A 125,395-nucleotide genomic window follows, 5' to 3' on the forward strand; every position below is an offset into this window, starting at 1 on the left:
CACACAGGCACAACACACCACCACACAGACACAACACACCACCACACAGACACAACACGCCACCACACAGACACAACACGCCACCACACAGACACAACACACCACATCACCACACAGACACAACACACCACAGCACAGACATAACACACGACCACACAACACACCACCACACAACACACCACCACACAGGCACAACACATCACCACACAGGCACAGACACACCACCACACAGACACAACACACCACCAACCACACAGGCACAACACACCACCACAACACACCACCACACAGACACAACACCACACAGGCACAACACGCCACCACACAGACACAACACGCCACCACACAGACACAACACGCCACCACACAGACACAACACGCCACCACACAGACACAACACGCCACCACACAGACACAACACGCCACCACACAGACACAACACAGACACAACACGCCACCACACAGACACAACACGCCACCACACAGGCACAACACGCCACCACACAGACACAACACGCCACCACACAGACACAACACGCCACCACACAGACACAACACGCCACCACACAGACACAACACGCCACCACACAGGCACAACACGCCACCACACAGACACAACACATCACCACAACACACCACCACACAGACACAACACACCACCACACAGACACAACACACCACCACACAGACACAGACACACCACCACACAACACACCACCACACAGGCACAACACACCACCACACAGGCACAACGCACCACCACACAGGCACAACGCACCACCACACAGGCACAACACACCACCACACCACCACACAGACACAACACAACAGACCACCATACAGACACAACAGACCACCATACAGACACAACACACCAACACACAGACACAACACACCAACACACAGACACACCACCACACAGACACAACACACCACCACACAACACACAACCACACAGGCACAACACATCACCACACAGGCACAGACACACCACCACACAGACACAACACACCACCACACCACCACACAACACACCACCACACACGCACAACACACCACCACACAGACACACCACCACACAGACACACCACACAGGCACAACACACCACCACACAGACACAACACGCCACCACACAGACACAACACCACCACACAGACACACCACCATACAGACACAACACACCACACCACCACACAGGCACAACACCACACAGACACAACACACCACCACACAGACACAACACACCACCACACAGACACACCGCCACACAGACACAACACACCACCACGCAGACACACCACCATACAGACACAACACACCACCACACAGACACACCACCTCACAAACACAACACACCACCACACAAACAGAAACACACCACCACACAGACACACCACCACACAGACACAACACACTACCACACAGACACAACACACTACCACACAGACACAATATACTACCACACAGGTACAGACACACCACCTCACAGGTACACACACACCACCACACAGACACAACCACAAACACACCCACAGCCACAACCACAACCACAGACCCAACCACAACCACTGACACACCCATAGCTGCAGACACAGAGGCAGACACAGCCACAGACACATTCACTCAAACAAGACCAACAGGGCCGTTGTGGGTTTGTTTCTGACCTTGTTTCCATCAGTAGTACGGATGGAGAGCATAGACAGGGCTGAGTTCTGCTTCTTCACTTCCTTTACGCTGGACACATGGACCTCAACCTACAACAAGACACAGATACTACATCAACAACACATGGTACAGACCACAACAGACCATCTACTTCTACCTACTGTTTGTTGGCCAACTTGGCGTTGTCTACTCTACGGCTCTATTCAGTCTGGATGGCTGAAGCGTCACAGATTCCTGATAGAAATATAAAGTCATTTCCGATTGAGCCGACATATGCAGCGTTTACTGTGAATGCAGCCTGCGCTAACGTGGGAACGTTGCCTTTACATTTCAATCACACTGTAAAGCTCAACTTCTGTGATACGGATTGAATAGGGTCCCTATTCTACTCTACTCTGCTTTTCTCTTCTCTACTCTTCTCTAATCTGCTCTGCTCTTCTCTAATCTGCTCTGCACTTCTCTACTCTTCTCTAATCTGCTCTGCTCTTCTCTAATCTGCTCTGCTCTTCTCTAATCTGCTCTGCTCTGCTCTTCTCTAATCTGCTCTGCTCTACTCTAATCTGCTCTACTCTAATCTGCTCTACTGTGTTCTGCTCTACTCTGCTCTGCTCTACTCTGCTCTACTCTGCTCTACTCTGCTCTGCTCTGCTCTACTCTGCTCTGCTCTACTCTGCTCTACTTTACTATGCTCTGCTGTGCCCTTCTCTACTCTGCTCTGCTCTACTCTACTTTACTATGCTCTGCTGTGCCCTTCTCTACTCTGCTCTGCTCCTCTCTACTCTTTACTTTTATCTACTCTGCTCTTCTCTAATCTGCTCTACTCTACTCTTCTTTACTCTACTCTTCTTTACTCTACTCTTCTCTTCTCTAATATGCTCTGTTCTACTCTGCTCTACTCTACTCTGCTCTGCTCTACTCTAATCTGCTCTAATCTGCTCTGCTCTGCTCTGCTCTAATCTGCTCTACTCTACTCTTCTTTACTCTACTCTTCTTTACTCTACTCTTCTTTACTCTACTCTTCTTTACTCTACTCTTCTTTACTCTAATATGCCCTTCTCTACTCTGTTCTACTCTACTCTACTCTGTTCTACTCTACTCTACTCTGCTCTGCTCTACTCTAATCTGCTCTGCTCTACTCTGCTCTACTCTGCTCTACTCTGCTCTACTCTACTCTACTCTACTCTGCTCTTCTCTGCTCTTCTCTGCTCTAGTCTACTCTACACCTCTTTACTCTACTCTTATCTGCTCTACTCTTATCTGCTCTACTCTTATCTGCTCTACTCTTATCTACTCTACTCTTATCTACTCTACTCTTATCTACTCTACTCTTATCTACTCTACTCTTATCTACTCTTCTTTACTCTACTCTTCTTTACTCTACTCTTCTTTACTCTACTCTTCTTTACTCTACTCTTCTTTACTCTACTCTTCTTTACTCTACTCTTCTTTACTCTACTCTACTCTTCTTTACTCTACTCTACTCTTCTTTACTCTACTCTACTCTTCTTTACTCTACTCTACTCTTCTTTATTCTACTCTACTCTTCTTTACTCTGCTCTACTCTTCTTTGCTATGCTCTACTCTTCTTTGCTATGCCCTTCTCTACTCTGCTCTACTCTACTCTGCTCTACTCTACTCTGCTCTACTCTACTCTGCTCTACTCTGCTCTACTCTGCTCTACTCTGCTCTACTCTGCTATGCTCTGTTCTTCTCTAATCTGCTCTTCTCTACTCGGCTCTAATCTATTCTGCTCTGCTCTTCTCTAATCTGCTCAGCTCTACTCTACTCTACTCTGACTACTCTACTCTACCCTTCTTTACTCTACTCTACTTTACTCTTCTCTGCTCTACTCTTCTCTGCTATGCTCTGCTCTTCTCTAATCTGCTCTTCTCTACTCTACTCTATTCTGCTCTGCGCTTCTCTAATCTGCTCAGCTCTACTCTACTCTACTCTGACTACTCTACTCTTCTTTATTCCTCTCTGCTCTACTCTGACTACTCTGCTCTACTCTATTCTACTCTATTCTACTCTATTCTACTCTATTCTACTCTGGCTTTCTCTACTCTGCTCTATTATACTCTACACTACTACATATGAATCTCTTACCTTGGTGTCCTTGAGGAGTACGGAGGAGTAAAAACATACGTAGTTGACAGACACAAATAGCTTCCCATGATACAACACCTCCTTCTGCAGGGCACAGGTGAACACTGAAACACACAACCAGGACAGAGGACACAGTCAAATGAGAGACACGTGAGTTTCTCCTTGACACCTCCCTTTATCCCCAGAATACACTGTGATATATTCAGCTGAGGGCACATTTAAATATTGTGCAAAGTGAGTGCTTAAGTTTAGTTGTTATCAAGCAGCACAAAGCACATAATGTGGAATGAAATATAATGAATGTCCCAATGCATTAAGTAATGATTTTGATGACTCCATCATAGCTCTGTAACCGAGACATAAATCCACATGCAGCCCAGACAGTTTCAGGACCACGATGATGATGAATCCATAAATAAGTTCCAGACTCACCATGTACTGAGATCTACTCACCATGAGTTAGTTTCTCCTCTGTAGGAATGTCTCGGAAGAGTTTGTGGAAGGTTTTGTTGTATTTCACAAAACTCTACAAGAGAGAGAGAACAGGATCTAACTCTCTGTTAATCAATCAACCAATTAATGAATCAATCAACCAATTAATGAATCAATCAACCAATTAATGAATCAATCAACCAATTCATGAATCAATCAACCAATTAATTAATCAATCAACTATTTCATGAATCAATCAACCAATTCATGAATCAACCAATTCATGAATCAATCAACCAATTAATTAATCAACCAATTAATTAATCAATCAGCCAATTCATTAATCAATCAACCAATTCATGAATCAATCAAGCATTCAATCAGGAGACATTTCCAAGCCAGAACCAAACCCCAAACACATAGCGGAGAAGGAGTGCTAGGACCTCAAATCAAATAAAAGTTTATTGGTCGCATATCGAGATTTGCAGATGTTATCGCAGGTGCAGCGAAATGCTTGTTGTTGGCTAGGAGCTAGAAACAGGGCAACTGTGTCTGTCAGCACCATCTTGTCTGAAGCCCTCCTTCAGGTCCTTGTCCTGTATATTTCAGGTGGGCTTACATTTTTGGCAACGGCGCCATCAGGCCGGTGGAAGCTCTCCTCCTCTATGGTCTCTGACCTATGGATAGGGAGTGATTGAGATCGGATCAATGGACTTACATAGGCTTTGGTACTTTCCCCCAGTCCGTGGCCTATTCTAGTCATTAAACTTGTTTTCAGAAGTAATCTTTGACCTGAGAGATTTGCTCCTGTTCAGGCTGTGTCCCAGCTCCTGGATCTCCAGCTGGGCCTCCTCTAGACTCTTCCACTTCTCTTTGCTCTTCTTACTGCGGCTGCCTCTCCTAAGGCCCAGACTACCTCCTCCACCACCATTCTCCAGGGACCTGGAGGAACAGGGCACTAAACCGTCACGGTGTTGCCCCGTGTCTGTAAACACGCTCTGTTTAGAGGTCATATTTACGTATTTACCTATATGTCATATTTATTTTGTAATAAACTTTATTGTGGTTTGCAGAATTTCCCATAGTGGGACAATAAAGTTGTGGGTTGAATTTGTGGATTCAAACTCAACTGATTCACCTACCCATGGGCATAGTTTTTTTTGTCTGCTGGTGAAAACTGCTGTTACATTAATGAAAACATTAAAAAAAATGTGCACCAAGAATCCAAACTATACCCATAGCTATGCACCTGATTGTTATCATTTTGATTCTCATCATTTCAAGTCAATTCTGACTTTCCAGGAAGCAACCTACACAAACATGTTATATAAGTTATTAGAGATGTGAGATATCTTGTTATTTACATTCTCAGCAGCTCCGGCTAACTTGATACCATCAGACAACCATAAGGAAGAATGGTTGCCAGAGCAGTTCTAGCTAGTACTCATTATGATAGTCAACTACACCTTAGTGGCACTCAAATATCTTTTTCACCTCATTTAACACCTCAATTATTTAACAAAAAGGACATCTCAATAGGTGGTCCAGGTCAGTCATGACATAGCAAAGTGGGGGGTGGGCTTTTCCTCTTTTGTTCTCTATAGTTCCTCAGGCAAGGGGGAGGCTGATGACGTCACAACTTCCCATCAGACCAACTCCTTGAATGCCCTTCTCCTTGCAGTTTGCAGTTGTGTGTAAAAAACACTTTTGTTCAAAACATGTTGTTTTTATACCCTATAGTGTGTGTACTTTACTGTATTTTTACTGTATTTATACTTGGGATTTCACTTTTTAACTGGAAAAGTTTTTTAAAAAATCGCTCGAGTATGTCTTTAAGCGTTAAAAAGAAGTGGCATCCAGGTCAAAGGAAGATTTGCTATCATTTGCAATTCAAATGATCAGAACATTTCACATGCAAAGTAGGTGTCAGACTGAGTGTACAAAACATTAAGAACACCTTCCTAATATTGAGTTGGATTTAACAAGTGACATCAATAAGGCTGCATCACATCCGGCTGTAATTGGGAGTCCCATAGGGCGGCACACAACTGGCCCAGCCTTGTCCGGGTTTGGCCGGGGTAGGCCGTCATTGTAAATAAACTGACCTGCCTAGTTAAATAAAGGTTAAATAAAAATACAATAAAATAAATAAGGGATCATAGGTGGTCAGTCTATGTCATGGGAAGAGCAGAGTTTTGTACACTGTGTGCATTATGTTTAAGCGCCTGAGGATGGGAGAAAGCAAATTATGGACATTAAATATGCATGTCCAGATGTGGGATCTTAATTTGAGCCAGTTTCCTACATCAGGAAAATAATCCTGTAGCAACAGGAAAAGTGAATTATTATGTGGACAATGGACATTTTTGTAGCGGTTGATACATTTTTCGTAAGGGAAAATCAAGTAGGACATTTCAAAGTTTAGATTAAAGACTTTAGAAGCCTTTATAAACCTCAAATACACTACAAGTTTTACATTTCATCCTTTTCAGGAAAGTTCTCATGCAACAGGGTGCTCAAATTAAGATCCTACATATCACAGGAAGTTGTGGCACCTTAATTGGGGAGAACTGGCTCATTCTTATGACCGGAGCGGAATCGGTGGAATGGTAACAAATACATCAAACACATGGTTTCCAGATATTTGATGCCATTCCGTGAAGTCTGTTCCAGCCTCCTGTGCAACATATATATCTTTGTTTATTCTATTCCAGGATAACATTTTCATTATTGTTCCTCTCCTTACGGACAATGTAGGCCTAACTGTAACAAAAGCTGTTACATTTACAGTTCAAAAAGTCTAACTTTAATGTGAAAACCCAAATAAAATGCACAGAAACATCACATCATTGAAAAGTCGTCAAATCAATCTTTATGCACCAAAGCTTTGAGTATCTAGATATCTGCTAAAGAAAGCAGATTCACCTGCTCCCGATTAGACCAACCTGTTACTTCTGGGGCTGGACGAGGGTCCTGAGGGCTATGGCTGCAATGCATTTTGGGGAATGAAAACAAACAAGTTCCCTTCCTTCCTTCTCTTCCTCAACTCTGGTGAGTCCTCCGTTCAGACTAAACCATTAGTGAAATGGCAATAAATACATCTGGAATGGCCTGTGTGTGTGTTGTCATCTAGGTGGTATGCACTACTGTAAGTTTGAGGAATGTACAATTCTCAATAGAAAATCCAAGATTCGGTTAAGGGACATTCAGACTTCCTAAACAGAAACAACGGTGATGGTCTCTACAGCTGGAGTTTAACTGAACCTGTCTAGAACTGTACAGAAACAACATATGTATAGCAATGCATAATAATAAAATACTTCTTTTAAAAAGTTGGTTGATACTCACACTGAGCTGTCGAGGGAGAACCTCCGGCGCTCCATGTTCATGGTCTGGAGTGGTTAAACGTCTCTCCCACTCCCACTGAGCTCCTCTCTACTCCACACTGTATTTGCACTGACTATGTAAATCGACTCTCACACGTAGGAACTCTGTGCTCCACTGTGCTGCAGTATACACCCAGCCTGTCTTTCTACTCTCCTACCTGGCTTTAGCACACAGAGAGGCAGCTGATAGATGGCTAGAGGGAGAGACAGCTTTCTCCTGTTACCAGCCAGCCTATTCTCTTCAAGCGTATTGCTGGTTTCACCTATCATCTTCTGGGGGGCGGGAATACCATTCAAGTTTACCCAATCAGCTTCGGACTCCGGAGCCTCCTGTCGGTGCCACCTGTGACACACCTCTACTGCTCATGGTAACTGTTACTGCAGGTGTTGTGTACAATCCTACTCCCATCCACAAATTAGCGCACATGTAATGCATGAATCAAAACACATTTGCAAACACACTTCACACATGTACTGTACACACGCATACACACGTCACGCACCTACGCACGCACGCACACACTCTGAAAGTGTCGACAGAGTTCACCCGGCTTGTTTTTGCTGTATCATGCTGTATCATGATCACGAATGCTCAGGTGACAGTCAGTCTGGTTCTCTCAGACCTGTTCAGACCTGTTCGCAAAAGCTTCCTGCAGAAGATACGCATCGCAGCACTGTCAACGATAACATTGTCTCAGCCTGACCAGTACAGCTAAATGACCATGCAGATTCTGAGATATGGTGGGTGTAGTACAGCATTATTGTTTGATGTTTGAAATATGTGTAAAAAAGTTATTCCTAAAAAACCTTAATCATCATGGCATGATCGACTTTGAGGAAATTCAGTCCAAACTGTATCTGTCTGGCCATGACAATGACTCATCCTCCTCTGTTGGAGCTCCAGTGTGGGTTACCCTGTACATGGTGAACTCTTCCTCCCAGCAGAGCAGGGCAAACCTGGGACAGACACCGTGAGAATCACACAGCGTTCTCCTAACTAGTGTCTTCCTCCACAATTCACGTGTGAGAGTGTGTGTACACTAATTCCTTTACAGGACATTTATGTTCCGCTAATATAGACTGACACAGGACAAAATCCTAGGTACCTTGAAGGTAAAGGGACAGTTAATGCATTACATACAGAATGGGCCAAAATTCACCCAATTTATTGTGGGAAGCTTGTGGAAGGCTACCCAAAATGTTTGACCCAAGTTAAACAATTTAAAGGCAATGCTACCAAATACTAATTGAGTGTATGTTAACTTCTGACCCACTGGGAATGTGATGAAAGAAATAAAAGCTGAAATAAATCATTATCTCTATTATTCGGACATTTCACATTCTTAAAATAAAGTGGTGATCCTAATCTGACCTAAAACAGGGAATTTTTACTTGGATTAAATGTCAGGAATTGTGAAAACTGAGTTTAAATGTATTTGGCTAAGGTGTATGTACACTTCCGACTTCAACTGTATATACAGTATATATATATATTAGCAATTCGCATATAGGCTATTCCTCCCCATACTGTATAAACAAAGCATTCACTACCGCCCTCTCACAAATCTACACAAGGCTTCTGGGTCATTCCGCTGAATGAGTGCCTTTTGCATCCCTTTGATAAGTTGACAGAAAATGTGCACCAATAATCCATTTCAAAAGCCTGTTATAAGTCCCCTTTAATATAGAACCACATGGAAAATATTACATCCATGAGTCATGACTGCAGTAAAATTCCAATTGACCGTTGAGTCATGGTAATCTCCTCATATCCATATATCTGTACATGCGTTGGTAGTACCCAACTTGCTAAAGACCTTCAGGTCGCTAAAGGCCTGGTACTCAGGGCTCTATTGTCCCTGTACTACTCTGACAAATCACATCAACACTTATCATCAAAACAGTATGTGTTTTTAAAACGCACCTCACTGTGATTGATCAATGTGAAGAAAGAAGTTCAACAACAGGTTGAAACTGAGTGTAAAACATGATCGTTGTGGCTGCTGTTTCAAAGCCTAACACAACGAAATGGACAGCGCTTTCTAAGTTAATGATTCATTCGAAACAAACATCCATATGCATATTAGAGTTGATGCATATGCATAGGCCTATGAGCCCAAACCCCGAAAAAAAACAGAATTAAAATAATGATTTTGCCCTTATACAATACATAGCCTACTGCATATATATGCATGGCAGAAAAACATAAAAATAACAGATTTAAGATGTCTTGGTACATAATTGGTCTTGCCCAGGTATTCCCAAACTGAGGTACACACAATGCCGCCGGGGTTGCGCCAAATAAAAATCTTATATATATTTAAAAAAAATAATAATAATAATTCTTCACATTTTCAAACAGTCCATTTATATTTTCCAACGGGGCTATACATTTGGGTGAGGTTTTTTTCTCACCTGAGTAGCCTCGTTTCACTGCCAAAAATAAAATTAAACCATCTAGTGTTCAGCGAAATAAAAACACAATGTCAAATACAGGTAACCTAGTCAAATAATTAACATCCAATCACATTAACCGTTACTCTCTCGTGGATGAAACCTTCACTCTTGCGCAGACATTTAGAAACAAAACATGCCAATTTGAAAAATAACCCACAGGAGTTTTTTGAGTGAGAATTAAGATGACTTTCGAGTAGTAAAACAAGTATAAAAGCAACAGATACCATTAATAAGAAGGAGCTAGAAGCGTCTTATATCGTGAGCTACCGAGTGGCTAGCACAGGCAAGCCCCATACTATTGTGGAGAACTTAATTCTTCCTGCTGCCACGGATATGGCTGGGACAATGTTGGGGGAAAAGGCCCCAAAAACTATACAGACAATGCCTTCATCAAACAACACTGTTTCACGACGCATCAGTGACATGGCAGGATATGTTTTGAAACAATTACTGCTTCGCATACAAGCCAGTGAATTATATGCGTTACAGCTGGATGAGTCAACAGACGTGGCGGGCCTGGCACAGCTCCTGGTATATGTCCGTTACGTTTATAGGTGGTCAATTAAGAAGGACATCCTCTTCTGCAAACCACTGGAAAAAGGACAACACGAGAGGATATTTTTAAAGTACTGGACTGCTTTGTGACATCAAATGGACGTTGGTGGTCAAGATGTGTTAGTATTTGAACTGATGACTCAAAAGCCATGACAGGGAGACATGGTGGAGTGGTAACATGCGTGCAAGCAGTTGCTCCTGAAGCCACTTGGGTACACTGCTGCATCCACCGAGAGGCTCTTGCTGCCAAGGGAATGCCTGACAGCTTGAAAGACGTTTTGGACACTACAGTGAAAATGGTTAACTTTGTTAAAGCAAGGCCCCTGAACTTTTGTGTATTTTCTGCATTATGCAATGATATGGGCGGCGACAATGTAATGTTTTTACAACATACAGAGGTGCAAAGTATTTGACATGTTTTTTTTAAATTGAGAGATGAGCTTAAAGTTTCCTTTACTGACCATAATTTTCACTTGTCTAACCGCTTGCTTGATGATGAGTTTCTCAAACGACTGGCCTATCTGGGTGATGTTTTTTTTTGCCTGAATGATCTGAATCTAGGATTACAGGGACTCTCCACAACTATATCCAATGTGCAGGACAACATTAACTTCTCTAGGGTAGGGGGCAGCATTTTCACGTTTGGATGAAAAGCATACCCAAATTCAACTGCCAGCTACTCATCCCCAGAGAATAAGATATGCATATTGTTAGTAGATTTGGATAGAAAACACTCTGAAGTTTCTAAAACTGTTTGAATCATGTCTGTGAGTATAACAGAACTTATTTAGCAGGCGAAAGCCCGAGGACAAACTATTCAGAATTTTTTTTTTTGAGGCCACTCTCTTTTCAATGAGTTTTCATTGGGAAACCAGATTTCTAAGCGACTTGCTTGCAGTTCCTACGGCTTCCACTGGATGTCAACAGTCCTGAGAAATTGGTTGAGGTTATTCCTTTGTGTAATGAAGAAGTACGGCCATCTTGAAGTCGAGTCACTCGACGTGTCCTGTTTGTTAGAGGCGCAAGACCAGAAAGGATGTTACAGTTGGTTTTAATCCTGTATTGAACACAGCTCATCCCGTCTTCAATTTTATCGATTATTAACGTTAAAAAATACCTAAAGTTGTATTACAAAAGTAGTTTGAAATTTTTTGGCAAAGTTTACAGGTAACCTTTGAGATATTTTGTCGTCACGTTTGAGCAAGTTGGAACCTGTGTTTTTCTGGATAAAACGGGCGCCAAATAAATGGACATTTTGGATATATATCGACGGAATTAATCGAACAAAAGGACCATTTGTGATGTTTATGGGACATATTGGAGTGCCAACAACAGAAGCTCGTCAAAGGTAAGGCATGAATTATATTTTTATTTCTGCGTTTTGTGTCGTGCCTGCAGGTTTGAAATATGCGTATCTCTCTTTGTTTACAATGGTGCTATCCTCAGATAATAGCATCGTATGCTTTCGCCGAAAAGCCTATTTGAATTCTGACATGTTGGCTGGATTCACAACCAGTGTAGCTTTAATTTGGTATCTTTCATGTGTGATTTAATGAAAGTTTGATTTTATAGTAATTTTCATAGTAATTCATTTTAATTTGGCGCTCTGCATTTTCTCAGGCTTTTTGCCAAGTGAGACAGTAGCGTCCCGTCTAAACTCAGATTTTTTTATATAAATATGAACTTTACCGAACAAAACATACATGTATTGTGTAACATGAAGTCCTATGAGTGTCATCTGATGAAGATCATCAAAGGTTAGTGATTCATTTTATCTCTATTTCTGCTTTTTGTTACTGCTCTCTTTGGCTGGAAAAATGTCTGTCTTTTTTCTGTGACTTGGCTCATACCTAACATAATCGTTTGGTGTGCTTTCGTCGTAAAACCTTTTTGGATTTACAACTGTATCTTTAAAATGGTGTAAAATACTTGTATGTTTGAGGAATTTAAATTATGGGATTTCTGTTGTTTTTAATTTGGCGCCCTGCAGTTTCACTGGCTGTTGACGAGGGGGGACACTACCGTCCCACATACCCTAGAGAAGTTAAGGCTGGGATTAAGAAGTTGGAGCTCTTCTCTGTCTGCATTAACAAGGACAATACACAGGTCTTTCCATCATTGTAGGATTTTTTGTGTGCAAATGAACTCAAGCTTACAGACATGTCAAATGTGATACAGCGAAGCACCTGAGTGAGCTGGGTGCGCAATTACGCAGGTACTTCCCCGAAATGGACGACACAAACAACTGGATTCGTTATCCCTTTCAGGCCCTGCCTCCAGTCCACTTACCGATATCTGAACAAGAGAGCCTCATCAAAATTACAACAAGCTGTTCTGTGAAAATTGAATTTAATCAGAAGCCGCTGCCAGATTTCTGGATTTGGCTGCGCTCAGAGTATCCTGTCTTGGCAAATCGTGGGGTTAATACACAGATTTCCTTTGCAACAACGTACGTATGTGAGAGTGGATTCTCGGCCCTCACTAGCATGACAACTAAATACAGGCACAGACTGTGTGTGGACAATTATTTAAGAGTGAGACTCTCTCCAATACAACCCAACATTGCAGAGTTATGTGCATCCTTTCAAGAACACCGTTCTCATTAACCTGTGGTGAGTTATTCACAATTTTTGATGAACAAATAAGGTTTTATATGTAAGATGGCTAAATAAAGAGCAAAATTATTGATTATTATTAGATTATTATTTGTGCTCTGGTCCTATAAGAGCTCTTTGTCACTTCCCATGAGCTGGGTTGTGACAAAAACTCACACTCATTCTTATGTTTAATAAATGTATCGTATGTGTGTGGCAGACTTACAATGATAGCAAAAAACAATGTTTGAGAGTGCGCTGACCCTGGTGCTAGAGGGGGTATAGCTGGGGGTTGAATGTTTGAAGGGGTACAGCTGGAGGTTGAATGTTTGAAGGGGTACAGCTGGAGGTTGAATGTTTGAAGGGGTACGTAGCTGGAGGTTGAATGTTTGAAGGGGTACAGCTGGAGGTTGAATGTCTGAAGGGGTACGCAGCTGGAGGTTGAATGTTTGAAGGGGTACGCAGCTGGAGGTTGAATGTCTGAAGGGGTACGCAGCTGGAGGTTGAATGTTTGAAGGGGTACGCAGCTGGAGGTTGAATGTCTGAAGGGGTACGCAGCTGGAGGTTGAATGTTTGAAGGGGTACGCAGCTGGAGGTTGAATGTTTGAAGGGGTATGCAGCTGGAGGTTGAATGTCTGAAGGGGTACGCAGGTGGAGGTTGAACGTTTGAAGGGGTACGTAGCTGGAGGTTGAATGTTTGAAGGGGTACGGGACTATAAAACGTTTGGGAACCACTGGTGTAGCCTATACTCCGAAATTAAACACATTCTAGTAATGGCCTTTGAGTGTGGGCTGTTTTATTATGCATACTGGATGGACTGGTTACCTTATGCTACTCTCCAAACATTCTATTAATGAGTCTGGAAGAGAACGTATAGGCCTAGGCGATGCTGTTGGCTCATTGATTGTGCATGGTGGCTAAGCCTACAAATACAGTGAATTTGAATTTGATTTTGAATAGCCTAGTAATATATATTTATATTGTCACATGACCTTTAGATCCAGAATATTTCACCAGCGTGCGTTTTCATCTCCTCCTCTCTGTCCTTCGTTCCTTTCTCCAGCAGGCAGAGAGAGGGGCTGTCGTTGGGAAAACATGTTACTATCGATGAACACATTTCACTTGGCTTCCCAAATGAAGCACTTGGTAAATATAGGAACAGGGTTGGAGAGCCCATGGCATACAGAGTTTGGGTGGAATATCACATGTTGCGCAGCTAGAGGCTGCATGCTCCTCAAACAGTAGTTGATGTGTGGAGTGAAATAACCGGAGGAGCCTGAAAAACAAACCAACGGGAAAGCTGCCTCCTAGTGCATATGGATGCCATCTTTATTCTCCTGCCCCTGTTCCTTCCCATTTGATAATGGGCCATTCTATATCGAAAGTACTTTTCCATATTAGTAAAGACAAGATTAAATAGAGAATAGTCTGATGTGAAAATATCATAATTTGATGAAAGTCCTTGCCCACCTGTACAAAAGGAACATCTATGTGAGAATGCTGTTCATTGACTACAGCTCAGCGTTCAATGCCATAGTGCCCACAAAGCTTATCACTAAGATAAGGACCCTGGGACGAAACACCTTCCTATGCAATTGGATCCTGGACTACCTGATGGGCCGCCCCCAGGTGTTAAGGTTAGGCAACAACACATTTGCCACGCTGATCATCAACACCGGGCCCCTCAGGGGTGCGTGCTTAGTCCACACCTGTGCTCCCTGTTCACACACGACTGTGTGGCCAAGTACGACTCCAACAACACCATTAAGTTAGCTGACGACACAACAGTGGTAGGCCTGATTACCGACAATGATGAGCAAGCCTATAGGGAGGAGGTCAGAGACCTGGCAGTGTGGTGCCAGGACAACAACCTCTCCCTGAATATGAGCAAGACAAAGGAGCTGATTGTGGATTACAGGAAAGGAGGGCTGAACAGGCCCCATAAACATTGACTGGGCTGCAGGGTCGAGAGTTTCAAGTTCCTTGGTGTCCACATCAAACCAAGAGAGTCGTGAAGAGGGCACAACAACACATTTTCCCCCTCAGGAGACTGAAAAGATTTGGCATGGGGCCCCAGATCCTCAAAAAGTTCTACAGAGAGCATCCTGACCAGTTGCATCACAGCTTGGTATGGCAACTGCTCGGAATCCGACCGTAAGGTGCTACAGAGGGTAGTGTGTATTGCCCATTTCTTCACTGGAACCAAGCTTCCTGCCATCCGGGACCTACAGTTGAAGTCGGAAGCTTACATACACCGTAGCCAAATACATTTAAACTCAGCTTTTCACAATTCCTGACATTAATCCTAGTATAAATTCCCTGTCTTAGGTCAGTTAGGATCACCGCTTTATTTTAAGAATGTGAAATGTCAGAATAATAGTAGAGAGAATGATTTATTTCAGCTTTTATTTCCTTCATCACATTCCCAGTGGGTCAGAAGTTTACATAAACTAATTGAGTGTTTGGTAGCATTGCCTTTAAATTGTTTAACTTGGGTCAAATGTTTCGGGTAGCCTTGCACAAGCTTCCCACAATAAGTTGGGTGAATTTTGGCCCATTCCTCCTGACAGAGCTGGTGTAACTGAGTAAGGTTTGTAGGCCTCGTTGCTCGCACACACTTTTTCAGTTCTGCCCACAAATTTTCTATGGGATTGAGGTCAGGGCATTGTGATGGCCACTCCAATACCTTGACTTTGTTGTCCTTAAGCCATTTTGCCACAACTTTGGAAAGATGCTTGGGGTCATTGTCCATTTGGAAGACCCATTTGTGACCAAGCTTTAACTTCCTGACTGATGTCTTATGATGTTGCTTCAATATATCCACATACTTGTCCTGCCTCATGATGCCATCTATTTTGTGAAGTGCACCAGTCCCTCCTGCAGCAAAGCACCCCCACAACATGATGCTGCCACCCCCGTGCTTCACGGTTGGGATGGTGTTCTTTGGCTTGCAAGCCTCCCCCTTTTTCCTCCAAACATAACAATGGTCATTATGGTCAAACAGTTCTATTTGTGTTTCATCAGACCAGAGGACATTTCTCCAAAAGGTACAATCTTTGTCCCCATGTGCAGTTGCAAACCGTAGTCTGGCTTTTTTATGGCGGGTTTGGAGCAGTGGCTTCTTCCTTGCTGAGCAGCCTTTCAGGTTATGTCGATATAGGACTCGTTTTACTGTGGATATAGATACTTTTGCACCGGTTTTCTCCAGCATCTTCACAACGTCCTTTGCTGTTGTTCTGGGATTGATTTGCACTTTTCGCACCAAAGTACGTTAATCTCTAGGAGACAGAACGCATCTCCTTCCTGAGCGGTATGATGGCTACGTGGTCCCATGGTGTTTATACTTGCGTACTATTGTTTGTACAGATGAACGTGGTACCTTCAGGCGTTTGGAAATTGCTCCCAAGGATGAACCAGACCTTTGGCTGATTTCTTTTGATTTTCCCATGATGTCAAGCAAAGAGGCACTGAGTTTGAAGGTAGGCCTTGAAATACATCCACAGGTACACCTCCAATTAACTCAAATGATGTCAATTAGCCTATCAGAAGATTTTAAAGCCATGACATCATCTTCTGGAATTTTGCAAGCTGTTTAAAGGCACAGTCAACTTAGTTTATGTAAACTTCTGACCCATTGGAATTGTTATACAGTGAATTATAAGTGAAATAATCTGTCTGTAAACAATTGTTGGAAAAATTACTGTGTCATGCACAAAGTAGATGTCCTAACCGACTTGCCAAAACTATAGTTTGTTTTTAATTGTCAAAGACTCCAGTTACCCAAGCCATAGACTGTTCTCTCTGCTACCGCTCGGAAAGAGGTACCGGAGTGCCAAGTCTAGGTCCAAAAGGCTCCTTAACAGCTTCTACCCCTATGTTATAAAACTGCTGAACAATTAATCCAATGGCCACCCGGACTATTTACATTGACCCCCCCTTGCCAGGATTTAAAAAAAATGGAACAAGGTTGCAAGTCATTCCATTGTTTTCCTTATTTTTACAATTTTCTACATTGTAGAATAATAGTGAAGACATCAAAACTATGAAATAACACATATTTGGTATTAGGTAGGAACCAAAGAAGTGTTAAACAAATCAAAAGGTATTTTATATTTCAGATTCTTCAAAGTAGCCACCCTTTGCCTTGATGATAGCTTTGCACACTCTTGGCATTCTCTCAACCAGCTTCATGAGGTAGTCACCTGGAATGCATTTAAATTAACAGGTGTGCCTTGTTAAAAGTTAATTTGTGGAATTTCTTTCCTTCTTAATGCATTTGTGCCAATCAGTTGTTGTAACAAGGCAATGTAGGTGTGGTATACAGAAGATAGCCCTATTTGGTAAAAGACCAAGTCCATATTATGGCAAGAATAACTCCAATAAGCAAAGAGAAACGACAGTCCATCATTACTATAAGACATGAAGGTCAGTCAATCCAGAAAATTCTAGAACTTTTGAAGTTTCTTCAAGTGCAGTCGCAAAAACCATCAAGCACTATGATGAAACTGTCTCTCATGAGGACTGCCACAGGAAAGGAAGACCCAGAGTTACCTCTGCTGCAGAGGATAAGTTCAATAGTTACCAGTCTCAGAAATTGCAGCCCAAATAAATGCTTCACAGAGTTCAAGTAACAGACACATTTCAACATCAACTGTTCAGAGGAGATTGCGTGAATCAGGCCATGGTCGAATTGCTGCGAAGAAACCACTACTAAAGGACACCAATAATAAGAAGAGACTTGTTTGGGCCAAGAAACACGAGCAATGGAAATTAGACTGGTGGAAATCTGTCCTTTGGTCTGATGAGTATAAATTTGAGATTTTTGGTTCCAACCGCCGTGTCTTTGTGAAATGCAGAGTAGGTGAACGGAAGATCTCTGCATGTGTGGTTCCCTGGAGGAGGAGGAGGAGGAGGAGTAGGAGGTGTGATGCTGTAGGGGTGCTTTGCTGCTGACACTGTCAGTGATTTAATTAGAATTCAAGGCACACTTAACCAGCATGGCTACCACAGCATTCTGCAGCGATACTCCATCCCATCTGGTTTGAGCTTAGTGGGACTATCATTTGTTTTTCAACAGGACAATGACCCAACACACCTCCAGTCTTTGTAACGGGTATTTGACCAAGGAGAGTGATGGAGTGCTGCATCAGATGACCTGGCCTCCACAATCACCCGACCTCAACCCAATTGAGATGGTTTGGGATGAGTTGGACCGCAGAGTGAAGGAAAAGCAGCCAACAAGTGCTCAACATATGTGGGAACTCCTTCAAGACTGTTGGAAAAGCATTCCATTTGAAGCTGGTTGAGAGAATGCCAAGAGTGTGCAAAGCTGTTATTAAGGCAAAGGGTGGCTGTTTTGATTTGTTTAACACTTTTTTGCTTACTACAAAATTCCATATATGTTATTTCATAGTTGTGATGTCTTCACTATTATTCTACAGTGTAGAAAATAGTAAAAATAAAGAAAAACCCTTGAATGAGTAGGTGTGTACAAACTTTTGACTGGTACTGTATATATATACATATCCTAGACTCCGACATTGCTCCTACTAATATTCTATATTTCATTCTTTTACTTTTTAAATTTGTGTGTATTGTTGTTTATTTTTTAGATATTACTGCACTGTTGGAGCTAGGAACACAAGCATTTCACTACACCTGCATTTATGCACTCTAAATATGTGTATGCGACCAATAAAATTGTATTTGATTTAAAGAAAACCATTTGGGCTGTCCTCATACAACCAGAATGTGTCAGTATAGCATCTGTGTGACTGTGAATGTATTTATGGATGGAGTAAGGAGCTATGTTCCAGCAAGAAAGGTAGTTCGGACTCCATCTAGTGGAAAAATATGAATGATACACTTCACACCTTCCAATTCCTTGAGATGAATCTCATGATGAAGGCTTTCTCCTTGCTCGTCTCTCCCTTGTTTTCAGTCCTATTGTTTTACAGTGCATGATTCTCAACCAGCTGTCAGACACTCACATACAAGGACAGAGGAACTAAATGACTCATTATGTGGTATATTCAATCATCCTGCTTTTAATACAAAGTCAACATTCAATATTATCTACATCCAGGGATTAAAGGAAATAACAGGTACCAGGTTAAAGGTGATGACGTGATGATGACACATGTTTACTCTGTGTGTCTTTTATGTCAGGTATATTTATACTGAACAAAAATAATGCAACATTTACCAATTTCAAAGATTTTACTGCCTGCCCATACAATAACCCCACGGCCACCATGGGGCACTCTGTTCACAACAAACCGCTCGCCCACACAATGCCATACACATGGTCTGCGGTGGTGATGCCGGTTGGATGTACTGCCAAATTCTCTAAAACAACATTGGAGGCAGCTTATGGGAGATAAATTAACATTCAATTATCTGGCAACAGCTCTGGTGGACATTCCTGCAGTCACATGCCAATTGCACACTCCCTTAAAACTTGAGACATCTGTGGCATTGTGTTGTGTGGCAAAACTCCACACTTAAGAGTGGCTTTTTATTCTCTCCAGCACAAGGTGCACCTGTGTAATGATCATGCTGTTTAATCAGCTTATTGATATGCCACACCTGTCAGGTGGATGGATTATCTAGACAAAGGAGAAATGCTCACTAACAGGGATGTAAACACATTTTAGAGAAAGTTTTTTTTGAGTATGGAACATTTCTGTTATCTTTTTTTTTCAACTCATGAAACATGGGACCAACACTTTATATGTTGCGTTTATATTTTTGTTCAGTGTATATATTATGTAGTCATCGTTTTAAGGTTCATTTTAAGTCACACCAGATAGACTTTTGGACCACACTTAAATTTCATATCAAGATAATTTCTCTGTTAATTAAAGTAATGAGGGTCTGTCCGTCAGTCTTTTTGTGTGGCCTTTCCCTTTGTGTCAAAATGCCATTATACTCTCCATCTATCTGTAGTAGCGAACTGAAACGCCACGGTTCACTGAATACAGTGCAACATAGACTTTCACCGACTACTGTACTTTGCTCGACATTTAAACTCTCTATGCCCTGACACCCTAAACCCCTATTGGCAATTGGATCGTACCACTGGTGCTATGATAGGGGCTGTAAACTGAAACTAGGTCTGAGTCTAAGTATCTGTCTATGAGGACAGCAGTATCAAATAGCATTCTACGCAGGTTCTGTATACGATATACTAAAGCAAATAAGAAAGCACTTAAAAATGACCATTAAAAAACTATGACGATATCATACAGAAAAATTTGCTTGCCAAGTAAACAACATCTCATTGGTTATATTGAGTTATTTTCCCCAAATAAACAGCAATTAAACAAATCAAAAATTAGTAAAAACAAAGAGCCATAACAGTAACAAAATAGAACGACACATATTTCAAAAATCATATCAAAAAGTCAACAATAAGGCTCTTTTTTGATGATAATAATTATGCCCCACTTGTTTCAACTCTATACGTCAGTCAGGCCTATATACTGTGTTATGAAGAACTTTTATAAACTGGGTAGTTCGAGCCCTGAATGCTGATTGGTTGACAGCCGTGGTATATCAGACCGTATACCACGGGTATGACAAAACATGTATTTTTACTGCTCTAATTAAGTTGGTAACCAGTTTATAATAGCAATAAGGCACCTCAGGGGTTTGTGGTACATGGTCAATATACCACAGCTATGGGCTGTATCCAGGCACTCCACATTGCGTCTTGCCTAAGAACAGCCCTTAGCTATGGTATATTGGCCATATACCACAACCCCTCGGGCCTTATTGCTTAACTCTACATCAGTTAGGCCTACTGTATGTACTGCATTATAAAGAACTCTCTATACGTTACACAGTATATACAGTCTAAGTTCATACTGTGCTGTTCAATCACAACGTATCTGGGGCAGCAGATTATAGAATGTCAAATCAATAAGAGGAGAGGATGATATCTAAAGGGATTGTGGGGGATGCTGGACTAAAGGTTGTGTCCTTTAGTTTTTCTGTACAGTAGAACTACAAGCAGAGACAGAGCGGAGAGAAGATGTGAAGAGTCCTGTCTTACTGTGGACAAGAGAAGAGTTCTATTCTCAACCCATGAGGACTTGGGTTTATCAAGCAAACAAAGTTCATCCAACTCAACGTTAACACACATACTCATTACTGTGTATGTAGCCCAAGCAGGATTTGAACCCACGCTCTTTGTGTTGTCAGAACCATACTCCAACACACTGAGCCATCAGGACCATTCCAATGCAGAGTGGCAGAATTCAAGTAGGTGTAAACTACATTATGACGCTCACTGCTTAGCTCAGATACATTGGATGTAACGTAAGCATCTGAAAACCAACATGGTGAAACATAAGGCAAAGACACTGAACCACAATGAATAGGATCATTACAAAATGTTCTGCAGAATGTGGAAAATGTTCCCCCCAAAAAACACTCCAGTCTATTAAGGAAATTAACTCAAATTCTGTTCATTCATTGAAATGGTCCTCCAAGAAAAATATAGCCAATTTTCAATTCATACACGTAATTTCAGTGCATCTCCCGAAATGACTGGCTGGGATTGAAAGGCTGGGATTGAAATGGAATTGCCTAAACTGTGTTTAACCTTTAATGTCATTACTCTATATAGTAAGATGTCAGCACATAACAAGCAAAGCATGGATGACTGAACATTGACTGGTAATAATATTGATCCACGCTTGGAGTAGGGTGAAGTTGCCCCCGGACAATGATCTTAGGTCAGTTTTGTTTTTCCACCCATATGGTTTAGATTACGATTTCAGGATGGTAAACTGATCCTAGATCTGTGCCTACAGGCAACCTCAACCTGGAGCTCATGGATCATCATGTATGCTGGATGTAGACGGGTACCATTCCTCCTTCTCATTAGAGGTCAAAGTTAATTTCCCATCTGCCCCGGAACAGCATGGTTTCTCTTGGCACTGTGGGTAGGAGAGTCTGGTGTCCAATCACAGACATGCAGCTCAAACCGTCCTTCTAGTTCTATAGATCTAAAACCGTGCTGTGGACCAGGACTAGCTGTGGCAGCAACAGACACCACGAATGCAGAGCGACAGACATGTGGAAATGTTCACCCCTCGTACACTAAACCCACAGACACGTGGAAGTGTTCACCCCTCGTACACTAAACCCACAGATAGAAAGATAAGATAGAAAACCCATTTAAGGTGCAGCAGATATCCAGGCTTTTTGTTGTCCTTTTATACATCACTGGTTTCGTTTCTGAAATAGCTGACCACAACACACAGGTTTTATAAGTCCTCCACATTTTGAACACTGAGGTAAGAAGAATATGCAGGATTACACATGTAATAGTCTGTCTCTGACTCCCAACACACCCTTTGCAGGTCTTTCCTGAGAGTACAGGTTTTATTTGACGTTTTCTAGTTGTTATTGTTGTTATTGTTGTTTTGTATGTTGTTGTTGTTGTCATTCTGTATTTTATTGTTGTTTTGTTTGTTGTTGTTGTTATTTTGTATGTTATTGTTGTTTTGTATGTTGTTGTTGTTGTTGTTATTCTGTATTTTATTGTTGTTTTGTTTGTTGTTGTTGTTATTTTGTATGTTGTTGTTGTTGTTTTGTATGTTGTTGTTATTTTGTATGTTGTTGTTGTTGTTTTGTATGTTGTTGTTCTTTTGTATGTTGCTGTTGTTGTTCTTGTATAATTACTCCTTGTTAGTAGCGTCACCCCTCCAGTGGGATATAAGGTTCATTGTTTTGTCGTTTTCCAGTCTGCGCCTCTCTTTCGTTGTTCCTCGTCTCTGTGTGGACCTCTATCTGAACAGAAGGATGGAGGGATGACAGTTCCTCTCCTCTCTTAGGTTGCATAGTGGTCAAAACTCCCCAGGTACTCCAAGGCAGCCTGGTAGGAGAACTGGTACTCATCCTGAACCAGGGAAATAGACAGAACAGAGCAACAGCCTACCATTACCGTGGCTTCCAGACACAGAGAAATCACATGTACTTGTCTGATATCCATGGTTTTCAACAGTGAGACTGTGAAGCCTACCTCCGTCTGTACCATGGCAGGGCGTTGTGTCCTCAGCATCTTGACAGTCTGGAAGATGTCCACAGCTCCTTCATAACGCATCCTCTCCAGAACGATACTCAGAGTGATGAAGACTCCGGTCCGCCCCACACCCGCACTGCACACACACACACACACACACACACACACACACACACACACATATAGCGGCTAGACTAATGTACATCAGTAATCAGAATGAGGTGTGTGAAGTATATCAGGGGAAAGCATTGTTAGTCAAACCTTCAGCTATGGCAATGACTCTTACCTGCAGTGGACACTGATTGGGCCGTCCTGTCCAAACTGCTCCTTGGTTTTGTGCACCTGGCCAATGAAGTCGATGAAGCCCTCTCCAGATTTAGGAACTCCCTGCTCTGGCCAATCGGTGAACTGGAACTGACGAACTGTCCGTGATTGTCCATCCTGATGAAAGAACGGGCAGAAGAAGTGCTGATGAGAGCAATGTTGAGTATGACTACTCAAACCATCCTCCATATTGTTACTGGTAATCACTGATCCTTATGTGAGTGGATAAGTGAAGGTAAGATGTCCCTTCTACTGATTTAACCAAACAAACTATTGTACTATCTGTTACCAGAGTTGTGTCTTATCAGGTCTGTTCTGGTGGCTGAGCACCAACCCTCTGTCGGCTTTATATGTGTATGAGTCCTGTCTTGTCTGTCAGACTCTGTGGCCCGTCTGTCTCTAGCCAATTATGTCTGTTCTCTGCTCAGACGGCGTGACTCCACTTTAACAGAGATCAATACAACATCTGTCAACATGCCGCCAGGACAGGACAGGCTTAACTGGAGTAATCTACAGTTCACACACACACACACACACACACACACACACACACACACACACACACACACACAGACACACAGACACACAGACACACAGACACACAGACACACAGACACACACACGATAAGGGCGTCAGGAGAGGACAGGGTTGACTACTGTGTAATCTACTGTGGGTCGATGGAACATGTTAGCTGCCAGGGACAGATAGAGGGGAGAGGTCAGGGTGTCTGATTCCAATATCAAATATGCTACAAAAGGGATAAGTCATTTACAAGCAACACACACAGGCACACAGTCTTGCGTCATTGACCTTGCCTTGTCTGAGGAGGATATACAGTATTGTGGACACATATACACACACACTCACACACTCACCCTTGCATCGGTGACCTTAAACTCTCTGAGGATATACTGAGGCATGTTGTATTCAGCCATGGGATCCACTACAAAGTACTGGTACCGAGCAGACCGCTCTGCGGGCCAGTACTGATGGCACTTCTCCTGCAGGTACACACAGAGGTACAGAGATGGCATCACGTACGTATATGTGTCTCTGAGTGTGTTTGTGTGGTGTGTTTCTGTGTGTGTGCGAGCATACGCGCATGCGTGTGCAGATGTGTTTGTGTGTGTATGTGCACGTGTGTGTTTGTGTGTGTGTAACCTTACCCGTCCCATCTCTCTCAGTTTAGTGAGCATGACCACGATGGTAGAGTTGTGTTCCCACAGCATCCTCCAGAAGTCCTCTGTGGTCTCAGCCAGTGGGCCCTGGGTGGCCATGTAACCTCTCTGCTGCCTATACACATTAGACGATGGGTGTTGTGTTATACAGGGTTCTGATCCAATGTAAAGACACCATAGAAATAGAATGGACACATTTCTAACATTTGGATTTTTCAATTATATTATAAGCATCATTTGAGACCCAAAATATGGCCACTGGTCCACGTATCATGGAACAATGCCTTGAAATGAGATGCCCATATTACTAATTATTCTTCCTTGGTTGAGCTTTACCTGTATCCATCAATGTAGCTGGCGTTGATGTAATCTGATCCTTCCAGGCCTCGGATTGGCTGCAGACAGACGCGGGTGGTTTCATAGGGCATGATGTTGACCAGGCGGTTCTTAAACTTGTTACATGGCAGGTTGGCACTGACGAACCGAGATGTGTGGGCTTTGGTGTTGGCCAGACGCTGGGGGGAGGGGGAGGGGAAGGGGGGATTGAGTTTCCCCCCCACAGAAACACGTTCCAATGAACAAAGTTAAAGGGCAATGCATTCTTCCTCATTTTTATTCTGTACTTGCATTGAATAACTGTATTTCTACTATATTTCAACATGTTTTCTATTCTAAATGTATGCTACTGTTTGTATTTCAATACCTGGTCTTTCTATGTTTACCTTGAACTCCAGCTCCATGCCGGTGATGTATTTCTGTTCTATCTGATATATTTCTATGTTTACCTTGAACTCCAGCTCCATGCCAGTGACGTGCTCTCCACTCTCCACCTTGCCCAGCTTCTGCATGTAGGAGAACAGGCTCCGGGCCGCCACCTCTGTGTTCCCACAAGCCACTGCTTCCAGCAGCGCCTCGTGGATGAAGCCGTACTGGTCTTCCGTCTGTACCATGTAGTTCCGCTGTGACCTCATCAGAGTCACGTGACCATAGATGTCGGTCGTGCGCTCGTGTCTGATCCGTTCCAGCATGGCGTCGATCACGATGAAGCAACCGGTACGACCCACACCCGCACTGAGAGAGGTAAGAAAGAGAGAAAGAAAGAGAGGAAGATATCTATGAGTGTAAACATACCTACTGAACTGTCAGTGGCAATTCTTCAAGACAGTCATGTTTGGGTGACTGGATCCAGGGTGTGTGAGTATGTGCTGTTTACATGTTGCAGGTGGGTGGTATGTGTGTGTGGTATATGTGTGTGTGTGTGTGTGTGTGTGTGTGTGTGTGTGGTATATGTGTGTGTGGTATATGTGTGTGTGGGTACATGTGTGTGTGTGGTATATGTGTGTGTGTGGTATATGTGTGTGTGTGGTATATGTGTGTGTGGGTATATGTGTGTGGTATTTGCATGTGGGTATATGTGTGTGTGGGTATATGTGTGTGTGGGTATATGTGTGTGTGGGTATATGTGTGTGTGGGTATATGTGTGTGTGGGTATATGTGTGTGTGGGTATATGTGTGTGTGGGTGTATATGTGTGTTGGTGTATATGTGTGTTGGTGTATATGTGTGTGATATGTGTGTGTGTGTGTGGTATGTGTGTGTGTGGTATGTGTGTGTGTGTGTGGTATATGTGTGTGTGTGTGGTATATGTGTGTGTGTGTGTTGGTGTATGTGTGTGTGTTGGTATATGTGTGTGTGTGGGTAGATGTGTGTGTGTGGGTATATGTGTGTGTGGGTAGATGTGTGTGTGGGTAGATGTGTGTGTGGGTAGATGTGTGTGTGGGTAGATGTGTGTGTGGGTAGATGTGTGTGTGGGTAGATGTGTGTATGGGTATATGTGTGTGTGGGTATATGTGTGTGTGGGTATATGTGTGTGTGGGTATATGTGTGTGTGTGTGTGGTATATGTGTGTCGGTTGGTGTATTTGTGTGTGTTGGTATATGTGTGTGTGTTGGTGTATGTGTGTGTGTTATATGTGTGTGGTATATGTGTGTGTGTTATATGTGTGTGGTATATGTGTGTGTGGGTATATGTGTGTGTGTGTGTGTGTGGTATATGTGTGTGTGGGGTATATGTGTGTGTGAGTATATGTGTGTGTGTGTGTGTGTGGTATATGTGTGTGTGTTGGTGTATTTGTGTGTGTTGGTGTATTTGTGTGTGTTGGTGTATGTGTGTGTGGGTATGTGTGTGTGTGGGTATGTGTGTGTGTGGGTATATGTGTGTGTGGGTATATGTGTGTGTGGGTATATGTGTGTGTGTGTGTGGTATATGTGTGTCGGTTGGTGTATTTGTGTGTGTTGGTATATGTGTGTGTGTTGGTGTATGTGTGTGTTGGTGTATGTGTGTGTGGTATATGTGTGTGGTATATGTGTGTGTGGGTATATGTGTGTGTGTGTGTGTGTGTGGTATATGTGTGTGTGGGGTATATGTGTGTGTGAGTATATGTGTGTGTGTGTGTGTTATATGTGTGTGTGTTGGTGTATTTGTGTGTGTTGGTGTATGTGTGTGTGGGTATATGTGTGTGTGGGTATATGTGTGTGTGGGTATATGTGTGTGTGGGTATATGTGTGTGTGGGTATATGTGTGTGTGGGTATATGTGTGTGTGGGTATATGTGTGTGTGGGTATATGTGTGTGTGGGTATATGTGTGTGTGTTGTGTGTGTGTGGTATATGTGTGTCGGTTGGTGTATTTGTGTGTGTTGGTATATGTGTGTGTGTTGGTGTATGTGTGTGTGGTATATGTGTGTGGTATATGTGTGTGTGGGTATATGTGTGTGTGTGTGTGTGTGTGGTATATGTGTGTGTGGGGTATATGTGTGTGTGAGTATATGTGTGTGTGTGTGTGAGTATATGTGTGTGTGGGTATATGTGTGTGTGGGTATATGTGTGTGTGGGTATATGTGTGTGTGGGTATATGTGTGTGTGGGTATATGTGTGTGTGGGTATATGTGTGTGTGTGTGTGGTATATGTGTGTCGGTTGGTGTATTTGTGTGTGTTGGTATATGTGTGTGTGTTGGTGTATGTGTGTGTGGTATATGTGTGTGGTATATATGTGTGTGTGTGTGTGTGTGTGTGGTATATGTGTGTGTGGGGTATATGTGTGTGTGAGTATATGTGTGTGTGTGTGTGTGTGAGTATATGTGTGTGTGTTGGTGTATTTGTGTGTGTTGGTTTATGTGTGTGTGTTGGTGTATGTGTGTGTGTTGGTGTATGTGTGTGTGTGGGTATATGTGTGTGTGGGTATATGTGTGTGTGGGTATATGTGTGTGTGGGTATATGTGTGTATGGGTATATATGTGTGTGTGTGTATATATGTGTGTGTGGGTATATGTGTCTATGGTATATGTGGGTATATGTGTGTGTGGTATATGTGTGTGTGTGATATATGGGTCTGTGGTACATGTGTGTGGGTATATGTGTGTGTGTGGGTAAATGTGTGTGTGGTATATATGTGTGTGTGGGCATATGTGTGTGTGTTGGTGTATGTGTGTGTGGGTATATGTGTGTGTATATGTGTGTGTGTGGGTATATGTGTTTGTGGGTATATGTGTGTGAATGCATATGTGTGTGTGTGTGGGTATATGTGTGTGTGGGTATATGTGTGTGTGGGTATATGTGTGTGTGGGTATATGTGTGTGTGGGTAGATGTGTGTGTGGGTATATGTTTGTGGTATATGTGTGTGGTATATGCATGTGTGGGTATATGTGTGTGGTATATGTGTGTGTGTGTGGGTATATGTGTGTGTGTGTGGGTATATGTGTGTGTGTGGGTATATGTTTGTGTGTGGGTATATGTGTGTGTCCTCGTACCTGCAGTGTGCGATGACAGGACCAGCATCAGGGGGGTTGCAGGCTTTAACCCTGCGTAGGAAGGCCAGGAACGGAGTGGGGTACTCTGGTACACCGTGGTCTGGCCAGGCAGTGAACTGGAACTGACGTACCTCCCTCCGCTCATTACAACCATTCTGAGAGAGGAGAGGAGATGGGAAGAGATTGTTATCATTACTACCACAACTATTACCACCTTCATCAAGCCATTCTGTGAGAAAGGAGAGTAGGGAGAAGAGAGTAGAGTAGGGAGAAGACAGTAGAGCAGGGAGAAGACACTAGAGTAGAGTAGGGAGAAGAGAATAGAGTAGCGAGAAGACAGTAGAGTAGAGTAGAGTAGAGTAGAGAAGAGTAGAGTAGAGGAGAGTATGGAGAAGAGGAGAGTAGGGAGGAGAGTAGGGTGGAGAGAGGAGAGTAGGGGAGAGGAGAGGAGAGGAGAGAATAGAGGCGAGTAGATAGGAGGTAGGAGAGAGGAGAGTAGAGAGAAGAGGATAGTAGGGAGAAGAGAGGAGAGGAGAGAATAGAGGAGAGTAGGGAGGAGAGATGAGAGGAGAGGAGATGAGAGGAGAAAGGAGAGAGAAGAGAGGAGAGGAGAGGAGAGGCGAGGAGGGAGGAGAGAGGAGAGGAGAGTAGGGGAGAGGAGAGGAGAGGAGAGTAGGGAGAAGAGAGTAGAGTAGAGTAGAGTAGAGGAGAGTAGAGGAGAGGAGAGTAGGGAGAAGAGTAGGGAGGAGAGAGGGGAGGAGAGTAGGGGAGAGGAGGAGTGAATAAAGGAGAGTAGAGAGGAGGTAGGAGAGAGGAGAGTAGAGAGGAGAGTAGAGAGAAGAGGAGAGTAGGGAGAAGAGGAGAGCAGAGGAGAGTAGGGAGGAGAGGAGAGTAGAGGAGAGAGGAGAGAGAAGGGAGGAGAAGAGAAGAGAGGAGAGGAGAGTAGGGAGAAGAGAGTAGAGGAGAGAGAAGTGTAGAGAGAAGAGAGAAGTGTAGAGAGAAGAGAGAAGTGTAGAGAGAAGAGAGGAGAGAAGAGAGGAGAGAAGAGGAGAGAAGAGAGTAGGGAGAAGAGAGGAGAGGAGAGGAGAGGAGAAGAGAGGAGAGGAGAGGAGAGGAGAGGAGAGGAGAGGAGAGGAGAGGAGAGGAGAGGAGAGGAGAGGAGAGGGAGAAGAGTAGAGAGAAGAGGAGAGTAGGGGAGAGGAGAGAATAGAGGAGAGTAGGGGAGAGGAGAGAATAGAGGAGAGTAGAGAGGAGGTAGGAGAGAGGAGAGAGAAGAGTAGAGAGGAGAGAGAAGAGTAGAGAGGAGAAGAGAAAAGTAGAGAGGAGAAGAGAAAAGTAGAGAGGAGAAGAGAAGAGTAGAGAGGAGAAGAGAAGAGTAGAGAGAAGAGTAGAGAGAAGAGTAGAGAGAAGAGTAGGGAGAAGAGGAGAGGAGAAGAGGAGAGGAGAAGAGTAGGGAGAGGAGAGGAGAGGAGAGGAGAGGAGAGGAGAGGAGAGGAGAGGAGAGGAGAGGAGAGGGGAGGGGAGGGGAGGGGAGGGGAGAGGAGAGGAGAGGAGAGGAGAGGAGAGGAGAGGAGAGGAGAGTATGGAGAAGAGGAGAGTAGGGAGGAGAGTAGGGTGGAGAGAGGAGAGTAGGGGAGAGGAGAGGAGAGGAGAGAATAGAGGCGAGTAGATAGGAGGTAGGAGAGAGGAGAGTAGAGAGAAGAGGATAGTAGGGAGAAGAGAGGAGAGGAGAGAATAGAGGAGAGTAGGGAGGAGAGATGAGAGGAGAGGAGATGAGAGGAGAAAGGAGAGAGAAGAGAGGAGAGGAGAGGAGAGGCGAGGAGGGAGGAGAGAGGAGAGGAGAGTAGGGGAGAGGAGAGGAGAGGAGAGGAGAGGAGAGGAGAGTATGGAGAAGAGGAGAGTAGGGAGGAGAGTAGGGTGGAGAGAGGAGAGTAGGGGAGAGGAGAGGAGAGGAGAGAATAGAGGCGAGTAGATAGGAGGTAGGAGAGAGGAGAGTAGAGAGAAGAGGATAGTAGGGAGAAGAGAGGAGAGGAGAGAATAGAGGAGAGTAGGGAGGAGAGATGAGAGGAGAGGAGATGAGAGGAGAAAGGAGAGAGAAGAGAGGAGAGGAGAGGAGAGGCGAGGAGGGAGGAGAGAGGAGAGGAGAGTAGGGGAGAGGAGAGGAGAGTAGGGAGAAGAGAGTAGAGTAGAGTAGAGTAGAGGAGAGTAGAGGAGAGGAGAGTAGGGAGAAGAGTAGGGAGGAGAGAGGGGAGGAGAGTAGGGGAGAGGAGGAGTGAATAAAGGAGAGTAGAGAGGAGGTAGGAGAGAGGAGAGTAGAGAGGAGAGTAGAGAGAAGAGGAGAGTAGGGAGAAGAGGAGAGCAGAGGAGAGTAGGGAGGAGAGGAGAGTAGAGGAGAGAGGAGAGAGAAGGGAGGAGAAGAGAAGAGAGGAGAGTAGGGAGAAGAGAGTAGAGGAGAGAGAAGTGTAGAGAGAAGAGAGAAGTGTAGAGAGAAGAGAGAAGTGTAGAGAGAAGAGAGGAGAGAAGAGAGGAGAGAAGAGGAGAGTAGAGAGGAGGTAGGAGAGAGGAGAGAGAAGAGTAGAGAGGAGAGAGAAGAGTAGAGAGGAGAAGAGAAAAGTAGAGAGGAGAAGAGAAAAGTAGAGAGGAGAAGAGAAGAGTAGAGAGGAGAAGAGTAGAGAGAAGAGTAGAGAGAAGAGGAGAGGAGAAGAGGAGAGGAGAAGAGTAGGGAGAAGAGGAGAGGAGAGGAGAGGAGAGGAGAGGGGAGAGGAGGGGAGGGGAGGGGAGGGGAGGGGAGGGGAGAGGAGAGGAGAGGAGAGGAGAGGGGAGGGGAGGGGAGGGGAGGGGAGGGGAGGGGAGGGGAGAGGAGAGGAGAGGAGAGGAGAGGAGAGGAGAGGAGAGGAGAGGAGAGGAGAGGAGAGGAGAGGAGAGAGGAGAGGAGAGGAGAGGAGGGGAGAGGAGAGGAGAGGAGAGGAGAGGAGAGGAGAGGGGAGGGGAGGGGAGGGGAGGGGAGGGGAGGGGAGAGGAGAGGAGAGGAGAGGAGAGGAGAGGAGAGGAGAGAGGAGAGGAGAGAGGAGAGGAGAGGAGAGAGAGAGAGAGAGAGAGAGAAGAGAGAAGAGTAGAGAGGAGAGAGAAGGGTAGAGAGGAGAGAGAAGAGTAGGGAGAAGAGTAGGGAGAAGAGTAGGGAGAAGAGGAGAGGAGAAGAGGAGAGGAGAGGAGAGGAGAGGAGAGGAGAGGAGAGGAGAGGAGAGGAGAGGAGAGGAGAGGAGAGAGAGTAGAGTATAGAGGAGAGAGGGGAGTAGAGATTAGAGAATAGAAAGGAGAGAGTAGAGAGGATAGAGGAGAGGAGAGAGGAGCGGGAGGAGAGGAGAGGAGAGAGGAGAGGAGAGGAGGGGAAGGCAGTATTATCATTACTACTTTATGAGACACAGTGGCAGGGACAGAAACTTTCAGAAACCAGACAAAAGCATCTGTGTTCTCCACATGCATAATAGTTATGCTTCCAGACATTACATAACATATTAATTGACATATTCATGTACAAAACCTCAGAACACTTCAAAGACAGCTGGCCTACTTCAGTTTCTGTATTTGGGACACTGAGGCCTGGTATGGCTCTATATCCTAGATTAGTTAGAATATTCAGGATCTAGTGGTATTGTAGTAGCAGTAACACAAGCTCAAACTGACTGGCTGACTGGATAGAATGCAATGCTCCATTAACTACTGCCTAACAACATCCTCTTTGTTCTCTGCTCTTTTCTCATAGAGTGACAGCGCAGATTTGAATTCAAATCCCTTCAAATTGTTTCTGGTTCATTAGCCGACAGTGTAGAAGTATCATGAGGCATGACAGTAAATTAATCAACAGCAAATGACAGGGGATTTACCAAAAGAACAGAGGAATAGAGAGGAGGGAGAAAAGACAAGGGAGGTGAAGTGGAGTTTGTGTGTGTGTGTGTGTCTGTGTGTGTGTGTGTGTGTGTGTGTGTGTGTGTGTGTGTATAAGTGTGCTTCTATGTATGTGTGTGTGTACAGTATTTGTGCATGCGTTTGTGTGTACTGACCTTCTGCAGGGAGAAGGTGCGCACGCAGAATGTGGCCAGTTCCATAGTGTCCAGTATGGTGACCTGAGTCATCCCATAGGTCTCTGTACCCCGGGTCGGCCAGTACTGGTCACACTTTATCTACAGGAGCAGGAGACAACTTCATCAGCATCACTGTTATTAAAATGATCATTGTCAGTAACATCATCATCATCAATAACAACATCATCAATGTCATCCTCAGTGGATGACTCATGACTGGGCCCTATAAAGTGACCTACAGTGGATGACTCATGACTGGGCCCTATAAAGTGACCTACAGTGGATGACTCATGACTGGGCCCTATAAAGTGACCTACAGTGGATGACTCATGACTGGGCCCTATAAAGTGACCTACAGTGGATGACTCATGACTGGGCCCTGTAAAGTGACCTACAGTGGATGACTCATGACTGGGCCCTATAAAGTGACCTACAGTGGATGACTCATGACTGGGCCCTGTAAAGTGACCTACAGTGGATGACTCATGACTGGGCCCTATAAAGTGACCTACAGTGGATGACTCATGACTGGGCCCTGTAAAGTGACCTACAGTGGATGACAGCCTCCTAGTAACCTTCAGTGAACTAGACTATTGGATGACACTGAGTGCATGACAGTAGTGCCCTACAGTAGATGACAGAGCCCTTAAATAGTGGATGACTCCACCTTACAGTGAATGAAAGTCCTCGTCCCCTTCATAGTAGCTGGGTTTTTCCCTACAGCACACTCTTAGAAAAGAAGGTGCTACCTGGAACCATAAAGAGTTTTCAATTGTCGTGATAGGTGAACCCTTTGACAATAAAACATCTTTTTGGATCCAAGTGGAGCCCTTTCACTAATACAAGGTTCTACGTGGAACTAATACAAGGTTCTACGTGGAACCCTTTCACCAGTAAATGGTTCTAATTATTATTGCTTGTGACAAGTTTCAGGAAACTAGTTTTTTTCTTTTCTTCAGAAAATGCCTTCTAGAACATGTGAACTTTCATGTGCCTTAATAAAAAACTTGTTTGCCATCTGTAAATACGAATACAATTGTTACATTTCTAGCCTTGTTGGTTAAGCCACAGAAAAATACCTTCCCACTAGTCATGCTTGGCTGAGATAATGAGTAATGAGTGGGCTGGATATCCCGAGGGGAGTTCGGATTGGTCTGTCATATTGAAGGCTTCTGTCTATTTGAGCTGGTCAGTCTGTGTTGGTAATCCTGTTGAACACTGCTTTTTTAAATGTGTAGTGGAGCTGCATAAGTGTTGCTCTCCACTTTCTGGAGGTTTGAGTTTTGAAATTAGTGGAATTAGAGTTTGATAGCTAAAGAGATGGAGAAAACACCTGTCTCCGGATTACATCTTCAAACTAAGTGCATCCGTGGTATGGCATTCCTTACAGGAAGACGCGTCCATAATGCATGATGATGTATACAGGTAAGATAGTCCAGCTAGCTACATTTTCAGATATTACATGTTTCTAATTTTTACAGAAAGTGGTTTCATTTCAAGCAAAAGTTTACAAGTTTATCAACTTTCAAAGCAGATTTACTTTCCCATTGGTCCTCAAAAATGCAGTGCATGATATGCCATTTTGTAGCTCTGAGTCTCTACTTTTATCCAATGTAAAAAACACAATTTCAAATGTTGCTACATAAGACCAAATCCAGGTGGTGAGTCACATTTTCACCACAAAAGGGATCTACCTAGAACCAAAAACGGTTCTCCTATTGGGACAAACGAAGAACCCTTTTTTTCTAAGAGTGTAGATAACACCCAGTGGATGAGTGTTGCCCTACAGTAGATCATGTCAGTGAGTGGATGAGTGTTTCCTTCTCCTGTCTCTGTCCCGTCTCACCCGTGACTTCTCCTCCAGTCTGGTCATCATGACCACAGAGGCTGCTCTCTGTTCCCACACCATCCTCCAGAAGTCCCCGAATGTCTCTGCCAGCGGGCCCTGTGTGGCAATGTAGGCATTCTGCTTCCTGTAGCCGTCTATGTAGTTAGCATTGATGTAGTCACTGCCCAGGATACCTGCATATGGAGGGGGAGAATGTGGAGGGAAGAGGAGAGTTGTTAAGTTCGATTGACGTCATTGAAAATGTCTTAGTTCAGGACTATAGACTTTATCTGGTTCCCTGCAACCGCCACTACAATCTGAATTGAATCCATCCAGTATTTGACCTCTACCTGGACAAGATGAAGGGTGTCATTCACTGTACAATGATTTCTTGTCTTACAAGTGAGGCCAACATCTCATAAGCTGTACCTGGACTTGAACCTTCATTGGGGGCGAGGACGACGCGGGTGTGGTCGTAGGCGATGACGTTAGCATAGCGGTTCTTGGGCTTGTTCACCTCCAGGTTGGAGTGCTCCCAGGTGAACTGCTGACTAGGGTCGATGGACTACAACACAAAGGTAAAAGGTTGGGGTTAGGCTCACAGGTAAACTGCTGACTAGGGTCGATGGACTACAACACAGAGAGGTAAAAGGTTGGGGTTAGGCTCCCAGGTGAACTGCTGACTAGGGTCGATGGACTACAACACAGAGAGGTAAAAGGTTGGGGTTAGGCTCCCAGGTGAACTGCTGACTAGGGTCGATGGACTACAACACAGAGGTAAAAGGTTGGGGTTAGGCTCCCAGGTGAACTGCTGACTAGGGTCGATGGACTACAACACAGAGAGGTAAAAGGTTGGGGTTAGGCTCCCAGGTGAACTGCTGACTAGGGTCGATGGACTACAACACAGAGGTAAAAGGTTGGGGTTAGGCTCACAGGTGAACTGCTGACTAGGGTCGATGGACTACAACACAGAGGTAAAAGGTTGGGGTTAGGCTCCCAGGTGAACTGCTGACTAGGGTAGTTGGACTACAACACAGAGAGGTAAAAGGTTGGGGTTAAGCTCCCAGGTGAACTGCTGACTAGGGTCGATGGACTACAACACAGAGAGGTAAAAGGTTGGGGTTAGGCTCCCAGGTGAACTGCTGACCAGGGACGATGGACTACAACACAGAGAGGTAAAAGGTTGGGGTTAGGCTCCCAGGTGAACTGCTGACCAGGGTCGATGGACTACAACAGAGGTAAAAGGTTGGGGTTAGGCTCCCAGGTGAACTGCTGACCAGGGTCGATGGACTACAACACAGAGGTAAAAGGTTGGGGTTAGGCTCCCAGGTGAACTGCTGACCAGGGTCAATGGACTGAGAGGACAAGGAAACAGAGATGAAGAGTTAAAGGATGGAAAACACAGTTGCAATGTTTTCTCCTCCTTTATAGGAGTCTAGAATAGGATGCCATTTAAGTTTGCAAGGGGCAACTGGTACACATCCTTGAGTAGAAAACCAGGTCCTATGACTCATGTTCATCCATCCTCCATGCTGTCGCTCTCACCTCGTACTCCTGAGACAGACGCAGGCTATCGTTGGCCTTGAGTATCTCTGTGTGTTCAGCCAGCTCTGTGATGGGAATGGGAGGGTGGCTCATCATACCTAAAGGACAAGGGTTAAAGGGCAGAGGTCAGAGGTCATGACGGCTCACTGTGTGACCAAGTGGGTTTCTAACGCAGGTGGCCAGTGCGGTTCAAGACCGCGTTAGCCCATTAACCTAAATCTTACCTAGGCATAAGCCCTGGAAGCACACAAGACTGCATGTAGAGTACACCTACACATACCTCTCTGTCATTGCATATGATGAATTACTGGTTCTTTGCTAGATGTCAAAAGACAATTAAAGAGCAAAAAAAACAACATACAAAACGTATAGCACCACAGAGAATACATTTTGATCCACTTAAGGTACAAAGTCTCCGACTTGGTTGGTTTGTAAAGTGTTTTTCTTTGATGTGGAAATAGCTTTTCTGTGCAATTAGGAGCGCAAGCGACAACTCAGAGACAAACAAACAAAGTGTTAATTAGTCAGAACGGCACCCTGAGCCTCTCCCCCCCACACACACACACACACACACACACACACACACACACACACACACACACACACACACACACACACACACACACACACACACACACACACACACACAGGGTGGTAAATGTGTGGAGGACTAGTGTTAGCCCTGATAAATAAAGATTATACAATATATATTTTACATAATAATATCCTCCGCATTCTTATCTACAGTTGCTTCTGTGGGGGAGGGGAGGCGGGGGGGGGGGGGGGGGGGGGGGGGGTCAGTTCCTTGTTACACACAGGGTTGCATGAAGTGGTGGAAGCATAGCTGTGAGATTTAACACCAGAGCAGCTGGAGGTGGGACTCTGAGGGTGTGGAGGCGGAGTGGGTCAGCTCAGCTCTCTGGCCACGCAGGGAAGAACGGAATAAATGTACCACGTTTTCTATCCAGAAATATGATTCTATTAGCTAACTGTAACTTTAACTCTGACCTTTAATCTTTTCAAGAACCAATAGGTTATGGACTTCTTTTAAGTTCTGACTGTGTTGACACCTCCGTCCTCTCTGGCATGGTTATCTAGAGCCTGCCAGGTGGACTGTGGGCAGACGGTTACAGGGTTTGGGCCGTGCCATGCCGCCAGTCACACAGTTATGACTCATCTAACTGTACTAACCTGGAAGACAGCAATTTAGATCTCTTAGGAAATGAGATCTTGGTAGAAGCTTCAGAGTATTATAAACTTGACCCCTATTGGTGTGTTTGCTGTGGTACATTTCTTTCACTCCTTTGTGCTTTGCCCTAATTGGTCTACGCAGACAAATTCTTGCCCGGTTTAGATCTTATCTGTCTGAAAGTTATCAGTTCGTCTCTGTGGATGGTTTGTCATCTGACAAATCAGTGGTAAGTTTTGGTGATCCTTAAGATTCTGTTCTAGGACCACTATAGTTCCAACTAAATATACAGTGGAAGTCAGAAGTTTACATACACTTAGGTTGGAGTCATTAAAATTCATTTTTCAACCACTCCACAAATTTCTTGTTAACAAACTATAGTTTTGGCAAGTTGGTTAGGACATCTACTTTGTGCATGACACAAGTCATTTTTCCAACAATTGTTTACAGACAGATTATTTCACTTATAATTCACTGTATCACAATTCCAGTGGGTCAGAAGTTTACATACACTAAGATGACTGTGCCTTTAAACAGCTTGGAAAATTCCAGAAAATGATGTCATGGCTTTAGAAGCTTCTGATTTGCTAATTGACATAATTTGAGTCAATTGGAGGTGTACCTGTAGATGTATTTCAAGGCCTACCTTCAAACTTAGTGCCTCTTTGCTTGACATCATGGGAAAATCAAAAGAAATCGGCCAAGACCTCAGAAAAAAAATTGTAGACCTCCACAAGTCTGGTTCATCCTTGGGAGCAATTTCCAAATGCCTGAAGGTACCACATTAATCTGTACAAACAATAGTACGCAACTATAATCACCATGGGACCACGCAGCCGTAATACCACTCAGGAAGGAGATGTGTTCTGTCTCCTAGAGATGAACGTACTCTGGTGCGAAAAGTGCAAATCAATCCCAGAACAACAACAGGACCTTTTGAAGATGCTGGAGGAAACAGGTACAAAACTATCTATATCCACAGTAAAACAGGTCCTATATCAACATAACCTGAAAGGCCGCTCAGCAAGGAAGAAGCCACTGCTCCAAACCCACCATAAAAAAGCCAGACTGCGGTTTGCAACTGCACATGGGGACAAAGATCGTACTTTTGGACAAATGTCCTCTGGTCTGATGAAACACAAATAGAACTGGTCATTTGGCCATAATGACTATCGTTATGTTTGGAGGAAAAAGGGGGAGGCTTGCAAGCCGAAGTACACCATCTCAACCGTGAAGCACGGGGGTGGCAGCATCATGTTGTGGGGGTGCTTTGCTGCAGGAGGGACTGGTGCACTTCACAAAATAGATGGCATCTGAGGAAGGAGAATTATGTGGATATATACACTGCTCAAAAAAATAAAGGGAACACTTAAACAACACAATGTAACTCCAAGTCAATCACACTTCTGTGAAATCAAACTGTCCACTTAGGAAGCAACACTGATTGACAATAAATTTCACATGTTGTTGTGCAAATGGAATAGACAACAGGTTGAAATTATAGGCAATTAGCAAGACACCTCCAATAAAGGAGTTGTTCTGCAGGTGGTGACCACAGACCACTTCTCAGTTCCTATGCTTCCTGGCTGATGTTTTGGTCACTTTTGAATGCTGGCGATGCTTTCACTCTAGTGGTAGCATGAGACGGAGTCTACAACCCACACAAGTGGCTCAGGTAGTGCAGCTCATCCAGGATGGCACATCAATGCGAGCTGTGGCAAGAAGGTTTGCTGTGTCTGTCAGCGTAGTGTCCAGAGCATGGAGGCGCTACCAGGAGACAGGCCAGTACATCAGGAGACGTGGAGGAGGCCGTAGGAGGGCAACAACCCAGCAGCAGGACCGCTACCTCTGCCTTTGTGCAAGGAGGAGCACTGCCAGAGCCCTGCAAAATGACCTCCAGCAGGCTACAAATGTGCATGTGTCTGCTCACGATCAGAAACAGACTCCATGAGGGTGGTATGAGGGCCCGACGTCCACAGGTGGGGGTTGTGCTTACAGCCCAACACCGTGCAGGACGTTTGGCATTTGCCAGAGAACACCAAGATTGGCAAATTCGCCACTGGCGCCCTGTGCTCTTCACAGATGAAAGCAGGTTCACACTGAGCACATGTGACAGACGTGACAGAGTCTGGAGACGCCGTGGAGAACGTTCTGCTGCCTGCAACATCCTCCAGCATGACCGGTTTAGCGGTGGGTCAGTCATGGTGTGGGGTTGCATTTCTTTGGGGGGCCGCACAGCCCTCCATGTGCTCGCCAGAGGTAGCCTGACTGCCATTAGGTAGCGAGATGAGATCCTCAAGCCCCTTGTGAGAAAATATGCTGGTGCGGTTGGCCCTGGGTTCTTCCTAATGCAAGACAATGCTATTGTGGCTGGAGTGTGTCAGCAGTTCCTGCAAGAGGAAGGCATTGCTGCTATGGACTGGCCCGCCCGTTCCCCAGACCTGAATCCAATTGAGCACATCTGGGACATCATGTCTCGCTCCATCCACCAACGCCACGTTGCACCACAGACTGTCCAGGAGTTGGCGGATGCTTTAGGCCAGGTCTGGGAGGAGATCCCTCAGGAGACCTCCCGCCACCTCATCAGGAGCATGCCCAGGCGTTGTAGGGAGGTCATACAGGCACGTGGAGGCCACACACACTACTGAGCCTCATTTTGACTTGTTTTAAAGGACATTACATCAAAGTTAGATCAGCCTGTAGTGTGGTTTTCCACTTTAATTTTGAGTGTGACTCCAAATCCAGACCTCCATGGGTTGATAAATTTGATTTTAATTGATAATTATTGTGTGATTTGTTGTCAGCACATTCAACTATGTAAAGAAAAAAGTATTTAATAAGAATGTTTCATTCATTCAGATCTAGGATGTGTTATTTTAGTGTTCCCTTTATTTTTTTGAGCAGTGTATATTGAAGCAACATCTCAAGTCATCAGTCAGGAAGTTAAAGCTTGGTCGCAAATGGGTCTTCCAAACGGGCAATGACCCCAAGCATACTTCCAAAGTTGTGGAAAAATGGCTTAAGGACAACAAAGTCAAGGTATTGGAGTGGCCATCACATAGCCCTGACCTCAATCCCATAGAAAATTTGTGGGCAGAACTGAAAAAGTGTGTGCGAGCAAGGAGGCCTACAAACCTGACTCAGCTACACCAGCTCTGTCAGGTGGAATGGGCCAAAATTCACCCAACTTATTGTGGGAAGCTTGTGGAAGGCTTCCCCGAAACATTTGACCCAAGTTAAACAATTTAAAGGCAATGCTACCAAACACTAATTGGGTGTATGTAAACTTCTGACCCACTGGGAATGTGATGAAAGAAATAAAAACTGACATAAATAATTCTCTCTACTATAGTTCTGACATTTCACATTCTTAAAATAAAGTGGTGATCCTAACTGACCTAAAACAGGGATTTTTTACGAGGATTAAATGTCAGGAATTGTGAAAAGCTGAGTTTAAATGTATTTGGCTAAGGTGTATGTAAACGTTCTACTTCAACTGTATATTACCTCTTGGTGATGTCATTCGGAAACGTTCACTGCTGTGCAGACGACACACAGCTGTATATTTCAATGAAACATGGTGAAGCCGCAAAATTGCTTACCACGGAAGCCTGTGTTTCAGACATAAGGACGTGGATTGCAGATTTGTTTTTACCTTTAAACTCAGTCTAAACAGAGATGCTTGTTCTAGGTCCCAAGAAACAAAGAGACAAACTGAACACCTCCAGACAAACTAAACACCTTCTTTGCCTACTTTGAGGATAATACAGTGCCACCGTCACGGCCCGCTAAAAAGGACTGTGCCCCTCTCCTTCTCCGTGGCTGACATGAGTAAAACATTTAAACGTGTCAACCCTCGCAAGGCTGCTGGCCCAGACGGCATCCCTAGCCGTGTCCTCAAAGCATGCGCATACCGGCCACTCTAGACCCACTTCAGTTTACATACCGCCCCAACAGGTCCACAGACGACGCAATCGCCATCACACTGCACACTGCCCTATCCCATCTGGACAAAAGTGTAAGAATGCTGTTCATTGACTACAGCTCAGCATTCAACACCATAGTACCCTCCAAGCTCATCATCAAGCTGGATGCCCTGGGTCTCAACCCCGCCCTGTACAATTGGGTCCTGGACTGTCTGACGGGCCGCCCCTAGGTGGTGAAGGTAGGAAACAACATCTCCACTTCGCTGACCCTCAACACTGGGGACCCACAAGGGTGTGTGCTCAGCCCTCTCCTGTACTCCCTGTTCATCCACGACTGCGTGGCCATGCACGCCTCCAACTCAATCATCAAGTTTACAGACGACACAACAGTAGTGGACTTGATCACCAACAATGGCGAGACAGCCTACAGGGAGGAGGTGAGGACACTCAGAGTTTGGTGTAAGGAAAACAACGTCTCACTCAACATCAACAAAACAAAGGAGATGATCATGGACTTCAGGAAACAGAAGAGGGAGCACCCCCCTATCCACATCGAAGGGACAGCAGTGGATAAGGTGGAATGTTTTACGTTCCTGGGCGTACACATCACAGACAAACTGAAATGGTCCACCCACACAGACATTGTGGTGAAAAAGGCGCAACAGCACCTCTTCAACATCAGGAGGCTGAAGAAATTTGGCTTGTCACATAAACCCTGACAAACTTTTACAGATGCACAATCGATAGCATCTTGTTGGCCTTTATCATAGCCTGGTACGGCAACTGCACCGACCTCAACGGCAAGGTTCTCCATAGGGTGGTCTGCACAACGCATCACCGGGGGCAAACTACCTGCCCTTCATGACACCTATAGCACCGGATGTCACGAAGGCCAAAAAGATCATCAAGGACATCAACCACCTGAGCCACGGCCTGTTCACCCCGCTGTCACCCAGAAGGCGAGGTCAGTACATGTGCATCAAAGCTGGAACTGAGAGACTGAAAAATTGCTTCTATCTCAAGGCCATCAGACTGTTAAATAACCAACACCAACCGGCTTCCACCCGGTTACGCAACCCTGCACCTTAGAGGCTGCTGCCCTATATACATAGACATGGAACACTAGTCACTTTAATAATGTTTACATACTGTTTTACGCATTTCATATGTATATACTGTATTCTATTCTACTGTATTTTAGTCAATGCCACTCCGACATTGCTTGTCCTAATATTTATATATTTCTTAATTTCATTATTTTACTTTTAGGTTTGTGTGTATTGCTGTGAAGTGTTAGATACTACTGCACTGCTGTAGCTAGGAACACAAGCATTTCACTACACCTGCAATAATATGTGCTAAATATGTGTATGTGACCAATAACATTTGATTTGATGTCTTCAGTAGGTCCTATGATTGAATGTAGTCTGGCCCAGGGGTGTGAAGGTGAACGGAAAGGCACTGGAGTGACGAACCACCCTTGCTGTCTCTGCCTGGCCTGCTCCTCTCTCTACTGGGATTCTCTGCCTCTGACCCTATTACAGAGGCTGAGTCACTGGGTTGCTCACGCTCTCACATTACCTTCCTAAGAGGGGTGCCTCACGTAATGCCAGGATTTTTTAACTGATGTGATCTTCTTTTTCGGTTTTGCACCCCCCTCAGGCTCGTGTGGTTAGGGAGATCTTTGTGGGCTATTCTCTCTCTCTCTCTCGTACATTTTGTCTCAACCTCTGAATTCTGTGATTATTATTTGACCCTGCTGGTTTTAAAGGCCATATACCCTTATAATCTCCACCCGGCACAGCCAGAACAGGACTGGCCACCCCTCAAAACCTGGTTCCTTTCTAGGTTTCTTCCTAGGTTCCTAGGGACTTTTTCGGAGCCACTGTTCTTCTGCATTGCTTGGTCTTTGGGGTCTTTGTGGTTTTAGGAGGGGTTTCTGTATAAGCACTGTGACAACTGCTGATGTAAAAAAAAAAAAATCCCACCATATAAATTCAGAAACTTTTCCGTCTTTTTTCAAGAAAGAATGTGTTATCGAAGAATGTGTATGTGTGTGCACAATAGATACCAGGGGTCTGGAAGTTGATGCGTCTCATCTCAACAGGGTCTGTGGGGTGGTGGGCCATCATCTCAGCATTACACAGAAGGCTCTTGGTGCCTGGCTCGGAGTCCTTCCTCTTACTGCTCAGGGACCAGGGAGACGGAAACAACGGGACACACACCAGACAAGCAACACACCAGAGAGAGTAGAGAGGTTAGAGTTCATGACTGTCTAACAGTATCTATTTTCTCAATGAACACAAGTTAAACATATATTATACTGCTATACATTGCTGCACTGCAATTGAAGCATTAGATTTTGCCCTGTATCATCTGTCCTTTGAGATCAAAACAACTATTTAGTATGGCCGACACTCACCTGTCTGGCTTGTTGCTTCCGAAACAGGAGCGAGCGAGGGAATGAATAATGAAAGGAGGAGAGGAACAGAGGGAGAGACAGAGAGAAAAATCTATATGATACATTTATATTCAAAATGGCTGGCTTTCTGTGGATGACACGTCTTTTCAGCTGGGTCAGGCTAGCAGTCATTCCTTACAATGCTGGTTAATGTATCTTTGCCTGTTATGCCAGTATACTGTGTAAGCTGAGGTAGCACCATTTCAATGGTTATAGTGGGCTAGCACCGTATGTGCTTATCATGTTAGTTAGTTATAGCATATTAGTATGTTAGCTAGTTATAACATTAGCATGGAGGTGGTTATAGAGTGTTAGCATGTTAGCTACTTATAGCATGTTAGTTATTTATAACATTATAATGTTATTAGCATGTAAGCTGGTTATAGAGTGTTAGCATGTTAGCTACTTATAGCATGTTAGCTATTTATATAGTTAACATGAAAGCTGGTTATAGCATGTTAGCTATTTATATAGTTAACATGAAAGCTGGTTATAGCATGTTAGCTAGTTAGCTAGTTATGGATAGATACTGTAGTTATACATGTTAGCTATAAAATCGCTGTAAATTCAGTGCTCCCTCTGCGGGTCTCACTCACTTCTTGTAGAGCAAGATGGCAATGACGATGCAGATGATGAAGACCACGGCCAGGACGGGTCCCACCACCCAGATCAGACCATCCCCCGCATCCAGGGGCTGGGGGTCTGAGTCCGGAGCGATCACGGGCTCTGTGTACGGACTGTCCGCGTACATCTTCTACAATACACAAACAAAGAGCACAGTGAGTGAGGAATACATATCACAGTAAGGGCTAGAAAGGGGAAATTAACCTAATTTTCATGAATTTAATTGTCTTAAAAGTATTGCAACGTCTCTTGAGAATGACAGAGAAGACTACGTGAGAGGGATGCACACCGTCCTACAATGCATACACTCTTAGAAAAAATGGTTCCAAAAGGGTTCTTCGGCTGTCCCCAAGGGTTCTACATGGAACCAAATAGGGTTCTACCTGGTACCAAAAAGGGTTCTTTAAAGGGTTCTCTTGCGGGGACAGCCGAAGAACCCTTTTAGGTTCTAGATAGCACCTTTTCTTTCTAAGAGTGTATGCACAACCACACAAAAACAAACATAATTGAATTGGCCCGTACCACTGTGGTGCCATTGAGTTCAGCCAGGATGAAGAACACATACTCCTGTCCCGGTTCTAGAGCGCGGTTCTCAAAGCCTCCGTAGTCCAGCTGGTCCCCCAGAGTGAAGAAGGCTGGCAGAGTAGCAGGGGTGAAGAGGGCTGAGATGTAGGCTCTGCGCAGGTCTACCTGTTTCTGCTGTCTAGATTCCCTCTGTCTCTGACTGCTGTCCTTCAACAACTGGGAGACAGAGAGATGGAGAGAGAGGGAGACAGAGAGATGGAGAGAGGGAGACAGAAAGGTGGAGAGAGAGGGAGACAGAGAGATGGAGAGAGGGAGACAGAGAGAGAGAGAGGGAGAGACAGAGAGACGGAGAGAGAGGGAGACAGAAAGGTGGAGAGAGAGGGAGACAGAAAGGTGGAGAGAGAGGGAGATGGAGAGGGAGACAGAGAGATGGAGAAAGTGGGATAGAGAGAGATAGAAAGAGAGATGGAGAGAGGGAGGGGTAGATAGAGAGTGTGAGAGAGATATGGGGAGAGAAAGAAAGCAAGAGAGGAGAGGGAGGAGAGGGAAGGAGTCAGATGGAGGGAGAGAGAGGGAGACAGAGAGAGACAGAGAGATGAAGAGAGAGGGAAGGGGAGATAGAGAGAGGGAATGAGAGAGATAGAGGGTGAGGGAGAGAGATGGAGAGAGAGTGAGGGAGAGAGATGGAGAGAGAGAAAGAGGGAGGGAGAGAGAGGGAGGGAGAGAGGGGGAGGGAGAGAGGGGGAGGGAGAGAGGGGGAGGGAGGGGGAGGGAGAGAGATAGAGGTGATGTTACTGATGGATTTTGTTATGTAAACATTAAGAAACCACATGATAAAATCTAATAGAGCAAACGTTCTCAGAGAGAGGACGAGCCAGTTCATGTGTTCCCAGATAGGTTGCTATAGCTCTCACCTCCTCCAAGTCCATCTCGTCTGGGCTCTTGAGATGTCTAATAACCCCCCTCGTCCTCCTCAGAGGAACTACCACCACATACAGGTTCCTACAGGACAGAGGAACAACCAGATTGTCAGGGATTTCATTACAACTTTTCTGTGGCAGTTTACTAGCAGAGTTGAAGTCGGAAGTTTACATACACCTTAACCAAATACATTGAAACTCAGTTTTCACAATTCCTGACATTTAATCCGAGTAAAAATTCCCTGTCTTAGGTCAGTTAGGATCACCACTTTATTTTAAGAATGTGAAATGTCAGAATAATAGTAGAGAGAATGATTTATTTCAGCTTTTATTTCTTTCATCACATTCCCAATGGGTCAGAAGTTTACATACACTACATACACTCAATTAGTATTTGGTAGAATTGCCTTTAAATTGTTTAACTTGGGTCATACGTTTCAGGTAGCCTTCCACAAGCTTCCCACAATAAGTTGGGTGAATTTTGGCCCATTCCACCTGACAGAGCTGGTGTAGCTGAGTCAGGTTTGTAGGCCTCCTTGCACGCACACACTTTTTCAGTTCTGCCCCCAAATTTTCTATGGGATTGAGGTCAGGCCTTTGTGATGGCCACTCCAATACCTTGACTTTGTTGTCCTTAAGCCATTTTGCCACACCTTTGTAAGTATGCTTGGGGTCATTGTCCATTTTGAAGACCCATTTGCGACCAAGCTTTAACTTCCTGACTGATGGCTTGAGATGTTGCTTCAATATATCCACATAATTTTCATTCCTCACGAAGCCATCTATTTTGTGTAGTGCATCAGTCCCTCCTGCAGCAAAGCACCCCCACAACATGATGCTGCCACCACCGTGCTTCACGGTTGGGATGGTGTTCTTCGGCTTGCAAGCCACCCCCTTTTTCTCTAAACATAACGATAGTCATTATGGACAAACAGTTCTATTTGTGTTTCATCAGACCACAGGACATTTCTCCAAAAAGGTATGATCTTTGTTCCCATGTGCAGTTGCAAACCATAGTCTGGCTTTTTTATGGCGGGTTTGGAGCAGTGGCTTCTTCCTTGCTGAGCGGCCTTTCAGGTTATGTTGATATAGGACCTGTTTTACTGTGGATATAGATAGTTTTGTACCTGTTTCCTCCAGCATCTTCACAAGGTCCTTTGCTGTTGTTCTGGGATTGATTTTCACTTTTCGTACCAAAGTACGTTAATCTCTAGGAGACAGAACACGTCTCTTTCCTGAGCGGTATGACAGCTGTATTGTCCCATGGTGTTTATATATTTGCGTACTATTGTTTGTACAGATAAACATGGTACCTTCAGGCATTTACTAATTGCTCCCATGGATGAACCAAACTTTTGAAGGTCTACAATTTTTGGCTGATTTCTTTTGATTTTCCCATTATGTCAAGCAAAGAGGCACTGAGTTTGAAGGTAAGCCTTGAATTACATCCACAGGTAAACCTCCAATTGACTCAAATGATGTCAATTAGCCTATCAGAAGCCATGGAATTTTCCAAACAATTCATATTGTTGGAAGGCAACCGTGTGCCCATCAAAATCACCAGAAAGCAACCCTGTGCCTAGCCCTTACTTGACAGGGATGCGGTTCTCCAGCGAGGGCAGGATTATGGTGATGGTGGTCTCCGTGTCACGGGTGTGGTCAATCTCCGGACGGCGGATGGCAATTGGTGGAGAGGTCTTGGCGTGGATGCGGTGCCTCAGCCCGCCCATGTTGCCCTCAGAGGAGGTGATCTTGAAGTCATAGTCAGTATCTGGCTGCAAGTTGGGGATCACTGCTTTCCTCAGCTTGGCATCCACCTCCATCTTCTGGCGGTTATACTCCACCTGGGAGGAATAGGATAGGGGAGGGTACTTCTGACGGCTAAGATCACACATATACACACACATAATAAGATAGCGCCATCCTTAATGGTCGCCATTTTGCGAGCTCCAACCCAACTTTGCTATTTTGTGATTCTTTAGCCGTTTATTTTGATTTATTTTCACAAAATGTATTCGCTATTATTTCTTACAACTGACAAGAACTCTTGAACATTAGATCGGTAGTTACTTACCCCAATTCCAGCTTCTACTTCAACTTGACTCATCTGCCCTGGGCTCTTTCTGTAATTCTGACCCAATTTTCGGGTATGCAAGAGGAAAATCCGGCGTTACAGAGGCAAGAGAGGGGAGGCCTGGCGACATTAAGGCGAAGCGAAAACCGACCACCTCTTCCCTCCATTCTACTAGCTAATGTACAGTCACTTGATAATAAGATGGATGACCTCCGGAATAAGATGGATGGCCAAATTTGCTACCTCTTAACTGGAATATTCTCTGCTTTTCCGAAACATGGCTTTCGGACAAGATACACCCAATGGCTATCCAACGAACTAACCACCTCCGTCAAAAGCCCTGGATTAACACTGAGGTTGGCGCTAAAATAAAGGACAGGGCTACTGGACACAGGGCTTTCACAGACAACCCTGAGGCTACGGCTGAGCACAGGAACAAGTACAAGAGGTCCCGTCTTGACCTTCGCAGAGTCATCAAACATGCAAAAGGACAATATAGGAATAAGGTAGAATCATATTACACAGGCTCCGATGCCCACCAAGTGGCAGGGGCTACAGTCCATTTCGGATTACAAAGGAAGACCCAGACGCTTCGACAATAACAACACCGTGCCGTGCATGAGTGCCTCCACCGACCCAGAGGACTGGGTGATCTCGCTGATCTCGGAGCAGGTTGAGAGCTTCCAGTTCCTCGGTATCCACACCACTAAGGTCTTACAATCCACACACACAGTCGTGAAGAAGACACGACAGCGCCTATTCCCCCTAAGGAGGTTGAAAAGGTTTGGCATGGGCCCCCAGATCCTCAAAGTTCTACAGCTGCACCATTGAAAGCATCATGACTGGCTGCATCACTGCTTGGTATGGCAACAGGGCGGTGTGAAAGGAAGGCCCGGAAAATCATTAAAGACGCTAGCCCTTCAAGCCATAGACTGTTGTCACTGTTTCCGCACAGCAAACAGTACCGGTGCATCAAGTCTGACAGCAGCAGGCTCCTGAACAGCACTGATGCCATAAGACTGCTAAATAGCAAACAAAATGGCTACACAGACTGTCTGAGTTGACCCTTGTATTTTACTTGTATTTTTGTCTCTATGCACGGTCACAGGACTCTACACACTCACACACACTGGCACTCCAACACACTCACTTAATTTGCACATACATTTATACTGACTCTATACACACACACACACACACACACACACACACACACACACACACACACACACACACACACACACACACACTGCTGCTACTCTATTTATCATATATCCTGATGGCTAGTCACCTTACCCCTATACATATCAACAACCATCACTCCAGTATCCCTGTTACCTTACCCCTATACATATCTACCTCTATCACTCCAGTATCCCTGCCACCTTACCCCTATACATATCTACCTCTATCACTCCAGTATCCCTGTCACCTTACCCCTATACATATCTACCTCCATTACTGTAGTATCCCTGTCACCTTACCCCTATACATATCTACCACCATCACTCCAGTATCCCTGTCACCTTACCCCTATACATATCTACCACCATCACTCCAGTATCCCTGTCACCTTACCCCTATACATATCTACCTCCATTACTCCAGTATCCCTGCCACCTTACCCCTATACATATCTACCACCATCACTCCAGTATCCCTGTCACCTTAACCCTATACATATCTACCACCATCACTCCAGTATCCTTGCACATTGTATATATGATATTGAAACTTAACCAGTATATAAATTACATACTTCTCATGTTCTTATATATTTTTATTTCTTGTATGTTTTTTTTTATTTCTCATGATATTTTTAATACTACATTGATTACTGCATTGTTGGGTTTAGAGCTTGCAAGAAAGGCATTTCACTTTACTTGTGCACTTGACATTAAAACTTGAAACGTATGCATATGTACACACACAGTTGTTTCCAGAAGCACACACACTCACAGTGAAGTGGTAGGGGTAGGGGCTCTCAGGGAATTCCCAGGTCAGGAGAACACTCGTCTTGGTCGCCAGGTTCACTGAGAAATTCCTCGGGACATCTGATTGGAAGACGGGAAAACAGACACATGGTCAGTGGCAGAATAGACCACACCATTCACATGTCTCGTCTGTCCTTAACCCTTTGTGGAGTTCTAGTGGGTTCTATAACAAAGGATCCTAATTCCTAAAATAAGATTAAGAAGAATTAAACAGTGATGTCATACATCTCAAGATTCTTCAGGAAGTAAGTATATGGGCACTGAGTAGCAAATAAGAGTGAATAGCATTGAAGAGATAGGAACAGTTGGCTCCGTTGTGCCCTGTTCATCCTCCTCTTTATGATGACATAATCTGTGTAATCCCACTTTATCTCGTTCTAGCCTAATTCGCTCCGGTTTATTTCCGGAACAGAACACACAGAATATTTAACTGCCAAACAACTCTCTTCTCAAGGAGCTATCAGGTCGCTGTGAAGTGGATGAGGGGATGTTAGACAGTCAAAGCAAGGTCATCTTTAGACTGCAGTGTGCCATTCAACCTCTCCACTCCTCTGCTTCCACCCTGTAGATCTGTTAGTGTGTGATGGAGGGTAGGTGCGGGTCTTTGGACATGGTGGTAGTGGGAACGGCAGATGAAGGTTTGACGGAAGAGTAGGAGGAGGTGAAGAGGGTGGATTGATTGATCAGAGTGAAGAGTGGAGGGAGAGCAACAGAACTGAAGAATGTGTTTGGTTAGTGGTGAAGTGCCTACTGGGGAGTGTGAGGGCTACAAAACATGTTAACAGCATGTCAACAAAGGTTGGAACAGGTTAGGTCAATCCAAAAGGAGGTAAAAGCTTACCTTTAGAAACAAACCATGTGTATTAAACGAAAGCCTCGTTCAGTCAACCAAGGAGCCCAGACTCAACACTTACCTCACAGTTCACAACCAGTCCGGCTTTTCTACTGACTTTTACCTGTGGGTGTGAGAGCGTGTTCTCCATACATTCATTCATGTGGCATTCAGTCACTTTTCCTTGGAGGTGTGGAGTAGGTGTGGAGTAGGTGTGGAGTAGGTGTGGGAGGAGGTGGTGGGTATGTGGAAGAGACTAGGATTTGCAGTTTTTTCCAGTGGACTCGTTTTCAACCACTCTGTGGGTGAAAGTTGACCCTTGTAACTGGCCCAGAGTCAGCGTTGCATTTTGGACTATGATATTCAAGGTTCAGATTAAAATTTAAAAAATCTGACTCTAGACCAGTATTTAGAGTGAATAGGGGGGTTTCTCTGGAGCCCTGTGCCAGGCCCCAGGCCCCAGGCCAGCCCTACCTGTCTCAAAGGCCAGTGTGCGATACAGCAGCGGGGGACTGAACGGGCCGGGACCTACGCTGGTGTGGGCACACATCTGCACCTCGTACCATGTGTTGTGGTTCAGGCCCAGAATGGTGTAGCTGGACTCAATAGCCGGGAGCGTGATCTGGCGAGGGGGTCCCAGAGGGTCAATGCCCAGAGGGTTAAGACCCCCTGCTTCCCGATAAGCTATTGTGTATTCGGTGATCACACCGTTTCGCTCGCTTGGCACAGGGGGCAGCCAGGAGAACTGGAGCGAACAACAGGTGACGTTAATGTTTTCTGAGATTTGAGGGTAGCCCCTGGGTGGGTACTCAGGCATCTCGAGTTCCTCCCGTGCCTCGTCTCCGTATCCTGACCGGCTTTTGGCGGAAAGGGTAACGACATAGGTCAACCCTGGAATTACGTCTATGAGTGTGTACGTTCGCTCCCTGGCCGAAAACTCCACCGTAGTGTCCAGGGTTGCATTCTTCAGCCCAAATTGTAGCCGGAAACCCTGGATCTGAACTTCAGACCCTTTGGCCCCTGGACCTGAGTCTGAACCCCCAGTAGGGGGCCCCCATCTCACCACCATGGAGGGTTCAGACCCTGGGCGCACCGACAGTGAGGGGGCACCAGGCACTGCAGACAAGAGGAGGGAGAGGCACAGACATGTCAAGTCTGCACTGTGCCTTTGAAACATTCATATACTGTATGTCTAATATGCTATCGTGTGTGTATTGTGTGTGTATTTGTTAGTGATCTTATGTGTGTAATGCTTACCAATCCCCGGTGTCTGCACCACCCTGGCTTTACTGTGTGTTCCATCCCCTTTAGTGGTGTAAGCCGCCACAGACACAGAGTACCACATCTCAGGCTTCAGACCCCCCACCATCATCTCCTACAGGGTCACACACACAAGATACTTTTCCAGCTACGCCTTATAAACCTCTCTCTCCTCTTCCCTCTCGCTTCCTCCCTAGCCCTCCATTTCTCCCCCTATCTCTACTAACACATCACATAGTATTAACTCACTCTGTCCTATTACTTTACATAGAGACGTTACAAACTGACTGTCTCTCAGATAGAAGGCATCTCCTAATGAGGAGTTCATAGCTTACTTATGCAATGTACAGCATAACCACTACCACTGTAGGTTCAGTTTAACATTGACAGAATGATCCATACTCACATATTCAGTAGAGTCATCCTCCACAAACTGATCCCACGGTTGGACCCGGAGGGGAGAGAGAGAGGGAGGAGAGTGAATGAGTCCAGAGAAGAGATTAGATAAAGGAGGAGGAAATAGGAGCGTAGTGGGAGGCAATGCTCCCTCAATTTTTTTTGCCACCGAGGCAAATTTCAGGTCTGCTGAGCGCAAATGTTGTGAAGATTCTGTGCAACTTCCATAGGAGCGTTTATTGTGAACACTGATGCTGTACCTGCTATTATTGACTGTTTTAACAGTGGCCAAGAAACAACTTTACAAAACAAAATGCATTATTATTCCCCATACCATTATTACAGAGAATCTATGAAATGGTGCTACCCTCTGCCTACAGTATTGGCTTCTTAGCTTATTCAAGCCTGTCTCAAAATACAATACTGCCCCTTTAAGACAGGAAAAAAGCTTTTTACCTGACTCGCTTTTCAAAGAGGTCTAGAAATGTTCACGTTTTGTGCTCTTGTAGGAAGCAATCCCTTCCACATTTCTGACTATGAATTAGCTATAACTGGGCTAATAACTCGCTAACTAGTAAATAATATGAACAAATGTGGACAAATAGCTACATGTAGCTCTCACTTTGATCTCAAAACAAGCGCATAATAATCACGACCCCTCATGCTGTAAAACAGTCCAGTTCAAATGTAATGGTTCAATTCAATATATGGCAATGGTCTATTTGCATATTGGCCTACTGCAGCTCTGATTGGTTATGGTGCACCGGCCTGAGTCGTGCCTGTCAGTGCAATAGAATCCTACTCCGATGCGCTCCGCCTACAATAAAATCTCTTGCATAGTTAATTTTGCATACTAAATCTTGCATAGTTTGTTTTGTTTCGGTATGTTCCATTGAAAGTGACAAATATTGCATTGATTCGATCACAATCCCCACAGTAAAGGGAAACGTTGTTAGTGTTAACTAAAGGGGAAAACTCTAGAAAGTTGAGTGAAGTTCAATCTCGTGCTTCTCTGCACGTGCTGATATTTCTTCTGCTCCGGCGGGGCGCTGCGTGCTGCACATGCGCGCAGTTTAGAGGGAACATTGGTGGGAGGTGATGTGTACTGCAAAGACTCAGTGAGATAAATGATTTGCTTCACTTTAACTGAACAACGACCTGCAGAGGTGTGATAGCTGGCAAATATATATGTTATCTTTGAAAGTACATATGTACGTGACTGTTGAGAAGATATTCAAATGAAATAATTTTTACGGAAAATGTAAATAAGAAAAATAAGAAGGTGATGACCTCACCTGGCTGTCGTCCAATAGCAGGTCTTTGATTCGGGGAAGGCTGCGTGATGAGCCACTCTCCACACGAGCATAGTGCACCTGGTAACCACGGATCTGACCTTGGCGTTGCCTTGGCAACACAGATCGCCAGGTGACCCTAAGGGCAGTGGAGTTGAAGGGCCGGACCTCCACCTGCCGAGGGGCCGCACCCGGGACTAAGGAACACACACACACACACGTCTAATTTCTCAATCACAGCATCGATCAGCTAATCTAGAACTTCAGCCATCCATCTACCTTGCTTCAAACATTCTCATCTCAAGCTCGTTTGATATCTCTCTGACACAAACACACACCCGCTCACCGTCGTGGTCTGTGCGGCAGAGCAGCGCTGGACTCTCTGGTCCGGACCCCTCGGTAGTGAAGGCTGCCAGGCTAACGCGGTACCAGGTCCACTTTTCCAGCCCCTCCACCACTGCCTGCCCCTGCTCTGGGGGGATGGGAGGCCCCTTCACCTCTGGACCCTGACCTTTGACCTCGGCCCCAGACACCACTTGCTGGTAGCGCAGCACATAAGCAGTCAGTGTGCCATTTTGGGTCTCAGTGGGCGGCGGTGTCCAACTTACCCTCAGGGAGGTGGAGCTGGAGCTGTCACAGGACACGCCCAGGGGAGCAGCTGAGGGCTCTGATTGGATGAGGGTCAGGATAAGGAAGTGGGCAAGGCCAGGGGCGTATGGAACGCAGGAAGAAATAGAAAGGGAGAGCAAAGAGACAGTGGCGGAAAGAGGGTGAAAAACCAAAGCCAAAACAAAAGGATAGAAAAAAGGAAAACTAAATTAAAAGAGAAGGCCTCTAAATACAAACAAACATGACTCAGCTGAACACAGAAGACAAAAGCTTCAACACAGAAGACAAGGGCTTCGACACAGAAGACAAGGGCTTCGACACAGAAGACAAGGGCTTCGACACAGAAGGGCTTCGACACAGAAGGGCTTCGACACAGAAGGGCTTCGACACAGAAGACAAGGGCTTCGACACAGAAGACAAAGGCTTCGACACAGAAGACAAGGGCTTCGACACAGAAGACAAGGGCTTCGACACAGAAGACAACGGTTTCGACACAGAAGACAAGGGCTTCGACACAGAAGACAAGGGCTTCGACACAGAAGACAAGGGCTTCGACACAGAAGACAAGGGCTTCGACACAGAAGACAAAGGCTTCGACACAGAAGACAAAGGCTTCGACACAGAAGACAAGGGCTTCGACACAGAAGACAAGGGCTTCAACACAGAAGACAAGGGCTTCGACACAGAAGACAAGGGCTTCGACACAGAAGACAAGGGCTTCGACACAGAAGACAAAGGCTTCGACCCAGAAGACAAGGGCTTCAACACAGAAGACAACGGTTTCAACACAGAAGACAAGGGCTTCAACACAGAAGACAAGGGCTTCAACACAGAAGACAAAGGCTTCGACACAGAAGACAAAGCTTAATGGAGGAAGAAAGGAATTAATCATGTTAGCTAGGTAATGAGATAAAGGACAACTTAATTACTGCCCTGGAGGATGTGTAACTGATACCAGATAATTGGCTTTCACCTTTCTGCTCTGACCAATGGCAGCACAGTGATTTACAACTGGGAAGAGGGCCTTTAAGATGTTGTCTAGAGACACAGCTCTGCTTAGTTTTGCTTGGCTGGATAAGAACAGAGCTATACTGTAGATCAGGGATGGTCAACTGTCACTATATTGTAGATCAGGGATGGGCAACTGTCACTATATTGTAGATCAGGAATGGTCAACTGCCACTATATTGTAGATCAGGGATGGGCAAGTGTCGCTATATTGTAGATCAGGGATGGGTAACTGCCACTATATTGTAGATCAGGGATGGGCAACTGTCACTATATTGTAGATCAGGGATGGGCAACTGTCACTATATTGTAGATCAGGGATGGGCAACTGCCACTATATTGTAGATCAGGGATGGGCAACTGTCACTATATTGTAGATCAGGGATGGGCAACTGTCACTATATTGTAGATCAGGGATGGGCAACTGTCACTATATTGTAGATCAGGGATGGTCAACTGTCACTATATTGTAGATCAGGTATGGGCAACTGTCACTATATTGTAGATCAGGGATGGGTAACTGTCACTATATTGTAGATCAGGGATGGGCAACTGTCACTATATTGTAGATCAGGGATGGGCAACTGTCACTATATTGTAGATCAGGGATGGGCAACTGTCACTATATTGTAGATCAGGGATGGTCAACTGTCACTATATTGTAGATCAGGGATGGTCAACTGTCACTATACTGTAGATCAGGGATGGGCAACTGTCACTATATTGTAGATCAGGGATGGGCAACTGCCACTATATTGTAGATCAGGGATGGGCAACTGTCACTATATTGTAGATCAGGGATGGGTAACTGTCACTATACTGTAGATCAGGGATGGGCAACTGTCACTATATTGTAGATCAGGGATGGGTAACTGCCACTATATTGTAGATCAGGGATGGGTAACTGCCACTATATTGTAGATCAGGGATGGGCAACTGTCACTATATTGTAGATCAGGGATGGGCAACTGTCACTATACTGTAGATCAGGGATGGGCAACTGTCACTATATTGTAGATCAGGGATGGGAAACTGTCACTATATTGTAGATCAGGGATGGGTAACTGTCACTATATTGTAGATCAGGGATGGGCAACTGCCACTATATTGTAGATCAGGGATGGGCAACTGTCACTATATTGTAGATCAGGGATGGGCAACTGCCACTATATTGTAGATCAGGGATGGGCAACTGTCACTATATTGTAGATCAGGGATGGGCAACTGTCACTATACTGTAGATCAGGGATGGGCAACTGTCACTATATTGTAGATCAGGGATGGGAAACTGTCACTATATTGTAGATCAGGGATGGGTAACTGTCACTATATTGTAGATCAGGGATGGGAAACTGTCACTATATTGTAGATCAGGGATGGGTAACTGCCACTATACTGTAGATCAGGGATGGGCAACTGTCACTATATTGTAGATCAGGGATGGGCAACTGCCCGCGGATACATTTCCAAAGACATAAAAAACGTTAGAAACATTGGGGGGGCGACGACACGGTCTCAACTTGCTGTTGAGAGTTAGAATAGTAGAATACACCAGGTGAAATGTGGTCGTGCATCAGCAGTTTTCTTCTTGTTATGTCAGTCACTGACAGTCACTCAATTGGCCCATGTCAGAAAACATTTTTTAGACGAGTAAGTTAGTCTAACAGCCAGTAAACTTGTAGTATTCATGGTGAATTACCGACCAGGGGGCCCCCATTGATTTTGTTAGTCACTCTCACTCAGATATCATATTGAAAACTGCAAACTTTCCTCTCTACCCTATTGCAGGAAATGTACTCTAAAAAATAACATTTCTCTCTCCACTGTCAAGAGGGGGGCCGCTAAAACAATATTTTGCTAAGGGCCCCCAAAAGGGTAGGGCCAGCTCTGACAACATGTGTGTGGGTATGGAAGTGCGTATGCAGACCCGCAAACTACTGCAGCCCCCTATGATGAGTTGAGATTTTCTGTGGCCCTCACCCCCATCAAAGTTCCCCAGCCCTGCTGTAGATACTATGTAGAGTTTTGCAGTCTATACTCTATCTTGCTACCAAGGTTTCCTTCCTTGACATTCTCAGTGGAATGTAATAATTGTGTTGGAACTTTGCCAAACTCTTTATATATTTTAGTAATGCTTCGTAGCCCTTTCCTGCAGTCAATGACCAAAAGCGAATGTTATTCATGTTTTCATAATTTCATAATTAATAAAGATAATTTGTTTTAAATATGAACATCCGGTGTTACTATGTCAAACAGTTTAGTTATATTTCAGTCTTCTGTGATGTATATAAAGTGTAATATTGGGACGCAAACTCAAAATATAATACATTACAACTCTATATCTGACATGGTACAGGTGTCTTTTGTTTAAAGCCCATAACCATGTGTGTGAGGTGTATACTTTTGTTTCAATTTAGATTTGTTTAAGACTACCAAGAATCACTCTGTGTGACCCTGATTTAGCCCGCTGCAGTAAAAGTTTAAACTGCCCAATCGAATTTCTTAAAATTGGGTTTGTGGATTGGAAATTTCAAAAGTCATATAAAAAGGTGGAGAGCAGGAATTGAGGAAGCTGAAACTAAAACCAAAACCAAATACTTTCATTAACGTTGATCTCATGCAATTTCAGAGAGGAACTATGAGATAGGATGAGAGACAAGGCACTGGACGGAGGGACAGAAGAACAGCAAGGATAAGAGACACAACCAGGCACTGTCTGAGATGCGTACCTGTCCTTCCCACCCGTAGCCATCACGTAAGACCTTCTTAGCATGCAACAACCACCATTCAAACAAAATGTCAACCAAACAAAGGTTCAGAGGAAAAGATATGTGCATGAATATGTTCATCATTCATGGATTTGTGAATCTGACAGTCTGACACTTCAACTGCACAGTCCCAGTACCAGTGGCCTGGGGGAACAATCACGATGTGCACCCAAGCCTAGTGATAGCACGCAAACCGTGCTAAGCTAACTGTGAAATGCATTCTGCTCCATGAAATGAAATTCTTATCTGCCACATTCAGTCACTCCCTAGCCTGCCACCCAGGTGTCTAACCTCCATGTGTCGGTCAAGCATAACACGGGGCATCCAGCTAGCAAAATAACATGTTAAAAGTTGCAGAAAGTTTCTGTTGGTGAATATACAGGTAACTGCCAAAATAAAGGAAACACCAGCCTAAAGCATCTCAAAAGGGCGTTGGGCCACCACGATCCAGAACAGCTTCACTGCACCATGGCATAGATTATACAAGTGTCTGGAACTCTATTGGAGGGATGTGACGCCATTATTCCACGAGAAATTCTATAATTTTGTGTTTTGTTGATGGTGGTGGAAAATGCTGTCTCAAGCGCCGTTCCAGAGTCTCCCATAAGTGTTCAGTTGGGTTGATATCTGGTGACTAAGACGGCCATGACATATGGTTTACATTGTTTTCATGCTCATCAAACTATTCAGTGACCACTTGTGCCCTGTGGATGGGGGCGTTGTCAGCCTATGGGGCATAGCTATGGTAGCCAAAATAATGTCCATAATAATGGCTTACCCAGCATTTATACATGAGCCTAAGCATGATGGGATGTTAATTGCTTAATTAACTCAGGAACCACACCTGTGTGGAAGCACCTGCTTTCAATATAATTTGTATCCCTCATTTACTCAAGTGTTTCCTTTATTTTGGCAGTCAGCTGTACGTCCTATGTACATTATATGGTGTTCATTTTTTCCAGGTAACAAATATTAAAAAGTAATACTGTACCTTTACACCAGTCCCCGCTGGATACAGGCCTATTAGTTTGATTTGGTCTTAGACTCCGACTGACCAGCACATACCTTCAATAAAGCCTTGAAAATAATTTAATCCTGATGACCGTTGACATTTGACCTGTGACAGTGAGCTTCTTGAACTGGAGAAAAAGGGCACTTTGACCCACCTTGAAGTAAAGGAAACTGTGAAGGACTGAAGAAAATGAAACAAGATGGAAAAACTGAAAACATCGGCCTTATCCGATCTGTATATCCGGGACTTTTCACCGTGTGAGAAAATTGTGAAAGTTAAAATAAACTGTTAAATACATAGAAGATGAATGCAGGGATGGATGGATGAGCGAACAAGATAAATGAATAGAGGAGTGGACAAGATGGATGAGTGTGTAGACGACTCCCGGGGATCAGTGAGCTGTGAGGGAAGTACATCACACTGTAACGTTACACAGTGTGTGTTTGCAGGTGTGACAGAGAGAAACATACTGGCTTGTGCTGTCCTCTGGACCAGCTCGTTGGTAAAGGCTCCAATGCCTTTGTTAGAAATGGCAGCCAGGGAGAAGGAGTACTCCGTGTTAGCCCTCAGACCCTCCACTGTGTACGACGCCCTGGGCCCAAACGTCAACTTCTCCTGTTAGAGACGGAGAAGGGGGAGAGAGAACATGAAGAAAAGAAAGAGACGCAGTAGAGACAAAGAGAAAGAAAGAAAGATAAAAAGAAAGACAGAAAGAAAGAGAACTGGATTATCTGATAAATAGACTTTATCATCTTAATGAAATCTACTTAGTATGGAAGAAAAAGTCTGACCAGGCTGCCGAACTTGACAGGTTTGTAGAGCAGTTCGTAGTTGACGATGCCCTCCTTGATGTAGGACGGTTCCCAGGTCAGCTCTATACTGGTCTCCGTCACCTTGCCCACTTTGAACTTTCCTGGCTGCCCTGGAACTACAGGGGATAGAAGAGGAGACAGGATAAGAGTTAGAACTCACCTCTCCAGCATCCAGTCAGTTAGTAGCTTCTAGACTGTTCTATTCATCCTTTATTTAAACAGACAAATCCCATCCCAGCCCTGTAGTTCTACAAAAGATGTGTGTTACTGACCTTAAACAGTACTTAAGCACTTTGACATGAACTGGGTCAGAAAAGGGAACAAACCCTCAGACACACACACACAAACTCACAGACACAAACAGACGCAGACACAGACACACACTGACCTCCGGGCAGCACTTTGACATGGACAGGGTCAGAGAAGGGTCCGTCTCCCACAGAGGTGAAGGCCAGGACTCTGACAGTGTATGTTTCAGAGGGTACCAGGCTCTGGATGGAGGTGATGGTGCTGTCCTGAACATTATGGATCTGCCACAGACTCATGGGCTGAGATGGGTCCATGGTGTAGTACACCCGGTAACCTTTCACCTGGAGGGACGGAGGAACAGAGGCAGAGGGGAGCCACAGAGAGAGAGAGAGACAGTTAGACGATGGAGAGAAACTTCTTTCTGCTGTTTTCTATAATTAGCCTTTCATTGTCTGGTCCCATAGACTTGTTTGAGCTTGGAAGCTATTATACATTGTGACGTCAATGCCCAGAACAAATTATACTGGACCGGACCTATATGTCGTTGAGCTAGATAAAAATTGCATTCACTTCGAGGTTGAAATATCATTACCGTTATCATTAAATAACTGAATTACCTTTATAATGACCCTTTCTTTACCTAAAGCCTAATCACTATAGTCTATGATTAAAACTGTTTTTATGATGCACTGCCCCACCTCCACGCCTTGTTGTGATTATACTGTTGTTTATGATGACTCCATTATGACTGCCTGGCTACCCATCCACATTGCTCCGGCCAAACTGACGTTTCTTCTCTACGATGATCCATAGAGCAGCGGATTTACATTGGGTGAGTCGCCAGGCAACCATTATGCAGCTTATTATGTTTAGACTGCCCAGGGACAACAGAGGAACATGCTATGTTTATCTAGCTAACTCAGTTACTATTGCGCCTCAGTGTTGTCTCTGTCAGAGATGTTGATCACTGTTTATTATCCCTGTCTTAGCCATTTATTCTCTTCTGATAACATTCGAATTAATACATTCATACATTTACAGATTAATAACATAATACATTATAAATAAATAAAGTAGTACATTAGTAAATTATTATTAAAAAATTATTAAAGAACCAGTGCAGTCAAAAAACGTACTTTCCTGTGTTTTATATATATTTCCACACTATGAGGTTGGAATAATATTGTGATGTTTTGGCCTGCCTGGTGAAATAACCAGGCATTAAATTAGTTTATAGACCAATAAGAAAGAGAGTTCCAAACCTTTCTGCCAATAACAGCTAGTTTTAAGTTTTATCCTCCCCACAACTAGACAGACAAAAATCTTGCTTGAAAAATTGCTTTGTTAAGAAGCTATTTTTGTTTCTTTTTGACCATTTTAATTGAAAACAATCACAGTAAGGTACTTACTTGTTACCCAGAAATGATTTAATATTGAGATAAAAATGTCATTGTACCTTTAACAAAACAACTGACAAAAAAAATCAACACTGACCTGTCCGTTGGGCTCCTCTGGTTCCTCCCAGCGGACCATGACAGTGTTCTTGGAGATGATCCTGGCCTGGACGTTCCTGGGTGGGCTAGCCGGGGCCTGCTCCCCTGTCCTGGCCTCCACCCGGGTGGACGAGGGTCCCTGGCCGATGCTGTTGAAGGCTGACACCCTGATCTCATACTCTGTGTTGGGGTAGAGCCCTCCAATGCTGTACCTAGTGGTGGTGATACTGTCCACCGTCTCGTACTTGCTGTCTGGTGCCTTGGCCCGGTACTGGATGATGTAATAGGACACCGGGTCGGGATTACCGGAGTCCCAGGTGATGGTGATGCTGGTGGCAGTCGTCTCCGTGACGATGGGGGTACCGGGAGGCTTGGGAAGAGCTATGAAGGGAGAAGGAGATATTGGTTTAACTGTCCTTAATGTTTTAAGGCAGACAGGGGGAGAAAAGTGGCCCTTACTCTTGACGGACACCTGCGAGATCATAGATGGCCCTTACTCTCTAATACGGTGGTATTCAAAGTCGGGGAGAGACATAGAGAGCACAATTAGAAAGAGAAAGGTTGTCCCTTACTCTTAACTGACACCTGTGCAGTGGCCTCTATAATCCCCAGACTGCTCATGGCCACACAGGTGTAGTTGGCCGACTCCCTGATTCCGTTGAGCTCCAGAACGTTCCGCCCCACTGGCATCTCGTCCTCAGGTGTCAGGTCCTCACTACCCAGCATCCATTTGACGTAGGGCATGGGTGAACCCACCGCCACACAGGTGATGTTGATGCTGCCGCCGGGCATGATCTCATGGTTGGAGGGCAGGATGGAGAAACGAGGGGGCACACGACGCACTGGGAGAGGAGGAGATGGGGAAGACGGGGGGAGGATTGTGGAGAGGGGGATGAGGAGGGGGAGTCGGAGCGGGAGGGACAGAAAAGGGGGCGACAGAGGGGGGGAAAGAAAGATACAGAAAGAGAGAACGAGAGAGAGCGAAAGAGAGAGATAGAGAGAAAGTGGGGTAACAGAAAGGGTAGAATGAACTTCACTGCTTTTACAGAGGTTTTACAAAGGGATATTTCACGTTTAGTCGAAACTACATTGGTAGTTTTGAAAATACTAGCTAATGATAGAAGTTGAAATACACAGATCCCATGTTGAGAGACTGCTTTCTCAAGCTACATTTCACCCTGCACATGAAACCTATTGTAAGTTTCTCATGTTTTAGCCAGTGTGCAACAATCCATTGCATATTTTACAAGGACATCATTTGGTATTGTAGAATCATCACTGTAGATGCCCAGACTATAAAGTTTCCTCTTCCCTATTTAAAACAAGATCTACAATACAAATACTGGCGCTCTGGGCTGCACAAAATACCATAGGATTTTTTTCTGAGGAACTAAAATGAGCTTAAATAAAACCAATGTGAAGATCTAAATTACAGCTGAACTACCCTTGCAGCGAAGCTCAAGGCTACTGACTTGAAAACGAGAAACTTCACCAGAAACTTGAGTGAGAAACTTTAATGAGAAACTTCAATGAGATTTCTGTGCCTCTGGGGTGAGTTCTCCACTGCAGATGAGGGCCTTTTAGATACGTGGCGCTGGCAGAGCCAATTGATAGAACCAGCTATTAGTCAGACAACTTGCACAGAGTGCTTCTGTTAACTGTACCTGTGCTGAATCTACTAGCTAGCTGTCAGATCTATCTGATATAATGGCACGCAGTGGGAAAGATGCATGGATGCATAGAGACAGAGCTCACGGGTCACTTGCATGCCTAGAAGACTTGTAGAAGAAACTATAATCATGAAGAGACAGAGGGAGAAGAGAGATAGAGAGAGAGAAAGAGAGTATTGTCTGGTTCCTCTCCCAGTCAATGTGGCAAATCACGGCCTCATTGTACAACCAGAATACCAGATGAACACAGCAATGTTGAAAATAAATAAAAGCGATGTAAATAAGGTTATGGGTGATATAAATATGTGTCGTTGCAATTACAATGTTCGCATTGAACACTTGAAATAAGGAAACATCAAGACATACATCATGAGTCATGACAGAAAGAGATAATCATGACAGAGAGAGATAATCCAAAGCGAGAGAAAGGGGTAGTATGCACATGTTTTTAGTAATTTAAAATTATGCACATTTGTCTGTTGATCCTACACACCAGGGTACAGATGGAGTGCAGAATGCAGAAGAGAGAGAAAGAAGGAAGGGATATTAGAAGAGAGGGATGGGGACAGAGGATAAGAGGTAAGGGAGATAAGAAGAAAGGGGGAAAGGGCAGAAGGGGAAAGAAAGGAGGGATGGGAAAGAGAAAACACATGGCGCTCTTGAAACTGCTGTTAGGTTCTCCAAAAATCAGGCTTTGATTGGTGGATGTCGTAGGAACTGAAAAGTTGGTACCCCAAGGCTGCAAAACAGAGGACTGAAGTAACAGTCAGACTGACGGACAGACGGACGGACGGACAGACGGACAGACAGACAGAGACAGACCAACGAATATAGATGGACAGGAGTGAATGCAAGGGGAGGAAGGGCAGACAGACAGACACAGTCAGTAGAAATATTGGCTAATTTCAAGATTCGAAACAGTATCTGAATCAGGGGTTTGAATCATGTTTTGAGTCACGATAAAGGAATCTCCACTCAGTCAGTGGGAGTAAATCAGGGGGAAAGAGTCTTCATAGAATCACTGGCCTCAGTCTTCCCCCAAATTATTCTCAACTGATGCATTTAATTTAAAAGTACCATGCTCAGATTCATTAATAAACTACACCTAGCGTTGAAATTTCTTCTCTAGGTTCAATGGATTTCACTGTGTTCCTCAGACAGCACGCAAACAAACTATTCACCAAAACCAAATAGTAATGAACAATTTGCCATCTTCAAGTGATTCAATAACTCGGTGGACATGATCCCATTCAACATAACAGTGCCATACATTTGGAGTGACCCTAGAATGCCAACAGATCCCCAGAATTGGACACTAAAGTTCAAGACAAAAAAAATAGACATTTAATTAACAGACAAAATGAAATGTAACTGTTATAAGAGACATCAAATCAAAAGGCAGGCAGGCAGATTCTCTCCAAAGCATGCGAGAGCCAGACAGAGACAAACAGAGACAGAGTGACCAGGTTAAAACCATGCAGCAGACAAGAGCACCTACTGTATGCAGAACCATACAATTCAGCTTGATTTTTTATTTAAGAAAATACTCAACTCTTAAAGTGTGTGCGTAATGTGTGGTATACATATCTAACTACTGGAAGTTCCCTCAAGGTTTGGAGACTTGATTAAGCTGAAGAAGAGAATGTGGACATTTCTGTCAAGTAGGAAAGTAGGGTACATCCAGCTCTGCAGCAGGACAGCACAATATTCAAGTGCATGCTGAACAAAGATAATGTCGAGAATGAACAGTCAGGCAGTGACAACCTATTTACTATCAGACATATAAACTCAGCAAAAAAAGAAACGTCCTCTCACTGTCAACTGCGTTTAATTTCAGCAAACTTAACATGTGTAAATATTTGTATGAACATAACAATATTCAACAACTGAGACATAAACTGAACAAGTTCCACAGACATGTGACTAACATAAATTGAATAATGTGTACCTGAACAAAAGGGGGGGGGGGGGGGGGTCAAAATCAAAAGTAACAGTCAGTATCTGGTGTGCCCACCAGCTGCATTAAGTACTGCAGTACATCTCCTCCTCATGGACTGCACCAGATTTGCCAGTTCTTGCTGTGAGATGTTACCCCACTCTTCCACCAAGGCACTTGCAAGTTCCCGGACATTTCTGGGAGGAATGGCCCCAGCCCTCACCCTCCAATCTAACAGGTCCCAGACGTGCTCAATGGGATTGAGATCCGAGCTCTTCGCTGGCCATGGCAGAACACTGACATTCCTGTCTTGCAGGAAATCACGCACAGAACGAGCTGTATGGCTGGTGGCATTGTCATGCTGGAGGGTCATGTCAGGATGAGCCTGCAGGAAGGGTAACACATGAGGGAGAAGGACGTCTTCCCTGTAACGCACAGCATTGAGATGGCCTGCAATGACAACAAGCTCAGTTCGATGATGCTGTGACACACCGCCCAAGACCATGACGGACCTCCCACCTCCAAATCAATCCTGCTCCAGAGTACAGCCCTCGGTGTAACGCTCATTCCTTCGACAATAAAAGTGAATCCGACCATCACTCCTGGTGAGACAAAACCGTGACTCGTCAGTGGAGAGCACTTTTTGCCAGTCCTGTCTGGTCAAGCGACGGTGGGTTTGTGCCCATAGGCGATGTTGTTGCCGGTGATGTCTGGTGAGGACCTGCCTTACAACAGGCCTACAAGCCCTCAGTCCAGCCTCTCTCAGCCTATTGCGGACAGTCTGGGCACTGATGGAGGGATTGTGCGTTCCTGGTTTAACTCTGGCAGTTGTTGTTGCCATCCTGTACCTGTCCCGCAGGTGTGATGTTAGGATGTACCGATCCTGTGCAGGTGTTGTTACACGTGGCCTGCCACTGCGAGGACAATCAGAATCGATCCTGTCTCCCTGTAGGACTGTCTTAGGCGTCTCACAGTACAGACATTGCAATTTATTGCCCTGGCCACATCTGCAGTCCTCATGCCTCATTGCAGCATGCCTAAGGCACGTTCACGCAGATGAGCAGGGACCCTGGGCATCTTTCTCTTAGTGTTTTTCAGAGTCAGTAGAAAGGCCTCTTTAGTGTCCTAAGTTTTAATAACTGTGACCTTAATTGCCTACCGTCTGTAAGCTGTTAGTGTCTTTACGACTGTTCCACAGGTGCATGTTCATTAATTGTTTATGGTTCATTGAACAAGCATGGGAAACAGTGTTTAAACCCTTTACAATGAAGATCTGTGAAGTTATTTGGATTTTTACAAATCATCTTTGAAAGACAGGGTGCTGAAAAAGAGACGTTTCTTTTTTTGCTGAGTTTATGTGAGTTCAATATCAGTAAAACAAGGTAGTATTAATATCATGTAACATATAAAGGGTATTTCTAGGGCCCTTCTCAAGAAAAATCTCTGGCTAGAATGTTGATAGAATAGCATCTCTTATAGTCCACTGGTTTTGCTTGTTAATTAAGTAGCCTACTATAGACTGTATAGGCCAAGGGGTACAATTGTAATGCCATGATTTATTCTGCTCCAGTATCAATAACAGGATTGTCTACAGGGTAGAGTTGATGAGGATGCTAGATCATAGTAGATCGGGATTGAGAGCTGCCTGGGATACCGTTGCATTTCATTATAGAGCACAGCCACAGCACACTAAAGCCCTGTTGGCATTTACACAGGTTAATCCTGCCTGATGTAATAAAGAAGTGGAGAGATGTTTAATTAATATCTGTGTTCTATAAATATACATCAATATCGAGGAGGATACATTGTTCATTTCAACTGCCAATCAATGGAGGACGTTATATAGTTCATAACCACAGCAACCGCTACTTAGCAGCTGAATAACCAATTCCATAGGATCTCTGTGTGAACAATAACATACTCATATAATGTAGTATAACCATAGAATTACATAGGATCTCTGTGTGAATAACAGTATACTGTGCACGGACACAATCCACTGAAATAACTTTTTTGTGCAAATAAATATTATTGTACATTTTATTTACCTGAATATAAATACAGATAATGTACATAAAGAAAGAAAGCAGAACAATACTGTGTGTGTTTTTTTGCCTCTGAGTGTAAGTGTATGTTGAGCCAGCAGAACTAACTTAGTCTTTGCTGACCAAACAAGCATGTAAATAATTATAAGCTACTTTTAAATGCCACTTGAATAAAGCCTTATTTGAATGCTTTATTTTCCCTGAGGGGATATGAGGACCACTCAACCAATCAGCATACAAGCACCAAGCTGGCTACACAGAGTAAGTACGCAAACAAACAGCAGCAGACCAATACAACACACAGAGACCACACACAATACCAAAATACATTGGCAACGCGACACACAACAAGTGCAGAAAAATGACAGTTACATAACACAAACCCACACAGACAGAACAATAAATACATGTGACAAGACAACAGAAATCAATAAAAAATTGACACACACAGAGCACATGCAGGCACACACACACACACACACACACACACACACACACACACACACACACACACACACACACACACACACACACACACACACACACACACACACACACACACACACACACACACACACACACACACACACACACACACACACACACTTGGAGCCGTGCCATACACAGTTAGTCTGGGTACAGGCATGCAAGCGCCGCCTCCGCTCTCCGTCCATGCATAGATAGCCTTCTTTTCATTTCCAATTCCTGGGTCTCCATGACAACAAGAATGTTCCATGCAGAGAACGTCGCGCTCGGATGAAAGCAATATCAAAGGTCTACAAACAAGGCCTCACAATGCAATCAATGCAAATGACTGCGTAGGCAGCTAGCCTCATTACAGCTTAGTGAAACGCCTTCAATCAAAGAAGTGTGTTTATCAAATTAAAACCAATTTGACATGAGGGTTATTCATACGTCTTTTCTAGACTGTTTAAGACTGATGTATCTCTCCTCACTTTAGGAGTAAATGTGTTATAAAAAGGAAGGAGTACCGAAAGAAAATAAAGAACACACCAACCTTCTCGTTGCTCTGGGGGATGTAAGGGGGTTGATGCAGAACACAATGACGTGATGGGGAGAGAGAGAACGGGGAAACAGAGAGTAAAAACGTCCAGCTCAAAGCCTCACACACACCGCATACACACAGTCACACAAATGTACACACGCACATTCATACTGTTCTTCACAGAACCACAGAACCCACTTAAAATGTAGGATCAGGAACTTCAAACTCAGGGGCTTAAGAGCTTAGAAATGTGAGTCTAGAACCCCTAAATCCAGTCTCCCTTACCCCAGTCGAGAACCTAGAACAGGGGTCTCAAACTCCTGGAGGGCCACACTGGCTGTTGGTTTGCATTATGTTGTTTTTGTGTCTCAGTTAGACTTGAGAAACCAAATGTATTCCCTAGCCAATCACTGTATTAAAGTGGAACTGACCACATTTTAGGACCATGAAATCTGTTCATATACACCCAGAGGAAGATGACACACTTAAAAAAAAATATATATTTACATTTTCTGACAAGCGAGCACTTAGATGTGGTCATTTTCATGTTTTCATAAATTCTTAGAACTTTTAGGAACTGTGTATACTAAAGCATTTGTGAAAATTGTATAGCAATATAGAGTGGGAAAGCGGCGGTGTGTTTGGACAATTAATAGACACTGCAGTGAATAAAACCTAATAAAAACATCTGTCTCGTACAGGACCGGAGTCTACGGAGACCGGAGCAACATAACGAATCAGAGCTACAGTAGACCTATATGCAAACAAACCATTTGCCACAAGGGCCTGCCATCATTCACTTTGAACTGAGCGTTTACAGGCAGTTGCAATAGCCACAAAAAAGCCACAAAATAAGCCACAAAATACACCTGAATGGATTTCTGCAAATATGTAGCTAAATACCACGGGAGTCCTCTTAACTTTGGGAACTTTACAGTCCTACTGATCAAACAACCATAAAAAGGTAGGCTATCTTTCCCTATATGCACATCAACAACAACAAGATCAACAACTAACGCTAGCCAGAGCAAGATGAGCTAAAATCTAATGAAAGAACATTAGATAAACCCTCTAAAACTTTCAGCTAGTTGGCCATCAAAATTGCACTGATAAACAATGGGGAATAGCCTGCTCGTCCTTCTGCATCTTGCCTGCCCATGCATGCGGTGTTGTCCCAACCAAGCACCCAAGCTAACTGGCTAAAGTTGGCTAGCTTGCTATCTAGCTACTACCAGACAGAAATGAGAGAACACCTCACTGACCATTTTACTCACCCCAGCAGAGCTGGTTATCTAGAGCGTTCGTGACTAAATATGACTTTTTTTGCCTACGTTTACTGACACCGGTCCTATTCACATAAATAGATACGCTAGCATATTAGCCACGTTACGACTGACTTGTGATCATTGCCCTTGCTAGTTTGATTGTATTGACATTCCTAGCCTTAGTGTCACGTTCTGACCTTAGTTCTTTTTTTATGTCTTTATTTTAGTTCGTCAGGGCGTGAGTTGGGGTGGGCATTCTATGTTGTTTTTCTATGTTTTGTTCTGTTGTTATATTTCTATGTGTTTGGCCTAGTATGGTTCTCAATCAGAGGCAGGTGTCAGTGGTTGTCTCTGATTGGGAGCCATATTTAGGTAGCCTGTTTTCTATTGTGTTTTGTGGGTGGTTGTTTCCTGTGTTAGTGTTTGCACCATACGGGACTGTTTTGGTTGTTTGTTTGTACTTTTGTTATTTTGTTCAGTGTTCTGTTGATTTATTAAATATCTCATTATGGACACTTACCACGCTGCACATTGGTCTGATCCTTGCTACTCCTCCTCAGACGAAGAGGAAATCCGTTACACTTAGTTACATTTGTCAATTTTTGTTCAAAATATTGAGTCATTGAAATTAAACTGTGCATCCCAAATGGTGGCAGCACACAATGTACCAGGCCAGCTGTGATTTACAACCGGATAGCAATATTTTTGGGACTACCAAGTAATGTATTGTGAATTATATTAATCATGCATTGAACTGCATCCATCTATTCTGCCAACAATGTCTTAGTGTACGTCATGGAATGTTGAGTCACATAGAACCTATTTTTAAAACCTCTTATAAAGTTGGTTTTGTAGCATAAACTGGGAATTGTCTGTTTGTTTCATATCTGCAAAGTAGTTAAAATACGGTCAGTTCCACTTTAAAGTGCAAGAGAAAAACAAACTCTCAGTCACTCTGGCCCTCAATTTAGAAACATATGAAGAGGGATGGGACAATTGTGATGTCATACTGTAGCAAAGACCCTGGAACTGCTCATTGGCCCCAATGCAGTATGACATCACTGGCCAATTCCTTTTTGTCTAATTCCATTCAGTGGCAGTTATTACAAAAACCAGCACCTTGATGCAGCACCTGTAAAACCCAGATTAGTCTGGAACGTTATCAATCTTAGGTCACCAACTGGTGTTTCACTTGGTGGATAGGTTTGGTTTGGTTAGTAAATAGGAAGAAAATAAATAACAAAAAAACATGTAGATAAACTAGGACTTAACACCACTTAATACATTGTATAATGGTGACAGCTGTTTCAGCTGTGTGACAGGTGTGTGTGTTATAATGCACGTGTGTGTTTGTGTGTGTGTTCTTATACCCGTGGTAAGTTCCTACCTCGTACATACAGGTTGGCCGGGGAAGAGTAGCGCACTCCCTGAGAGTTAGTGGCCACACACTCATACTTTCCCTGGTCTAACTCCTCACTGTTCTCTATCTGGAGGGCACCTGAGAGAGGGAGAAAGAGAGAGATGGGGAGAATGAAAAAGTGAGAGAGAGGATAAGCGAGAGAGAGCGAGAGAGAGAGGATAAGCGAGAGAGAGCGAGAGAGAGAGAGAGAGGGGGAGAGAGAGCGAGAATAAAAAGAGCCATTGCTATGGGTTAATTAATGATACATTCATAAATCAAATCTATATTTACTCATCATTAAACTGATTAAAACTACCATGAAAACGGATACAAGAGAGATTTTCCATTACTGGTTCCTTTCTGCCATGAAAAATCTATGTTCCCACAGCCAGCTTAATGGGATATATCTAGCTACACACAATAGGAGCCTCTGTAGCATAAATCTAGCTACACACAATAGGAGTCCCAAGAGCATATAGCTAGCTACACACAATAGGAGTCCCTGGAGCATATGTGACCGACCGGCTCGATTCGGTCTTATGTAGCAATTATTATTATTTTTTTTTACATTGGATAAAAGTAGAGACTCAGTGCTAGAAAATGGTCAATCATACACTACAGTTGAGGAACAATGGGGAAGTAATTCTGCTTTGGAAGTTGATAAACTTGTAACAGCACTTTTGCGAAAATGGCCCTTGAATGTTTTGCACCTACTGGAGAGCTCTTTTGTTTACACCCATTCAGCACCAATCACACCCTCTTAAGCCTTAGCCCCACCCATCTCTTTAAGGATTCATATGAGGCCATGTGCTAAACAGAGTGAGTAGTGCACTAAACAACCAAAGAGGCTGGTTTATACTACGTCTATCGACATGTCTATAGACAGTTGTCGTCATGACATTGAGAACATTCTATTGTCATCCAACATCAAACTTGTCGTTGTCATTATGAAAAAGTATTAACATAAAAACAACAGGCTGTATGACATCAGCAACATGGTGGTCCAAAATAGCAAAACTGGTGTATTTTAACACCAATAAACCCATCCGTTTAAAAAACTATTTAGTATCTGTCAATCTATCAAACCAGGCAACTAAAAGCAACTTTCTAAACAATGTGTTGGTTTGTTTCTAGCTTGTTAGCTGGCTAGATAACATTACGTTAGCTGGCTAGCCAGTTCAAATAATGACCATATCATATAGCTGACAACATCTTAACTTTAGCTAACTTTGTATTAATTATTACAGGAAAATAAACTCACAACAAGATCATTATTTACAAGTTAATGGTGAGTTAATCACAGAAAATAGCTTACGGTTGTGAGTGACAAAATCAAAGCAGGGCATTCTACCAGAGAATTTTTTAACTTGGACACTGTCTCGTTGGCCTAACGTTATATCCTAATTTGACTTTGGTGCAGGTCATGTTGTTCTTCACATTACCGTCTCTGGTAAACACACACTATATCAAATAAAATCAATGTTTATTTGTAACATGCACAGGATAGAGAAGGTGTAAACATTACAGTGAAATGGTTACTTACATAGTCAAGTATTTTGTTTAGACATGTAGCTAGCTAAACAATGAACCATAATCCCAACTCATAACGTTATGACCCTACATGAATCTGCAAATAGCTAACGCTATCCAATTAGGTTCAATGTTAGCTAGCTTGCAATGCTATAACTTGCAATGCAAATGGCTCTGAGATACAAATAATATTCCGACACAGATCATACACATAACGTTAGCTAGCAAGCCAGCCAGCTAACGTTAGCTAGCTAGCTAACTCTACATTTTAACTTGCAATGAAAACAACTTTCTGACAAAATTAGAAACATATAATATCTGAAAATGTAGCTAGTTAGACTATCTTACCCATATACATGGGTGAACGCTTCTCCCTCTCTGTCACTGACGCCATGGTTGCCTTTAGTTTGAAGATGTAATCCGGAGACAAGTGTTTTATACAACAGCCTTCTGTGTGTTCTCTTTTCGACTCCCTCCGCATATTTGCAATCAAATGCCAGAATTTTCTCCATCTCCTTAGCTATTATAATCTGCTTCCACTGGACATTCCACTGATTTCAAATCTCGGTCCTCTAGAAAGTGGAGAGCATTAGCAACACTTTTGCAGTTCTTCATGATATCTTAAAAAAAGTTGCATTAGAAAGGATTACCTACACATACTGAGCAGCTCATGTTATAGACAGAAGCGTGCTACGTGGCAGACCAATCCAAACTCATCTCTCAGAATGTCCAGACCAACCATTAACTCAGCCAATCGGGAAGGTTCCTGACTTTTTCTGTGGCTAAACCAACTAGGCTTGTAATTTAACAATTGTATTAATATATACAGATGGCATACATGTTTGTTATTAAGGCACATGAAAGTTCACATGTTCCAGAAGGCAATTCTCCCCCAAAAAACGCATTTTGATAAAAAATAAATGTTTACATTCGAATGCCTCTCCTGTGAAGTAGTGACACGCGACATACACCCAGTTTCCTGAAACGAGTCCCGTATAGCTAGCGACACACAATAGGAGTCCCTGAAGCATAAAGCTAGCGACACACAATAGGAGTCCCTGGAGCATATAGCTAGCGACACACAATAGGAGTCCCTGGAGCATATAGCTAGCGACACACAATAGGAGTCCCTGGAGCATATAGCTAGCGACACACAATAGGAGTCCCTGGAGCATAAAGCTAGCGACACACAATAGGAGTCCCTGGAGCATAAAGCTAGCGACACACAATAGGAGTCCCTGGAGCATATAGCTAGCGACACACAATAGGAGTCCCTGGAGCATATAGCTAGCGACACACAATAGGAGTCCCTGGAGCATAAAGCTAGCGACACACAATAGGAGTCCCTGGAGCATATAGCTAGCGACACACAATAGGAGTCCCTGGAGCATATAGCTAGCGACACACAATAGGAGTCCCTGGAGCATAAAGCTAGCGACACACAATAGGAGTCCCTGGAGCATATAGCTAGCGGCACACAATAGGAGTCCCTGGAGCATAAAGCTAGCGACACACAATAGGAGTCCCTGGAGCATATAGCTAGCGACACACAATAGGAGTCCCTGGAGCATATAGCTAGCGACACACAATAGGAGTCCCTGGAGCATAAAGCTAGCGACACACAATAGGAGTCCCTGGAGCATATAGCTAACGACACACAATAGGAGTCCCTGGAGCATAAAGCTAGCGACACACAATAGGAGTCCCTGGAGCATATAGCTAGCGGCACACAATAGGAGTCCCTGGAGCATAAAGCTAGCTACACACAATAGGAGTCCCTGGAGCATATAGCTAGCAACACACAATAGGAGTCCCTGGAGCATATAGCTAACGACACACAATAGGAGTCCCTGGAGCATATAGCTAGCGACACACAATAGGAGTCCCTGGAGCATATAGCTAACGACACACAATAGGAGTCCCTGGAGCATATAGCTAGCGACACACAATAGGAGTCCCTGGAGCATATAGCTAACGACACACAATAGGAGTCCCTGGAGCATATAGCTAACGACACACAATAGGAGTCCCTGGAGCATATAGCTAGCGACACACAATAGGAGTCCCTGGAGCATATAGCTAGCGACACACAATAGGAGTCCCTGGAGCATATAGCTAGCGACACACAATAGGAGTCCCTGGAGCATATAGCTAGCGACACACAATAGGAGTCCCTGGAGCATATAGCTTGAAATCCCCATTCTACCTTCTCTCTATCTCTCTTTCTCTGCACACTTCACTGTACACTATTATCCCAGTCTCCTAAAGCACGTTATTATCATGGCACATTGTTATTATTCTTCCAGTCATTTTCACCTTGAGCATATTCTGCTGAAAGCCCTTCACAACGTTTACAAGGCCCATATAACAAACTGGGTGAATTTGAAATGGGGTCAGGGGCAGAACCACACACAAGTGTTCACAGAAAAAAATATATGCAAGACTGAACGCACACACACACACACACCTTATCAGAAACAGTTGTTTGACATGGAGCCAGCAGAGGGACCACAACGGCAGGGGATTACACCCATCTACCGCACAGCAGGGAAATGAAACAAAACACACACACACACACACACACACACACACACACACACACACACACACACACACACACACACACACACACACACACACACACACACACACACACACACACACACACACACACACACACACACACACACACACACACGGCGGCTTTCAGACTCCCCCTGGCTTATAGCAGTGTGATAGAAAAGCGTAATACAGAACATGACAAAAGCAGAGTGTGGATTTGGTAGGGGGGTATTTCTGTATAAGACCTGTGACTGTGTATCAGTGTATAGAGACAGAGATAACAATGATCACAATGAGTCACTGAGACAGCTGTAGATATGCAGCTCAACACAACTCAAGAGGAACAACATATCAAATGCATCCTTTTTTGGTTGCCAGTGGAGCTTGTTGCTATGAACATGTCTAACGAATGTACCAGTCCCTGTTTCAAGAGTCTGTCTGGCGTAAGTGGGAGCCTGCTATGTTTGTAAGTATGTTTGTCCCTCAGGAGTCTACAGACAAAGATACATACACTGAGTATAAAAAACATTAAGAACACCTGCACTTTCCATGACATAGACTGAACAGGTGAATCCAGGTGAAAGCTATGATCGTTTATTGATGTCACTTGTTAAATCCACTTCAATCAGTGTAGATGAAGGGGAGGAGACGGGTTAAAGAAGGATTTTTAAGCCTTGAGACAATTGAGACATGGCTTGTGTATGTGTGCCATTCAGAGGATGAATGGGCAAGACAAAATATTTAAGTGCCTTTGAACAGGGTATGTGCCAGGCGCACTGGTTTGTGTGAAGAACTGCAACACTGCTGGGTTTTTCCCGCTCAACAGTTTCCTGTGTGTGTCAAGAATGGTCCACTACCCACAGGACATGCAGCCAACTTGACACAACTGTGGGACGTATTGGAGTCAACATGGGCCAGCATCCCTGTGGAACGATTTTGACACTGTGCACAGTCCATGCCACAACAAATTGAGTCTGGTCTGAAGGCAAAAGGGTGAGGGGTGCAACTCAAAAGGTGTTCTTAATATGGTGTAGAGAGAAAAAGAGAGACTGAGCAGGGAAGGTGAGATTGATCCAGGCGCTGTATTTAATGAGAGACATGCCCAAACTAGACTGTAGTTTACGTAATGAGAGTGGGCTGTGTGTGTTTATGTGTGTATGGTGTATGGTGTGTGTGTGAGAGACACGGACGGACGGACGGATGGACGGACGGAGGGAGGGAGGGGAGGAAGATTAATTCACAGGAGTATGGTATCTGCTCCTGGACAACAACTTCTCTACAGAGGCTGAAGTTACAGCAATACTCTGGGAGCTATGGGAAGTTGTCTTGTTAGGGTGCGTGTGTGTGTTTATTGAGTCATCTCTGTCTCCACTGCAGCTGACATCTCTTTGCTTATCTCTTCTGCAGACACATGAAAGGCAAAAGAGGCAGAACCCCCCCCCCACCCCCACCCCCTCTCTGTCTCTTTCCCTCGCTCTCCTTTCCCCGTGGAACAGTGCAGAGCTAGGCGCAAAACAAGAATAACGTATCTGTGCAACAAGCAAGCACTGTTTTATAAGTGAAGGGGGAGGGAAAGAGAGAGAGGGAGAGGGGGAGAGGGGGAGAGTAGAGAGAGAGAGGAAGGAGGTAGAGGAGAGAGAGAGAGAGAGGAGGGTAGAGCGAGAGAGGGGAGAGAGAGGAGGGTAGAGAGAGGAGGGTAGAGAGAGAGAGAGAGAGGAAGATATGAGAGTAGAGAGAGAGGGGTAAAGAGAGAGGGGGAGGGAGGAGGCTAGAGAGAGAGAGGGATGGAAGTCAGTGGGTAGAGAGAGGGAGGATGAGAGAGAGAGGGGGGGTAGAGAGAGAGATGGAGGGAGAAGGGTAGAAAGACAGAGGGAGAAGAGAGAGAGAGAGAGAGAGAGGGAGGGAGGATGAGAGAGAGAGACAGAGGGTGGTATAGAGAGAGACAGGGGGAGGGAGGAGGATGGAAGGTAGAGAGAGAGAGGGAGGTAGGAGTGGTGTAGCGAGGGAGAGAGTTCCAAATTGAGCAGCAGGAGCTTTTGGAAAAAAATTGCTTCTCCAAATATTGACATTTACATGTTTTTTAGAGTGAGGTACATTGGGAAAAACAAAAGAAAACTGCAAGACTGAATGGGAGACAAAACAAGCAACACATTTAGAAGATAGGGCTTGTGAAAAAGTATCTATTTTTATAAAATTGTGCAGTTAGCTTAGCTAGCTGGATTGTTTACCAGTTGCTAAGCAGTTGCTAGGGACTCTCCTAAAATAAGCTAGCTAGCCATACAAAAAAATAGCAAGTTAACAACACAGTAGAAAGACAAAAAAGGACAGAAGACAAAGGACATCAAAGTAAAACAGTTCTCTAAAGACACCAGTGACAATAATATAAGAAACAAGCTGTTTTGGAAAAGGTAGGCTTATATTACAACATTGTAGCCAACATCACCAGCAATTCTATGGAAATTGTTTACCCACCAGACATCCAGATGGAGAACGCTAGGTTTGATGATGGGACAGAACCATGAATGCCTGTTTGCAGATCTTACCAGTTGCAAAACAAGAGCAAATGTAATATTTAATATCAAAGGACGGCAAATATGGAAAAGGGTTATTTGCAACCATTTCCCTTTCTCAAAAAAGAGAGGCATCAGCCAAGGATGTCAGATCAGCCTTTTTGAAGAAGCTGACCAGAGCAACACGTATCAAACAGTCAACTTCTACAATAATGGAACTGTATTGATACAAGGCAATGATTCAAGCCTTCAGGCTTTAGAGAATGTGTTTACTACCCTAAAAGTAGAAGCTGAACTCATCTCAGAAACTGAGGAAAAAGTAAAGGAGGGAGATGCTGGAGAAAAGCAGGCCCCAACACCTCAACAGCTTCTGTGACCCAGCAAGAAGCCCTCAGTGTCCCTCTAGCTACCTAACCTGCAGCAGACAGTACCAATAACATTTCTACAACACCAAGAACACCTGCTATGCAACATTTCCACAACACCCTCTCTTTAGTTGAAGCAGACGTCATAGAACTCAGAGAGAACAAGCTTCAAGAGGATGACACTGTCCAGAAACTAAGAGCATCTACTGCTAAATTAGAAAGAAGTATTGACCAACTGAGTCAGACAAATGATGACCTCAGAGACCATCTGAGCACAACAAGAGAGGAGCTAGTGCAGAGAGAGGTACATTGACACCCTCAACTAGCAGCTAGTCATTATGTCCTCTGCATCTAGAGAACATGTCCACCAGCTTGGTACAACACAGGCAGAACCTGAGACCAACAAAACCAGCATGGCTGCCCCAGCCCAGGTCAACCTCCCAGTCTGCTCCACCCAGACACTCACCCACAACTGCAATCCTTATCGATTCAAAAGGGAAGTTCTTGGTCCAGGAAAGATGATTCCCTAGACACCAGGTGTATAAGTTCTGGTGTCCTACAACTGAGAGTGCAATGCAGCTACTCAGTCAGACCAGGATTGACACCCCTGACTACATCATCAACCACACTGACACAAACGACCTTCGCGCCGAAGGTGAAAATGTATCTGGGGCAGTGAGAACACTGTGGGCACAGGCTATGTTCCCAACAACCAATATAGTTGTGTCCAACCTCTTACCAAGAAAATACTTCCCAGGGCAGTTGATCAACAAAATAAATCAACAGATGACTGCCGGCTGTGCCTCACTGTTCAACGTCAGAATGGCTCACCATCCCACTCTGACATGCAAACACTTATATGACAATGTACACCTTGATCAGGTCAGTGTCAGAACATTTGCTAAGGACCTAAAGGATGCAACACTTGGCAGGGACCCACACACCCATCACCCCAGCAGCAGCGCCCCCCCCCAGCTCTACTAGACCCGGCCCATCACAACACAGCTCTACTAGACCCGGCCCATCACAACACAGCTCTACTAGACCCGGCCCATCACAACACAGCTCTACTAGACCCGGCCCATCACTACTAGACCCGGCCCATCACAACACAGCACTACTAGACCCGGCCCATCACAACACAACACTACTAGACCCGGCCCATCACAACACATCACTACTAGACCCGGCCCATCACAACACATCACTACTAGACCAGGCCCATCACAACACATCACTACTAGACCCGGCCCATCACAACACATCACTACTAGACCCGGCCCATCACAACACATCACTACTAGACCCGGCCCATCACAACACAGCACTACTAGACCCGGCCCATCACAACACAGCACTACTAGACCCGGCCCATCACAACACATCACTACTAGACCCGGCCCATCACAACACAACACTACTAGACCCGGCCCATCACAACACAGCTCTACTAGACCCGGCCCATCACAACACAGCTCTACTAGACCCGGCCCATCACAACACAACACTACTAGACCCGGCCCATCACTACACAGCTCTACTAGACCCGGCCCATCACAACACAGCTCTACTAGACCCGGCCCATCACAACACAGCTCTACTAGACCCGGCCCATCACTACACAGCACTACGTTTAGATCTTCTGTATCTTGTGCATTTGACAAATAAACATCTAAACATAGATTTTATTTGATATAGTGTGTGTTTACCAGAGACGGTCATTTGAAGAAAAACATGACCTGCACCAAAGTTTATCAAATTTCAAAGCAGAAATACTTTCCTGTTGTTCCTCAATTTTCTAGCTCTGAGTCTTCGCTTTAATCCAATGTAAAAAAACACCATTTCAGATTCCGCTACATAGGACCGAATTGAGCCGAATCGAGGTGGTCGGTCACATATATAGATATATGTTTATATTCCGGTCTCTGACATTGCTCGTCCTGATATTTCTTAATTCCTTTCGTAATTTGTGTGTATTATTTTGTATTGTCAGGTAATATTGCACTGTTGGAGTTAGAAACACAAGCATTTCGCTGCACCTGCGATTATATCTGCAAAACATGTGTACGTGACCAATAACATTTGATTTGATAAAAAAAATACTGTAGTAAAAGAAAACTGTAGTATATACTATAGTAATAGTATATACTATATGTAGTGTTTTGCAGAGTGTAGTATATTGTACTAATTACAAGGTAGGTAGGACTGTAGGTAGGTAGGACTGTGTTCTGAACGTATAACCTGTAGGTAGGTAGGACTGTGTTCTGAACGTATAACCCGTAGGTAGGTAGGACTGTGTTCTGAACGTATAACCTGTAGGTAGGTAGGACTGTGTTCTGAACGTATAACCTGTATGGAACACAATATATGGTCATGTAGGTTTCTCACTTGGCTGGTACAAACTGGGATATGGGGGACGGAATGGGCAGAGTATATGCAAATTAAATACTGTAGTATTTATTATAGTTAAAAAAGTGTAGTGTTGGGGCCTCCCGAGTGGTGCTTCGGTCTAAGCGATAGCATATATCGTGTCAGCGTGCATGCATTCGGCCCGCCACAGGAATTGCTAGAGCGTGTCACTACAGATCCTGGTTCGATCCCAGGCTGTGTCGCAGCCGGCCGCCACGGGAGACCCATGAGGCGGCACACAATTGGCCCAGCGTCGTCCAGGTTAGGGGAGGGTTTGGCCGGCCGGGATGTCCTTGTCCCATCGCGCTCTAGCAACTCCTGTAGCGGGCCGGGCGCATGCATGTTGACACGGTCGCCAGGTGTATGGTGTTTACTCCGACACATTGGTGCAGCTGGCTTCTGGGTTAAGCGAGCATTGTGTCAAGAAGCAGTGTGGGGTCCTGCTCTAGACCTTTCCCTCTCCCGAGTCTGTATGGGAGTTGCAGCGATGGGACAAGACTAACTACCAATTGTATATCATGAAATTGGGGTAAAAAAAAAGTGTTGTGTTTTTGCAGTCTGTAGTGTTTTTGCGGACAATAATGTAGTATTTACTACAGTGCTTTTTTTTCTGATAATACTATAGTGTTTACTATAGTATTCTACAACATTCTATAGTAAGTACTACACTTGATCGAAGGATACTACAGTGTGTAGTATAGTATTCTACAGTATACTAGAATTTACTACAGAATTGTTTAGTAAGTACTGTACTATTCTATAGTAAACTGTAGTCTTGTTTCATGTGGGGAAGGTAAAGAGAGGGAGGGAGGTAGAGAGAGTACCCTACAGCATTAAAACACACTCTCCTTGAGACAACACATGAAACACAGACACACACGCTCATAGACGCAGACAAACACAGATGGATACACACACACACACACACACACACACACACACACACACACACACACACACACACACACACACACACACACACACACACACACACACACACACACACACACACACACACACACACACACACACACACACACACACACACACACACACACAATTCAAGTTGTTGACAATGGTGAGGAATGTAGGAAACCAGGGTGGGGAAAACAGGAAAATCAGCCACTCAGACAGTTGTGAATGACTGACTGGCCCTGAATGAGATTGCTTGGTTCAAAGACCCGCTCCTGATCTAGTGGGGGGTGGAGTCCAGATTTTTTGGAGTTGATCATGTGCTTTTAGTGTGTGTGTGTGTGTGTGTGTGTGTGTGTGTGTGTGTGTGTGTGTTTCCGCCCAAAGTTGAATAGGAGAGATGTCAGTCCATCATCACTAACCCAAGGGATAGTTAACCCAAATCCAACATTTGTCGGGCAATTTCACATGTCAAACGTGGTATAATGTTAAACTGAGTCCATATTGCACACCATATGTTGTGTGAATCCCAAGTTATACATTAGGGGTAATTCTGCAAGCCTCCATCCCTATTTAATGAGGAGGATTGGCCTAGAGAATTCTCCTAATGCATATGGCTGGAAGGATCTACACAACAGATGGCTGTAGAAAATAGACGCCACTTTTGGAGACTATGACTCTTGGACCATATGCATCACTATACCCCTTTCAGGGAGATGATGGATGGATGTGTGTGCATATGTGTGTGTGTGTGTGTGTGTGTGTGTGTGTGTGTGTGTGTGTGTGTGTGTGTGTGTGTGTGTGTGTGTGTGTGTGTGTTTGCGTATGTGTGTGTGTGTGTGTGTGTGTGTGTGTGTGTGTGTGTGTGTGTGTGTGTGTTTGCGTATGTGGAGACACTCTGAGCCTAGCAAGGAGAGGGACCAGCTGGACAGAAAGGAACTGTAGAGGTACTCACTCAGTATTTTAAAGGACATTTAATGCAGTGGTCCTCAAACTTGTTTCCCTTGTGACCATCCAAATAAACAAAATCATGTTTCTAGTCACAGCCCAGTCCTTAACTGTGACCTATAACCAAAAAGGAACTTGAGGTGGGACACCAATTAGTCCTGAACCACCATTTGGGGAACACTGCTTTAATGCTGACTGACTGTGGTGTTATGGACATAGCCTAAGGGTTTGGGCATGGCTAGGGTAAGAGTAATACTTACCAAAAGCTGTTGAAGATTATAGAGAGGAACAGAAAGAAAACAAATCAGTCGTTTTGTTTAGATACAGTATGCATGGATACAGTATGCATGGATACAGTATGCATGGAGCACGTTCTCCACGTGGCTTTACACTCCCATCCTGTTGTTTGTGTGGTGTGTCCCATCAGGGACATTCAAGCTCATTCTAATGTGTTCCTTATATCAAGAGTATTGGATTAGGGTTTATTTGTCATTTTGAATTGTTCACGTACTGTATGTTTCTGTGTATATGTTCATACTGTAGTAAATGTACCTTTTAATCCCTGTCATGTGTTTACATTTCTGTTTTTGGCATGAATTAATTATGTGATATAAGAATTATTCAAACCACATAATCCACTTGTAGATGAAAATACAAGACAAACACAAACCTCAGGATGGAAAGAGAGAAATATGACAGAGAGACGGACACGTCAGAACACACAGTACTGAGCCTGACTCAAAGATGTTAGGACAAGGGAACTCATAAAATGTGAATGTAACTCAAGAGTCTTTTTGTTGTTCTGTCACCCTCCTATCTCTGATGGATTCTGAGTCAGACATGCCCAGACAATAAGCCTGGGCCCATAACCACAAAGCATCTTAGACTAGGAGTGCTGATCAAGGATCAGTGTAGCCTTTTTGATCGTAATTAATACCACTTTATGGACAGATCCTAGAGCAGAATTCCAACTCTGAGACACTTTGTGGATACGGGCTCGGCTCTCTCCAGACACATAGAAGAAACAAACTACCTTGAACTGGAAGAGGGCTTCAAGGAGTGAGCTATGAACATTAGTTCAGATCTACAGCTTTTGCTGTAGGCTACACAGCTAACCTAGAAGTCCATCGAGAGTTGTTCTCTCTCTCTCTCTCTCAGTGCATGCTGGGAGTGTTTTGTAGTTGAGAGGTTGTGTGGAGGGCTCTGTCCTTACTTATTTTCTTGATTCTTTCCTTGGTCTTTTCTTAAAATGTTTATTTTCTATGGTGGAGGGTTAACACACAGTTAGTTTGAATGTGTTGCTGCTGATTTCTCCTCTTTTAACTCCTTCGACTAGGGATGATCAAATCCAGAAAGAGCTGAACTTTGGTAAGTTTGCTAGCGGTTTTCTGGCCCCGACTAGAAAGAAAGAGCAGGTGGTCAGGATGGAAGATGGAGATGAGGAGGAGGAAGGTGAGTCTGAGGAAGAGGATGATGAGGAGGCTTTCTTTTCAAACTCCTCCTCAATGGGTCCAGAGCTGACAGCCAGTCAGGCAGAGGGGTCAAAGTACACGGTGAGGGAACTGTCAAGGTTCCTGAACGAGACTAAAGGGAAAAAGGTTCATCTTGAAGCTTTTTTTTGCGATACGGGAAAGTTTGTAAGATCAGTAAAACATGCTATGAAAAATGAGTGGCATGGTGTCCTCTCACCCAGGAAACGTTTTAGGTTGAGGAAGTGGGTCACAACCGTGCGTAAGGGTCTACCTTCATACACTGTTTACTACTTAGATTAATGTTTTTTTTCTGGAAAGAGGAGTCTGTTGGGTGAATATGTAAAACAAAAAAAAGTACAGCGGCTCTGGTGGAAAGGGGTAAGTGTGCTGAGCCATAGAACAAATGTTAGGGCAGGGGAGGCAGTCCTTTTTGCCACTGGGTCTGGCTGTACAAATGTGTTCCTCAAAGGAGGTGTGTGAAGACTGCTTGTAGTAAGAGCAGAAATCAACAACTGGGGTTTTGTCCTTATAAATATGCATGCCACTAACACAGGGAGGGAGAGGGGGTGTTTGTTTGGGTGTCTTAGACAGCAACTCTCACAGGTAGTGCCTGAGGAGACGCTGGTGGTCGTCGGGGACTGGAACTGTACGATGGATTTAACGAAAGACAGAAATGGGGAGGAGCCTCATTCAGGCTCAGTGGAGCTGTTAAGGGACATCATTAAGCAGTTTGACCTTGTGGATGTTTGGAGAACTAGACATCCCAACCCATGTCAGTATACATGGGTGAAGGTCTTTGGGGCTAGGGTGAGTGCAGCCTGACTCGATCGGTTTTACATGTCCAGGAATCAGAGCAATAGGCTGTTGGGTGCTACCATTCTCCCGGTGGGTTTTTCAGATCACCACATAACCATGGCTCGGCTGTCTATTTCACCAGGACCTCGGCAGGCATCCTATTGGAAGTTTAATGTAAAGCTCTTACAAGTTGCCACTTTTTGCTCAGGTTTACAGACTTTTTGGGAAAGGTGGTGGCAGCGAAGAGAGGAATATGAGTCTCTGAGTCAATGGTGGGATGTGGGAAAAGTCAAAATTCTGCTTTTCTGTCAACAGTATACAGCTCTCTCATCCTCAGAGGCTAGAATAGTATTGTGGGGAACTCGAGCGTAGTATCAGTGTGAATTGAAGGTAGAGCTGGTGGGGCAAGGCAATGTAGGCCTCCAGGCTAATTTAGTTTTTTCCAGGTTAAAGCAAAGGGAGCACTTGTAAGAGCTAGGTTCTCCATGCTCAAGGAGATGGATGCTCCCACCTCCTTCTTCTTTGGTGTGTAAAGACAGAGCGTAAGAAAAGGTATGCAATGTCTACGGCTGTCTGATGGGCGGGTGACCTCTGTGGTGGGGGAGATGCAGGAGTGGACTGTGGAGTTTTATACTGAGTTGTTTAGGGCAGAACTGTGTGATCCTATGTGTACTCTGCAGAATTCCCTAAGCTGTCTCTGGCACAGAGGGATGAAATGGACATTCCCCTGTTGTCCCGTGAACTGGCAGAGGCCATAATCCAGATGTCCCCTGGCCATGCACCGGGGGTCGATGGACTCCCAGTGGAGTTTTATTTAAAAAAATCTAATTGCACTGGACTTCTGTTGCGTGAGTGCGTCGGGGTAGGATAGTTGCCAATATGCTGCCGTCGGGCAGTTCTGACTCTCCTGCCCAAAAAAGAGGACTACATGAACTTAAGAACTGGAGGCCTGTGGCATTGCTCTGTGCGGACTACAGGATATTTGCCAAGGTCCTCGCTAACAGACGGAAATCCCATCTGGACTCTATAGTACACAAGAATCAGACATGTTGTGTACCGGGATGCTCAATCACAGACAACATGTTCTTATTCAGGAACATGTTGGACTTGTCGAGAGGTTCTAATGTGAACTTTGGACATGTCTCTTTCGACCAAGAGAAGGCTTTTGATAGAGTGGACCATGAGTATCTGTTAAATGTGATGTCAGTGTTTGGGTTTGGGGAAATGTTTTTGGCCTATGTGAAGATGTTGTATAGTGGGGCGTCATGTATGGTCAAGGCGGGGTGGGGTTCTCAGTAGGCCAGTCTGGGTGAGGCGGGGCATTAGACAAGGATGCCCTCAATCGGGGCAGTTATATACACTAGCCATTGAGCCTGTTTTGGGCCTCATACACAGGAGACTGCAGGGAGTGTGCTGGACAGGCATGGGTGTGTTGACAGGCATACGAGTGTCAGCGTATGCAGATTACATTACTGTGATGGTCAGGGATGGGCAGGATATGCAGGCACTAGAGACTAGTTTGAAGTTGTACGAGGGAGCTTCGTTAGCTAAGGTGAACTAGGGCAAGAGCAAAGCTCTGTTATGTGGGGCATGGATGGATAGGGCCCGTTCCAGGGTGTTTGCAGTGGGGTTGTGAAGGGCTTAACATGTTAGGGGTGTACCTGGGCTCAGAGAAGTGGGTATGGAAGAACTGGGAGGGGCTGTCATAGGCAGTGGTATCAAGACTGGCCAGGTGGAGGTGGCTCTTGTCCCAAGTGCATATAGAGGGAAGGTGCTGATAATGAACAATCTGGCGGCATCTTCCCTGTGGCATAAACTGGCTGTCCTCAACCCCCCCGCAAGCTGGTGGATTTCTTCTGGTCGGGCCATCACTGGCTGAGGTTGTCCGTACACAAATTTATTTTTATTTAACCTTTATTTAACTAGGCAAGTCAGTTAAGAACAAATTCTTATTTACAATGACGGCCTACCAAAAGGCAAAAGGCCTCCTGCGGGGATGGGGGCCTGGGATTAAAATAAAAAAATAAATACAACATAAATATAAGACAAAACACATATCACAACAATTTTGACAACACTACATGGAGAGAGACCTAAGACAACATAGCAAGGCAGCAACACATGACAACACAGCATGGTAGCAACACAACATAACAACATGGTAGAAACACAACATGGTAGCAGCACAAAACATGGTACAAACATTATTGGGCACAGACAACAACACAAAGGGCAAGAAGGTAGAGGCAACAATACATCACGCAAAGCAGCCACAACTGTCAGTAAGAGTGTCCATGATTGAGTCTTTGAATGAAGAGATTTAGATAAAACTAAACTAAAACAAACCACATGACCTTTGTTTTGGAGGTGTTCAGAACAAGGTTAAGGGTAGAGAAAGCTTGTTGGACACTAAGAAAGCTTTGTTGTAGAGCATTTAACACAAAATCCGGGGAAGGGCCAGCTGAGTATAAGACTGTATCATCTGCATATAAATGGATGAGAGAGCTTGCTATTGCCTGAGCTATGTTGTTGATGTAAATTGAAAAGAGCGTGGGGCCTAGTATCGAGCCTTGGGGCACTCCCTTGGTGACAGGCAGTGACTGACACAGCAGATTTTCTGACTTTATACACTGCACTCTTTGAGAGAGGTAGTTAGCAAACCAGCCTAAAGACCCCCCAGAGACACCAATACTCCTTAGCCGGCACACAAGAATAGAATTGTCTACTGTATCAAAAGCTTTGGCCAAGTCAATAAAAATAGCAGCACAATATTGCTTAGAATCAAGGGCAATGGTGACATCATTGAGCACCTTTAAGGTTGCAGTGACATCCATAACCTGAGCGGAGACCAGATTCCATACCAGAGAGAATACTATAGACATCAAGAAAGTCAGTCAGTTGATTATTGACAAGATTTTCCAACACGTTTGATAAACAGGGCAAAATAGAAATAGGCCAATAACAGTTAGCATCAGCTTGATCTCCCCCTTTAAATAAAGGACAAACCGTGGCTGCCTTCCAAGCATTGGGAATCTCCCCAGAAAGGAGAGACAGGTTAATGAGGTCGGAGATAGGCTTGGAGATGATAGGGGCAGCAACCTTAAAGAAGAAAGGGTCTAAACCATCTGACCCAGATATTTTTTTGGTGTCAAGTTAAAGGAGCTCCTTTAGCACCTCGGACTCAGTGACTGGCTGCAGGGAGAAACTTTGTAGCGGGGCAGGGGAAAAAGAGGGAGAAGCATCGGGGATAGTCGCATTAGAAGGGGTGGGAGATGAGGAAATGTTGGACGTTCAAGGAGGCATGGCTGAGTCAAATAGGAATCCTGACCTAATGAAGTGGTGATTAAAGAGCTCAGCCATGTGCTTCTTGTCAGTAACAACCACATCAAGAACATTAAGGGACATGGGCAGCTGTGAGGAGGAGGGTTTATTCTCCAGGTCTTTAACCGTTTTCCAGAACTTCTTGGGGTTAGACCCACAAAGAGAGAACTGCTCCTTAAAGTAACTAACTTTGGCCTTCCGGATAGCCTGAGTGCACTTATTCCTCATTTGCCTGAATGATAGCCAGTCAGCTTGAGTATGCGTATGTCGAGCCTTTCGCCAAATACAATTCTTGACGTAGAGTAACTCTGCAAGATCACGGTCGAACCAGGGGCTGAACCTGTTTTTATTGTCATTTTCTTTATGGGGGTGTGTTTGCTAACAATACCACTGAAAATATCAAAAAAGAAGGTCCAAGCGTCTTCGACAGAGGGGATCAAGCTGCTTCTATACCATTTTACAGAGGCCAGTTCATGAAGGAAGGCTTACTCATTAAATTTTTTAGTAAGCGTCTATGACAAATCAGGACAGGTCGTTTCACTGAGCAGCCATTACGAACGCAAGGTGTAAAAACTGTGCTCACTAAGGTCATTACAGAAAACACAGACTGATACCAGACTGATACCGATCAGGATTATTTGTGTGGATAACATTGAGGAGAGTAGCCTTTTCTGGGTGTTTGGAGTCATACCGTGTGGGATTGGTAATAATCTGAGAAAGATTTAGGGAGTCCCATTGCTTTAGGACTTGGTGTAAGGACAAATTCAGACTTAGTGTAAGGGGCCAGGAGAGAGCTTAGGGCAGGTAGGGTACAGGCTGGTGCTGATGGAGGACGATAGCACCCAGAAACAGTCAAATAACTATTTGAAAGTTTAATGCTTAAAACCAGCAAATCAAATAGTTTGGGGACAGACTTGGTGGAGACAACCGAGCACTGAAGGTGATCCTTGGTAAAGATTGCCACTCCCCCACCTTTGGAAGATGTGTCTTTCGAAAAAGGTTCTAACCAGAAAGGTTAACATCAGTATTCAAAACACTCTTCCTTAACCACGTCTCAGTAATGACCAACACATCTGGATTGGAGCTATGAACCCACACTTTCAATTGATCCATTTTAGGTTATAAGCTTCTAGTGTTAACATGCATAAAACCCAGGCTTTTCACCGAGAGCAGAAATCAGTGAAGCAGATTTCAGAGCACAAGTCAAAATTGGGGCTAGCAACAGTAGATGGGCCAGGGTGTACATGCACATTTCCAGATATCATCAACAGTAATACAATCAAGGCACGGCATAGTAGAGGGAGAGCTCTGCAGTGTTGATTTATGACATCTGAATGTGCATCAGATGGCAACAAGATCATATTGTACAGCAATTTCATCAGGTAACATGAATACAAAGCTGGCGAGAATAGGATGGGAGGCCAAAAGTCTGTGTAACCAATAGAGTCAGAGTTCTGAGTGTGGGAACAAACATAGTCTGCCCCACAGTTGGGTAAAGGAAGGAGCACAGGGCCTGGTTGAACTGTAGAGCAGGGTGGCTGCATTCTAACTAAAGGCGGTGCAGAGACTGCTGTATCATACTGATGTCGGCTAGAGGGAACCAGCACGCGTGCTGCTGAGGAGAGCTGGCGGATTAGCGTTGGACCGGAAGCTATTCCTCATGAGGCTGAAGAGGCTGAGTACAGCAGGTCTCTCTGATTTTTACTCAGCAGCTGCCTGGCCCTCAGCACCCTGCAAAGGCCCACACTAGAAGGGTGTGTGGAGCCTGGGCTGTGGGTGTGGGAGGCGCCTACGTTCCACAACCCAGCCATCCTTTAGAGAACGGTTCAGTCGGCCACCCTGCGGAAGCGGCTGATTGCAACGGGTTTACTAACGCTGCGTGACCTGCGGCTGCTGGGGGAGAAGGGGTGGGAAACCCCGGAAGTCCTGGCACAACAAACAGGAATAACATCTCTTAGGCTGCTGGAGAGATTCCTGGAGGAGGTCCAGGAGGCACTGTCTGAGCCGGTAAGGGGGGTGTTTGAGCGGCCAAAGGGGGAGGGGCCACCAATGTTTCCGCCACTGTAGGTGACGGCAGAGACTGGGGACGGCATAGACTGGGGACTCGGGACTTGTTCGAATTTAACACTCCGAGCCTGTGGGAGTTTGAGGAGGTGGGAGGTGAAGCCCTCTACAACCTCTGCATTAACTTCTTGACGCTAGGGGTCAGATTTATTTATATTTTTTTTAAATAACGTTCCCAAGGTAAACAGACTATTTCTCAGGTCCAAATCGCAGAATATGCATATAATTTACAGATTAGGATAGAAAACACTCCAAAGTTTCCAAAACTGTCCAAATATTGTCTGTGAGTATTACAAAACTGATTTTGCAGGCAAAAACCTGAGAAAATCTAACCCGGAAGGGATTTTTTTAAATCTGTGTTTCATTGCCCGTCTTTCTTCCATTTAAAGGGGTATCAACCAAATTCCTTTTCCAGTGGCTTCCTCAGGCTGTGACCAGGCTTTAGACATAGTTTCAGGCTTTTATTTTGAAAAATTAGCGCGATTTTTCAAAACTAGTCAGGTGTCCTTTGATTAGTTCCTGCGCGCGAGAGGGGTAGCTCTCCATTTTCTTTCTCTCTTTTATTGAATAAGTTACGGTCCGGTTGAAATATTATCGATTATGTATGTTAAAAACAACCTGAGGATTGATTATAAAAAACATTTGACAAGTTTCCACGAACATTACGGATACTTTTTGGAATTTTCGTCGAATGGAACGAGGCTGTGGTTTTCTGAACATAACGCACAACACAAATGGCGTTTTTTTGTTATAAAAGTAATATTTATCGAACAAAAATAACATTTATTGTCTAACTGGGAGTCTCGTGAGTGCAAACATCCAAAGATTATCAAAGGTAAGCAATTCATTTGACACCTGACTTTCGTGACCATGCTAATTTGGGGCTAGCTGTTCAAGCATTGATTGATACACTCACAAAAGCTTGGATTGCTTTCGCTGTAAAGCATATTTTCAAAATCTGACACGATAGGTGGATTAACAACAAGCTAAACTGTGTTTTGGTATATTTCACTTGTGATTGCATGATTATAAATATTTTTTGTAATATTTTTGAATCTGATACGTTTGGGAATTTTCTTCTGCCTTTCAGGGCCGGAATGAGGCTGTGGTTTTCTGAACATAACGCGCAACCCAAATGGCGTTTTGTTGTTATAAAACTAATATTTATCGAACAAAAATAACATTTATTGTGTAACTGGGAGTCTCGTGAGTGCAAACATCCGAAGATTATCAAAGGTAAGCGATTAATTTAATTGCTTTTCTGACTTTCGTGACTATGCTAATTTGGGGCTAGCGGTTGGGGGTGGGTCTTAGTGTTGGAATGTCTGTGTGAGAGGTTTGATGGTGGGTCTTACTGTTGGAATGTCTGTGTGAGAGGTTGGGGGTGGGTCTGACTGTTGGAATGTCTGTGTGAGAGGTTGGGGGTGGGTCTTACTGTTGGAATGTCTGTGTGAGAGGTTGGGGTGGGTCTTACTGTTGGAATGTCTGTGTGAGAGGTTGGGGGTGGGTCTTACTGTTGGAATGTCTGTGTGAGAGGTTGGGGGTGGGTCTTACTGTTGGAATGTCTGTGTGAGAGGTTGGGGGTGGGTCTTACTGTTGGAATGTCTGTGTGAGAGGTTGGGGGTGGGTCTTACTGTTGGAATGTCTGTGTGAGAGGTTGAGGTGGGTCTTACTGATGGAATGTCTGTGTGAGAGGTTGGGGTGGGTCTTACTGTTGGAATGTCTGTGTGAGAGGTTGGGATTGGGTCTTACTGTTGGAATGTCTGTGTGAGAGGTTGGGGGTGGGTCTTACTGTTGGAATGTCTGTGTGAGAGGTTGAGGTGGGTCTTACTGTTGGAATGTCTGTGTGAGAGGTTGGGGGTGGGTCTTACTGTTGGAATGTCTGTGTGAGAGGTTGGGGTGGGTCTTACTGTTGGAATGTCTGTGTGAGAGGTTGGGGGTGGGTCTTACTGTTGGAATGTCTGTGTGAGAGGTTGGGGTGGGTCTTACTGTTGGAATGTCTGTGTGAGAGGTTGAGGTGGGTCTTACTGTTGGAATGTCTGTGTGAGAGGTTGGGGTGGGTCTTACTGTTGGAATGTCTGTGTGAGAGGTTGAGGTGGGTCTGACTGTTGGAATGTCTGTGTGAGAGGTTGGGGGTGGGTCTTACTGTTGGAATGTCTGTGTGAGAGGTTGGGGTGGGTCTTACTGTTGGAATGTCTGTGTGAGAGGTTGGGGGTGGGTCTTACTGTTGGAATGTCTGTGTGAGAGGTTGGGGGTGGGTCTTACTGTTGGAATGTCTGTGTGAGAGGTTGGGGGTGGGTCTTACTGTTGGAATGTCTGTGTGAGAGGTTGAGGTGGGTCTTACTGTTGGAATGTCTGTGTGAGAGGTTGGGGTGGGTCTTACTGTTGGAATGTCTGTGTGAGAGGTTGGGATTGGGTCTTACTGTTGGAATGTCTGTGTGAGAGGTTGGGGGTGGGTCTTACTGTTGGAATGTCTGTGTGAGAGGTTGAGGTGGGTCTTACTGTTGGAATGTCTGTGTGAGAGGTTGGGGGTGGGTCTTACTGTTGGAATGTCTGTGTGAGAGGTTGGGGTGGGTCTTACTGTTGGAATGTCTGTGTGAGAGGTTGGGGGTGGGTCTTACTGTTGGAATGTCTGTGTGAGAGGTTGGGGTGGGTCTTACTGTTGGAATGTCTGTGTGAGAGGTTGAGGTGGGTCTTACTGTTGGAATGTCTGTGTGAGAGGTTGGGGTGGGTCTTACTGTTGGAATGTCTGTGTGAGAGGTTGAGGTGGGTCTATTATATAATCGGATGATCTCAGTGCGCCTTTGGGTAGAATTTGATTTCCATAAAATGATAAAAAAGTGTGGAGATGTTTCAGGAGATATGGTGTGTCGGAGAGTGCCGTCTGTACAGCTGGGGAAGATATACGGTTGTAGAAGTGGTGAGGTTTTGGTTATTGTGATGTGTGGTGTTGTTTTGTATCGTGGGGTAGAGGGCAAAGTAAGTATGCAGTACAGGGGATATTTGTTTTTTAAAGGGAGGGCGGGGCGCGGGGTGGTGAGGTTTTAATGAAATGAGGATATATCATTTAAGAAACACAAGAACTCCCATTTGTCTTACCTGAGCGCAGCTGTTTAATACGTCCCTGGCTGGAGCTGGGCTCTATAGGGAGGAAGTCTTTGAACCAGGAGATCTCTGGGTCAGGGATGCCACTGGCAGCACACAGCATGGTGGTTGTCCTGGTCCTCTCTACCACCTTCAGCTGAGGACCCATGTCAATGCTGGGGAAACCAAACGGCAACAGGTCCTCTGGAGGAGGGAGGGGGGGGGGTTGTTATTAGTTGTTATTCAATGAGTTTTTCATTGTAAAGAATTTCCATTTGTCTCTGAAGACAGTTCCACAGAAAATGTGATTTAGAATGTCTGTTGTCATGGAATGTTTGATGCCAACGTGGAGTATAGATGTCCTGTTGGTTCAATGCTATAAAAGTCATCCTTGTAAGTGTTGCATGCCATTTACTCTCGCCATAACATCTGGAGTCCACTCTCACACACCACACCTAGGGTCTAGGGTGGCTAGACTCCCAATCGCACTTCAAACTACAATTCCTGTTGATTCATTATTTGTCTTCGCTAGCCTAGCTGGCCAGCGGTCACTAGATTAGGTCAACCGTGTTAGCAAACAAACAAGTGATCCAGTAAGCCTTCCTTCAGTCAATAAGCCTGGGGACTAGCCAGCTCATTGTGTTAACACAGTACAGTAGCTAATACATCTTCTGCCAGGCTCCAACATGGCCTGTCCAACATGGCCTGTTGACACACATATTCCTCAGTTGGCCAAGGTCATATACATCCTACAGTAAAATGTACTGTTAGTCCCATTGGAAAAAAAAGTGTCTACTAAGTGGCATATATCTTGACTTATTACATTCAGACTTTTACAGACAGTGGGCTGCCCTCTTTTCCCATAGGCCTGGTAATAGTGTCAGCTCCATGATGAAGACAGAGAGCGGGGTCCCTGAGAAGAAGACAGTCAGGTGTAACTGTGAGGTGAACTGATATCCTCTGTGTTCTTCCGTATCGTGTTGTCATAGTAACTATGCACAGGGTTTCTCCTCAGATACAACTGACTCAATTAGGCAGTGAGATAGCAGGGAGGGGCATGGCACAGGGCGTAGTAAAGACTTGTTAGCTGGCTAATTGTTAAAGTGTACAAACGGTTAGAAGGAAGGAAGTCCAACTGCGTTGGGGCTTCATGTTATGTGTGTTTATACTATACTACCAGGGAATGGGGAGAAATACATCCAAAAAATGTACACAGATACCTGTACAGACACAGCGCATACACACACACACACACACATTTTCTCTGGTGAATTGGCTTCAGCTTCTCTCTGACTGTGCTCCAGATGGCCAGCCACATAATCATCTGTCTATCAGTCCTCCCTAGAATATTTGTCACCATGACTAATTGAGTGTCAATTAGATCGAAACCCACTGAACTGGACTCAGTTCTATCATATACGCAACATAGTTTCTAACTAATGTTTCTAACAAATGTAACTATGGGCAAAATAAGAATGAAAACTCTTCCTGTGTAGTTGTTATTTCTTACCGCCATGGTTCACCCTGCCACCCAGTCAGTAGTGTGACTGGCTGTAACATCTGTCTTCCGTTTCAGTACAGAGAGTGGGGAGGGGAGGGGAGGGGAGGGGAGGGGAGGGGAGGGGAGGGGAGAACTGACTCCTCAGAGAGCCTGTCAGATAAGATCCACTCAGGAGGAAAGAAGACGAGGAGTCAAAAATAGTAAGATGCAGAGAGGAGAACATGGCAGGTGTGAGGTAAGAGAGGGGGAAGGGAGGACCAGGTGTGGGAGGAGAGGGGGTGGAAGATGAGGAAAAGAAGGAAGACGAGACTCAAGGAAATAGACTCAGTAAATATAATGTCCAGGTCAGAACCATTGACTGGGTTTTGATCACATCCTGGCCAGCTGTCCAGAGGACACCCATCAGTGTGTGTTGGGGGGGGGGGGGGGTCCAAAATGAGCCCCAACTGATCAATGTTAATGACCTGGTTGAATGGCTGGTTGATGCCAGCGATACCTCCATCGACAGGAGGGAGAAAGAGAAAGGAGAAAGAGAAAGGAGAGAGAGAGAGAGAAAGAGAGAGAGAAAGAGAGAGAGAAAGAGAAAGGAGAGAGAGAGAGAGAAAGAGAGAGAGAAAGAGAGAGAGAGAGAGAGAGAAAGAGGCTCACAGAGGTCGAGGGAAAGGGAGAGAAAGAGACAGAGAGAGAGATGGAGATAGAGAAAGATAAAATAATTGTAAGTGGTGTAGGGGGTAAAACATATGACATAATTAAATCAATACTGGCAATACGTGCAGCTTCAAAACTGGCAAGAAAATAACATAATTATTTAACCAGGAACGGGGCCTTTGCCAGGGTTGCAATCTGAGCCCGACGCTCTTCAATATTTACATTAACGTGTTGGCCACTATTCTAGAAAAATCCTCAGCCCCTGGTGTTAGTCTCCACAATTCAGAAGTTAAATGCCTGCTGTTCGCAGATGACCTGTGCCTGCGGTCACACCCAGCACATGGCCTACATCAGAGCCTGGGCCTGCTAGAGCAGTATTTCCAGACCTGGACTCTCGCAGTAAAAATATACAATACTTTTCCAGAGAAGATCCAGATCTCAGGGAATTAGACCAAAGTTCTCAATTGGTACAAAATACAGAATATATAGTAATGCACACACTATAATTACTTAGGTTTAGAGATAAACTCAACTGGACACCTAAATGTGGCTGAGAGAACTGAGAAAGCACGCAGGGCATTCTACACCATTAAAAAACTCATTCAAATTGAAATACCTATTAAAATGTGGCTAAAGCTAATTGAATGTCTCATTGAACCAATTGCACTTTATGACATCGAGGTATGAGGTCCACTTGCAAAACATGTTTTCACCCAATGGTACAAACACCCCATTGAAACCCTGCATGCAGAGTTCTGTAAGATTCTCCTACATGTCCAGAGGAATTCTACAAACAATGCATGCAGGGCAGAATTAGGCCAATATCCACTAATAATAAAAACTAAAAAAAGAGCAATTAAGTTTTGGAAACATCTAAAATACAGTGACCCCCTCTCATATCATTACCAAGCCCTGCAATGCCAAGAGCTGAGCAAAGAAAAGAGTCCCCTCATCCAGCTGGTCCTGGGGCTGCGTTCACAAACCTGTTCTACTAACACACTGAAGTCTCAGGACCAGAACATCCAATCAAACAGAATAAACCAAATTACAACACAGTCAAAGCTACATGAACTACATTACCTACTGGGAAGCACAAGCACAAAGCAAAATGCATTGCTATCTGACCTAAATCAACAGTGCACCATAGCAAACTGTTTGACCATGGTTTCTGATCAAAACCTTTGAAAAACCTTGACAAAGTACAGCCTTGCCATTGAGAAGGGTAGACACAGGAAAACCTGGCTCCCTGCAGAGGAAAGGCTGTGCAACCACAGCAGAACCCGAGACAGAGCTGCATTTTCTGACAAAATGTAAAAAATATAAAACAATTAGAGAGTGTCATTTCCCCAAAATTGAAACCGTTATTCAAGGTTTCAAAGACCTCTGATGAGAATAGGCTACCCGTCCTGTTGGGGGAGGACGCAGAGAGCTGTGTGTTGGCAACGCACTACATTGCTGCCTGCCATAACATGAGGGACAGTGTCTGACAGACCAACCAATCTGCACATGTACTCTATGCCATTGTTATTGTCCATTGTATGGTTATTTTTACCCTTGATTATTGCCGTTACCGATTGTCCCATTGACAATCTTGATTATTATTTTAATTACGCTAATATTGTAAATTAATCAATTAAACTCTAAAGTACATTGTTACATCAAGTGAGAGAGAGAGGAAGAGAGAGAGAGAGAGAGGGAGAGAGAGAGAGGAAAAGAGAGAGCGAGAGAGAGAGAGAGGAAAAGAGAGAGCGAGGAAGAGAGAGAGATAGGAAAATAGAGAGATAGAGAGGAAGAGAGAGAGAGGAAGAGAGATAGAGAGAGAGAGAGAGAGAGAGGAAGAGAGAGATAGAGAGGAAGAGAGAGAGAGGAAGAGAGAGAGAGAGAGACAGTTAGAGATGGAGCAGAGCAGAGGTCATGATCAGATGAGCTCCTGCATTTTTCAGCATTTTCTTAATAAAATATAGATTTAGAGTTAGATAAACTTGGATTTTTTGTCAAGAACACATACAGGATGCTACCCTCTACAACATAACCCTCACTTCAAATCAAAACTCAAAACCTACAACCTGATTTTGGACGGAATTACGGAATCACCTGGAAGGTTCACATCTACCAAGGATTAATTATTCTATACAGCAAATTCTCTGGAAAACAACAGAAACCTGAGAACACCACCCAACCTGGAACTGAGTGAGTAATGTTTAGTCTGAAACTATATTTTATTTCCAAAAGCCAAGAAGAAAAATACATGACATTACTCTATACGGACTGAATTGTAACATAATTCTGCCAAGCTTGATACAGCTTCAACTAGCACTTACGTGTCAAGTGAGAGGTGTCAAAGCCCATTAGCCCAACAATGGCAGGAGAGTCGAATAGTCTACCCCAACCAAATGGAGAGGCCTTAGAAGCTGCCTCCCGCTGTTCAGAGGTAATTAAAATACAGTACCCTGTGTATGTAAAGAATGATAAGGCAAGAAAAGATCACAAAATGAAGCTCCTTATGGAAAATCAAGAGACACTTTTTGCTGACTATTACAAAAATGGGAACATCAGCAACCTTATCTTCCACACAAACAATCCCCTGGCATGGCACAGTGCTATATTAGCACACTACCCCTCTGTTAAGAGAGGGGGGGTTAACGAGGGGTGGAAACTCAGGATACTTGACAACGAGGACTCAGTCAGCTAATATGAATCTCTATAAGTCTGGAACAGTAATTGTACAGGGCAACCCCAAACAGTTTCAGCTGGACTTTCACCTAATCAAAGAATTAGCCCAGCAGGAGAAGCTCTCCCTTGATAAAGATACCCCCACCCCAAGCGGGTCAGACCAGACCTCTTCATCATATAACCCCACAGACGAGCAACCCTCAGCAGACAGTCAACCTCCCAGTACAGAGTACTTCTTCCTCATTGAAATGAAGGATAAATTCACCCAGCTGGAGGTAAGGCAGGTGGAGCTAGAACAGCAGGTGATTACACTCGTCAGCACAGACCCAGACAACAGTCCAGCACAACAACACCCCCTTAACCAGACCCGGAGTGCTGGAGGTGGAGAGAGACATATCTGCACTCTGGACAGTGGTGAGACAACTTCAACAAGAGAAAGAGCAGGAGCAGGAGCAGGAGCAGAACAGAGCACTAGAGGAGAGGATCAGACTGCTGGAGGAGAGGTTGAGGGGGAAGGCGTGCGACAGAGAACAACCCACTAGAGAGCTGGCCATCCCCACAGAGAAGCCAGCAGAACAGCCCACCTCAGCACCCGACAAAAGTCTCGACACCACAGCAGAACAGTCCACACCAGACCCTGACCATAGAGTCGACATCACAGCAGAACAGACAAAAGAAAAACCCCAAGCCCAGCAGCTCTCACCCCCTTTGAGCACCCCCCCTGTCAGCCACCCTGATAGCCCTCCTGACAACCCCCCCACACCCACTGAGGACAAACACAAGACACAGATTGTTCTCCTTATGGACTCAAATGGGAAATATATAGAAGAAAAAAAACTTTTTCCCAAACACAGTGTGTCTAAACTCTGGTGTCCAAACACCCAGTGCGCCCTAGACCTTCTGTCTGAGGACAAACTAGGCTCACCTAGCCACATAATAATACACACAGGCACAAACGACCTGAGAGCACAGCAGGAAAGGGTGGCCACAGCACTGAAGGGAGTGATTGAAAAAGCTTCTTCTCCTTTCCCCAACGCACAAGTAGTTATCTCCACCCTGCTATCACGAAAAGACTTCCACCCTGCTACAATACAGCGGGTAAATGCAAGCATTTCCCGTGACTGTGCCTCAAAACCAAATGTTTTCCTGGCCCACCACTTCACCCTGGACTTGAACAGCCTCTATGACCAGGTCCACCTCTACAAGGCAGCAGTGCCCACCTTTGCCCGGACTCTAAAGGACATCGCTCTCAAACGCAGCCCCAACACTTCACACAGGAGCAACAGATCAAGAGACACCCCACCCAGACCAGCGAGACACCCTCCAAGACCTGCAGGACCCCCCCCCCTGGACCTACACATAGAGGACCCACGCCAAGAGGACTTACATCCAGACCACAGCACCCCCAGACACATTCACATTCACACCCCCACCCCAACCAATCAACACCCCCCCACATCAACCATGCCCACACCCCATTTAGGCCCTCTCAGATCAGACCTATGCCACTCCTGCCCACCCCATGCACCCCACCCCCGCAAAGAGGGCATCAACATGGAAGTCACACATACGCCCAGGTAGTGAGCGGGCAAACAGGCCCAACCCCCACTCTTACACTCGCCCAAGCCAACGGCATGTACCAGATGCTCAGCAGGCTCTGCTCACACTTACTGGCCTGAGGCCAAACCACGACCAACAACATTGGACACTTTATGGAACAAAAAGCCTTCACTATATCATCCTGGAATATCCAAGGCCTGAGGTCATCGGCCATTTGTAATGTCTTTATTGTTTTGAAACATCTGTATGTGTAATGTTTACTGTTCATTTTTATTGTTTATTTCACTTTTGTATGTTATCTACCTCACTTGCTTTGGCAATGTTAACACATGTTTCCCATGCCAATAAAGCCCCTTGAATTGAATTGAATTGAGAGAGGAAGAGAGAGAGAGAGAGAGAGAGAGAGAGAGGAAAAGAGAGAGAGAGAGAGAGAGAGAGAGAGAGAGAGAGAGAGAGAGAGAGAGAGAGAGAGAGAGAGAGAGAGAGAGAGAGAGAGAGAGAGAAAAACAGAGAGATAGGCTCACAATGGATTTTGTCACCTCAGGGTCTATCCTGCTGGCTACTGCATGGTGTAACTGGGGGTTAATGAGTTGATCATTATTACTGTTACCGATTGTCCCGTTGACAGTCTTGATTATTATTATTTTTATTATGTTAATATTGTAAATGAATCACTTAATTTCCAAAGTAAATTGTTTAGTCATGCCAATAAAGCAAATTGAATTGAGTTTAATTGAAAGAGAGAAGGAGAGAGAGACCAAGAGAGAGAAAGAGCGAGGAAGAGAGAGAGAGAGAAAAAGAGAGGAAAAGAAAGAGAGAGAAAGAGGAAGCGAGAGAGTGGAAAATAGAGAGAGAGAGAGGAAAATAGAGAAAGAGGAAATGATTGTGAGGTCTGGGGTCCGCTCACCAACCAAGAATTCACAAAATGGGACAAACATCAAATTGAGACTCTGCATGCAGAATTAGGCCGATAATTATCAAAATCCAGAAAAGACCCGTTAAATTCTACGACCACCTAAAAGGAAGAGATTCCCAAACCTTCCATAACAAAGCCATCACCTACAGAGAGATGAACCTGGAGAAGAGTCCCCTAAGCAAAATGGTCCTGGGGCTCTGTTCACAAACACAAACACACCGCACAGAGCCCCAGGACAGCAACACAATTAGACCCAACCAAATCATGAGAAAACAAAAAGATAATTACTTGATACATTGGAAAGAATTAACAAAAAAACAGAGCAAAATAGAATGCTATTTGGCCCTAAACAGAGAGTACACAGTGGCAGAATACCTGACCACTCTGACTGACCCAAACCTAAGGAAAGCTTTGACTATGTACAGACTCAGTGAGCATAGCCTTGCTATTGAGAAAGGCCGCCATAGGCAGACCTGGCTCTCAAGTAAGCTTCTGTGAGTGTAATGTTTACTGTTCATTTTTATTGTTTATTTCACTTTTGTATATTATCTACTTCACTTGCTTTGGCAATGTTAACATATGTTTCCCATGACAACAAAGCCCCTTGAATTGAATTGAGAGAGAGGGGCTCACAATGGCTTTTCGTCACCTCAGGGTCTATCCTGCTGGCTGCTGCATGGTGTAACTGGGGGTTAATGAGACCAGACCCTTGCAGTAGAACACAGAGAGAGAGAGAGAGCTGTAATGTATTCCTATCTGCTCGCTCTCATTAGAGGTTTATGAGCTCTGTCCATTATACATGTCTGAGATTTAATGTACAGTATACTGTGAGTGTTTAATGTTAAACATACGGCTGCAGTAGACATTTCTGTGTATTCCTATCTGCTGCGTTCTATCATTACTGCTACAGAGCCTTCAGAAAGTATTCAGACCCCTTGACTTTTTCCACATGTTGTTGTGTTACAGCCTGAATTTAAAATGGATTAAATTTAGATTTTTTTGTCACTGAGCTACACAAAATACCCCATAATGTCAAAGTGGAATTATATTTTACGAAACATTTACAAATGAATTATAAATGAAAAGCTGAAATGTCTTGAGACAATAAGTATTCAAACCCTTTGTTATTTTAAGCCTAAAATAAGTTCAGGAGTAAACATTGAAAAACCTCCCTGGTCTTTGTGGTTGCATCTGTGTTTGAAATTCACTGCTTGACTGAGGGACCTGACAGAGAATTGTATGTGTGGGGTACAGAGATGAGGTAGTCATTCAAAAATCACGTTAAACACTAAACATTCCATGCAACTTATTATGTGACTTGTTAAGCAAATGTTTACTCCTGAACTTATTTAGGCTTGCCATAGCAAAGGGGTTCAATACTTATTGACTCAAGCCATTTCAGCTATACATTTTTTGTTAAATTGGAAATTGGAAAAGGATAATTCCACTTTAACATTATGAGGTATTATGTGTAGGCCAGTGACTCAAAATCTCAATTTAATAAATGTTCAATTCAGGCTGTAACACAACAAAATGTGGAAAAATGGTTTCTGAAGGCACTGCACATGTGGGAGAGTTGATGTACAGTACTAGCGGCCACAATAAATGGATAACAAAATTATTTAAAATGGAGATATCCTCAATGACACTGCTCATGCGGTCACAAACGCCATAACGCCACAGATACAAACATGAATTATCTATCAAACTATATGGATCTCTGCAGATAATGAGACAAGTTCCTAGGTGAGTCACCTGCCTAAAATAGAGATACCCTAACCTACCTACCACCATGATACCGCCATGATCCGATAGCACCTTGATTGTGTTTTATATCAACTAATGCATCATTTATCAGGCACACAAACACTGCTGCTCGCGCTGGTTATCTTTCACCCAGTACGTGGTAGAATGAAAATGAATAGGACACTTTAGAACTGTTGAAATATACTTATTCATGTTACCATACTAAAAACTTATTGATTACTTTACATGTATAGGGAATGTATATATGAGATCCTCAGAGCCCTTGTGAGACCATATGCTGACATGCACATTTGTGGCCTGCTGGAGGTCTTTTTGCAAGGCTCTGGCAGTGCTCCTCCTGCTCAAAGGCGGAGGTAGCGGTCCTGCTGCTGGGTTGTTGCCCTCCTACGGCCTCCTCCACGTCTCCTGATGTACTGGCCTGTCTCCTGGTAGCGCCTCCATGCTCTGGACACTACGCTGACAGACACAGCAAACCTTCTTGCCACAGCTCGCATTGATGTGCCATCCTGGATGAGCTGCACTACCTGAGCCACTTGTGTGGGTTGTAGACTCCGTCTCATGCTACCACTAGAGTGAGAGCACCGCCAGCATTCAAAAGTGACCAAAACATCAGCCAGGAAGCATAGGAACTGAGAAGTGGTCTGTGGTCACCACCTGCAGAATCACTCCTTTATTGGGGGTGTCTTGCTAATTGCCTATAATTTCCACCTTTTGTCTATTCCATTTGCACAACAGCATGTGAAATTTATTGTCAATCAGTGTTGCTTCCTAAGTGGACAGTTTGATTTCACAGAAGTGTGATTGACTTGGAGTTACATTGTGTTGTTTAAGTGTTCCCTTTATTTTTTTGAGCAGTGTATTAGGGCTCAAGAGGAACTAGGTGTGTGGTAAGTTACTGAGTGATATTGAAAGTTACTGAGTGAGAAAAGGGGACGTGCAGAAAGCTCATATTCTGAGTCTTGAGACCGTTCACATGGAGTGAGCCTGGAGAGAGATCACGTCCAAACCTCTCACATGCTGCTGGTGCACTGGTGGGAAAATGGACCAGACAGAATGGACCATAAAGGATGGTGGTGGCGGCTCAGGTGAGACATTCGTCTGCTTTGGAAAATCCGATTATTCCCCAGATATTAAATATCGGGACATTATCAAGGGCCATCCACTTTGACAGGCATGAGTTACATGTGTGCCATTGGAAGCATGAACTGTAAAGCTATCTGAAGAAGAAAATGAAGAGACGCCAGAAGAATGAGTGCCGGGAGGGATTTAAGGTTGCCCAAAATTGTTTATTTGGGGGATCAGGTTGATTGTGGGGGTCTTCACACTGGGGAATTAATAGTAATTTAGACAAAAAATGCATTGAGATACCGATCTGTCATTAACATGCCACTCGCAACGTGCTGAGAAAAGTTAATGCTGGAAATATAAGATGAATTTACTGTATGTCAATGTCAGTAGTACATACTGTATATATATTTCCCCTGTCTGTAAATGTACATTCTGCCAGTGTCGGGGTGTGCTAAGTTTAGGGTCTTAAATTAGAGTGATAGACTCAACGTGACACACTAGGGACTGTCATTCTAAATTTGGGTTGGATAATTTATCAATAGTTGTAATTATGATTCGGTAAGGCGAGAAGGAGAGACAGAGCGCTGCCACTAAACTGTGAGGAGAGCACAAAGTGAGGGGAGGGTGCACCGCTCACCCTGCAGCTGGTTTCTGAAACTATTTCAATATTTGTAAGAATCTATTGAGTCTCCGGAGGGTATCCTCCCAGGAAGAGGTTATCAGAAAACCCACTAGATTGTAGCTTGGGCTAATAATAATTGGGACATTGATAGTAGGGGCTTTGTTTTACCATGCCATCAGAATCCTATTGTTAAAAGTGCATTCATTCATTTGGCTTTCTGGACAATACAGTCCAATTACTTACTTACAAGGCTCGTAGCCTGGGTCTTCCTTTGACACCCGAGAATGAGAAGGAATGAGAGGGTGCGAGTGAGCTGTCTCTGATGATCTGAAGCCGATAGGGGAAGACAGGGTAGAAGTGAGAGGGATAGCCAACAGGGAACACATTTTCATGGAGCCCAGTGAAGATCTAGCATCCCATTGGCATAGAACAGATCAGATGGACAGTCCTTGCCCCAAACTCATTCTCATCAAGGGTGGTGTGAAATTATTAAACATGTATATAAACATGTATATGTATTCTAGGTGGTGTGGAACATGTGAGTGATCACTATTCCAGATGAGGGACTGTTGGAAACTGACTAATTGACTTGAGCATGTTTTAGTATGTTTAGTATGACCTAACAGTTTTTGTCACCAAAGCCCCATATACTACCCACCACTGCGACCTATACGCTCTCGTTGGCTGGCCCGGGCTTCATACTCGTCGCCAAACCCACTTGCTCCAGGTCATCTACAAGACCCTTCTAGGTAAAGTCCCGCCTTATCTCTGCTCGCTGGTCACCATAGCAGCACCCACCTGTAGCACGTGTTCCAGCAGGTATATCTCACTGGTCACCCTCAAAGCCAATTCCTCCTTTGGCCGCCTCTCCTTCCAGTTCTCTGATACCATTGACTGGAACGAACTACAAAAATCTCTGAAACTGGAAACACTTATCTCCCTCACTAGCTTTAAGCACCAGCTGTCAGAGCAGCTCACAGATAACTGCACCTGTACATAGCCCATCTATAAATAGCCAAACAACTACCTCTTCCCCCACTGTATTTATTTATTTATTTTGCTCCTTTGCACCCCAGTATTTCTACTTTGCACACTCATCTACTGTCAAATCTACCATTCCAGTGTTTTAATTGCTATATTGTATTTACTTTGCCACCATGGCCTATTTATTGCCTTTTAGAAGAAAAAGAAACGCACACCTATTTAGGCGAGGTGCTGGCTAGCGGAGTAGAAAACTTAAAAATAAAGGACAGCCGCACACTCTAGGAACTCAGATGCAAAAATGTGTCATGACGTTGGCAGTGGGGGTAGGTTTATGACAGTCATAAATACCTCTTTCCCCCTTTTTCTCTTCCCTACTGATGTGACATAAGAAAACCCCTTGGTTAACATAGAGATTCTGGGGACATCAGAAAGTGGGGGGGAATGAACTATATTCTAGTAATCCGACCAACTGAACATATGCGGTGGTACTTAAGGTATATTATGTCAGTTCGGTTGCCCTCTGACACATTCTCATCAATGATAGAATGACATAAACTCTACTATGGAAAGTCTAAACGTCAGAGGTATCGGATTCACATGGAATTGTTGTTTAATTCAAATGTTTGAATATGAAATTATTTGTGAAGAGATTAAATGTAATTTTAGCTTCCAAATGAGAGATCTGGGCTTTCATAAGTTTTCCTCTGCTCAACTAGGGGCCCGCCCCTGTGAAGAGACATGGGTGATAAACTTTTCAGACACACTCTCCCTCCACTATAAAAGCCTATAAAAAATATAAAACTTTCTGTTCCGGGTACACTAGGATGACGATCCGGTGTCAGAATGGTTCAGATAATAACTACAGAACCAAGCCAACAGCAGCATGGACTTTGATTGTGAATGGTATGAACTTTGAACTCGTATTCACTACAGAAGGGATACCTCCTAGCCGTTGAGTTAGCAACAGCTGCTACAAACGTAGGTTAGGAAGGACAGTCAGAGTATCCCGTCTACTACACACGACGTTACTCCAACGTATCCAGTGACTACCAGAGACATTCTTCAAAGGACAGAGGACTCGGGTTGGCGATACGGTCTTCCATCTACCACCAACCTACTGAAGCGCAGCTCAGAGTAAATATTTATTGCATTTTCCTTTTTCAAATGGGCGGTAATTTAGAATGCATAAGATACTGTATTTACGATAACACAGCTTCGCCTATGTTCCAGTCTCCCGCTCTTTCACTAAAACCCAGCCCCCCCCCCTTTCCTTTGTGTAACAAGCTGTCATGTCTATTCCGCCCACTAGGGACGTTTTTCTGTATGACGTAATTTGTGATCAAGTTATGATTTCATTGTGTATGTGTGATTAGTTAGGTATTTAGTAAATAAATAATTAAACCCAATTTTGTATTGCTGATTCAACTTGTTAGCCAGGATTCTTGCAGATAACAAGGATTTACCACTTTCAGATGAGACTGAATAAAATGACGATTAAGGTGACTGCTATGGATGTAAACTATTACTAAATCTTTAAGAGTTTATTCGAAAGATAACAGCTCTATAAATATTCTTTCGTGGTGTCCCTCTCTAGTTAATTAATATTTACATGATTAGTTCAATCAGGTAATATTAATTACGGAGAAATTATTTTATAGAATAGCATGTCATAGCAATTAATCTGGCATAGTCAAAGACACGACAAATGTAATTACCAACGTTTCGACAGCCAAGCTGTCTTCATCAGGTTAAGCTATTTATTGCCTTTACCTCCCTTATCTCACCTCATTTGCTCACATTTGTATATAGACTTATTTTTCTACTGTATTATTGACTGTATGTTTGTTTTACTCCATGTGTAACTCTGTGATGTTGTATGTGTCGATCTGCTTTGCTTTATCTTGGCCAGGTCGCAGTTGCAAATGAGAACTTGTTCTCAACTTGCCTACCTGGTTAAATAAAGGTGAAATAAAAAATAAAATAAATACAAATAAAACAGTCGTGATTAATGTGTTATGGGTAAGATGGAATGATCTACAGTATGTGAAAATGTATTCGTGGCCGGAGGCAAAGTACAAAGGGAGCATGTCTCTGATACAGAATGTTTCCATACGGGTGAGATAGAGTCACATGACAGAGCTAACACTATAGATTGTGAACTATTGACCTATAACACTGTCTTATAGCTTCACAGTTTTATATCATTATATTCTCTCTCTGTTTTGCATCATGATATTCACTTGAGTATGAATGGGTCACTTATTCTGTTTGTGTGTGAGTCCGTATAATTAACAATGGACTCAGGCAAGGTGCAAGAATATATACTCCCTACTGATAAGAAGACCGGGAGATGTGTGGAGGAGTACCACATGTTCTGAATTTGGGCTAGGACTCGGGCTACCACCTGCCTAGCCACAGAGATTCATTGTACATCCTAGACCCAGGAGGGGGGAGGGCTTGTCTGGGAAAACAGAGGTGAAGTGAGTATGACATCGCGTGGGAACAACCCCTGTAAACCTGCAGCCTGAGGTAGGAAGTCTGGGTATACCACGAGGAGGTGTATAGATCCTTCATTTTTGTGGACCCCAGCAGAACGGTATCCCAAAGGTCTAGAGTCAGGCTAAGGGAGAGTGAGAATCGTCATATTATCAAACTTCGGTTATTGCCATAAATTATTATGCATAGCTTAACGCATTGCTAATACTTATCAAATTGTATGTTTTCTTTTCAAGTATTTTGCTATCACTCTCTTAGGAACCCGAAGGAGGAAGAGAAAGTCCAAAGTTGTTCAATAGGACGGGTAATGGCAGATAAGGGGGTTGTAAGAGTGTTTAGTGGGATTATTAATTTACATAGTCAGGGGCCATGTCTCGGAGGTGTGAACATATAAATTCATTGTGAGAATATTAATCATGTTTTATTTCTTGTCCATTTATAAGTAATGTCAAAGTTTGTATAATGTTGAACAGTATGGAGTTACTATTCAAAAAGCAGGGAATGTTGTATTCTAGCTTGAAATATACTTATTCATGTTACCATACTAAAACGTATTGATTACTTTACATGTATAGGGAATGTATATATTAGGGCTCAAGGAAGGGTCAAGAGGAACTAGGTGTGTGGTAAGTTACTGAGTGATATCGAAAGTTACTGAGTGAGAAAAGGGGACGTGCAGAAACCTCATATTCTGTTGAAATATGTTATTGTTGAAAATTAATGTTCCTAAAGGAGGAGGCAAAAGGGAACAGTTTAGTTTCAGTTCTTGATAAGGACCAGTTGCTGAGGAAGCAGGACCAGGAGGGATGTGGAAATCAGCTAGAAATAAGATCAACAGATGAAGAGAGAAGACACTGCTGGGAGGGGGGCCACAGATGCCCACCCCGAAGACCATCTGGTTATAGTCCTATCTCACACACATATATTTCCACACCCATGAGGGTCCTAGACTTTTTTTATTATTGTACCTTTATTTCAACAAGGAACACAGACTGAGACCAAGGCCTCTTTTACAGCTGGGCCCTGCGTATACATGTTTACACATACAGGTTAGGTACAATGATTAACAAACTACACAAGACAAACAAAACGATCACAGATCACACAAAAAATACAGCAGCAGATTGTTACATTTACACATAGGTTACTCCCCTAACAACACAAGAACTTGCAGTACCTGAAACCGTTACAAGCAATACAAAAATACAAATCCTCCAATAAATATTTAAAATGGCCATGACAATACAGTAAGCCACAAGGCCTGGGCATCTCCAGTCCTCGGGGGCCTGATTGGTGTCACATCTTTCACCCATCCCTAGCAAACACAGCTGATTTAAAGTAATTGCATTTTTAACTGAAGATCATGATCAGTTGATTATTGGAGTATGGTATGTTAGCTGGGGCTGGGGAAAAGTGTGACCCCAATCAGACCCCCGAGGACTGGAGTTGCCCAGGCCTAAGTAAGAGAAACCTGCTGTGTTTCTGCCTAACAACAGAGAAGGAGAGTCTATCTTATGCATGCAAGGGGATGACTCCGCCTAGTTGGGAGGTATGAAGATGTGCTTGTGTGACTTCTATGTTGTCTTTGCAGCTGTATGACCCAGTGGTTGAATAAACTTGGTTTGAGCTTTTTCTAGTCGTCTGTGAGTTTTTACTCTGTTTGTTCAGAACCTAACAGAACGCTTTGCAAAGACTTGAAAGAGTGTGTATGTGCGCATGTGTGTGTGTGTGCGCCTGCGTGCGCATGTGTGTGAAAGTAGTTTTTCATACTGGGGACTTGGCGGGTAGCGGCAAATGTTTTCCTCTAGGGTTGTGACTGGAGGCTAGCAGCTTTAATCCTAGCCTGATTGTGTTTGCACAGGGAAGCATGCCTGCTTATAGCAGAACCAACCACAAACAAGGCAAGCAAACATTAAATCATGGCACAAACACACACTTGGACAAACAAATGCACAACACAAACACACAGACAAAAATTCACATTAGCACACACACACAAAAAAGGTTAGTTCAATGGAAAATGTGACCCGCCTGAAAACAAACCTAGGGGAAACCCTGATTGAGTATGATCCTTCTCCACTTCGATTTAGGTGTCATCTGGGGCAGTAATTCTCTACCTCATAGTGTCAACTTAAGAGACTAAAGAGCTTTGGGGAAACACTTTAAATGATAATGTTCTCTTTATGGAAATGATGCTCTCAGTCTTTAATCTCATACGTCTATCTGTCTACAAACCCCCAGTGTGGTGTGTCTCTCATCCATACGACTTAGCCTGACTTAGCCCCACATACAATGCACAACCCCTACATGCACATACTAATATCATATTATTTTTCCACTAGAGACTAGGGCTAGGCCATGTTGGAATGAAATCGGTCTGCACACATAGCACATTAGTCTGGTGAAAGCAGACAAGTGGTATCTGCCGTGTGAGATGAATAACACATAGACACATTCCATACTGTACACAAGCATCCAAATCCCAAGTCACTTTGCAGTGTTGATCCGCCTCCTATCATTTTGACTTTCCCTCACTCCCCTGACAAGCTCTGTTACCGCCCACGTAAATATTATTGGCCGACAGTCTCAGTTGAACGTTTTGGTGCTTGCAGTCCTGAATGCATCAGGGACCTCTGCATCTCGCCAAGGAACACTCTAGGGGAATCACTGATCAGACAAACTATGTAGAAAGATATTTGTCATAGTGGTAGAAAACCTTCCCTTCCACCCTTCCTGCTACCCCCTACCTCCCTTCCTTGGTAATCATGTATTAGCATACACAAACACACATTTCTGCAGTGATGAGAATCTCTCGCCCACCGGAGGTTAAAAACATGCAGAACTGCAGATACTAAAACCTCCCCTAGGCACAGCACTACGAAAACACGTTGTCTAGAGAGAGAGAGAGAGAGAAAGAAGAGGGAGAAAAAGAGAGAGAGCAAGAGATGGAGGGAGCAAGAGAGCGAGAGATAGGGGAAGAGTGAGAGTGCGAGAGTTAGACAGATGGACAGAAAGACAGAGGGATAGAGGGATGGTATACTGTAGCTTGGTAGAGCTAGCTAGGTGGAGACAAATATTTTATTAGGATATCTTTTAGTCCTTATTTGAACTAATCTTCCAAGAGTCCTTCAACATTCAAATAAAATGTATAATAGAATCACATTGTCACATATAACATACAAACATACAAACAACAGACATTATACACTGACACATTGACCAGATAAATACTCCGAGAGATGGCGAGCAATGGAGTGAAGGTGAGAGAGGTGTGAGTGTCTAAATGAGATATCTCCTCTGCCCGACCCCAGTTACCACAGCCTGCTACATAAGCCAGCCTCCATTAGCAGTCAAGCTAAGGAGTAGCTTACTTCCTACTGTGGCCAACCACAACGCTTCTGTAGGGTACATCCCACAGGGAGACAGAGTCAGAACAGCAGCCATTAAAAGGTGCTACTGTACACGATCTTATAAAGCCTTAAATAGCTTGAAAAGAGAGCTGGGAATGTAACCCATACCCCACCCAACGTCTATGGGGAGAGAGAGTCAGGACTGGCCAAGCAAAACAAGGTGTTATATGATCTTATAAACCTTTAGAGAAAGAATAGGAGTTATGCGGATAAAGTAATCCTTCTAACCCCCCCCCCCCCCCCCCCCCCCTTAAAAGATTTAGATGCACTATTGTAAAGTGATTGTTCCACTGGATATCATAAGGTGAATGCACCAATTTGTAAGTCGCTCTGGATAAGAGCGTCTGCTAAATGACTTAAATGCAAATGTAAATGTAAATGCTATTGATGTGATTTTTACAGGTTATTAAAAAATGTAATTAAATTGTCTGCATTGTTGTAAATTATCCATAAATTAGCATTTCACTGTTAGTCTACACCTGTTGTTTACGAAGCATATTTCAATTAAGATTGTAATTTATTTGATGTGAATTTGATTTGTGTATGGGCTTACAGTGCATTCGGAAAGTATTCAGACCCCTTCCCCTTTTCCACATTTTGTTATGTTACAGCCTTATTCTAAAACTGATTACATTATTTTTTCCCCTCATCAGTCTTCACACAATACACCATAATGACAGAATGAAAACAGGTTGAGAATTTTTTTACAAATAAAAAAACTGAAATATCTTATTTACATACGTTTTCAGACCCTTTGCTATGAGACTCGAAATTGAGCTCAGGTGTGTCCTGTTTTTCCATTGTCCATCCTTGAGATGTTTCTACAACTTGGAGTCCACCTGTGGTAAATTCAATTCAATAGACATGATTTAGTAAGGCAGGCACCTGCCTATATAAGGTCCCACAGTTGACTGTGCATGTCAGAGCAAAAACCAAGCCATGAGGTCGAAGGAATTGTCCGAAGAGCTCCGATTGTGTCGAGGCACAGATCTGGGGAAGGGTACCAAAAATGTTCTGCAGCATTGAAGGTCCCCAAGAACACAGTGGCCTTCACCATTCTTAAATGGGAGAAGTTTAGAACCACCAAGACTCTTCCTAGAGCTGGCCGCCCAGCCAAACTGGGCAATCGGGGGAGAAGAACACAATGGTCACTCTGACAGAGCTCTAGAGTTCCTCTGTGGAGATGGAGAACCTTCCAGAAGGACAAGCATCTCTGCATCACTCCACCAATCAGGTCTTTATGGTAGAGCGTCCAGACACTTGGAGTTTGCCAAAAGGCAACTAAAGACTCTCTGACCATGAGAAAGACAATTCTCTAGTCTGATGAAACCAAGATTGAACTCTTAGCACTGAAAGCCAAGTGTCACATCTGGAAGAAACCTGGCACCATCCCTACGGTGAAGCATGGTGGTGGCAGGATCCTGCTGTGGGGATGTCAGGATCGAGGGAAAGATTAACGGCGCAAAGTACAGAGAGATCCTTGATGAAAACCTGCTACAGAGCGCTCAGGACCTCAGACTGGGGCGAAGGTTCACCTTCCAACAGGACAACGACCCGAAGCACACAGCCAAGACAACGCAGGAGTGGCTTCGGAACAAGTCTCTGAATGTCATTGAGTGGCCCAGCCAGAACCCAGACTTTAACCTGATTGAACATCTCTGGAGAGACCTGAAAATAGCTGTGCAGCGATGCTCCCCATCCAACCTGACAGAGCTTGAGAAGATCTGCAGAGAAGAGTGGGAGAACCTCCCCAAATACAGGTGTGCCAAGCTTGTAGCGTCATACCCAAGATGACACGAGTCTGTAATCACTGTCAAAGGTGCTTCAACACAGTACTGAGTACAGGGTCTAAATACTTTGGTAAACATGATATTTCAGTTTTTATTTTAAATACATTTGCAAACATTTCTAAAAACCTGTTTTTGCTTTGTCATTATGGGGTATTGTGTGTAGATTGATGAGGGATTTCTTTCTTAAATTCAATATAGAATATTGCTGTAATGTAACAAAATGTGGAAAAAGTAAAGGGGTCTGAATACTTTCAGAATGCACTGTATCTTGGTGGAGGGCAGAGCGAAACCTTTCAGTAACCTCAGTCTCTCCTATGACATTTATACCTACTAGTCTATGGTGCAGTCAAGGTCTAGGAGACAGACTGTAAGGTATAGAAATGTCTGTCTACACTTCTGGGATAGGGTTAGAGTTAGCAGTTACCTGTCTGTCTACACCTCTGGGAAATACCTAAGGCCATGGCAAAAGGGGCTTAAGAGGCCAGAGTTCAAATTCAGAATGTACGTACACACACACACACAGTGAAGGGCTTTACAGTTTTTGTAGTCATGTCCCACAGACACAGAGTAGGGATTGAGTGTGTTTGTGTGATGACAGGCCTAACAGATGGGCAGAAGAATATTTCCCAGGCTACCAGCCTTCTACTGAAACACCAAGGCTGACAAATCAACCCCTCTCTCCCTCCCTCCCTACATCCTCTCTTATTTCTATCCCTTCCGTCACTCTCCATCCCCACTCGTTGTTCCACCCCTCCTCCCCCTCATCCCCCACTCCACCCCCCGTCTCTCTCCTCCCCTCATCCTGCTGTGTATCCCTCTCTCAATCCCTCAATCCCTCCATCCCTCCATCCCTCTTCCTCCCTCCTGAAGAAATGGGTTCCAATCCTAGCGCGGTCCTAATCCTCTGCTTTCCTATGTAAAAATGTGTTGATATGCCATCCCTCCATCTCTCCCACTCTCTCTCTCCCTCTCTCTCTCCCTCCCTCTCCCCTGTGTTGGGCCGAGGCCCAGTCCACAGCTCCTAGGCGTACAGCCAACTCCAGCCAACAGCTAGGCTAGCGCTTAGCACTATAGAGAGTACATTAGATTAGCTTAGCACTGAAGGGACAGGCTGCATTAGACTCACACCATCTTGGTCTAGGAAGAGAACGAATTAAGTGATTATGAGAGAGAAGCCGTAGTCTAAATCACACGCACACCAGCTAACTGGCCCTCAACACAGCCAAACAAAACTAACTCACACTAACTGTCAGACTTAAAAGAACAGCTGCTTCTTTCCTGTTATAGAAGGGTGTGTAAGCATGGTGTTTGTTACGTCTTATGTTGGCAGTGAAGGGAATGAAGGGAGAGACCGTGGGCAGCTGTGTGTGTGTGTCTGAGTTTGTGTGTGTGCAAGATATGTCTGCTTAAAATGGACAGAATTAATGTAGATGATCATGAAGAAGAAGAGGATCTCAGTCACACACACTCACACACACAGACACACACTCACCCCGTATGATGGCCAGCTTGGCAGTGGTGGCCACATCTCCCTCACTGTTGCGGGCCACACACTCATAGACATTCTCATCTCGGGGGGCCCTGAGTGGCTGGATCCTCAGTACGGCCCCCGCTCCATCATCAAACTCTATTGTCTAGGAGAGAGGAAGAGATAAGGAGCAATCAGGAAACAGCCAGTAGAGAACCAGTCAGGAACCAGCCAGTAGAGAACCAGTCAGGAAACAGCCAGTAGAGAACCAGTCAGGAAACAGCCAGTAGAGAACCAGTCAGGATACAGCCAGTAGACAACCAGTCAGGAAACAGCCAGTAGAGAACCAGTCAGGAAACAGCCAGTAGAGAACCAGTCAGGATACAGCCAGTAGAGAAACAGTCAGGAAACCGTTTGGAATGAGGAGGAAAACAAGAGAGAGAAACTAGTAGATAGAACCAGGAAGAGCCAGAAACCAGGTGATTAACCAGGCACGACCACAAAGGACCAAGAAGGACCAAGAAAAAATATATATACACTGCTCAAAAAAATAAAGGGAACACTTAAACAACACAATGTAACTCCAAGTCAATCACACTTCTGTGAAATCAAACTGTCCACTTAGGAAGCAACACTGATTGACAATAAATTTCACATGCTGTTGTGCAAATGGAATAGACAAAAGGTGGAAATTATAGGCAATTAGCAAGACACCCCCAATAAAGGAGTGCTTCTGCAGGTGGTGACCACAGACCACTTCTCAGTTCCTATGCTTCCTGGCTGATGTTTTGGTCACTTTTGAATGCTGGCGGTGCTTTCACTCTAGTGGTAGCATGAGACGGAGTCTACAACCCACACAAGTGGCTCAGGTAGTGCAGCTCATCCAGGATGGCACATCAATGCGAGCTGTGGCAAGAAGGTTTGCTGTGTCTGTCAGCGTAGTGTCCAGAGCATGGAGGCGCTACCAGGAGACAGGCCAGTACATCAGGAGACGTGGAGGAGGCCGTAGGAGGGCAACAACCCAGCAGCAGGACCGCTACCTCCGCCTTTGTGCAAGGAGGAGCACTGCCAGAGCCCTGCAAAATGACCTCCAGCAGGCCACAAATGTGCATGTGTCTGCTCACGGTCAGAAACAGACTCCATGAGGGTGGTATGAGGGCCCGACGTCCACAGGTGGGGGTTGTGCTTACAGCCCAACACCGTGCAGGACGTTTGGCATTTGCCAGAGAACACCAATATTGTCAAATTCGCCACTGGCGCCCTGTGCTCTTCACAGATGAAAGCAGGTTCACACTGAGCACATGTGACAGACGTGACAGAGTCTGGAGACGCCGTGGAGAACGTTCTGCTGCCTGCAACATCCTCCAGCATGACCGGTTTGGTGGTGGGTCAGTCATGGTGTGGGGTGGCATTTCTTTGGGGGGCCGCACAGCCCTCCATGTGCTCGCCAGAGGTAGCCTGACTGCCATTAGGTACCGAGATGAGATCCTCAGAGCCCTCGTGAGACCATATGCTGACACATGCACATTTGTGGCCTGCTGGAGGTCATTTTGCAGGGCTCTGGCAGTGCTTCTCCTGCTCAAAGGCGGAGGTAGCGGTCCTGCTGCTGGGTTGTTGCCCTTCTACGGCCTCCTCCACATCTCCTGATGTACTGGCCTGTCTCCTGGTAGCGCCTCCATGCTCTGGACACTACAGACAGACACAGCAAACCTTCTTGCCACAGCTCGCATTGATGTGCCATCCTGGATGAGCTGCACTACCTGAGCCACTTGTGTGGGTTGTAGACTGCGTCTCATGCTACCACTAGAGTGAGAGCACCGCCAGCATTCAAAAGTGACCAAAACATCAGCCAGGAAGCATAGAAACTGAGAAGTGGTCTGTGGTCACCACCTGCAGAATCACTCCTTTATTGGGGGTGTCTTGCTAATTGCCTATAATTTCCACCTTTTGTCTATTCCATTTGCACAACAGCATGTGAAATTTATTGTCAATCAGTGTTGCTTCCTAAGTGGACAGTTTGATTTCACAGAAGTGTGATTGACTTGGAGTTACATTGTGTTGTTTAAGTGTTCCCTTTATTTTTTTGAGCGGTGTATATATATATGAATAGTAAAGTACAGTACAGATACCACAAAAACTACTTAAGTAGCACTTTAAAGTATTTTTTCTTCAGTACACCACTGCTAATATGATCTGTAGAGTATAGTGTTTACTCACCTCCGTGCGTTGGGAGTATAGTGTTTACTCACCTCCGTGCGTTGGGAGTATAGTGTTTACTCACCTCCGTGCGTTGGGAGTATAGTGTTTACTCACCTCCGTGCGTTGGAAGTATAGTGTTTACTCACCTCCGTGCGTTGGGAGTATAGTGTTTACTCACCTCCGTGCGTTGGGAGTATAGTGTTTACTCACCTCCGTGCGTTGGGAGTATAGTGTTTACTCACCTCCGTGCGTTGGGAGTATAGTGTTTACTCACCTCCGTGCGTTGGGAGTATAGTGTTTACTCACCTCCGTGCGTTGGGAGTATAGTGTTTACTCACCTCCGTGCGTTGGGAGTATAGTGTTTACTCACCTCCGTGCGTTGGGAGTATAGTGTTTACTCACCTCCGTGTGTTGCGAGTATAGTGTTTACTCACCTCCGTGTGTTGCGAGTATAGTGTTTACTCACCTCCGTGTGTTGCGAGTATAGTGTTTACTCGCCTCCGTGTGTTGGGAGTATAGTGTTTACTCGCCTCTATGCATTGGGAGTATAGTGTTTACTCACCTCTATGCGTTGGGAGTATAGTGTTAACTCACCTCTATGCGTTGGGAGTTGACCTTCTTGCCCTTCTTGTTCCAGTTGACCATGGGTTTGGGGTCACCTGACGCCTGGCACACAAACGAGGCCACACCCCCCGAAACCCCGATCTGGTCCCCGGGGATCTTGGTGAACTTGGGTGCCGCTGAGATAGACAATTAAATTAAATTAAAACTTTACTGTCCTTGTATGGAAATTCTGCAGCCAGGAGTCCAAGACATAATACAGCTCAGACAACAAACAGTAGATAGAGAAACAGAGGGACAGAGGGACAGAGAGAGAGAGAGAGAGAGAGATATTATACATTATTAGAATGATGCTACTTAATACTTTCCCTGTGCACTATACATAAATCATCACGGGGCGTCCCCAAAGACAGACAGCTCTCACTGAAGAGATGCCAACTAGTCCAACGCCGTGGACAGGAAGAGATTGACATGACATCACTGTGTCGTGATGGACGTGGTGATTGGCCGCTAAGTACAGTCCACTTCCTGGCTACCATTTAGAGGACATTACCAAGGACTTCCTGTGTGTCATCAATAAAATATGTGCTTCATCTTCACAGGAGCAGGTTTTTTCACTACCCCGAGGCATGCTACTCCACTATGCAGCACAGATTGTTAGAACACATGGGTGGGTGCTATGCCGGGGGTATTAAAAGGGGTCGTGGAAATTCACAGGAGATAATTGGCTTTAATGCAGTGATGGGCAACTTTGATGGGGTGGGAGCCACAAAAAAACTCATGATGGGCCGCAGTGGCTGGCGGGTCTGCATAGTGCCTACCCACATCCATACCCACACATGCAGTCAGAGCCGGCCCTAGCCTTTTGGAGGTCCTAAGCAACATGTTGTTGCCCTTGTGCACCTTGTGTATTCTACTATTCTAACTCTCAACAGTAAGTTGAGACCCCAACTCAGTTCAGAAAAAAAAATGTGTGGGGGGGTGGGGGGGTGTATCTGCCAGTTACAAAAAAAATATTTTTTTAGAACAAGGACTTAGAGATTGCATACATTATGCATTTCATTCATACTATATACCGTATCTCTTTAATACTATGTACAGTGTCTCTTTAACACTATATACAGTATCTCTTTTACTTGAAGCTCCTTCTTATAAAGTATTATTTTATAAAATGTTATATTGCCTTAGAAACATTCATTTAGCTCCGACTTATCAAACATATCAGCTGCTGTCTGTTTCTCTGGGAGCAAAAACAATTTCCTTTTCTCTATACTGTATGCTTATTAGAAACGGCAAATAGAAATCAATTCCAGGCACAGAATCCATACATCTCCATTGTGCAAAAAATCCAATCTTGTCAAGCTACTTCATAAATGTTCATCTTCTCTTACACACACACAGTTCTGTCCCTCTGTTTCTGTGGACTGTTACCATGGCAGCCAGCTTAACTCCTCCTCAGCTGCAGAATACGTTCTATCCATCAGGGTAAAGCCGGCCTAACCCTCACCATAGCAACCTCCCTCCCTCTGTCCCTCCTCCCTCTCTGGGCCAGGTCTTGCTATGCTGATTCGGTTCTACTCTAGAGAGAAGAAGCAGCTGAAGAAACCACACCATCATCCCCCCTCAAATCACTGACAGACAGAAAAGCACTCTGGCTTTCCTCCCTCCGCTGCTAACTTCACACTTCAGTGAGTAACAGTCACACAGCAGCCAGCCTACCTCTGAGCTGCGAGGTAAAGTGCCTGAGCAGAAACCTCAACAATACCTTGTCTAAAAAACAGTGTATTATTGTAGTCTTTCAACCATACACGGCACCATACACTGTTAGTTGTGAAGTGTTGCACTACTTTGCGGAGCTGTGTAAGGGGGTTGAATTCATATTCAACATCGGTTTACATTTTTGCACTTTCGAAGAGGTGATTACTGGTGTGTTACTGCCACTGCTAACCAGAACCAATTCTATTTCTATGACCAATACTGGCCTCTGGCTGCATTCTGAACAAGGTTGGAGCCTTCGGTTCCGGTTCCATGGATCTATAATAAACCCAGACATACAGAACCAGTTGCATCATTTGAATGCTATTGAATTCTATGAGGACACTCAAGAAGGTTGTCTGTCCCTTTAAAAGCAGCGGGCCGAATAGCCTTCACTCCTTCACTCCCTGGCTGACAGCAGAGTATAATGATAGACTCTAACATCTCTGGCCTATCGTAATGAAACACCACAAGGCTATGATTATCTAATAGCAATGATAGGTAGGGGTAATGTGGAGATATGCGTCAGTAGGTAGCAGGTGCGTGTTATAATACTATAATCACCCCCTCTACGGCTGCATGCAGGAAATTAGACCTGTCTGGACAAGTCTGACCAGATCAAACCGTTCCACTGTAAATCCATGCCAATTACAGAAGTAGCCTAAAACTATGGCCCAGGGTTGTTCCTGGTGAGGTTACACGGTCACGGAAAACTCATAGTCCGAGCCATAACAATTAAGTATTCCAACCAAAACAAATATTAACATAGGCACTTCATAAGAGTTAGAAATATGACTGCTATTTTGGGGCTGTTATTGGGGCCGCTATCGTCTTCGAGTCACAGAGCAACACTGCTAGAAGTGTTGACTGAAATAAATAAGGTAACACCTCTAGATATAGTATGTATAATCTGGAAGTAGAAGCCTAAGTGTCGTTGTCCATTAGTTTACTCCAATTAGGGCAGGGGTGATAGAGTTAGGGGGAAATAAGACATTCAAATATGTAAAGAAATATATATACCTACAAAAACCCTTGAATGAGTAGGTGTCCAAACTTAGACTGGTACTGTATATATATTTATGACTCTCTCGCAAGTGTTACATGCGAGAGTGTTGCAAAATAAATGTACACATACATGTTATTCAATATTTTCATCTAAACTGCTTTCGTGCGTCAACAAGCACCTGTGTTACCAGGCGCTAAAATAGAACTTAGCTCTATTTTTGACGCATGATGCACTGCAAGTCCCGCCTCTCCTCATTGGTTTTTAGGAGCATATACCCACGTGGGTGATTGAAAGAAGAACTGAGGTCCATACTCCAGTCCAGATGGTGGTGGTAATGCACCTTAAAGTTGGTTGCCAACCACCATATGAAGTCCACAGAAGAAGAAGACTGAAGGAGGAGAGATTACTAAAAACTAACTAGGTTTCCCCTTTTATCTGTGGATTAGTTGGTCGGAGTAGAGAACACACGATTTTGTGTGAAAATGGGTTGAAATTCTTCAAAGATCCAGAAAAAAAGGACCTTGTGCATTTTAGGTAAAAAAACAACCCAATGTTATATCCCAGGACAAATTTGCTAGCAACAGCAAGCTAGCTAGCTAAATGGCTATGAATGTTTCATGTGTTTCGACCTGTCCCCAAATTAATATAGTTGGTTCAGAGTTTGTTTTGATATTTCAACTTGCGTGTCCTGATCACTTCTGGTGTGGATGAACAAAAGAAACATGCGCTCAATGGTGCAGGAGGACATACGTGCATTCCCAGTCTAGTCAGCATGGTAGAACTGTAAGACATATCAAGACGTGCTTTCATACAATAGCCTAAATGTGATGATTGACTGAGTCCGTGCTGACAACCCCTCATTACTCACCAGTGTGTTAAAAAATATTTCTGTTCTTGAATGCCACATACTTCCATAGCGTTTTCAGTGTTGCAGGGTTAAAATGAGATGTGTTCTATGTTCCCCTGTCTCATTTAAGATCCACAAGACCAGACATATGAAGACATGATACTTTGATAAAGGTGAAGATTGAGTATGTGCTGACGTGTGTTCACCGTTTTTCAGTGCATTACAGAGCTTGTTAAACACCTATCACTGCAAAATAGACAGGCAGACGGTCATCAACACCACGTCACCACTCACTGCAGCTAGCGCTGACCAGCACAACTCACTGTTACAGCTGTCAGTCAGCAGAGAAGGAGAAAGAGGGAGGGAGGTAGAGAATGAGGGAGATAAAGAGAGAGAACAAAGATATAGAGAGAGAGATAGATAGATACAGTAGAGGCACGGACAGCCATTTAGACAAACTGACAAACCTACACATAAATATCTCAACAAACATCATACAGATGGACAGACACATGAACTAACATACAGTATATCTGTAGTGTGTTACTTACCCACCGCCTCAGACAGGTTGGGCAGGGATGTGAGCACCAGCAATGGCAGTAGCAGACAAGGGGGGTAGAAGCAGAGTCCGTACCCAGTACGAGCCGCCCTGGACTGGGCTACGGTTCCACCTGGCCTGGGGGGAACCATGGTACCTCCTGCAATAGGGGATGGAGGTGGGGGATGGGGGGGAAACTTCCCTCAGCAGGGCTTGGCACTCTGAATAAACAAACAAACAAATTTAAACAAATATGTACAAATACATATGAGGGAGAAAACATACTTTTGAAGAACAATTAACATAGCCGATGATGAAAGCAGACTAGGTCAATTGAATGAAAAACCCTTTAGAGGTCAAGCAAGCATCTGCATGTGTATACAGCACAGGAGGCTGGTGTCACCTTCATTGGGGAGGACGGGCTCATGGTAGTGGCTGGTGCGGAATTGGTGGAATGGTATCAAATACATCAAACACATGGTTTCCATGTGTTTGATGCAATTCCAAATATTATTGTTCTGTATGTTACTATCCCAGTACAGACATATTCAGCCTCTTCAGCCACTGCTGTAATAGCCTTTCTACTGGAACAGTTTACCTCCACTGGCCACACAAACATAAAAGGTGTACATAGCAGTGGAGGCTGCTGAGGGGAGGACGGCTCATAATAATGTTTGGAACAGAGAGAATGGAATGGCATCAAACACATGGAAACCATGTCTCTGTGCCCCTAATAGGGAAACACTCAGTCAAAGAGGATATTAAAGCAAAAGGTGTGTTTGGCCATCCGGGCACCATGCAATATTCAATAAGAGTGTCCATTATGTTGGACGGTAAAGCCCCCCTATAATAGATGTCCTGTGGGTAATCCTAGTCCAACCAAGGGGATTGGGCCTGACTCCTCTGAGCTGGGTGTTTCAGAGCCGAGCTCTGCAGAAGCTCCCTGCCCAGGAGTCAATAACTCCTCTGGTCACATCTATCCCCCCCTCCTTATCTGCACGATAGCATACACACATTTTTTCCTGTTCAGAACTGATGGAATACACACAAAGAGACATACAGAGAGACACAGAGAGACATACAGTCAGACAGAGAGAGAGACACACAGAGAGAGACACACACACATAGAGACACACAGAGAGACACAGAGAGAGAGACAGAGAGAGACAGACACATAAAGATGATTAGAGGAACACACACAAGTACACATGTGTGTGCGCACACCTACCCACCCACACACACACACGTCCTACACTTCCCAAAGTTATCAACAGTTTTCCACGTCCAGTGAAAGGGTTGACTGTGATCCTAATACAGAGACGTCCTACCATTCTGGAGGAGTGTTCCATATTAATATGTATATGGAATTATCCAGCGCTTATCAGACTGACGGGCTAATGACACATTAAAAGGAATTAACGTCTGGCTCTATAACCCTGTTTGAGCTCTAAATATAACTAGTCTATAAACGTATCTGTCCATCTGACATATATTTCATGGAGCGCTACTTCCCTGCTTCCCCCTCTCTCTTATCTAGGCTCTGAGAGCACTTCCTAATAGATATGGAATAGAAAAGCTTTCAGGATTTACTTTTCAATTCAATAACCTAATAGCTGCAACCTAATCAGAGCTCATTCAAGTACCATTCCAGCAGCGCAATGAATTCTCCTCTTAAAGAAACTCAATTTATTGGCGAGCATCATCAGCATGATGCAGGGGATGATAAGAAGCAAATATATGCCTCGTCCTCGTCAATGTGGGTCCTGTGTTGAACTGCCTGACTGGCAGAAACTGGGCTGATTCTACACGGTAGCATGGTAAAAGGGTTAGAGAAATTTCTGATGAAATAAATTCATTTTGGAATTACTTCTTTCCCACTGTTGCGAATTGGTCCTGATCTAATTACATCTTGAGTGGCCTGTCACTCTAATCAAGCCCCTGTTCTGGTCTACCCTTCTCTCATCTCATACATGTCTCCTCCTATATCCCTTCACCCTTCTAACTTTCTGTCTCTCTGTCTCTCTGTCTCCTTACTGTCTGTACCTTGTCTCTCTGTCTCCTTACTGTCTGTACCTTGTCTCTCTGTCTCCTTACTGTCTGTACCTTGTCTCTCTGTCTCCTTACTGTCTGTACCTTGTCTCTCTGTCTCCTTACTGTCTGTACCTTGTCTCTCTGTCTCCTTACTGTCTGTACCTTGTCTCTCTGTCACCTTACTGTCTGTACCTTGTCTCTCTGTCACCTTACTGTCTGTACCTTGTCTCTCTGTCTCCTTACTGTCTGTACCTTGTCTCTCTGTCTCCTTACTGTCTGTACCTTGTCTCTCTGTCTCCTTAATGTCTGTACCTTGTCTCTCTGTCTCCTTACTGTCTGTACCTTGTCTCTCTGTCTCCTTACTGTCTGTACCTTGTCTCTGTCTCCTTACTGTCTGTACCTTGTCTCTGTCTCCTTACTGTCTGTACCTTGTCTCCTTACTGTCTGTACCTTGTCTCCTTACTGTCTGTACCTTGTCTCCTTACTGTCTGTACCTTGTCTCCTTACTGTCTGTACCTTGTCTCCTTACTGTCTGTACCTTGTCTCCTTACTGTCTGTACCTTGTCTCCTTACTGTCTGTACCTTGTCTCCTTACTGTCTGTACCTTGTCTCCTTACTGTCTGTACCTTGTCCCTCTGTCTCCTTACTGTCTGTACCTTGTCCCTCTGTCTCCTTACTGTCTGTACCTTGTCCCTCTGTCCCTCTGTCCCTCTGTCCCTCTGTTTCCTGTCTTTCTCCTTGTCTCCCTGTATATCGGTCTCGCTGTCCCCTGTCTACATGTCCCCTGTCCCGTCTCTGTCTCTCTGTCCCGTCTCTCCACATCTCATCATCCCCAGCTCCGCCTTCCCTGTCCCCTGTCTCTCCATCTTGTAATTAACCTGCTATCTAAACCCGTGATCCTTCCCTGTCCCATGTCTCTCCATCTTGTAGTTAACCTGCTATCTAAACCCGTGATCCTTCCCTGTCCCCTGTCTCTCCATCTTGTAGTTAACCTGCTATCTAAACCCGTGATCCTTCCCTGTCCCCTGTCTCTCCATCTTGTAGTTAACCTGCTATCTAAACCCGTGATCCTTCCCTGTCCCCTGTCTCTCCATCTAAACCCGTGATCCTTCCCTGTCCCCTGTCTCTCCATCTTGTAGTTAACCTGCTATCTAAACCCGTGATCCTTCCCTGTCCCTTGTCTCTCCATCTTGTAGTTAACCTGCTATCTAAACCCGTGATCCTTCCCTGTCCCCTGTCTCTCCATCTTGTAGTTAACCTGCTATCTAAACCCGTGATCCTTCCCTGTCCCCTGTCTCTCCATCTTGTAGTTAACCTGCTATCTAAACCCGTGATCCTTCCCTGTCCCCTGTCTCTCCATCTTGTAGTTAACCTGCTATCTAAACCCGTGATCCTTCCCTGTCCCATGTCTCTCCATCTTGTAGTTAACCTGCTATCTAAACCCGTGATCCTTCCCTGTCCCCTGTCTCTCCATCTTGTAGTTAACCTGCTATCTAAACCCGTGATCCTTCCCTGTCCCTTGTCTCTCCATCTTATAGTTAACCTGCTATCTAAACCCGTGATCCTTCCCTGTCCCATGTCTCTCCATTTTGTAGTTAACCTGCTATCTAAAGCTGTGATCCTTCCCTGTCCCCTGTCTCTCCATCTTGTATTTAACCTGCTATCTAAACCCGTGATCCTTCCCTGTCCCATGTCTCTCCATCTTGTATTTAACCTGCTATCTAAATCTTTGATCCTTCTCTTTCACCACGACCCGTTCCCCAGCTGCCCGACTGTGGTCCACTAACACAGTTAAACAAAGGGGCTTACAGTAAGTCTATCTGTGAATGGAGAAACATTCCTAGCTACTGTACTGCAGGCCTTGCCAGGATCTGTCCTAACACTTGTTAATCCTCTAAAACCCATCTCTACTCCCACTGCATTGACCCAGTTGGCTGGCAGTCAGAATGGCCTATTTGCCTCTGTGCTTTCATGCTCAACCCTGGCACATGTTCCTTTAAAGGATTTTGGCAATGATGCACTTTTCCACTTCCCCAGAGTCAGATGAACTTGTGGATACCAGTTGTATGTCTCTGCGTGCAGTTTGAAGGAAGTTGCTAAGTTGTGCTAGCGCAATTGCTAACTAACATTAGTGCAATGACTGGAAGTCTATGGGTATATGCTCATGCTAGCAGATGCATTCATGCTTTCTGCTCATGCTAGCATGTTGGAGGTAGTTTCACAAGCCAATGCTAACTTCCTTCATACTGGACAGAGACATACAAATGGTATCATTTGATTCTAGGGAAGTGGATAAAGGGCCTCATTAGTATCCCTTTAACTTATTCTCCAACCAAGTATGGAGATATTAGTGTACTGTACCTACACACAGCATATACTACATCAGCAGTACCATGCATCAGGGCCATGTGTGTGTCCTTACCTCTGGGTGTTCCCTACAGCCCTGGCTGAGGCATCATGGCCTGCTCTGTGGAATCCTGAGTGTGACCATCCAGTGGACCTGCAACAACACAGGTAGGAGGAGAGGAGTTATCATTACCTGAGGGTATGTGCAACCTCATAACAACACACACACACACACACAGAAAGACACATACAGCCTTTCTGTGAGCCCCACCCTGTTCAAGGCTAAGTTATTTTCAGTTTGCGAGATACCTCGTAAGGAATCTAACAGCAAATTAAGGGTAATTCATAGTAATGTCTCAATTATGATCCTAAGCATAAACTTTCCTGTTCCACTGTTTGGTTTTTATCACCTCACCCTCCCCTATACCCCACCCCTTCCTCTTACCCAGCATGCCTTGCACCACAGTCGGGCTGAG

At 44.4% G+C, this 125,395-nt stretch overlaps 2 protein-coding genes across 2 annotated transcripts in view; both read right to left on the bottom strand.

The window, feature by feature from the left end:
• LOC120055357 (GRAM domain-containing protein 2B-like) overlaps positions 1 to 7,587 on the bottom strand; it is a 19,943-nt gene extending 12,356 nt beyond the window's left edge. The window contains exons 1-7 of the mRNA XM_039003226.1: positions 7,553 to 7,587; positions 4,997 to 5,146; positions 4,824 to 4,881; positions 4,226 to 4,298; positions 3,773 to 3,876; positions 1,666 to 1,755; positions 1,579 to 1,584 (exon numbers count right to left, since the gene is read on the bottom strand). Of these exons, the coding sequence (XP_038859154.1) occupies positions 1,579 to 1,584; positions 1,666 to 1,755; positions 3,773 to 3,876; positions 4,226 to 4,298; positions 4,824 to 4,881; positions 4,997 to 5,146; positions 7,553 to 7,587 (516 nt within the window). The remainder of the gene's footprint in view (positions 1 to 1,578; positions 1,585 to 1,665; positions 1,756 to 3,772; positions 3,877 to 4,225; positions 4,299 to 4,823; positions 4,882 to 4,996; positions 5,147 to 7,552) is intronic.
• Positions 7,588 to 22,778: 15,191 nt separating this feature from the next.
• Positions 22,779 to 121,696, bottom strand: LOC120056033 (receptor-type tyrosine-protein phosphatase S-like; the record flags this gene model as incomplete). Its single annotated transcript, XM_039004167.1, has 33 exons — positions 22,779 to 23,107; positions 23,231 to 23,366; positions 23,517 to 23,671; positions 24,431 to 24,556; positions 24,722 to 24,848; positions 25,070 to 25,248; positions 25,519 to 25,804; positions 28,542 to 28,696; positions 32,603 to 32,722; positions 34,470 to 34,645; positions 34,881 to 35,016; positions 35,997 to 36,094; positions 43,183 to 43,295; positions 43,534 to 43,548; positions 44,169 to 44,326; positions 44,719 to 44,937; positions 45,636 to 45,723; positions 47,232 to 47,485; positions 49,675 to 49,769; positions 51,016 to 51,657; positions 51,799 to 51,916; positions 53,493 to 53,686; positions 53,836 to 54,156; positions 59,357 to 59,501; positions 59,678 to 59,814; positions 60,087 to 60,288; positions 61,442 to 61,821; positions 62,013 to 62,282; positions 70,750 to 70,860; positions 92,749 to 92,937; positions 113,661 to 113,802; positions 116,430 to 116,575; positions 121,633 to 121,696. Coding segments are annotated over 33 exons (5,766 nt in total), but the record flags the coding sequence as incomplete, so codon positions are not given.
• Positions 121,697 to 125,395: the final 3,699 nt, after the last annotated feature.

Source organism: Salvelinus namaycush, chromosome 11 (assembly GCF_016432855.1).
Source record: "Salvelinus namaycush isolate Seneca chromosome 11, SaNama_1.0, whole genome shotgun sequence".
In the NCBI taxonomy this organism is placed as follows: domain Eukaryota; kingdom Metazoa; phylum Chordata; class Actinopteri; order Salmoniformes; family Salmonidae; genus Salvelinus; species Salvelinus namaycush.